Source organism: Chiloscyllium punctatum, chromosome 24, assembly GCF_047496795.1.
Source record: "Chiloscyllium punctatum isolate Juve2018m chromosome 24, sChiPun1.3, whole genome shotgun sequence".
Lineage (NCBI taxonomy): Eukaryota > Metazoa > Chordata > Chondrichthyes > Orectolobiformes > Hemiscylliidae > Chiloscyllium > Chiloscyllium punctatum.
The window spans coordinates 15,713,571-15,857,749 of record NC_092762.1 but is presented as its reverse complement, the minus strand read 5'-3'; the positions used below and the strand labels follow the sequence as shown (position 1 = coordinate 15,857,749).

The window sequence follows — 144,179 nt, the reverse complement described above, 5'->3', positions numbered from 1 at the left end:
AGGGAGGGAGAGAGAGGGGACGAGAGGGGGAGAGAGAGGGGATGAGGGATGGACAGAGATGGGACAATGGTGGGAGAGAGAGGGGACAAGGGAGGCAGAGAAATGGAGAGAGAGGTAGAGAAAGTGGACGATACAGGGAGAGAGAGAGGGACTGATGGGGGCGAGAGAGGGAGAGAGGGGGGAGAGAGCGGGGGTGAGAGAGGGAGAGAGAGGGGACGAGGGAGAGGGGGCGATGGGTGAGAGAGAGGGAACGTGAGGGGGAGAGAAAGGGGATGCGAGAGGGAGACGAGAAAGTGGACGAGAGAGGGGAAGAGAGAGAGGGAGAGAGAGGGGAGAGAGAGGGAACAAGAGGGGAGATGAGACAGTGTGAGGGAGAGGGGACAATGAGGGAGAGAAAGGAGGAGCAAGAGAGGGGGAGATGGCGAGAGAGCAGATGAGCAAAAGAGGGAGAGAATGACACAGGAAGAGCAAGAGAGAGATAGAGCAAGAGTGAGAGAGAGCAACAGACAGGGATAAGTGAGAGAGAGGGGAGTAAGCGACAGAGGGTGCAAGTGAGAGCAAAGGGCTGGAGAGAGTGAGGGTGGTGCAGGAGAGAGTGAGAGAGAGTGGGCGAGAGTGAGTGAAGGGGCAGAGGGAGAGTGTGGGTGAGAGTGAGAGAGCGGGCGAGGGTGAGAGTGGGAGAGAGTGAGAGTGGGTGAGAGAGAGAGTGGATGAGAGCGAGAGAGTGGGTGAGAGAGAGAGTGGGCGCGAGAGAGAGAGTGGGTGAGAGAGAGAGAGAGTGGGCGAGAGAGCGTGTGTGAGAGAGAGAGAGACAGTGGGCGAGAGAGAGAGTGGGAGAGAGTAAGAGAGTGGGCGAGAGAGAGAGTGGGCGAGAGAGAGAGTGGGCGAGAGAGAGTGGGCGGGGGAGAGTGGGCGAGAGAGGGAGAATGGGTGATAGAGAGAGAGTGGGCGACAGAGGATGTCAGCGAGAGAGAGTGGGGGTGAGAGAGAGTGGGCGAAAGAGAGAGAGAGTGGGCGAGGGAGAGAGAGAATGGGCGAGTGAGAGTGGGCGGGAGAGAGAGAGTGGGCGAGAGAGAGAGAGAGGGTGAGAGAGAGAGTGGGCGAGAGTGAGAGAGTGGGCGAAGAGAGAGTGGGCAAGAGAGAGAGAGTTGGTGAGAGAGAGTGGGAGAGAGTGAGAGAGTGGGTGAGAGAGAGAGGGTGGGCATGAGAGAGAGAGAGTGGGTGTGAGAGAGAGTGGGCGAGAGAGAGTGGGTGAGAGAGAGAGTGGGCGAGAGAGAGAGTGGGTGAGAGAGAGTGGGCGAGAGAGAGAGTGGACGAGAGAGAGAGAATGGGTGAGAGAGAGAGTGGGCGACAGAGGGTGTCAGCGAGAGAGAGTGGGGGTGAGCGAGAGAGGGTGGGCATGAGAGAGAGAGAGTGGGCGAGAGAGAGAGTGGGCGAGAGAGAGAGTGGGTGAGAGAGAGAGTGGGCGAGAGAGAGTGGGCGAGAGAGAGAGTGGGCGAGAGAGAGAGAATGGGTGAGAGAGAGAGTGGGCGACAGAGGGTGTCAGCGAGAGAGAGTGGGGGTGAGAGAGAGAGAGTGGGCATGAGAGAGAGAGTGGGCAAGAGCTTGAGTGGGCGAGAGAGTGGGCGAGGGAGTTTGGGCGAGAGAGGGAGAATGGGTGAGAGAGAGTGGTTGACAGAGGGTGTCCGTGAGAGAGAGTGGGGGTGTGAGAGAGTGGGCGAAAGAGAGAGAGTGGGCGAGGGAGAGAGAATGGGCGAGTGAGAGTGGGCAGGAGAGAGAGAGTGGGCGAGAGAGAGAGTGGGCGAGAGAGAGAGAGTGGGCGAGAGTGAGAGAGTGGGCGAGAGAGAGAGTGGGCGTGAGAGTGTGAGCAAGAGAGAGTGGGGGTGAGAGTGGGCGAGAGAGAGTGGACAAGAGAAAGATTGGGCGAGAGAGAGAGAGTGGGCGAGAGAGAGTGGGAGAGAGTGAGAGAGTGGGTGAGAGAGAGATTGGGTGAGATAGAGTGTGGGCGAGAGACAGTGGTAGAGAGTGAGAGAGTGGGTGAGAGAGAGTGGGCGAGAGAGGGAGAATGCGTGAGAGATAGAGAGTGGGCGAGAGTGAGAGAAAGGGTGAGAGAGAGTGGGCATGAGAGGCTGTGAGCGAGAGAGAGTGGGGGCGAGAGAGAGTGGGCGAGAGAGAGAGAGTGAGTGGGTGAGGGAGAGAGAATGGGCGGGTGAGAGTGTGCGGACGAGAGAGAGTGGGCAAGACAGAGTGAGTGGTCAAGAGTGAGAGAGTGGGCGAGAGAGAGTGGGCAAGAGAGAGAGTGGGCGAGACAGAGAGTGGGGGAGAGAGCGGGCGAGAGAGAGACTGAGCGAGAGAGAGAGTGGGCGAGAGAGAGAGAGTGGGCGACAGAGAGAGTGGGCGAGAGAGAGTGGGCGAGAGTGAGAGTGGGTGAGAGAGAGACATTTGGAGAGAGAGAGGACGAGAGGGAGACTGGGCGAGACACAGTGGGCGAGAGGGAGAGTGGGCGAGAGAGAGAGAGTGGGCAAGAGAGAGAGTGGGAGAGAGTGAGAGAGTGGGCGAGCGAGAGTGGGAGAGAATGAGAGAGGGGCAGAGGGAGAGAGTGGGCGAGCGAGAGTGGGAGAGAATGAGAGAGGGGCAGAGGGAGAGAGTGGGCGACAGTGAAAGAGTGGGCGATAGAGAGAGTGTGCGAGAGTGAGAGAGGGGGCAGAGGGAGAGAGTGGGCAAGAAAGAGAGTGGGGGTGACAGAGAGTGGGCGAGAGAGAGAGAGGGGATGAGAGAGAGAGTGGGCGAGAGAAAGCGTGTGAGTGAGAAAGTGGGAGTGAGAGAGTGGGTGAGAGAAAGAGTGGAAGTGAGAGAGTGGGGTGAGAGAGAGTGGGTGAGAGTGAGGGAGTGGGCGAGAGAGAGATTGGGGGTGAGAGAGTGTGGGCAAGGGAGATAGTGGGCGAGAGAGAGAGAGAGAGTGGGCGAGAGCAGGTGTGGGCGAGAGAGTGTGCGCGTGAGAGTGAGAAAGGGGGCAGAGAGAGATAGTGCACGAGAAAGAGAGTGGGCGAGAGAGAGGGAGAGAGAGAATAGACGAGAGAAAGACTGGGCGAAAGAGAAAATGGGTGAGAGAGAGAGTGAGGGTGAGAGAGAGTGTGGGGGAGAGAGAGGGTGGGCAAGAGAGAGAGTGGGCGAGAGTGAGGGTGGGGGATAGAGAGATAGTGGAACAGAGAGAGAGTGGGTGAGAGAGAAACTGGGAGAGTTAGGAGTTGGTGAGAGAGAGAGAGTGGGAGAGAGAAAGAGTGGGCGATAGAGACAGAGTGGGCGAGAGTCGGTGAGAGAGAGTGGTGAGAGAAAGAGTGGGCGACAGAGAGAGTGGGCAAGAGAGAAAGGGCGAGAGAGTGTGGGCGAGAGAGAGAGTGGGTGATAGAGAAAGAGTAGGCGAGAGAAAGAGTGGGCGACAGACAGTGGGTCAGAGAGAGTGAAGGCGAGAGAGAGAGTGGGCGAGAGACAGTGGGTGAGAGAGAGAGTGGGTGAGAAAGAGTGGGCGATAGAGTGGGAGAGAGAGTGGGGGGGTGAGACAGAGTGGGCGAGAGAGAGTGTGAGCGAGAGAGAGTGAGGGGGCAGAGGGAGAGTGGGCGAGAGTGAGAGAGTGGGCAAGAGGGAGTATGGGCGAGAGAGAGAGAGTGTGGGCGAGAGAGAGAAAGAGTGGGCGAAAAATAGAGTGGATGAGAGAGAGAGTGGGTGAGAGTGAGAGAGTGGGCGAGAGAGAGTGTGGGCGAGAGTGAGAGAGTGGGCGAGAGAGAGTGTGGGCGAGAGAGAGAGGGGGGGAGTGTGGGCGAGAGTGAGAGAGTGGGTGAGAGAGAGAAAGAGTGTGCGAAAGGGAGTGGGCGAGAGATAGAGTGGGCGAGAGAGAGAGTGGGCAAGAGAGAGTGGGCAAGAGTGAGAGAGTGGGTGAGAGAGAGAGTGGAAGAGAGAGAGAGAGAGTGGGTGAGAGAGAAACTGGGCGTGTGAGGAGTTGGTGAGAGAGAGAGTGGGAGAGAGACAGAGTGGGTGATAGAGACAGAGTGGGCGAGAGACAGTGGGCAAGAGAAAGAGTGGAAGTGAGAGAGTGGGGGTGAGACAAAGTGGGCGAGAGAGAGTGTGGGCAAGAGTGAGTGAGGGGGCAGAGGGAGAATGGGCGAGAGAGAGTGGGTGAGAGAGAGGGGGCAGAGGGAGATAGTGGGCGAGAGTGAGAGAGTGGGCAAGAGGGAGTGGGCGAGAGAGAGTTTGGGTGAGAGAGAGACTGCGCAAAAGAAAGATTGGGTGAGAGAGAGTGTGCAAGAGAGAGAAAGAGTGGGCGAAATAGAGTGGGCGAGAGAGAGATTGTCGAGAGAGAGTGTGAGTGGTCGAGAGAGAGAGTCTGGGCGAGAGAGAGAGTGGGCAAGAGAGAGTGGACAAGAGTGAGAGAGTGGGTGAGAGAGAGAGTGGAAGAGAGAGTGGGTGAGAGAGAAACTGGGCGTGTTAGGAGTTGGTGAGAGAGAGAGTGGGAGAGAGACAGAGTGGGTGATAGAGACAGAGTGGGCGAGAGTCGGTGAGAGAGAGTGGTGAGAGAAAGAGTGGGCGAGAGAGAGAGGGCGAGAGAGTGTGGGCGAGAGAGAGGGTGGGCGATAGAGAAAGAGTAGGCGAGAGAAAGAGTGGGCGACAGAGAGTTGGTGAGAGACAGTGAAGGCGAGAGAGAGAGTGGGTGAGAGAGTGACAGCGCGAGAGAGAGAGTGGGCGAGAGAGAGTGTGGGTGAGAGAGTGTGCTTCAGAGAGTGGGCGAGAGACAGTGGGCGAGAGAAAGAGTGGAAGTGAGAGAGTGGGGGTGAGACAAAGTGGGCGAGAGAGAGTGTGGGCAAGAGTGAGTGAGGGGACTGAGGGAGAATGGGCGAGAGAGAGTGGGTGAGAGAGAGGGGGCAGAGGGAGTGGGCGAGAGAGAGTGTGGGTGAGAGGGAGAGTGTGGGCGAGAGTGAGTGAGGGGGCAGAGGGAGAGCGGGGGAGAGAGAGTGGGCGAGAGAGAGATTGTGGGTGAGAGTGAGATGGGGGAAGAGGGACATAGTGCGAGAGAGAGAGTGGGCGAGAGAGAGGGCGAGAGTGAGAGAGTGGGCGAGAGAGAGAGTGGGCGAGAGTGAGAGAGGGGGCGAGAGAGAGAGTGGGCGAGAGAGAGAGTGGGCAAGAGTGACAGAGTGGGCAAGAGAGAGAGAGTGGGCGAGAGTGAGAGAGAGGGCGAGAGAGAGAGTGGGCGAGAGAGAGTGGGCAAGAGTGAGAGAGTGGGTGAGAGAGAGTGTGGGAGAGACAGAGAGTGGGTCAGAGTGAGACTGGGCCAAAGAGAGAGTGGGTGAGAGAGAGTGTGCGAGAGTGTGACTGGGCGAGAGTGAGAGTTTGGGGAGAGAGAGAGTGGGATAGAGTGAGAGTGTGGGCGAGAGAGAGAGTGGGATTGAGTAAGAGTGTGGGCGAGAGAGAGTTTGGGCGAGAGAGAGTGGGCGAGAGTGAGAGAATGTGCGAGAGAGAGAGTGTGGGCGAGAGAGAGAGTGGGATAGAGTGAGAGTGTGGGCGAGAGAGAGAGTGGGATAGAGTAAGAGTGTGGGTGAGAGAGAGTGTGGGTGAGAGAGAGTGGGTCAGAGTGAGACTGGGTGAGAGTGAGAGAGTGGGTGAGAGTGAGAGAGTCGGCGAGAGAGAGTGGTAGAGAGAGAGTGTGGGCGAGAGAGAGTGGGCGAGTGGGAGAATGGGTGAGAGAGAGAGTGGGCGTGAGAGAGTGTGGGCAGGAGAGAGTGGGTGAGAGAGAGAGTGGGCGAGAGAGAGCGTGGGCGAGCGAGAGAGAGGGCGAGAATGAGAGAGTGTGCGAGAGAGAGAGTAGGAGAAGGTAAGAGAGTGGGCGAGAGAGAGTGTGGGTGAGAGAGAGTGTTGGCCAGAGAGAGAGTGGGCGAGAGTGATAGAGTGGGTGAGAGAGAGAAAGCGGGCGAGAGAGTGAGTAGCCGAGAGAGAGTGTGGGTGAGATAGAGTGTGGGTGAGACAGAGAGTGGGTCAGAGTGAGACTGGGCTAAAGAGAGAGTGGTGAGAGAGAGTGTGCGAGAGTGTGACTGGGCGAGAATGAGAGACTGGGCAAGACAGAGAGTGGGAGAGAGTGAGAGAGTGGGCGAGAGAGAGAGTGTGGGTGAGACAGAGAGTGGGTCAGAGTGAGACTGGGCCAAAGAGAGAGTGGGTGAGAGAGAGTGTGCGAGAGTGTGACTGGGCGAGAGTGAGAGAGTGTGGGCGAGAGAGAGAGAATGGGCGAGAGAGAGAGTGGGCGAGAGAGAGTGTGGATGAGAGAGAGTGTGTGAGAGTGAGAGAATGGGCGAGAGAGAGTGTGGACGAGAGAGAGTGTGGGCGAGAGAGAGTGTGTGAGAGTGAGACTGGGCGAGAGTGATAGAGCGGGCGAGAGAGAGAGTGGGCGAGAGAAAGAGTGGGTGAGAGTGAAACTGGGCCAAAGAAAGAGTGGGTGAGAGAGAGTGGGCGAGATTGTGAGTGGGCGAGAGAGAGTGGACGAGAGAGAGAATGTGCGAGAGAGAGTGTGGGCAAGAGTGAGACTGGACAAAAGATAGAGAGTGGGCGAGAGAGAGAGTGGGCGAGCGAAAGAGTGGGAGAGAGAGAGTGAGAGAGTGAGAGAGTAGGTGTGAAAGAGTGTGGGCGAGAGAGAGAGTGTGGGCAAGAGGGAGTGGGTGAGAGAGAGTGTGGGCGAGAGAGAGACTGGGCGAAAGATTGGGTGAGAGACAGTGGGCGAGAGAGAGAAAGAGTGGGCGAGAGAGAGTGGGCGAGAGAGAGAGTGAATGGGCGAGAGAGAGAGTGTGGGTGAGAGTGAGGGGGGAAGAGGGACATAGTGGGCGAGAGAGAGAGAGTGGGCGAGAGTGAGTGGGCAAGAGAGAGTGTGGGCGAGACAGAGAGTGGGTGAAAGTGAGAGTGAGTGGGCGAGAGAGAGTGTGGGTGAGAGTGAGGGGGAAGAGGGACATAGTGGGCGAGAGAGAGAGTGGGAGAGAGTGAGAGAGTGGGCGAGAGAGAGTGGGCAAGAGAGAGTGTGGGCGAGACAGAGAGTGGGTGAGAGTGAGACTGGGCGAGAGTGAGAGAGTGGGCGAGAGAGAGAGTGGGAGAGAGTGAGAGTGGGCGACAGAGAGTGGGTGAGAGAGAGAGTGAAGGCGAGAGAGAGAGTGGGCGATAGAGAAAGAGTAGGCGAGAGATAGAGAGTGGGCGACAGAGAGTGGGTGAGAGAGTGAGAGGGCGAGAGAGAGAGTGGGAGTGAGAGAGTGTGGGCGAGAGTGAGTGAGGGGACAGAGGGAGGGTTGGCGAGAAAGAGAGTGGGCCAGAGGGAGTGAGGGTGAGAGAGAGACTGGGTGAAAGAGATATTGTGTGAGAGAGAGTGGGTGAGAGAGAGAAAGAGTGGGTGAAAGAGAGTGGGCGAGAGAGAGAGTGTGGGTGAGATTGAGAGGGGGAAGAGGGACCTAGTGGGCGAGAGAGAGAGTGGGCGAGAGTGAGAGAGTGGGAAAAAGAGAGTCGGCGAGAGAGAGTGTTGGCGAGAGAGAGTGGGCAAGAGTGATAGATTGGGCGAGAGAGAGAGTGGGCAAGAGAGAATGTGGGCGAGACAGAGAGTGGATGAGAGTGAGACTGAGCGAGAGTGAGAGAGTGGGCGAGAGAAAGAGTGGGAGAGAGTGAGAGAGTGGTCGAGAGAGAGTGGGCGAGAGAGTGTGGGCGAGAGAGAGTGTGGGCAAGACAGAGAGTGGGTGAGAGTGAGGCTGGCCGAGAGTGAGTGAGTGGGCAAGTGAGAGAGTGGGAGAGAGTGAGAGATTGGGCGAGAGAGAGAGTGAGAGAGAGTGAGAGAGTGGGCGAGAGAGAGTGGGAGAGAGTGGTCGAGAGAGAGTGGGCGAGAGAGTGTGGGCGAGTGAGAGTGTGGGCAAGACAGAAAGTGGGTGAGAGTGAGGCTGGCCGAGAGTGAGTGAGTGGGCGAGTGAGAGAGTGGGAGAGAGTGAGAGAGTGGGCGAGAGAGAGAGTGGGAGAGAGTGGGCGAGAGAGAGTGGGAGAGAGTGAGAGAGTGGTCGCGAGAGAGTCGGCGAGAGAGTGTGGGCGAGAGAGAGTGTGGGCAAGACAAGAGAGTGGGTGAGAGTGAGAGTGGGCGAGAGTGAGTGGGCAAGAGAGAGTGTGGGCGAGACAGAGAGTGGGTGAAAGTGAGAATGAGTGGGCGAGAGAGAGAGTGTGGGTGAGAGTGGGGGGGGAAGAGGGACATAGTGGGTGAGAGAGAGAGTGGGAGAGAGTGAGAGAGTGGGCGAGAGAGAGTGGGCAAGAGAGAGTGTGGGCGAGACAGAGAGTGGGTGAGAGAGAGTGTGGGCGAGATAGAGTGTGGGTGAGACAGAGAGTGGGTCAGAGTGAGACTGGGCCAAAGAGAGAGTGGGTGAGAGAGAGTATGTGAGAGTGTGACGGGGTGAGAGTGCGAGTGTGGGCGAGTGAGAGAGTGGGAGAGAGTGAGAGTGTGGGCGAGAGAGAGAGAATGGTCGAGAGAGAGTGTGGGCAAGAGAGAGTGTGGGCGAGAGAGAGTGGGCGAGAGTGAGAGAATGGGCGAGAGAGAGAGTGGGCGGAAGAGATGTAGGGGGTAGTGTAATTTTTAAACGGTTAGCTGCCTTTTAGTCTTTTCTACCTCATAGTGAACACAAGCATGTAGGGGGTAGACGGTTAGCTGCCTTTTAGTCTTTTCTACCTCATAGTAAACACAAGCAGACACTCGAAACTGTTGCCGGACCTCCCCCACGTTTATATGAATGAAACAGTTGTAACAGCTTTCCTCGATAGTTGAGAGGCCGCCCTTAACCACAGTTGTACAACATCATCCATATAAGGGAAGAACGGGAAGCTCAAACACTGATTGGCCAAGTGAATAACAAAATAGTCGCAGGCACCAGAACCCAAATAAGGAAATCAGTGGGGAATCCTAGCACTCGTTGGTCAAGGCAGCAGTAGTAGACCCAGCCCACATATACATGTATATAATGTGTGGAGATTACTATGCTTGTGTGTGTGTACCTTTGGGAACAGCACCCGACTTTGCAAAGTTGAATGAAAAAGTTTTGGACAGACTCCTCTGTGTCTTTGTTCCTGGGAAGGGAAATAAAAAGTGCCGTAGATGGGGCTGGATAGCCACTTATCTCGCACAATTGGGGGCTCGTCCGGGATGAAATAATTATTGCCGGGGGGGGGCAGTCTCTTCGGCTCACGGATCAAGCCTGATTACAACAAAGACGCGTCTAGTATATATTTATACTTCTCACTGATCAGCTTGGTCCGTCAGCCGTCGGCCAAGAGAGGATGTGACCCGGCTCATTTAAAAATAATTTTGAATCCTGGAAAAGGAACACACGGACGAGAACTGGGACGACCGGTTAGTGACTATACACGGGGGTACACACATTTAAAAAGGCCAGACAACTCCGTGCACGGATCAAGGTAAGAGATTCTTTTGTTCTTCCTTGTTGGCCGCGTGGTTTTGACGGTCATCTGTGAAAACGCTTTGGGCGTTTAAGACCAGGACCGAAGATAAACCACGGGAAATTGTGGTTTTGACGGTCATCTGTGAAAACGCTTTGGGTGTTTAAGACCAGGACTGAAGATAGACCACGGGAAATTGTGGTTTTGACGGTCATCTGTGAAAACGCTTTGGGCGTTTAAGACCAGGACCGAAGATAAACCATGGGAAATCAGACTTCTAAGGAAAAGTCAGGGAAGACTGCAAATGGGAAAGAAATACCCCCCGATAGTCCATTAGGTCGGAAGTTAAGTCTATGGACGGACAGTAGTAGAACGAAGGACTTAAAGAAAGAGACCATGATAAAATATTGTTGTTTAATATGGACCAAAGAACCTATCCGCGCCCCCTCGGTAGTTTGGCCCGAGTATGGGTCTGATGAAGACTGGGTGTGTCAAATCCTAAATGTATATGTTAACAGAAAACAACCGTTTGACCCAGAGCAGAGCAAATATGCCGCCGCCTGGTTGGCGGGCGACGGCGAGAGTCCCACGCGTCTCTATCCTCTGATTCCCCAAACAGACCCAAAGAAGCCCCAGAAGTCTTGGGACATCCTCACCGACGGTTTGCCACCGTCTTCCCCGCCCCCGTATATACCACCCGCGCACGACCAGGCGTCCAGCGCGGACCTCCCTCCTGCAACGGATAATTCCGAGTCCCAGCAGGCTACGACCAGTGAGGAAGGGACTGCTGGGGGGGGCACAGGAGGGGGCACAGAACTCACCCCAGGCACTAGGAAATCAGTCCGACTCGAGATGCGGAGAGGTCGAGAAGAGGGATTGAGAGCTGGGAGGAGTGACAATATTGAACAGCTGAACCCCTTACGAGAGGTGCCATTTGGGAATGAACGGACCGGGTTCGTAGTACAACCTTTAAATTCTGGGGATATCCGGCAACTCCGTAATGAACTACCCCGTCTACTGGACGACCCCGTCAGTGTGGGAATACAACTGGACCAATTTCTGGGGCCCAGTATATACACATGGGCTGAACTGCAGGCTATGATGAGAATACTATTTAATTACGATGAAATTGTTATGATCCGGAATAGTGCAATGGCCATTTGGGATAGGGAGCATCAGGACGGCCCTCAGCGTGGAGAGCAGAAGTACCCCTTAGAGGACCCCCGATGGGATCATAACGACGCAGGGGGACGGGCCAATATGACAGACCTCAGAAGCCTTATAATCAGGGGGATCCAAACCTGCGTGCCCAAACAGCGGAATTTAGCAAAAGCATCTGAAGTTGGACTGAAAAAGGATGAATCCCGAGTGAGTTTTTAGACCGTTTGCGGGAGTCCATGCGAAAGTATTCAGGTTTAGACCCCGATGGGGAAATAGGCAAGAGCATGCTTAAGGTGCACTTTGTGACTAAGTCATGGCCTGACATTCAGAAGAAATTACAGAAAGTGGAGGATTGGGCTGAAAAGGATGTTGCAGAATTATTACGGGAAGCACAGAAGGTGTACGTTGAGAGGGATGTAATAAGGGAGAAACATAAGACAAAAATGATGGTGGCAGCCGTACGGGAAGCTTGTAAGTCCACCGGAATGGGGGAGGGAGATTATGGGGTGGAAAGAGGAACGTCGAAGAAAAGTTGGAGAGGGAGAGAAGCGAGACGGGGCAGAAGTGAGAGAGGAGGATCTTATGGAATTGAGCGCCCACAGAAGGCCGGATGTTACCATTGCGGGAAACTGGGACACTTCAAAAGGGATTGTCCCGAGTTTAAAAGGGAAAGAGAAGGGATGTATGAAATGGAGTGTGAACAAATGGATTAGGGAAGTCAGGGGAGGATCGGAACACGGGCCTACCAAGAACCCCTGGTAAATTTACGGGTGGGCCCATTTAGACAAGATGTTACCTTCTTAGTTGACACAGGCGCTGGCAGGTCCTCAATTCCCCTCCATCCGAGGGGGGTTGGCTTCCAAACTAAAACATTAAACATTTCAGGAGTTAAGGGTGGGGTTTTTAATGCGAAAATATTCGAACCACAACCCTTGCGGCTGGAGGAGGAGGAACTCCAGGTGGAACTCCTTCACCTCCCCCATCTTCCCTATGGGCTGTTGGGACGGGATTTGATAGTCCGTTTCGGATTGCGAATAGAGGTGGGAGAAGAGGAAGAATTAGCCGTTACCATGTCATACCTTAGTGAGTCCCGATTGACAGAGATAGACCCTAGGGTTTGGGTCACCAAAGAGAACCGGGGGGGACTCGCAATTCGACCTGTGGAGGTAAAATTAAAGCCCCAGAGCTCCGACGTCAGAGTGCGCCAATATCCCATCTCTTGGGAAGGGAGGCAGGGCCTGAAGACAGTTATGGAAGACCTAATAAAAGATGGATTGGTAGAGTCCTGTATGTCACGATACAATTCCCCCATCCTGCCGGTCCGGAAGTCGGATGGGAGCTACCGAATGGTCCAAGACCTAAGGGAAGTAAATAAAATTGTCCAAGTACGGCACCCTGTGGTACCGAACCCATACACTATTCTGGGGCGAATTCCCCCGGACCACGGCTGGTTTAGTGTTATAGACTTAAAGGATGCCTTCTGGGCGTGTCCCCTGGACAAGGACAGTAGGGATCTTTTTGCTTTTGAATGGGAGGATCCTGATACTGGCAGAAAACAACAGTACAGGTGGACCGTACTCCCTCAAGGATTCACTGAGTCCCCGACTCTGTTCGGGCAGATTCTGGAACAATTATTGGAGGGACTAACCTTGTCCCCGGCCCTTAAGCTTATACAATACGTGGACGATCTCCTTTTATCTGGACCGGCGGAGGAGGACGTCCTACTTGGGACTAATGCCCTGTTAAATTACCTAGCTGAGAAGGGGTTAAGAGTGAGTCAGAAGAAGCTCCAATATGTCGAGAAAGAGGTTAAGTACCTAGGACACTTGATAAGCCAGGGACAGAAACAAATAAGTCCGGAAAGAGTGCGGGCAATAATCGAACTAGGCCTCCCAACGACCAAGAGGGAGTTGCGGAAGTTCTTGGGACTCTTAGGCTATTGTCGGTTATGGATAGACGACTATGCCCCCCTTACTAAAGACTTGTACCTAAAACTCATTGAGGAGGCACCCAACAGAATAAAATGGGAGGAGGAGGAGAAAAAATTAATTGAAATCCTAAAAGGAAAATTGATGGCCGCACCTGTTTTAAGCTTGCCGGATTTTAGTAAGACATTTCGCCTCTTTGTGAACTCCAGAAAGGGAACCGCTCTTGGAGTATTGACCCAGGACTGGGGGGGTAAAAGGAAGCCCGTGGCTTTCCTGTCAAAAATTCTGGATCCAGTCTCCCGAGGGTGGCCGGAGTGTGTCCAAGCGGTGGCAGCCACGGCAAAGCTGGTAGAGGAAAGCAGGAAGTTGACTTTCGGGGCCCCCTTGACAGTCACTACTCCCCACCAGGTTAGAACTATCCTGAATCAGAAGGCCGGGAGGTGGCTGACTGACTCGAGAATTCTGAAATATGAAGCCATATTGTTAGACCGAGAAGACCTCCGAATAGAAGTCGGGGGCTGCCAGAACCTGGCGGACTTTCTTTGGAAAGGGGAAGGGGAGGAGGAACTGGAACACTGCTGTTCAGACATAATAGAGTACCAGAGTAAAGTGAGGGAAGATCTGAGGGATACCCCCTTACATGCAGGTAGGCGATGGTACATTGATGGGTCCTCTCGAGTGATAGATGGGAAGAGACACAACGGTTATGCAGTCATTAGTGAGACTGGTTGGGAATTAGTGGAAAGTGGACGGCTACCGAATGCCTGGTCCGCACAAACGTGCGAATTGTACGCCTTGCACCGGGCTCTGAGGAATTTAAAGGGAATAGCTGGGACAATCTACACTGACTCTAAGTATGCCTTTGGGGTAGTACACACCTTTGGGAAGATCTGGAAAGAAAGGGGAATGATAAATAGTAGAGCAAAGGAGTTGGTCCACGAGGAACTAGTAGCCATGATCTTGGAGGATTTGTTGCTGCCACAAGAGATTGCTGTAGTACATGTGAAAGGACACCAGAAAGACGATAAAATAGAGACCCTGGGGAATCAATTGGCAGATGAACAGGCAAAATTGGCTGGGATGGGGAAGGAAGTAATAAACTGCCTGGTAAGGATTCCACAGATATCCAAAATTACCGAAGTGCCCACGTTTACTGACAAAGAAGAAACTCTTCTCGCGTCTCTGGGGGGGTACAAAGGATAGGGAAGGCAAGTGGACCTTACCCGATGGCCGCCAGCTACTAAATCGACCGTTGACGCAGGACATTATTGCCCGTTTACACCAAGGGGGTCACTGGGGCGCCCAGGCACTGTGTGATGCCTTCCTGCGCCGATATGCTCACCCTGGTCTGTACACGGTAGCCAAGCAGGTCACAGGAGATTGCATAACATGTCGAAAGATTAACAAAAGGGGGCTGCGGCAGCATGCAAGACAAGGGGGTAGGAGTCCGGCCTATAGGCCGTTTGAGTATGTTCAGGTAGATTACACTGAGCTCCCCCCCATAGGTCGCCTGAAGTATCTATTCGTAGTGGTAGATCACCTGACAGGATGGGTGGAAGCTTTCCCCACTACCACGACAACGGCAACTCAGGTTAGCAAGATTCTACTCGAACAAATCATCCCACGATTTGGGCTACCCCGCGCTATTGACTCAGACCAGGGGAGCCACTTCACCTCGACCGTCCTCCAAAATGTAGTGCAAGCAATGGGGATTGACTGGGATTTGCACACCCCCTGGCATCCCTCCTCCTCGGGCAAGGTCGAAAGAATGAACCAGACCATCAAAAAGCAGCTAACCAAGCTCACTAGTGAAATCGGCCTGCCTTGGACCAAATGCCTACCCCTTGCCCTGTTGCAAATTCGCACCCAGCCAAGGCGGGATTTGGGCGTCTCCCCTTTCGAAATGTTATTTGGCCTCCCGTTCCATGGGCCGAAGGGGGAACCTCCTGTATTTGAGTCTCGGGATATGTTTGTGCAAAAATATGTGGTGGCTCTGGGGTCTGCTCTATCTCGTTTACGCCAACAGGGACTTTTGGCACAGACGCCGCCCCTCGAGTTTGCGGTGCACACTGTCAAGCCGGGTCAGTGGGTCCTGATTAAAAGCTGGAAGCAACGTACCCTCGAACCAACTTGGGACGGTCCCTTCCTGGTACTTTTGACGACCGAAACGGCTGTCCGTACAGCCGAAAAGGGCTGGACACATTACACTCGAGTCAAGGGACCAGTGCCACAACCGACGGAGGACGAACGAACCTCTCTGACAAAGGCATCTAAGGAACAGAGACTCTGAGAACGAACTAATCGGACTTTGGCGAGTCTAAAGGAACTGTGCCCTCGGGCTACGGGTGTCGCGACAAAATGCGGTCAATCGTATTGTTAACTTGCTATGCCATTGTCCTTGGGCTGGGTCATAGTGTGCGTGTTACCCAATTTGGCCTCCGGATAAAACAAGCAGAGGACCGTCAGTGGTTCACCATCTCCGTGCTTGCCAACCAATCAACACAGACACTTAGCTTAGACCTATGTGAGTTGGTGCCCTGTAGGACTAAAAGTCAACTGAATCAAACTAAGCAGAATCTAGAGAGAGAAAGGGGATTCCAGGGTCAGGCGTTAGTATTACAATTGTATGGTAGGGAAGGCCTAAGTAGGCTTCCAGCCCCCGGGGTCCAGGCTATGGTGTCAGTTGTCCGTGATCCCATCACCCCTGGACGGGATTGTGGGCAGAATCAGTGCAATCCGCTTTATCTGACCATAAAGAACTTGGGAAAAAAACAAGGCGAGACTTAATAGAACAATACTGGGTATTAGAGTTGGGGGCCAGTCAGGATGGGGGGGGATGCAGCTGTGCTGCACGTATATCACGGTCATTGAAGCTGAGTCTGGGGGCTCATCCACCACTGATAAGCAGGAAAAGATTAGAATAATTGAGACGACGGATTTGGAAAAGACCTTTGAATTAGAAACGGGATACGGGGAGGCGAATGCCTGGATGGAATGGGTCAAATATACTGTGAGGAGCATGAAAAAGAGTGATTGCTACGCATGCACGAGTGCCCGCCCTAACCCTCAGGTGGTCCCATTCCCGCTGGGATGGGAGAAACACCCACGAGCCATGGACTGCATGATAAGGCTGTACCAGGACCGAGAGGCCTGGAACGACCCCACTTGTCGACCCTTGAGTTTGAAGTTTCCCCCCGTCAGGTCTGAGGGGGCGCCCCGCCCGCCATCATTCTCAGGGGTAACGGGTACGCACCAGGCCTGCGTCTCTCGGACGGGACTACAGTGGGACGACGATGTGGGGACATTTGACAAGTGCAGCGGATCAATTCGGCTGGTCAATGAAACTACCGGGGGCGGGAATTACTCCCACATTCATGTGCCTAGGGCAGACCTCTGGTGGTACTGTGGTGGGAGGGTTCTGCGACCGACCCTGCCCCAAAAATGGATGGGCACTTGTGCGATCGTTCAATTGGCCATCCCATTCACCCTGGTATTCGAAAAACAAGAGCAACCCCGTTCTAGTGGAAGAACTGAGCGAGCTTTGGAGACCTCTTTCGATGATAACATATATTTAGATGCCATAGGGGTCCCCAGGGGTGTTCCTGACGAATACAAGGCAAGAAACCAGATAGCGGCGGGTTTTGAGTCGTCACTGTTCTGGTGGGTGACCATCAATAAGAACGTGGATTGGATTAATTATATTTACTACAATCAGCAGAGGTTCATTAATTATACCCGGGATGCAGTGAAAGGAATAGCAGAACAACTGGACGCCACTAGTAGGATGGCGTGGGAAAATAGGTTGGCCTTAGACATGATGTTGGCAGAGAAGGGGGGTGTTTGTGTCATGATAGGCACTCAGTGCTGCACTTTCATCCCCATCAACACCGCCCCTGATGGGTCCATCACCCGCGCCCTGGATGGACTCACCACATTGGCGGACGAACTGGCCGAAAACTCGGGCATCGACTCTGGCCTCACGGACTGGTTGGAAGCTTGGTTCGGTAAATAGACGGGGGTGGTCGTTCCCTTTCTTGTCTCATGTATAGTGGTGGCAGGAGTACTCACTGCCCTTGGGTGTTGCGTTATTCCCTGTGTCCGGGGATTAACTCAACGACTGATCGAAACCGCCCTTACTAAGAAGGATGTTCCCTATGGGCAGGTTGAACGAATAAATCTCGAGATGGAACAACGTGAATCCCTCTTGGGCGGGGGTAGTATTAGAGAAGGGCAGTTTGATGAACAAGCTCGGGAGTTATTAAATGCCCTGGAGAAGAATCTTACGGTTGAAAAATTACAGGCCGTAAGAAAAGACACGGGGAATTTGTAGGGGGTAGTGTAATTTTTAAACGGTTAGCTGCCTTTTAGTCTTTTCTACCTCATAGTGAACACAAGCATGTAGGGGGTAGACGGTTAGCTGCCTTTTAGTCTTTTCTCCCTCATAGTAAACACAAGCAGACACTCGAAACTGTTGCCGGACCTCCCCCACGTTTATATGAATGAAACAGTTGTAACAGCTTTCCTCGATAGTTGAGAGGCCGCCCTTAACCACAGTTGTACAACATCATCCATATAAGAGAAGAACGGGAAGCTCAAACACTGATTGGCCAAGTGAATAACAAAATAATCGCAGGCACCAGAACCCAAATAAGGAAAACAGTGGGGAATCCTAGCACTCGTTGGTCAAGGCAGCAGTAGTAGACCCAGCCCACATATACATGTATATAATGCGTGGAGATTACTATGCTTGTGTGTGTGTACCTTTGGGAACAGCACCCGACTTTGCAAAGTTGAATGAAAAAGTTTTGGACAGACTCCTCCGTGTCTTTGTTCCTGGGAAGGGAAATGAAAAGTGCCGTAGATGGGGCTGGACAGCCACTTATCTCGCACAGAATTCCAGACTGTGTTGCCTTGGAATCTGTAGAAACAGTCAAACAGCTGAACTCAAAAATAAACACATCATTGGGAGTCTAAACTAAAATGAGTTATTGAGATATGAAAGGGTGTGTGGTGCAGGAAGATAGGAATGATTACAGCCAGGAATTAAACCAAGGGTGTGAAAGTAAATTGCTGTTGCTTATAAATGGGAGCCTTTTGATGGATCAGCAAGTTCTGGTACAAGTGAGCACTTGGGCGGTAGAGATTTTAATATTCCGGATATTATAGGGAGGGTGATTGTGGGATGCTGGCCAGTAGTGGGTTTAGAGAATGAAATCTAGAGTTAACAAAAGGAATGAATGAGTGTTTCAGTAAATGAGCTGAGACTGTGGTGAGGTCAGGTGATATCACTGAAGTCAAAATAGTGGTCATGGAGTGGGACTGCGCTGTCACCCTCAGCTGTGGGATTCAGCTGTTTGTCAGTTTGTGAATTAAGTCTGTTACAAGCTCAGGAGCTGATTGGCCCTGGCAGAACCCAAACTGGGCGTCACTGAGCAGGATATTATGAGCATGTGCTTGACAGCACAGTTGATGACAACTTCTATCACTTCACTGCAGAGCGAGTGGGGACTGATGGAGGGAAATTGGCTGGGTTGGATGTGTCCTGCGTTTTTGTATTGAACAACACTGGAAAACATTTCCCAATGTCGGTAGGTGCCCGTGCTGGAGCAGTACTTGTCTTGGTGGGCAGCAGGTTCTGGAGCACAGCCATTAGTACTATTGCCACAATGCTGGTAGGGCCCATAGCCTTTACACTACTTGTCCATTTCTTGATCTGATTTGAAATGAGTTTTCAACCAATTCGATTCCTATCTGTGATGTCATTGACAAATGTAAAGGCTCATCCACATGGCACTGGTGGCTGAAGATTGCTGTAAATGTTGTCGTCTTATCTGTTGCATGAATGTGTGAGGCCCCTCCATCAGTAAGGGTGGGGATATCTGTGATGCTGCATCCAGTGAGTCGTTTAATTGCCCATCAACATTCGTGACTAGGTGTGGCAGAACTGCAGAGCTCAGATCTGATCCATTGGCTGTTGGATCACATAGTTCTATTGGTGTTGCTTGCACTGTATGCCTGGTATTGCTCCTGGCATGCCCTGCGGAATTCTTCATTGAACTAGGGTTGATTCCCCTGGCTTGATGTTAATGGTTGAGTGGGGGATACACCAGGCCATGAGATTTCAGATTGGGCTGGAGTACAGTTCTGTTGCTGCTGTTGGCCCACAGTGAGACAGAAGTTGCAGGGTCAAGAGGGCCGATTGTGTTGTTGTATTTTCCAGTGCATTGGTAGATGTAATGTGGGCCATCCAGTTTCATTCCTTTGTTGAGACTGTGCAGTGATTAATACAATGAGTGATTTGGTGGGCCACTGTCAGGAATGCAACTTCAAAAAAAAGGCTGTGTGATTTTCACATGAAAGAAGTGAAACGATCATGGTATTCGAACAAATGAAAGACTCAACAGACAATCAAGGTATTTTTCAATGGATAATTTCAGTTACATCACACTATAAATTTTTGCTATAAATTCTGTGTCTTAGATTTGTGCCCTCCACAATCACCTGATGAAGCAGCAGCGCAGCGCTCCGAAAGCTAGTGTGCTTCCAAATAAACCTGATGGACTATAACCTGGTATTGTGTGATTCTTAACTTAGAATATTACAGCACTACTAACAGGGCTGCATGTAAACCGGCTCAGTCCAGTTAATCAACATATTCGGAAGAAGTTTGATGACATAATATTAGTCAAAACCGTCAACTTCAACTCGCAATGTTGCTCTAAACAAAAACTTCAGGCTGACACAAATCTCCCCACCCCAGTGCAGTGTGCTAACCGGACCCAGCCCAGGAATTGGAACTGGGACATTGGTGGACTGTGATCTCAAAAGAAGGGAGCAAACACAATTCTGACAGATTACTCCTCAAAGGTGAGTAGCAAGTTTGAGACAAGGCAGGTGGTATGCAGCCTTGCACTTAGCTTAATTGCATTTCTTATTGACAGTCGTGTTTTGCAAAGAATAAAGAACCAGTTTGTTTTCCGTGGGTGGGGAGTTTTGTCCTCGTTGATCACAGTTGCTGCCTCTCACTCCCCAAGTCAAATCATAGGATCGATAACAAAACAATAAACCGCAGGTGCTGGAGAAAAAAATGTTAAATTTCAAGTTCACTGACTCTTTGTCTGTACGGACAAAAGGTCATAAGACTTGGAACTTACAATGTTTTATTCCCCTCAGAGATGCTGCTGGACCTGCGGTTCTCCAGCACTGTGCTTTCGAAAGTGAGCTGTAGCATTTTTCCGATCTGTTTTGTAAATAATCTCCAAAAGTGAAGGTTCATTGCAAACATGAGCATAGTTTCCACACTTGAGTTACACAGCACGTCTCAGTTTTAAAACAAGATTTAACTCTCAATAACATTCCATCTCAAAATTAGCCAAGTTACCCCAGTAATAAAGCTCATCCACCCAATCAGGCTCTTCAGCCCAACATCCTGCAGTGTTACACACAGCCACCTTTACCAAAGAATGATCACATGTCACAAAATTGAACGCCGAGAGCATGTCTCTTTCAAGGAACTGAAGTCAAACTCAATTTTTGGGAGGATTTTTATTTAACCTGATTGAACGTTGAAATCTCAGAGCATAATCTTCGCTTTTTTAAACAAAGTGTGTGGGAAACATCCCACATCTTGCTAAAGGTTCAGTTCGGTCGGATACATAGAGCTAAAGGTCAAGCAAACATCACACTTTCCATTCACTTCTACAAAGGGCTGACATCACATTTCTTCAGGATTTAAAGAATTTTATAAATTGTTTGTAAAATCATTTGTCACGTTAAAGAACTGGACAATAAATGTCATTGTATGCAATAAGAGTGAAGTCCGTGACAGCAGATTTAGCATTGGAGGGCAGTGCGTGCACTTTCTAAATTCTGGGAGCACTTTGGGAGATTGCTCCCAGATGGTGATAGTGAGCATATCTGGAATGCACTGTTTAGATTTGGGAATCCATGGGAGACAATCTGTGGTTTCAATAGTGCTTGGCTTGTGTTGTTGGTGTACAGTAAGCAATTCATAAAGTTACTTATGTATTATTGTTGACTACCTGAATGGTATTCAAATCTGCCAGGTTGCCTTCAATAGTGTAAATGCATCTATTGTAAATATTTGGAATATTCCAGAACTGCCCAGTGCTTGGCAAATTCAGGGGGGACAAAAAATCACATTGAGTAATTTGAAATTAAGAATCCAAGAAGACGTAACCACTGAAGTATTCAATTCAAATAGTTAAATGGAGTGCTCACATTTAAAATACCTCTTATCCATAGGAATGGATGGACGGACAGAATTGGGACCAAATTCCTAGCTGGGGCATGTGAAATGTGCTTTGATCAAGTCACCTGCATTTACCAACAATAATTTGGTAAGCTCAGAAATTTAAGAAACAATACATACTTCATTGCTACTCCAGTTGGGTCCCAAGCTCTGTGAAAAAATAACAATGTTCAGGTTTATTGCATACACTCTGAAACACGTGTTTCTTCTACAGATCTTGCAAGTTTCCCCAATGAGCATAGTCCATCCAAATGATGTTGCTAACTTTGGCCAACTCATTTCTTTCCGAGCCTCTATAGCCTGAAGAGAGATCAGAAGCAATTACTCCATTACCGACGAGGATTCTTTCCTTCAGAATTGACTTCCATATATTCAGTGTCCAGAAAAGATAAAAAGCTTGTTATCTTTTATAGAGCAATGATTCAGTGGGAGTAAACTGCTAACCTTTTCTTGCTTAACAATCAAGCTGTCTAAATTTTAAAAAATGAACACATCTTAATAGTTCACTAGATCCTAACGAAATATTTTGTGCGAAACAAATCACATGATACATAGTTATTCAGATAATAAAACAAGTTTGTTCATTGAAGAACCCAGAGGAAAAGGCCATGAAATAATGTGAGTTTGATATACCTCAATCATCATTTCAAGTGCATTCTCTGCATAAATTCTCCTTTTCTATCTCGAAGTATTCAACTTCTTGAATAATTGAGGGAATTAAGTCACAATTGTACAACACAAAATCAGACCCTTCAGTCCAACTTGCCCATGCTGACCAGATATCAAAAGTTAATCTAATCCCATTTGCCAGCATTTGTTCCATATCAATCTTAAACCTTTTCTACTGATTATCAGTTTATTTTACTTTCTCAGCACTTGAAATACTGACTTTTTTTTTCTCCCAACACTGGTTAAAGAAATCATAAGTTCATTCATCTAAGTTAATTTTGTAATCTTGCACAAAGAAACAAGTGAGAACAACATATAGCTGAGTGCAAAACAAAATACCGCAGCTGCGCGATATCTGGGAACACTCTAAAGGTGAGGCACTAATACTGCACAAGTTTGTCAGCATGGTTTCAATTACTGACAATAATTTAGTAATGTCTTAGCCTTCACATAGTTAAGGTAAATGTGAGATATCTGAATTTCATGAATTGGTTCCTATTGCACTTTGATCAACAACAATTATTCTTGGTTAAATCTAGTCAAAGGAGAAAGTGACGACCAAAGAAGCTGGACATCAGAGTCGAAAAGTGTCATGCTGGAAAAGCACAGCATGTCAGGCAGCATCCGAGAAGCAGGAGAGTTGATGGTTCGGGCATAAGCCCTTCATCAGCAATCACAGGCTTCAGAAAAATAACTGGCATAGACTTATGCCAGTACATGCGGAGAAGGGTCAAAGCACGTTACTATCAGATCAGAGACTAATTTCAGATTTGGTACCATTCAGTGCAACATTTCAGTATGATATTTACATATGTACCTAAAAGAGAAGTTGTCAAAAATTACAATCTCTAGAATGATTATAGAATTAAATCTGGAAATAAAGCTGGTGAACAAGAAGGGCAAAGTGAAGTCCCATCAGTATCGCCTTGGGCAGTGTCAAGTAAGAATTTGAGACCAGCGTTGCCACTTTGGTGTAACCTGCAGTCTGGCCAAATTGCAGCAATTTTATCTGCAAACTATTGAATAAAAAATCCTCCTTGCACAATAATGAGGCAGCATTTTGGGATGTTATTTTTAAAATATATTATTTTCAAAGTTACTCACAATTAAGAGTGAGCACTTGGTGCTGTCTGCATAACAGTATGAAAAGGAATTAACAGAAAGAAACATTATAACCCAAATGCAGAGTCACTAATTTTTTGATATTGCATGGGTCCATCATTGACAAGTAATCAATTTTTAAAAATAAATACAGATACATTTACTAACTACATTGGAGTACAGTCAAGTTTTTAACTGAACAGTGACAGGATTGGACAGAGTCCGCATGGATTTAAGAGAGGGGGATCATACTTAGCAAATCTATTGAAAGAATCTACAGAGTCGAATGTTAAAGTAAGAAATTGCAGGACATTTAGAAAAGCTTATCATTAAACATGGTAGACTGGGTTTTGTGAAAGAGAAACTATATTTGACAGATTTGCGACGGTTCATTGAGGAGATAACAAGCAGGGGTGATAAAGGGCAATCCAATGATGTTCTGTATTTGGATTTTAAAAATGCAAATGATAAGGTGCTACATAAAAGTTAATTGCACAATTTAGGAGCTCATGGTATCGGCGAAATGTATTAGAATGGATTGAGGATTGGTTAACCATACTGGCTGTTGCTGAGTCCTCACTTGCAGTGCTGTATACAATGTTAGCTCCCATATTTAATAAAGGATAAACCAACATCGGAGACCATTTAAAAAAGATTCACTTAGGTGCTTTGAGGCCGAAAGGGTTGACCTATCAAGAATAGATAAGCAGGGGTGATTTTATGGAAACAAGATTCTGAGGAACTTGACAGAGTAGATGTTGACTAGATCTTCTAGCACCAGTGAAGTCTCAAACCAGGGGACATGACATAAGGGAACATTCATTTTAGAAAAAGTAAAGATTTTTTTCTCTCAGTGAATGGCTAGAATTTTCTCACACAAACAATTGTGAAAGTTAAATGTGGGAGTGTAATGCCTGGGTTACTCTTCGGAGGGTTGTTCTGGCTTGTTGGGCTGAAGGGCCTGTTTCCACATAGTAGGGAATCTATAATTCTATCTCAAATTATTTTAAAAGAGGGCAGATAGATTTTTGAAATATTGAGCAGTTGAGGGCTATGCGGATGAAGCGTAAAAGAGTTGTTGAGGTCTGGTGTGGCCCAGCCATGCTCTGATAGAATGGGGGAACAAGCTGAAGGTGATGAATGCCCGACTCCTGCTCCGATTCCTTGAGGCTCCGTTTCATGTTTTTTTTGTTTCCAAAGAAGACCGTGATACAATGTGCTAAAGATCTCAGATGTTGTGAAAAGGAATGAAAATGGGGTGTTTATGTACTGATTCAGATGGCATTGATTCATCAATCACAGCGATACAGTCATGAGTAGGAAGGCAATTCCCTCCATGAATAAAGGAAATCTACTGCAGAGCTCACACAAAGGGAATTCTTCCCCTCAGCAAACTCTCCTATCACATTACCCAACATAGCAGCTCAAGCAGGACACACTGCGCATGCTTTAGTCATCAAAGGCGACCCTGGGTGATTGATGTCAGCACCGGACCAATGAAAGGTCGGTGGGCGGAACTGGAGGACCGAGCGGGAGGTTGATCCTCCAACCAATCAAAATCAAACTAAACCATGTGATCACCCTCGCGCGCGGAGCAGAGTCGCTGTAATGAATGCTCGGGAAGTTATGGAGAGAAAGGATACGGTAAGGAAAGAAATAAACTGGGAAACGGGAGAAAAACTGTGTTGCTATGAGCGGAGAGGTTTTACAAACAAATTGTGCACGTCGGAAAACACAAATTTGAACGTCCCAGTCCCGTGTTTGCAGTAAATGGGGAATAGCCTCAGTGCGGCTGCAGGTCTGAGTGAGCGCCGCCATCTTTATTCGGGACAACGACTCACTGGACACGTTCGGAGCCGCCATCTTTGTAGGGGGCAAGGTGCAGCCAGGCGCATGTGCAGCCTTTCTCTCGTAGAGTCATTGTGATCATATCAGTCAATACTGCTCTGATTCACCTCTGGGCTCCCTCATGACCACTTTGTCAATATCAAGCTTCCTCAGTATCGAACTATGGGTGTATTTTCGGTCTGTTTACTACTGTATTACTACTTTTATAGACCCTTTGTAAATGAGTTTTTCACTGCGGCCCAGCCCCTGACCATGTACTGCTCTATTATCAGATTACTTTTTTCTTGAATATTTTTGACAGTCAAGAATTCTTTTTTTCCAACAAGCAAGTGTATTTTCCTTCCATTTCTGTTTATCAAATTCTGCATCATTTTCATTCCCTGTAATCCATTTTGCACTCCCTGAAACATCAACTGTGTTTCTCCTTCCACAGATACCAGTGATTAATGCCAAAGCCCTGTTGACTGTGGAGAGGATGATGTTTGACTTTCTTGTACAGCTGCAGTTTGTGTGGTGAAGGTGCGCCCACAATGTGGTTGGGTAAGAGACATTACAGATTATTCATTACAGCAACAGTGATGATTTGAAAATAATGTCTAAATCAACAACACTTTGTATTTTTATTGTCATGCTTATAATTTCACAAAAATAATGTTGAGAACTTTAGACATAAGGCCAGAGATGGAGATATTAGGTCAGGTGACCAAAAGCATTGCCAAAAAGCAGGTTTTGAGGAATGTCTTAAAGGTGGAAAGCAGACCTGTGAGGTTTTGGCTGCAAAGTTCAGACCAAGCTGCTTCAGCAACTGTAGAAACAGCCACACAGGTGAAGTAATGAATTAACAAATGGTTGGGAGTCTCGATGAAAATGGGTTTTCGAGGTCTCAAAGTGTGTGTGGTGCAGGGAGCTAGGGATTATCACAGCCAGGAATTAAATCAAGTGTGAGAATTTTAAATTGAGGGATATTGGCCAGGTGCTGGCAGGTGAGACTAGATTGGGTTGGGGTATGTGGTCGGCATGGACGGGTTGGACCGAAGGGTCTATTTCCTTGCTGTACATCTCTATGGCTGTTATGCTGTTGATTATAATTAGGAGCCTTTTGATGAATCAACAAGCAGAGATTTAGACTTTCATGAGATTACAGGGAGGTTGAATGTGGGAAGCTGGCCCTGAGTGTGTTTAGAAAATGAAGTCTGGAGATAACATAAAGTGGATGAGATGACATGAGCTGAAACAAGGGTGGAATCAGCTAGAAATAGTGATCTTGTAGTGGGACTGGGCTGTCACCCTCACCTCACCTCTGGGATTCAGTTAGGTGTCAGGTTGTGAATCAGGGCGGTAACACAATCGGGAGCTGAGTGGCCCTGGTGGAGCCTAAAATTAGTGTCACTGAGCTGACTGTTGCTGAGCAGCTGCTGCTTGGTAGCCCTGTTGATGACATCTTCCATCACTTTACTGCGGATCGAATGTGGACTGATAGATGGAACTTGCCTGGGTTGGATTATCCTGTGTTTTTGTGTTGAACATCCCTGGGCAATGTTCCACATTGTCGGTAGATGCCAGTGCTGGAGCGGTACTTGGCTTGGTGGGTGGCAAGTTCTGGAGCACAAGCTATCAGTGTTATTGCCAGAATATTTGCCGGGCCCGTAGCCTTTGCACTACTTAACCATTTCTTGATGTTATTCAAACTGAATCGAACTGGCTAAAAACTCACATCTGTGATGTTGGAAACCACTGGAGAAGGCTGAGATGGATCATCCACTTGACACGTGTGGCTGCAGATTGCTGCAAATGCTGTCATCTTATCTGGTACATGGATGTGTGAGACCCCTCCATCAGTAAGGGTGGGGATATCTGTGATGCTTCCTGCAGTGAGTTGTTTAACTGTCCATCACCATTCACAACTTGGTGTGGCAGAACTGCAGAGCTCTGATCTGTTCCACTGGATATGGGATCACTTAACTCTGTTGCTTGCTGCTGATGCTGTTTGAAATGCAGATAGTCCTGTTTGGTAGCTTCACCAGGTTGGCACTTCATTTTTAGTTATGCCTGGTGCTGCTCTTGGCATGCCCTCCTTTACTGTACATTGTGATGGTTGAGAGTGGAATTTACAATCCCATGAGATTATAGATTGCGCTGGAGTACAGTTCTGCTGCTGTTGATGTCCCACAGTGCCTCAGAGATACCCAGTTTGAGATCCTACATCTCTTCAAAGTCTATCCCATTTAGAACGGTGATAGTGTCACTCAACACAATGGCGGTTTTTCTCAACTTTAAGGCAAGACTTTGTCTCCAAAAGGAATTTGTGATGGTCGCTCTTACCGATACTGTCATGGAGAGATATATCTGCAGCTAGTCAATTCATAACAATGAGATCAAGTATGTTTTTCCCTCTTGTTCGTTCCCTCACCACCCACTGCAGACTCAGTTGAGCAGCTATGTCCTTTAGGACCTGACCAGCTCAGTCAGTAATTCTGTTGCAGAGCTCGTCTCGATTGTGGATATCGAAATCCTGTACCCAGAGTATGTTTGATACCATTTTACTTCCTCAGTGCTTCCTCCATATATTGTTCAACATGAAGGAGAACTGATTCATCAGCCGAGGGAGGATGGTACGTGGTTACCAGCAGGAGCCGTGAGACTTCCTGGTGTCCGGAGTCAATGCTGAGTACTCCCAGGGCAAATCCTCCCTGTCTGTACACCACTGGGCCACCACCTCTGCCTGGTCTGTCCTGCCGGTGGGACAGGACATATCCAGAGATTTTAGAAGAAAGTGAAGACTGCAGATGCTGGAGATCAGAGTCGAGAGTGTGGTGCTGGAAAAGCACAGCAGGTCAGGGTGATGAAGGGCTTAGGCTCGAAACGTTGATTCTCCTGCTCCTCGGACGCTGCCTGACCTGTTGTGCTTTTCCTGCACCACACTCTCTATCTAGGGATGGTGATGATGGTGTCTGGTCATTGTCTGTAAGGGTTGATTTTGTGAGTATGACTATGTCAGGCTCTTCCTTGATTGGTCGGTGAGACAGCTCTGCACATTTTGGCCCCAAAATCCAGATGTTAGTCTGGAGGACGTTGCACCATCGAGAGGGCTGATTCTGTGGTTGTATTTTCTGGTGCCTTGATAGATACCAAGCGGTCTATCCAGTTTCATTCCTTTGTTGAGACTTTGCAGTGATTAATACAGAGAGTAGCTGGCTGGGTCACTGTCAGGTTGGCAGGATGTTTTCCGCCATTGACAATGATTCCATGGAGATCAGGAGATTCCTAATTCCAGTTTTTTTTTCTTGAATTCAGACTCCACCATCTGTCAAGATGGGATTCGAACCAGGACTTCAGTCGTTTGTTTTAATATTTTGGATAAACGTTAAATACATTAGGTTTGTTCACTCACTTTAAATATCACTTACCCAGGTTTTGTTTCTTTGTGAAACACTGTTCATCATCCTGTCTCCTCCATCCTTCTCTCCAACAACAAGAGTTTGGAGCACATGGAGTTTCTCTGTCACTCAGACTGAGATAATCCGATCTGCTGTTTCCCTCCCTCCCACTAGCCCACGGAGCCAAACTGCGTCACGTAGTGTTCCTGGTTTTTGTCCTTAACTGACATCTTTCTCCAATCTCATGTCAAGCCTTATCAGAGCTCATCTTGACCCTTTACCCTAATCTCACTAAACTACAGACTTTCCAACTCTCTTTCCTCCTCCTCTTCATCAGTCCCCCTCACCGATTCACAGATATTGTTCCTTGTTCTGTCTTTTCTGGTTATGGTCCTTCTCTCCCAAAATCCTGCTCCACCTCCACTCTCACTTTCCTTTCTGAATTTCTTGCATTTGGTGTCCTTGGTCCCTCCTGTATCTCACATACAATGCCAGGAGGTGACATCGTGCAAAAGCACCATGTTGGGTTTCACATGTGCACTGACGATGCCCAACTCTTCCTCCCCATCATCCCTCTCCATTACTCCAATGTTACTCAGTTATCAACTGCTAACCACATTCCCACTACTCGATTAGGTGCAGTTTCCTCTAATGAAACATTGTAATGGTTAAACCCATTGCCTTACAAATTCCTTTCCCTTACTGCTGAGTCCCTCCCTCCCACTGGGAACTGTCTGAGGCAGAACTACACTCTTCACAATATTGCTGTCATATCTGACCCCAAGCTGACCTTCTGATCAGACACCTACACAATCACAACACCAGGAATTCCAATCTCTTAAATGTTGTTTGTCTCCTCCTTACCCCAGCTCCATTGCTACTGAAACCCCTTACCCGCGTCTGTGTCGCCTTAAACTTGATGAATCTGAAATGGAACCCTTTATTGCGTGACTGACACAGAATCTGGTTTCGGACTCCCCCGTGATGGGAAACATCCTCTCACTATTTATCCTGTCAAACCCCTTAGGAATCTGGTGGTGGGGTATGATTGTAGGTGGTGGAAATGGCAGAGGATGATGTGTTGTATCTGGATGGATGGTAAGGACTTGGGGAGGGTTCTATCCTTGCAGTTGGAGGTGTGGATTTCAAAGACAGAGGTGCGGGAAGTGGAGGAGACACATTCGATGGTATTGACTATGTGGGAGGGGAAATTGCAGTCCTTGGAAAAACTGGCTTTACTGGAAAACTGCAGTAAGCGTGAGACAGTGATGTTGGCCAGGGAACAGGCTCGTGTGTTAAAGTGGCAGGCAGCTGGAAGCTCGGGGTCTGTTTTTGCAGCAGAACGTAGATCATCAGTCGCCATTTCCGCCACCTCCACTGAGATGCTGCCAGACACAGCTTCCTGTCCCCTCCATTAACAGCTATGCACCCCCCCAGCAAGATCATAATCCACTCCTTTGTCTTTCCAAATGTTCCAGTCTCTCTTTGGGTTCTGTCCCTGCCTATTATTTACTCTTTAATCCCTATCTCCTGCAATACAAAGATCTGCAAGTTAGTTGAATTGGCCAAGCTAAATTTCCCATAATGTTCTGGGATGTGTAGGTTAGGTGTATTAGTCAGGAGAAATGTAGAGTAATAGGGTTGGGGAATGGGTCTGGGTGGGATACTCTTCGGAGGAACGCTGTGGAACCTTTGGGCCGAATGGCCTGTTTCCACAGTGTCAGAATTCTAATTTTCCCAGCTCCCATCGGTTCTGAGGAAGGGCCACTGGACAGATTTCTGTTCCCAGATGCTGCCAGACCTGCTGAGCTTTCCCACCACCTTCTGCTTGTTGTTCCTGATTGACACCATCCATACACCTTCTGGGTTTGATTCAGACAGGGGGAGGATCCCACCACTGACCTCACAATGGGGTCCAGCTGATTGATGGAAGCTTCGGACCAATAGGAAAGATTGGTGGGACCGGTGGACGAAGTGGAACCAGCTGGTCATCCAAACAATGGGAGTGAATGAGGGGCGTGGCCAGTGGGATGACACGTCACCAGTAACTCTGCCTGTGCAGCGCCACGTGACACGGCCGTCGGTGAACGTGGGAGACGCAAACAGGGAAGGGGAGAGTGGCCTCGGAGACGGAGATGATGAATCACTTTTTTTTTCTAGTATGGCCATATGCAATCTCATGTTTATATCTTTTTTTCTTTTTTTTTATTATCACCCAATCTCCTGTTATTTTTTTTTTAAACTGCGGTAGTACTTATTTTTTCCCCAGCACCCATGGTGTGTGTGTGCAGGTGTGAGACACAGTGAGAGACACAAAGTGCACGAATCTTTATTCAATTTCCACCACCAGGAAGATAGGAAAACGCCCCAGTGGCCAGTGACAAGCACTGCCCTTCACATCAAAGGGCAATGCTGTGTGATCAAAACAGTGAAGGGGAGGGTAGGGACTAAATCAAAATAGAGTTGGACGGGGAAATAATGCACTCCACTCCCTGCGGCGCCCACCTCTCCCTGAACAACTCCAGGGTGTTGGTGGACACCGCGTGCTGCTTCTTCAAGGACACCCGGGCTCTAACGTAACCCTGGAAGAGGGGCAGGCAGTCGGCCCTAACGACCCCCTCCACGGCCCGCTGCCTGGACCTGTTGATGGCCAGTTTGGCCAGGCCCAGGAGCAGACCCACGAGGAGGTCTTCAGATCTGCCCTCCCTCCTCTGTACCGGGTGCCCAAAGATCAGGAGCGTGGGACTGAAGTGCAACCAAAAGCAGAGGAGGAGGTTTTTAAGAAAATCAAAAATGGAGGGCAAATGCCCACACCCAATATATACATGGTCCACGGACTCCACAGCGCCACAGAACAAGCAGTTGGGCTGGGAGTCCGTGAACCACCGCAATCTGCGGTTGCAGGAGACTGCTGCGTGCAACACCCTCCACCCCAGATCCCCGAGAGAAAGGGGGAGGACTCCCGCGTAGAGAGCCCTCCACTGGGGATCCCCACCGGCCGGTGGCAAGTGGGCATGCCAAGGCGTGTCCGGACGGTGGATGAGGGAGAAGAGGTGGACGGTGTGCAGCAGCAGTCTACACAGGGCCCTTCTTTTCACATCTTTGAAAGAAACAAAATTAAAATTCCGGAGGCGGCTCAGGTTGTGGGGCACAGGCTCCCGCGGGAAGTATGGGACCTTGGGGCCAAATGAATCACTTTAGACTGGGAAGTTTCAATTACCCTCTGTGCGGGTCGTTAGTCTGAATTAGAAACTCTCGGTCCCGCGTTTGCAGCAGATGGGAAAATGGCTGCGGCCCTTAGGCGGTGATAGGTCATGGGATATGGTCGCCATCTTTATTAGGGGTAAGGTACAGGTGAGGCGCATGTGCATGTCCCCTTCCGAGGGTGGGGGGTGCGATTTGAAGAGAGGCATTTACACATCAAGCACATACCAAGCGAAAAGTATGTCTTTATATTCTTCCTGCACTGACTGAGAGTTTTGTTTTGTAAATTCATTTCATAGGATATTAAATCAGAATAATTGAGGCTAGGATCTCAAAAGCAAGTTTTTACAGTCAATGGAGTCATCAGGATCTGAATATCATTGGCTTTTAACTGTGGAAGGAGAAAGGTTTGTCTGATCTGTTTGTGGTAAAATATCTCCAATATTTTTGTTAAGCAGAAAGATGTACAAATTCATGGTTGGGTCACACTTTGGGTTTGTGCTCTGTTCTGGGCCCTGCAGCAGAGGAAGGAGATATTAGCCTGAAAGGGAGCACAGATTTATCCAGATTACACCTCGTCTCTTTGTAAGAACTGTCAGATTTAGACCCAATCACCCACTTCATGATGTTAACCTGTAAACTTCATATTTTCAATTACCTGCAAACTTCCCATTAAAAGTCCTTTTGGACACAAATTCCAGTACCTTTCATTTGGAATGTTCCAGCTTCTGACAACTGTCTGTTCATTCAGAAACTGCTGAAGTCCATGTTGACTCTAGGGTTACAAAAGGCTGAATTGAAAGATGAGGTGCTGTCCCTGAGCTCCCATTGCGATGCATTGGAACAGGACAGGAGGCTGAGGGCAGTGTAGGTGTGAGCAGACAATGAAAATGACAGGGCTGCACTGTGAGGGCTGCTTGGCTCAATGAGAGTGTTTTGGAGTTGGGTGTAAACAGAGTGAGGGGAGACGGGGAGAAGGTGAAGCTGAAACTCAGTTTTAGTTCAGGCCCTTCAGAAATTCACAGTCCCAATGAGAATAGCCAGTTTTTAAGTGATACCTGCAGAGGATTTGTTAACAGTTTTTAAAGTATTTTTCCGGAGGGCTGTTGAGAGTTAACCACATTGCTGTGGGTCTGGAGTCACATGTAGGCCAGACCAGGTGAGGATGACCGTTTCCTTCCCTACAGGACATTAGTGAACCAGATGGGTTTTCTAACAATCAACAATAGTTTCATGGTCGTCATTCGCCTTTCCATTCTAGATTGTCTTGAATTCCGATGCTGCCGTCAGCCATGTTGGGATTCTAAACCTAATCCTCGGAACACTGTACATGTCACTCATCTGGCAGGAATACCATTAAGCCATTGCCTCCCTTTTTAGCAATAGAACATAGAACATAGAGCATAGAACAATACAGCACAGAACAGGCCCTTCGGCCCACGATGTTGTGCCGAACTTCTATCCTAGATTAAGCACCCATCCATGTACCTATCCAAATGCCACTTAAAGGTCGCCAATAAATCTGACTCTACCACTCCCTCGGGCAGCGCATTCCATGCCCCCACCACTCTCTGGGTAAAGAACCCACCCCTGACATCTCCCCTATACCTTCCACCCTTCACCTTAAATTTATGTCCCCTTGTAACACTCTGTTGTACCCGGGGAAAAAGTTTCTGACTGTCTACTCTATCTATTCCTCTGATCATCTTATAAACCTCTATCAAGTCACCCCTCATCCTTCGCCGTTCCAACGAGAAAAGGCCGAGAACTCTCAACCTATCCTCGTACGACCTACTCTCCATTCCAGGCAACATCCTGGTAAATCTTCTCTGCACCCTCTCCAAAGCTTCCACATCTTTCCTAAAGTGAGGTGACCAGAACTGCACACAGTACTCCAAATGTGGCCTAACCAAAGTCCTGTACAGCTGCAACATCACCTCACGACTCTTGAATTCAATCCCTCTGCTAATGAACGATAATACTCCATAGGCCTTCTTACAAACTCTATCCACCTGAGTGGCAACCTTCAAAGATCTATGTACATAGACCCCAAGATCCCTCTGTTCCTCCACCTGACCAAGAACCCTACCATTAACCCTGTATTCCGCATTCTTATTTGTTCTTCCAAAATGGACAACCTCACACTTGGCAGGGTTGAACTCCATCTGCCACTCCTCAGCCCAGCTCTGCATCATATCTAAGTCCTTCTGCAGCCGACAACAGCCCTCCTCACTGTCCACAACTCCACCTATCTTCGTATCATCTGCAAATTTACTGACCCACCCTTCGACTCCCTCATCTAAGTCATTAATAAAAATTACAAACAGCAGAGGACCCAGAACTGATCCCTGCGGAACTCCACTTGTAACTGGACTCCATGCTGAATATTTACCATCTACCACCACTCTCTGACTTCGACCGGTTAGCCAGTTTTCTATCCAATTGGCCAAATTTCCCTCTATCCCATGCCTCCTGACTTTCCGCATAAGCCTACCATGGGGAACCTTATCAAATGCCTTACTAAAATCCATGTATACTACATCCACTGCTCTACCCTCATCCACATGCTTGGTCACCTCCTCGAAGAATTCAGTAAGACTTGTAAGGCAAGACCTACCCTTCACAAATCCGTGCTGGCTGTCCCTAATCAAGCAGTGTCTTTCCAGATACTCGTAAATCCTCTCCCTCAGTATCCTTTCCATTACTTTGCCTACCACAGAAGTAAGACTAACTGGCCTGTAATTCCCGGGGTTATCCCTATTCCCTTTTTTGAACAGGGGCACAACATTCGCTACTTTCCAGTCCCCTGGTACCACCCCAGTTGCCAGTGAAGACGAGAAGATCATTGCCAGCGGTACTGCAATTTCCTCGCTTGCTTCCCACATAATCCTAGGATATATCCCGTCAGGCCCGGGGGACTTGTCTATCCTCAAGTTGTTCAAAATGTCCAACACATCTTCCTTCCTAACAGGTATCTCTTCTACCTTATCAGTCCGTTTCACACTCTCCTCTTCAACAATACGGTCCCTCTCGTTCGTAAATACTGAAGAGAAGTACTTGTTCAAGACCTCTCCTATCTCTTCCGACTCAATACACAGTCTCCCACCACTGTCCTTGATCGGACCTACCCTCGTTCTCGTCATTCTCGGGTTTCTCACATACGCATAGAATGCCTTGGGGTTATCCTTGATCCTATCCGCCAAGGATTTTTCATGCCCTCTCTTAGCTCTCCTAATCCCTTTCTTCAGGTCCCTTCTGGCTATCCTGTATCCCTCCACTGCTCTGTCTGAACCTTGTTTCCTCAACCTTATGTAAGCCTCCTTCTTCCTCTTTACTAGACATTCAACCTCCCTTGTCAACCAAGGCTCCCTCACACGACCATTTCTTTCCTGCCTGATCGGTACATACATATCAAGGACACGTCATATCTGCTCCTTGAAAAAGTCCCACATTTCCACCACATCCTTCCCTGACAGCCTATGCTCCCAACGTATGCTCCTCAAATCCTGTCTTACAGCATCGTAATTTCCCTTCCCCCAATTGTAAAAACTTCCTTGTTGTGCGCACCTATCTCTCTCCATAACCAAGGTGAAAGTCACAAAATTGTGGTCGCCATCACCAAAATGTTCACCCACTAACAAGCCCACCACTTGTCCCGGTTCGTTACCAAGTACCAAATCCAATATGGCCTCCCCTCTGGTTGGACAATCTACATACTGCGTTAGAAAAGCTTCCTGGACACACTGCACAAACACCGCCCCATCCAATCTACTTGATCTAAAGAGCTTCCAGTCAATATTTGGGAAGTTGAAGTCGCCCATGACTACGACCTTTCCGAAATCTGTTTCCCAATCTGTTTCTCCACATCTCTGCTGCTATTGGGGGGCCTATAATAAACACCCAACAAGGTGACTGCACCTTTCCTATTTCTGACTAAAAGAAAGTTCCATCATTCTACGTGTACAATTTGAGATAAAACACTGCAATGTCCATGTGTCAGGTCAGCCTCTCCAAAAGGTCAATCAACAGAAATTTGTTTGGCGGTGAAATATTTCACTTTTTTGGGCCAGTTTATGAAACACAAATGAATCTAAATAAAAATCTTATGCCACGGTCATGTAATTTCTGAAGCCGGAGGGGGATTACAGAGACAGGGAGGGTTGTGGGGCCAGAGGGGGATTGTTGTCCAAACATCACTGTGGTGTACATGGATGACAGCATTTCAGGGAGGTGGTTAACCACCACTTTCTCCGAGACAAGTAAAGGTGGCCAATAAATACTGGTCTGGGCAGCAAAGGCAACCCCCAGTGAATAAAACCAAGCAGTGACCTCTCTGAGCTGACTTGCTGTGAAGTTAAAAACCTCTCTGGAAATGGAGTGGGCAGAGAAGAGAAACAGAGACATTTCACAGCTGCCCTCAGAGAGACCTCACCCTTGGAAGTACTCAGAGCCGGGGATCAGCTCAGTGAGTTTCAGTCTCTTCAAATAACAATCTTAGTCGGTTTTATTTTATTCAATCTACAATAGTGAGTAAGGTAAGGATTTCTTTTTAATGTCTTAGGGTCTCTTGATGAAATGTTTAAGATATGAAATGTAAGCATTAAGTTATTCTCGGGCAGTATTTTTTGAGCAGTAAGACTGTGCCTTTGTCTTGGTCTGTAGATTGTTAAGGTGGAGAGATGCCTGTTGTAGAGTGGCGTGCTGTTCCTGTCGGATGTGGGAGATTAGGGAGAGTTTCAATGATGGATTAGTGGTGCTGGAAGAGCACAGCAGTTCAGGCAGCATCCAAGGAGCAGCGAAATCGACGTTTCGGGCAAAAGCCCTTCATCCTGATGAAAGGCTTTTGCCCGAAACGTCGATTTCGCTGCTCCTTGGATGCTGCCTGAACTGCTGTGCTCTTCCAGCACCACTAATCCAGTATTTGGTTTTCAGCATCTGCAGTTATTGTTTTTACCTCAGAGTTTCAATTATCCTGATGATTGTCTGCAGGAAGTGTGATTGTAAATCCTATTGGAACGCATGGATTGGTGGAGGAGTCATTAAAGGCAGTGAGGAATTGAGAGGAGCTGGGGGTGTGATAGGTGGCAGTCTCAGGAATGCAGGACACTGCAGATAGTCAGGTAGATGGTTTACCGCTAGGAAAGCGAGGAGGGGTAGGTCGGTACTGCAGGAGTCTCCTGTGGCTATCCCCATCTCAGACAAGTATACTGTTTTGGAAAATGTAGGTGGTAATAGACTTTCAGGGGAATGTAGCACTGACAGCCAAGTTACTGGTACTGAGACTGGCTTCTAACATAATGTGAGATATATCCAGTTCCACACGATCGATGGTGATAGGGGACTCTCTAGTCAGAGGCACAGTCTGCCATTTCTGCAGCTGACAGTGAGACATCAGAATGGGGTGGTGCCGCCCTTGTGCCAGTGTCAAGGATGTCTCACAGAGGGAGCAGAATATTCTCAAAAGGGAAAATAACCAGTGGGAGGATATTATACATTGGTACCAATGGCATAGGAAGGGGAAAGCCTGGGGTCCTGACGAGCAGCGAGATTTGCTCGTGCCACTCGGGAGGCATTAAACAAGTGAGGGAGTCGGGGTAATCCTAAAGAGATAGTGAGAAAAGAGGTGAGTCTGAGGCTGGTCCTGTTCACCAGTCAGACTGTCAAGGCAGGCAAGAGCAAGTCACAGAATGAGGTGCGACGGACCAGTTACACTGCATTTATATCAGTGCAAGAGACCTGACAGGTCAGGCAGGTGGGCTCAGGGTATGGTTTTGAATATGGCAGCAATATTACAGCAATTACAGAGGCATCACTCAGGGATGGACAGGTCTAGCAGCTTAATGTTCCCAGGGTATAGATGTTATAGCAAGGATAGAAAGGGGCCAACAGAGCAGGGAGAGAGGTGTTTTTGATTAGAGATAACATTATGGCTGGGCTTCGGGAGGATATTCCTGGGAGTACATCCAGGCAAGTTATTTGGTTGGTACTGAGAAATAAGAAAGGGATGACCATCTTACTGGGATTGTATTATAGACTCTCTCCCAATCGTCAGCGGGGAATTGAGACACAATTTTACCAGGAGACCTCAGTTATCTGAAAGAATAATATGGCTGCAATGACAAGTGGTTTTAATTTTACCAACATGGCCTCGGAGTGCTGTAGTGTTAAGGGCTTGGATGGAAAGGTATTTGTTCAGTGTGTACGAGAACATTTCAGATTCAGTTGGTGGGATGTACTTACTAGAGAAGGAACAAAACCTAACCTGTTTTCTTTATTCATTCACAGGATGAGGCTGTCACTGGCACGACCAGCATTTATTGCTGTGTTTACCCAGAGGGCAGTTAAGAGACAACCACGTTGCTATAGGTCTGGAGTCCCATGCAGACCAGACCAGGTAAGGATGGCATTTTCCTTCCCTAAATGTCGTGAGTGAACCACATTGGTTTTTCCAACAATTGGCAATGGATTCCTTGTCATCACTAGATTATTTTTTCTAGATATTTATTGAATTCACGTTCCAAAATCTGCCATGATGGGATTCAAACCCGGGTCCCCAGAACGTTATCTGGGTCTCTGGATTAACTGTCTAGCGATAATTTCACTCCGTCATCACTGCCACTTAGGAGATGAGGCAGGGTCAGTGACTGAGGTATCAGTGGGGCAGCGCATTAACACCAAAGATCCCACAGTATTGTGGCTCAGTGATGAGCGCTGCTTCCTCAGCACCAGGGGACCTGGGTTTGTTTCCAGTCTCAGGCGACTGTGTTGGAGTTGGCACATTCTCCCCAGTGTCTGTAAGGGTTTCCTTCAGGTGTTCCAGTTTGCTCCCACAGTCCAAAGATGTGTAGGTTAGTTGGATGAATCATGTTAAATTTCCCATAGTGTCTAGATGCAGTATATGAGGCTTTGGGATGTGCAGGCAAATCTCTGCCTGATGTGAAAATATCCTTTTGGGGTTTTGGACAGAGGTCAGAGGGAGGTGTGGCCACATGTTTTACATCTCCCATGGCGGCAAGGGAGGGTCAAGGGTGTGGAGGGTGGGTTGGTGGGAGGGTGTGGACCGAACATGGGAGGTGCAGCGGGAATGGTCTCTGTGGAACGCAGGTAGGGTTGGGGAGGGAAATCTGTCTCTGGTGGTGGGGTCTGACTTTAGATAGCAGAAATAACTAAGGTTAATGGGCTGTATCTGGAGATGAGTGGGGTGGAAGGTGAAGAGCGCAGGGTTATATTCTTTATTGTGGCTGGAGGGGTGGGGTAAAGGCGGAGGTGCGGGAAGTGGAGGGTATGTGTTGGAGGGCATTGTTGATCAAGTCAGAGGAAAATTACGGTCCTTGAAGTCGGCCTTTCTGGGATGTCCTGGAATAGGATCCAAAGAGATTAAACAAATATATCACAGACAAAAGATTAACTGGACCAGAGAATAGAACCCCTTAAAGGTCAACAAGGCTGTCTATGGAACCACAGGGGGTGTGAAAGATATACAAATATTTCACGTCATTTTTACTGGAGAAGTATATGGAAGCTCGAGAGTTTGGAGAAATAAACAGTGATGACTTGAAAAGTGTCCATGTTACAGAGGAGGTGGTACTGGATGTCTTAAATCGCATCAAGGTGGATAAAGCCCTGGAACCTGATCAGGTGTATCCTGGAACTTTCTGGAAATCTAGGGATGTGATTGTTGGGCCTCTCCTGAGGTATTTGTATCGTTGATAACGACAGGTGAGGTCCCATTATTTTTAAAAGGTGGTAAGGAGAGGCCATGGAACAAGAAAACAGTGAGCCTGAAGTCAGTGGCAGGCAAGTTGTTGGAAAGGATTCTGAGGGACAGGATATCCATCTATTTGGAAAGGTAAGGAATGATCAGGGAGAGTCAATGTGGCTTTGTACATGCACAATTGGGTCTCACTAACTTGAGTGAGTGTTTTGAAGTGACAGAGAAAATTGATTAAGCCAGGCGGTGAATGTTGTTTATATGGACATTTAACAAGGTTCCACAAAGCAGACTGGTTCGCAGGGTTAGATAACATGGAATGCAGGGAGAGCAAGCCATTACAAAACTACCTTGAAGGTAGGAGACAGAGGATGATGGAGGGTTGCTTTGCGGACTGGAGGCCTGTGAGCAGCAATGTGCTGCAAGGATGGATATTAAGTCATTAAATAAATGACTTGGATGTGAATATATGAGGTATGGTCAGTAGGTTTACAGAAGACACAAAAATTGGAGATGTAGAATGAAGAAGGTTAGTTCAGAATACAACAGGATCTTGATCAGACGAGCCATTGGAGCAAGGAATGGCAGACGGAGTTCAATTTATATCAATGCGAGCTGTTGTATTTTGGAAAGGCAAAGCAGGGCAGGACTTATACACTTAATGGTAAAGTCCTGGGGAACCTTGCTGAACAAAGGGACCTTGGAGTGCAGGTTCCTAGTTCCTTGAAAGTAGAGTCACAGGTAGGTAGGGGAGTGAATGCAGCATTTGGTACGCTCCCCGTTATTGGTCAATGCACTGAATGCAGCTGTTGTAACGTCATATTGTAGCTGGACAGGGCGCTGATTACAGCTCTTCTGGAATTCTGTTTTCAGTTCCAATTTCGCTGTTCTTGGAATAATGTTGAGAAATTTGAAAGGGGTCAGAAAATATTTGCAAGAATTTTGCCAGGGTTGGATGGTTTGAGCTATTGGGAAAGGCTGAATAAGCTGGGACTATTTTCCCTGGAGAGTTGGAGGCTGAGAGGTGATCTCATAAAATCATGAAGGGCATGGATAAGGTGAGCAGTCAGGGACTTTTTCCCAAGTTCGGTGGGTCCAGAACTAGAGGGTACAGGCTTAAGGTGAGAGGGAAAAGATTTAAAAGGGATCTAAGGGGCATCGTGTTCATGTTGAGGGCATTGCAAGTATGGAGTGAACTGCCAGAGGAACGGGTGGAGGCTAGTACAATTGCAGCATTTAAAAGGCATCTGATTGGGTACTTGAAAAGGAAGGTTTTAGAGGGATAAGTGTGAACCGCTGGCAAATGGGACTCCATTAACGCTCTCTGTTATTGGTCAATGTATTGAATACAGAAGCTGGGACGCCATATTGTGGCTGGACAGGACATTGATTAAGCCACTTCTGGAAAACTGTTTTCAGTTTGAATTACTCTGTTCTGGGAAGGATGTTGTGAAACTTGCAAAGGTTTGGACAAGATTTACAAAAACGTTGCCAGGATTGGAGGATTTGGGCTACAGGGGGAGGCTTAATAGGCTGGGCTATTTTCTCTGGAGAGTCAAAGACTGAGAGGTGACTTCATGGAGATTTATAAAATCACGAGGGGCGTGAATAAGGTGAGCAGCCGGGGTCCTATTTCCTCAGGTTAGGTGGGTCCAAAACTAGAGCACCTGGGTGTAAGTTGAGAGGGCAAAGATTTAAAAGGGATCTAAATGGCAACGTTTTCAAGCTGAGTGTGGTGTGTGTATGGGAGGGGCTACCAGATGAAGTAGTGGAGGCTGATAAAATCACAACATTTAAAAGGCTTCCAATTGGGTACATGAATAGGAAGGGTTTTGATGGATACAGGCCAATAGATGGTAAATGGGAATCCATTAGTTTAGGATTCCTCGTTGACACGGACGAATTGGACCGAAGGTCTGTTTCTTTGATCTTAATAAATTAAGATGCATTCCTCTCTTTTGTGGAGAGCTAGCTGCAGCACAGATAATTATCCTTGGAGCTGAGAAGGTGAAGCAGTGATTTCGATCTGGTGCAGATTTGGTTCCAAGGTCTTGAATTTGCAGAGAGAGAGAGAGAGGAATTGTTCACACTGTCACAATTTTTAGTAACTACTTTCAAGTAACTGGCAAATAATACAAGGTGAAAATGTGAACACTATTTTATTCAGTAAGTTCTGAGCATCTGGAACAGTCTGAACGACAGATTCGGCAGGTATTCTGAAACAGACTTGGAATCTTTTTAAGGAAAGATTTGGGGGGCCGTGGGCACATGGGAGGGGACTTGGGACAGATTTGCAGCATCTCCAAAGGGAGAGAGTACAGCCCCAATGGGCTGAATAGCCCCCAGGCCCTGTGCTCTGTGATACTGCCCCATTCAGTGTGAATGATGAAGCTCATCCCAGGGCAGAGAGAGGGATTAGCCCTCCACTCTCATCACAATGGGGCCCAGCTGATTGACGGCAGCTCCAGACCAATGGGAGGAGAATCTGTGTGGTCCTGCAGGCAATGGGATTGAATGAGGGGTGTGGCCAGCAAGACAACACCTGTCCATGAGCTGTGCAGGTGCAGTGTCACTGGGTGGGGTTGGGAGAGACAGCAGAGACTGGGACAGAGGCTGTGGGACCTGAATTACAAACTCCTGGTAAATTAAAACCAAAAGAACTGCAGAAGATGTAAATCAGAAACAACAACCAGGAGGTTCTGGAAAAGCTCAGCAGGTCTGGCAGTATCTGTGAAGAGAAATTAGAGTTAAAGTTTCAGACTCCGTGTCCCTTCCACAGAAGAGATATTACTGAGAAAAAAAGGTCAGTTTATGTGCAGAAGGTAGGGTTTAGGGGACGATGTAAGGAGTAAAGGATAGGTGGGGATAGAGTGAGAAGAGTGGTTGGATAAAGGAGTGGATAACGATCTGGCTGGGGGAGGGCGACTAGCTGTTAATGGAGACTGTTAGTGGCTAACCATAGGTAGTGTGTAATGGCAGGCTGTGAGAACGAGGCCTGGTGTGTGGGGTAGGGGGCTACGACATGAGGTTGTTAACTTATGGTTAGCCACTAACTGTCTCCATTGTAAGCTGTTGCCCACCTACATCACTCCACGATTGGAGCTGCCGAGGACACAAACCTTTGGAATATCTTCCCTAAACCCCCCTGTCCGCCTTAAAGATGTATCTAAAAATCGTTCTCTTTAATCAACGTTTCCATCATTCGTGAAGCATTTTAGGATATTTGTCAATGTGAAAGGCTCGATACAATGCAGGTAGTTGTTGTTATTGTCTGACATCAGGAGAAACAGGGATGAGCCCATCTCTCTGAGACCTGATGAATAGCAAAAGCAGGAAGCACTGAGCATGCTCCAGCCCACAATGTGCCTCGGATTATTGATGTCAGCGCAGGACCAATAAGAGTGGGGGAACGGGGCTAGAGGTGCTAGTTGGTCCTTCAACCAATCGGAGTGAATGAGGGGCGGGGCAATACTCAACCATGTCATAAACTTCATTGGCAGCACAGTTTTGTTGTGACCAAGGCATTGGAAATGTGTGAAGGTGAAGGGCAGGGGAAAGGAAAGACATATTGACCAGGAAGAGAAGGAAATTTTCACGGTATGGAATGAGAGGTTTTACAGAACTTAGTGCACATTGTAAAACACAAATTTGAAAATCCCAAATTCTGTACCATTTTCCCTCCCTATAATGCATTTTGCACTCCCTGAAATATCAACTGTGTATTTCTCCCTCCACAGATACTAGTGATCAGTGCCAAAGCCCCATTGCCTGTGGAGAAGGTGATGTTTGACTTCCTTGTACAGCTGCAGTTCGTGTGGTGAAGGTGCTCCCACAATGCGTTTGGGTAAGAGCTGTTATAGATTATTCACTCAGCGACAGTGAAGAGTTGACAATGTATGTGCAAATCAACAACAGTTTTTTTTTTTTTTTAACCATGTTTTTAATTCCACAGAAATACCATTGAGAACTTCTGACATAAGGCCACAGCTGTGGATACTAGGTCAGGTGATCAAAAGAATTGCCAAATAAGCAGGTTTTCAGGAATACCTTAAAGGAGGAAAGCAGGTCTGAGGGGGTCAGAGTGCGAATTCCAGACCGCGTTGCCTTGGCAACAGTAGAAACAGTCAGGCAGATGAAGCAATGAATAAACACATCGTTCGGAGTCTGAAAGAAAATAAGATGTTGGGATCTCACAGGTTGTGTGGTGCAGGGAGACAGGGATGTTCACAACCAGGAATTACATCAAGGGTGCGAATATTAAATTGTTGCTTGTTAATAGGAGCTTTTTGATGGATCAACAAGTTTTGGTACAAGTGAGCACTATGGGCAGTAGGGTTTTAGATACTCTTGAGATTACATGTAAGTTGAATGTGGGAGGCTGGCCAGGAGTGTGTTTGGGTAATGAAGTCTGGAGATAACACAGGGATGGACAAGTATTTCAGTAAATGAGCTGAGACTAGGGTGGAGTTGGGTGATGTCACTAATGTAGAAATAGTGCTTTTGGAGTTGGGCTGCCCCTCCTCCTCATCACTCCCCCTCCCCAATTCACAGATATTGTTCCTTGTTATACCTGTCTGTATTTGCTGGTTATGTCCTTCTCTCCCATTCTGCTACAAACTAATATTTGAACCCACCATTGTTTGAAAAACCTACTCCATCCCGACTCTCCCTTTCCTTTCTGAATTCCCTGTATTTGGTGTCCCTTAAGGATCTCTCCTTGGTCCCTCCTGTTTCTCACCTACATACTGCCAGGAGGTAACATTGTCCAAAAGCACCGTGTTAGGTTTCACATGTACACTGACAATGCCCAGCTCCCCCTCCCCATCATCCCTCTCCATTACTCAGTTATCAAACTGCTCATCACACTCCCACCAAGCGATTGGCTGCAATTTCCTGCAACGGAACGTTACAATGGTTAAACCCATTGCCTTCAGTTGCTATTACAAATTACTTTCCCTGACTGCTGAGCCCCTCCCTCTCACTGGGAAGTGTCTGAGGCAGAACCACACTCTTCACAATATTGCTCTCATATCTGACCCCAAGGTGACCTTCTGATCAGACATCTACACAATCACAAACACCAGGAATTCCAATCTCTTAAATGTTGCTTGTCTCCACCTCACCCCAGCTCCATTGCTACTGAAACCCCTGACCCGTGTCGGTGTTGCCTCAAACTTGACGAATCCAAAACAGAACCCGTGATTCCGTGACTATCCCAGAATCTGGTTCCAGACTCCCTCATGTTGGGAAACAACCTCCCATTGTTTACCCTGTCAAACTCCTTAAGAATCCTACATGTTACAATGAGATCCCCTCTCATTCTTCCCAAATCCGGTGAGTAGAGTCCCAACTTCTTCAGCCTTTTCTTTAAAGATAATCCCTGGAAACCAGGGTTCATCCCAGTCAATCTTCTGTGAAATGCCTCTGATGGAATGATGTATTTCCTTAAATAAAGGGACCAAAACTTCTGTCATTACTCCAGATGTGGTCTCACTCGCACTTTATAAAGTTCCTCTCAGGTATATGCTCCAAACAACTCCCTTTAAACTTACACAGATGTTGTTGGAAATGCTCAGCAGGTCATGCAGCATCTGTGAAGAAAAATCAGTTCAAGTTTCGGGTCTGGTCACCCTTCCTCCGATACGTTAACTCTAATTTCTTTTCACAGATGCTGCTAGACCTGCTGAGCTTTTCCAGAAACTTCTATTTCTCTTCCTGGTTTACAGCATCTTCAGTTGGTTTGGTTTTCATATCCTTTAAACTTGCCATCTCTCCTCTAGAATTTGTCATTTCCACCTTGGAAAAAAGATTCACATTTGTTTGGACTCCCCTACTCTGGGGGGAAAAAAAGAAACGATGGCTAGTCACACTATCATTGCTCCTCACAATTTTATAAAGTTCGATAAAGCCACCTAAAGTGTCCAGTGCTGCAGGGAAATTGCCTCAGACTATTCAGCCTCTCCCTATGGTTCAAATGTTCCAATACTGGCAACACCCTGGAAAAACTTTTCTGAACTCTTCCAAGTTTCCCAACATCTTTCCTGGAACAGGGAGACTGGAATTGAAAGCAGTCTGGGGATTCCAAAAGTGGCTGAGCCAATAAGCTGTACAACCGGAACATGATCTCCCGACTCCTATACTCAATGCACTGCCCAATAACAGCTAGCATACCGCACACCACCTTCACCGACCTGTCTACCTTCAACCACACTTTCAATGACCTATCAATCCACACTGCACGGTCTGTTTGTCTGTCAACACTTCCCAGGAACTCTGTCATTAAGAGGTTGAGTCCTATTCTGGTAACATCTTTCTGAAATCAGGGAGACCACAATTGAACACAGTATTCTAAAACTGGCCTCCCCAATGCCCTACTCAGCCACAACGTGCCCTCCTAATCCCTATATTCAGTGACAGAATCCCTACAGTGTGGAAGCAGGCCTTTCGGCCCATGAGACCATCCCAACCATCGGAACAGCATTCCACCCTAACTCTGTAACCTACCATTACCCAAAGCTCATCCAGCTAACCTGCATGGCTTTGGATTTGTGGGAGGAAATTAAGAGCACCCAGAGGAAGCCCACGCAGACACACAGGGAGAATGTACAAACACCACACAGACAGTCGAATCGAATCGAAACAGCACATTCCATTCCATGTTAGTGTCCCAAATGCCACGTCCAGCACCTGATCTCCCTGAAACTCTACTTTCCAAGATCTATGCAGTTATTCTGAGCCCTTTAGAAGGAATTAAGGTGAGGAGGAGAAAACTGGAACAGAATTGAGTTTTAGATCTATAAAATAATTCTCCATCTTCCCTCTCTGTTCCCCCTGTCTCCCCCTGCTCTGTCTGCTCTCCCCACCCCCACCCCCGTCTCCCCCTGCTCTGTCTACTCCCCCTGTCTCCCCCCCTCTGTTGGCCTGCTCCCCCCCCCATTGGCCTGTCCCCCTCCCTCTGTCGGCCTGTTGTCCCCCCTCCCTCTGTCGGCCTTTCCCCACCGGCCTGTCTCTTCACCCCCCCTCCCAATCGGCCTGTTCCCCCTCCCCCCCAGTGTGTTACCCTCACCCTTTCTGTCAGTCGCAACCTCCCCCTCCTCCCCCCGTGTTCCCCTCCTCTCTAGTCCCACTTTCTGTCCCGACCCGTCTCTGTGCCACCCCTCTCTATACCCCGCTCTTTCCGCATCCATTTCGGTCCTACCCTCCCTCCCAGTCCCCTAGTTCTGTACTCTCCCACTGCAGGGCAAATATCTTGTCTATTTACCGTATCCATGCCCAACCTGATTTTAAAAATCTCTTTCAGGTCACCACTCAGCTCCTGACGCTCCAGGAAAAACAACCTATCCAACCCTGGCACCATGCTATAATTCTTTTCTGATCTCTTTTAAAGTTTAAGAACATCCATCTGATAGGAAGGAGAACAGAATTCTATGGAATATTGATTCGGCAACTTTTGCAATGTCCTGTACAGCTGCAATATGACCTCCCAACCCCTACACTCAATGCTGTGACCAGTAAAGACAAGCAGACCAACTGTGGCCTTCACTATCCTATCTACTTGCTACTCTCCTGTCAAGCAACTATAAACCTGCACTCCCCAGGAACTTACTATTAACTGTCTAAGTTCTGCTAAAGTTTGCTTTTCCAAAATGCAACAGCTCGCATTTTTCTAAACTGAACTCCTCAGCCCATTCACCCATCTGATCCCGATCCTCTTGTACTCTGAGGTAATCTTTTTTCACTGTCTACTACACCTCCCATTTTGGTGTCATCTGCAAACTTACTTACAATACCTCTTATGTTCACATCCAAATCATGGATATAAATGACGAAAAGTAGTGGATCCAGCACCGATCCTTGTGAGACTCCACTGGTCACAGGCCTCCAGCCTGAAAAGCACCCTCTGCCTTCTACCTTCGGGCCAGTTTTGTACTCCATGCGATCTAACCTTGCTGACCAGTCTCCCATGAGGAACCTTGTCAAACACATTACTGAAGTCCATGTAGATCATGTCCATGCTCTGACCTCAGTAATCCTCTTTGTTACTTCTTCAAAAAAACTGAGTCAAATTCATGAGAGATGATTTCCCATGCACAAAGCTCCAGGATTTAACTCTGTACATTGGGGTCTGCATTGCCCAGTTATAGGTGTTAATATTCTGGATGAAGTTCAAGTACACCAGCATTTTGTCAGTGAGTCTGTATTGAGTCTTGTTAATATTACCAACACAGGTGAGTTCCTTTTGAAAGGCAGTCCCTGTATCCCTTGCCCACCAGGAAATAGTGTAAGTGTCCTTACCTCTGGACCAGGAGGATCAGGCTCAGAGTTGAGTAATAGCATCTTTGAAGAGACTGATTAGTAAACCTGCCCAAGCCACCAGGCCATACTGTCTCCCAGCTGTCCCTGCCTGAGCCTCCAAACAGAACCTCCCTGTAGTTTCTCTCCTGTCAGACTCTCCCATTGCTCAGTTTGTCCAGGATCCCCTCCTGCTGCTGCACTGCTCCTGTCCCTCACTGACCTGTCCATCCCCCAGTGTCCTCCACATTTATTCATTGTTTACAACCCCGTTGTCCCAGTCCTCCAGTCCCGCCCCCTCCACTCTATAGAGATGGCTCAGTGGTTGGCACTGCTGCCTCACAGCACCAGGTACCCGGGTTCGATTCCGGCCACGGGCGACTGTCTGTGTGGGGTTTGCGCATTCTCCCCGTGTCTGAGCGGGTTTCCTACGTGTGGTCTGGTTTCCTCCCACAATCCAAAGATGTGCAGGGCAGGTGAATTGGCCATTCTAAATTGCCCATAGTATTAGTTACATTAGTTCGGGGGAATGGGTCTGTATAAGTTACTGTTTGGAGGGTCAGTAAGGACTTGTTTGGCCGAAGGGCCTGTTTCCATACTGTAGGGATTCTGATATATTGGGCAGCAGCTGCTGTCAATCACCCGGACTCCTGTATGATCGGGAGCACGTGCTGTAGGAGGGGAGACAAGTGCACGGGTGCAGTGCTGACCAACTGTGGGAGTATGCACAGTATAGGTCAGTGCCTGGGAAGGAGGCTGTGGGTGTGAGGGATTAATCTGTCATTAGCAGCTTCATCCCTCTAGGAGCAGGACCCTGGGGAATGGCCCTTCTCTTGCTACCCTGACATGTGATCAGACTATCAGTGGGGCAGCGTTTTGCAGAAAGTTATCAGAACTCTTTTGTGAAGATTCAGGGTTGTTATGGAAAGGGACAAGGATGGGCCTGCAATTAGAATTCTAATTTGGCTCATTTTAGTCAGATGGGTCTTGGCCAGAGTGTGCAGGAAGCAGTGTATGCAGGATGGTTCTCATCAGGAGCTAGGAAACTGGATTCGAAGAGAGAGAGTGTGAGAACTGGGTGTGGAGGAAAGGAGTGGGGGGATTGGTATGGATTTCAGTTCACAGAAGAGAGAAATTGTGAGACTGAGGTTTAAAGCTTTGGGGGAACAAGGAAACTACAGTTTAATACTGCAATTGTCTTATGAATTTCCATCCTGTATTAACAGTGGTAACTTGTGTGCTCTGTTGTATGGTACTGAAAGGGTGGATTTGCGGATGAGAAATTCAAATTGAACTTCATGTTCAGATCTGATAGTTACTTGATCCGTGCCGATCTGAATATCATTGGTCTTTTCATCTGGAAGGAAAGGTGTGCATTCTCTCCATGGGCAAATATTTCAAATCTCAGTGTGACTGCAAAAGTACTGAGACACAGCCAAGTCCATGTCAGCATGGTGAGTGTGGAGAGAGGTTTCATTTGTTTTTGTAATTCTGGAAAATCATGGCACATTTCCCAGGAACAATTAAGCCACAACTTTGCTTTGTAGAAGGACAAGTCTTTAATTAACCATGCAACCAGAAAGACACAAGGATACCTGCACCATGGGAAACACGATGAAAACGGGATTGTTGTAAAGGAGTTCATTCTCGATCATGGATTGTAATCCATTGGCATTGTCCCGTCGGTTCCAGCACCGCGGGGAAACACTGGAAATATGATGAATGTAATGTAGGTTTCAGTTATTAAACTGTAAAAAGTGCAGAACAATTTACAAGGATGTTGACAGGACTCAGGGGTCTGAGTTATAGGGAGAGGTTGGACAAGTTAGGATTTTATGTTTAGGGCAGAGGAAACTGAGGGGGTTCTTTTCTCGAAGTGTATAAGACCATGAGAGGCATGGATAAGGTGAATGCACACAGTCTTTTTCCCAGGAACTCAAGGATTGGATGGCTTGATTGGATCAGTTGAAGGTTAGAGGAGAAAGAATAAAAGGGAAGCTGAGGGGCAACTGTTTTACACAGAGGGTGGTACGTATATGGAATGAGCTGCCAGTGGAAGTGGTTCAGGCAGGAACACTCACAACAGGTAAAAGACATTTGGACAAATACATGGATAGGAAAGGGTCAAAAGCAAATGGGCCAAATGCAGGGAAATGGGGTTAGTGTGGATGGACATTCTGGTCGGCATGGGCCAAAGGGCCTGTCTCTGCTGTCAGACTCTATGACTCTAAGTGCATTTGCTATTTCTCCCACTAACTCTGTTGGTATCCTGGGATGTATTCCATTAGGGCAATGAGACTTGTCTACCTTTAGCTCCATTAGCATATCCAGTTCTAACTCTTTCATGATCCTGGTTATTATCTAGGTCCTCACCTTCCTCAGTCTCCTTCTCAATTACTGCCATGTTCTTCGTATCCTCCACTGTGAAGACTGACTGCTGTGTACTCATATTCCTGAACCCTGCTGGACAGGAATAACTGGGCACAGAACTCTGAGAGGTCTTCTTTGAGTCTTTATTGATGAAACATGGCAGGTACATGGATAGTGTACATACAAAACACCTCCAGGCAGCATCAGGTAACTCCCCGCCTGTCCGATGTACAGCTCCCACTCTTATACCTTAGTGGTTTGGGACTTTGAATACAGACTGTCTCTTAGTATTATCTCCATGGCAACGGCAGTTAGAAAGTCTAGTTCAGTTCAGCACTTTGTGGTTAAACCACACACCCCTCCTCCCCCACACCCCCTGTGGCTCCCTCAAGTATCTGACAGGCACTTCAGTTTCAGTGGGGTATCTATCAGGATTCTGATGTGCAGGAGCCGGTGGTGGGGTGGACAAAGTTAAAAACCACACATCACCAGGTTATAGTCCAACAGGATTATTTGGAAGTACAAGCTTTTGGAGTGTGCTGTGATTTTTAACTTGCTCAGGATTATGGTAACAGTTAAGTGCTTCAACAATTAGAGGCCATATGTTCCCCAAACAACATGTTCCCCTCTAGCAGTATAAACTGTTATTCCAGCCCTGGGGATAGCTATTAATCACTTTTCTCCCCCAATCCCATCTCGCTTTCTGTTGATCTTTAAAGTTTTTCTAATCTCCATGGTCATTGCCAATTTGTATGCCTTCTATTTCAGTTTGATAGACTCTCTTATTCCCTGAGCCACCCACGGCAGATTATTCCTTTTCCTACAGTCCTTCCTTTTCCCTGATATATACTTTTGCTGAGCACTTCAAAAAATTTCTTTGATATTCCCGCACTGTCCGTCAACTTTCCCACCATAAAGTCTTTGTTTCCAGTCTACATTAGCCAACTCCTGCCTCATCCTATTGTCATCTCCTTTTGTTTAAGCACTGGATCTTGGGATTGGATTTAATCTTCCAACTTTTCATCTTTGTTCTAAGGTCAACCAGACTTATCAGAATTCTTTTATCAGATTACGAGGTGAGGCGATATTTCCTGGGTGTTTTGGTTTTCATTGTCAGTGACCTTGGCTTTGTAATAAAGTACAGGATGGATATTCACACTGCGAATGTACGATGCAATCTAAAACCATAAATCACTGTCTCCCCTCAGTTTAAAATTGCAAAATCATTATCTCCTACATGCTTCCTCACTATCTAAGATTGGAATGCTAATCCACCTGACTATCTGTCATTTTCCGAAAATCTCCTTTGGTGAAGGTGGTGATTTTTGGATTCAGCTTTCCAGTTATTACCGCCTCTCCAAGAACACCCTGCTTTATCCTCAATCATAGAATAGCCTTTATCCACAATCATAGAATAGAATCTCAACAGTGTGGCAGGAGAGCATTGGCCCATCAAACCCCACCAACCATCCAAAGAGCATCCCACCTGGAGCACTCCATCCTTTTAACACTGCATTTCCCATGGCTGATCCACTGAATCTGCACAATCATGGAGACTGTGGACAAGTCCACACGACCCGCCGAAGCGCAACCCACCCATACCCCTACATTTACCCCTTACCTAACACTACGGGCACACACACAAACACAAAAGGCAGCATGTGTACCTGAGTTGAATGAACCTGGACTTAGGAAAATGTGACAACAATCACAACTAGTTAGAATTACAGAATCCCTTAGGCGCACAAAGAGACTATTCGGTCCATCGAGTCTGCAATGACCTGCTGTCCCACCCTACCTCCATAACCCCACATTTAGCATGGCTAACCCAACCCACCTTACCTACAGGCCATGTTAGCACAGCCAATCCATCAAACCTGCACATCAGTGGGAGGGTCACCTATTATGTCGAAGTGCTCAGGATTGTGGATGAAGGCTCACAAATACTTGACTCTGACGCAAATCCTCTTTTATTTACAAAATAAAATCTGGGGGAAATTGCAGCCAGACAGATTTCCAATTATCTCATGAGGAAGAGAATTCACAACTTGTGCCCCTGACCCAGGGTGCGCAGTGAAGTTACAGAGGTCTGGGAACCATCAGAAATGTAACAAGTTATGTGCAAGGTGGGGGTGAGACAAGGACAAAAAGACAGTCTGTCACACGGGGGAAGGCAGGAGAAATTAAATTGCAGAAATGGTAGTCCCTCAAGGCCATGGGGAATGGATTTAGGGCTGGGAAAGAAACCAGGAAACAAGGTGACCAGCTGTCAAAGAAATACATTGAAAAAACAGATTATAACCACATAGAGGGCAGAGTACACAGTCTGAAATTGCTGCTCTCGTTGGTGAGTACATAACGCTGTAAAGCCTGGGTCATTCTATTACAGCCAACACATGCAGGATAGGCCAAGTGGCCTCGATCTGTGCTGAACTTTCTGATAAATTTATTCTGACATTTGGAATTCAGGTCGGATGATGTTCATAAATTCTCAAATTGGACTTGACTTTAATATTCTGGAGAAATGTTAAATAAATCACAATGATCCCATTCTGCAGACTTTAGTCCACAGCCCTGCATGTTCCAGCATCTCCGTTACATCCATGTCCTTTTATTCTAATGTGATGCTGGTTCCTGCCTCTGCCACCCCATCAATGAGTTCCTGCTCCCCACCATCTCCGAGTGAAATGAATTCTCCCCTCCCATTCTTTCTGGGAATTAGTTTCAATCTAAATCCTCCAGTTTCTGACCTCTCAGTTAATGAATAGCTCCTTCCTATCGACTCGATCTGGATTCCTCAGCATTTTATCACTTCAATTAAATCTCAGCTCATCCTCCTCAGAAATCATCCCCAGCCTATCCAATCTTTCCTCAGAGCAGATATTTTCCAATTGTAGAAACATTCTGATCAATCTCCTCTGTACCCTCTCTGGTGTGATCACATCAACCCTGGAATAAGGGGATCAGAAATGTGGGCAGTACTTTAACCGCAGTCAAACGAGTGTTCCGGACATTTCCCATGTCACCTCCGTGTTCTTGTGGTTGTTGCTCTCACAAGAGTGTCCTGGTTTTCCCACATGGAACTGGATGTGCACTCCATAGGGCTGGGATTCCCTCCCATGTGTTTATTTGTTAACTAATCCTAAATTAACTTCAGATTAAAACAACATTATCAGCTACCCACCAATCAACTTCCTCCATTATACTCAAGTCACCTTACTTTTTAAAATCTCTTTAAAATTGTTACTATCTAAACACAACAGGTTTTAATTTGCTGATCAAGTATTCAGATGTCTCCACTGTTACAATCACTTGAAGATTATCTTTACCTTCAGCGACGTTTGGTGAATTGAACACTGATTGTAAATATATGAATATCAAACGGACTTGAGTTTTATGATAATTAATCCAGTCTGACATTCTTGTTGGTTAATATCTTGAAGAGAACTGTCCTCAGAACTCCAGCTGTGCTCTGACTTCATTCACAACTGGATGTGGCTGGACTGCAGATTTAAGATCTGGTCCGAAGTTTCCCGGATTGCTTCACTCTGTCTATCACTTGCTGGTTATGCTGTTAGGCACACAAGTAGTCCTCCTTGGTAACTTCATCAGGTTAACACCTCATTTTTAGGTATTCATGCTGCTGTTACTGACATGCTCTCCTGAATTCTCTCAGTTGAATGAGGATTGAAACACTGGTTTGATGGTAAGAGGTAAATTGGGGAATATGCTGGGCCGTGATTCTGTAAGTTTTGTTGGAGTACAATTCTACTGCTGTTGTTGGAAGGAAAGAGCTAAACGCTTACACTCTTGGCCCCATATACTACATGCAGTATCATGAACACTGATAGGCCAAGACATGAAATACGAGCAACACTGTACAATGATGCAGGATCACAACTGCAGTAAGGAGAGTTTAAGATCCAACTTGACATAGGAGTAGGGAAAGAAGCAGCTGATCAGATTGTCTCATTCATAATCATAAAGAGACTCTGAGATTATTGTACTGTTGGAGGTGAGGCTGGAGGAGGTTGGGGGGAAGGAGAGTTCTTCTACAAAAACTAATCTGCCTGAGAGTTGTGAGATAGAATTGATTGCTATGCATTTAACAGAAAGCTTATTGAAACTGGTTTTATCCCCAAAAGATAACAAGACTGATGATGCTTCTAATCATCATCAGAAACAAACCCCAGAATACATGGTTCGGAGATGGATGTCAACAGCCAATCAACATCCAACTCCTGCAATCATTGAGCAAACGTATGTGTGATTACCCAGTTCTGATGAACCAGACAATCACTGTTCACTCTGTGCAGATGGACAGCGATGTGGGGAAGTATTGGCCGAGTGGTATTGTCGTGAGACAGTTAATCTAAAAACCCAGATAGTGTTCTGGAGACCTGGGTTTAAAGCCTGCTGCAGCAGAGGGGGGGGATTTGAATTCAATAAAAAAAAACTTGTGAATTTAGAGTCTAATGATGACCATTAATCGATTGTCAGAAAAACCCATCTGGTTCAGTAATGCCCTTTCAGGAAGGAAGCTGCCATCCTTACCTGGTCTGGCCAACATTGTGACCTCAGACCCACAGCAATGTGGTCGACTCTCACCTGCCCTCTGGGCAATTAGGGATGGGCAGTAAATGCTGCCGGGCCAGCGATACACTCATCCTGTGAATGAATAAAGGAAAATAAAAATCTGTACCCAGTGTGAATCTGTACATGTTCAACAATGTTGTGAACATTTCCAAAGCTAAGATCTCTATGTGCACAACTTTGAGCTGCCAAAACCATTGTTCATTACTTGGCGTGAAAAGGAGAAAAAAATCCTTCAACTGTGACTATCAGTCAATTCACTGGTGTCTCAGCAAGATGGATGCCTGAGTGAATCCCATTCCCCCCCCCACACACGCGCACACACACAGCAGGTGAACAGCTCCCCAATCTGACTGGTTTGGCCAATTTGCAGGTGGGATGGGTAAAGAATTCCCTTCTGGCATTCCCCACATTTCCAGAGTCAATCCCCAGTGTGGCTGCACTGGTGTTTTTGCCATTTCCGATAAATGCTAGCAGACTGTTACACACACCATTACCCTGCACCCCCCACCACCCCCCCCCCAAAGAACCCAGTATAAAGCAGTAAACATTACCTCCTGCTGTGGAGGGACAGCCTGTATTGGTCTGAGTAGGAACACAGATTTACCTAAATGACAACTTAATCGGTGACCAGAGCAAGTTAAGCAAGTCCAAATATAATGCATTATAGCACAGAAAGAGACCCATCAAATCCAAGCTGGCTCTCTGTAGCAGAATCCCATATTCTCATTCCCCATACGTACCCCAAACTCTGCAAGTTTATTTCCCTCAGAACTGATCTAATTGTTATTATCAATCATTGATCTTCTCTACTTGCATCACCATAATAGGCAGCATGTTCTGCATATTTCCAGCCAATACAGTCAGCAGAAACACTTGCTCATCTTCCGCTGTCTCAAAACCTTACATCTGACCTTAACTCTTGTGCCATCACCTATCGAATGCCGATATTTTTGTCTAGGTCTGTTATAATCTTATACAGCTCTATCAAAAATATATCCAACTTCTTCACTTCAAAGAAAATCACAATTTCTTCAAATCAATCCAGTGACTGCATTTTCTTCATCAGTGAACCACTCCAGTAAGTCTGTATGCCACAGTCTGAAGATCAGTCATATCCTTCATTGTTGATGCCTATTTTGTTCCACAAATCCAGACGATGCAAGTTTTCTGCACAACAACAGTAGCTTTATTATCAGACAGCCGGCAAGAGTTACAAAGTGTCTCTAAAGTAGCTGAGTGTCTACTTGTAGAGACTCTTCTTCACAAATCTCTGCCTTACCCACAGAGACAGTATATTTAATAGGAATTAGACATAGGCATATCAGTGCAGAACAGGACCTTCGGCCCTCAATATTGCGCCGACCTGTGGAATTTTCTCAACTCGTCCCCCTGCACTATCCCAAAATCATCCATGAGCTTATCTAAGGATTGTTTAAAACTCCCTAATGTGGCTGAGTTGACTACCTTAGCTGGTAGGGCATTCCACACCCTTACCACTCTCTCTGTGTAAAGAATTTGCCTCTGACATCTGTCTTAAATCTATCACCCCTCAATTTGTAGTTGTGCCCTCTTGTGCAAGCTGTCATCATCATCCTAAGAAAAAGACTATCACTGTCTACCATATCTAATCCTCTGATCATCTTGTATGTCTCTATCAAATTCCACCCCCCCCCACCCAGCCACCTTCTTTCCAATGAGAATAGATCCAAGTCTCTCAGCCGTTTCTCATAAGACCTTCCCTCCACACCAGACATGACCCTGATAAATCTCCTCTGCACCTTTTCCAATGTTTCCACATCCTTTTTGTAATGGGGCGACCAGAACTGTACACAATATTAAAACTGTGGCCACACCAGCATTTTGTATAGTTGCAGCATGATATAGAACTCAATCCCTCTACCAATGAAACCTAACACGCCGTATGCTGCCTTAACATCACTATCCACCTTGGTGGCAACCTTCAGGGATCTATGTACATGGACTCCAACATCCCTCTGCACACCCACACTACCAAGAATCTTTCCATTGACCCAGTACTCTGCCTTCCTGTTATTCTTCTCAAAGTGCATCACCTCACATTTAGCTGCATTCAACTGCACTTGCACCTCTCAGCCCAATTCTGCGGTTTATCTAAATCCCCCTGCAACCTGTAACATTCTTCCAAACTGTCTACTACTCCACCGACTTTCGTGTCGTCTGCAAATTTACTAATCCATCCACCTATGCCTGCGTCGAAGTCATTTATAAAAATGACAAACAGCAGTGGTCCCAAAACAGATCCGTGTGGAACACCACAAGTAACTGGGCTCCAGACTGAATATTTTCCATCAACCACCACTCGCTGCCTTCTTTCAGAAAGCCAGTTTCTAATCCAAACTGCTAAATCACCCTCAACTCCATGCCTCTGCATTTTCTCCATTGGCCTACCATGTGGAACCTTATCAAAGGCTTTACTGCATTCCATGTATACCACGTCAACTGCCCTAGTCTCATCTAAATGCTTGGTCACCTTCTCAAAAAACTCAATGAGGTTTGTGAGACACGACCTGCCCTTGACGAAACCATGTTGACTATAAGAAATCAAATTGTTGCTTGTTAGATGATTCTAACTTTTATCTCTTATAATCCTTTCCAAAATCTTTCCTACAATGGAAATAAGGCTCACTGTTCTATAATTACCTGGGTCATCTCTGCTGCCCTTCTTGAACAAGGGCACAACATTTGCAATCCTCCTGTCCTCGGGTACTAAACCCATAGACAATGATGACTCAAATATCAAAGCCAAAGGCTCTGCTATCTCCTCCCTAGCTTCCCAGAGAATCCACGGATAAACCCCATCCAGCCTGGGAACTTGTCTACTTTCACTCCTTCTAGAATTGATAAAACCTATGCGTAACTAACCTCAATCCTTTCTAGTCCAATATCTCGTAACTCATTTTTGTCCTCTACAATATTCTCCTTTTCCTGTGTAAACACCGATGAGAAATATTCATTTAGCACTTCTCCAATCTCTGCAGGGTCCACACTCAACTTCCCACTTCTGTCTTTGATTAGCCCTATTCCTACTCTAATCATCCTTTTATTCTTCACATACGTAGAGAAAATTTCAGGGTTACCCTTAATTCTGTTTGCTAAAAACTGCTCGTGTCCTCCCTTTGCTTTTCTTAACTCTCTCTTTAAATCCTTCCTAGCTGATCTGTAACTCTCTATTGCTTCATCTGTACCATTTTGCCTCATCAACACATAAGCCTCTTTCTTCTTTTTAACAAGAGATACAATTTCTGTAGTAAACCATGGTTTACAAACTCTGTCTGTGCCAGTTGGGTCACCCCACAGACATTGACTTTCCAAAGAGAACAATCCAAGATTTTCTAACCTCTCCCAATCCAGGCAACATCCTGGTAAACCTGTTTCCACCTTCCCAAAAGCCTTCACCTTCTTCCTATAATGTGGTGATCAAAACGGCACACAATACCCCAAAGGTGGCCTGATTATAGTTTTATATTCACTCCCCTGACTGAAGAAGGCAGGCCTGCCATTCACCTCCTTCACCACTTTCAGGGATCTTTCAGCTTGCAACTGAAGATCTCTCTGTATATCAGGGCTGCTCATGGCCCTTCCGTTTATTGTATACATTCCTCTTGCTTTGTGTCTTCCAAAACACATCACCTCACACTTGTCTGAATTAAAACATATCTGCAATTTCTCCACAAAACTTTCTGACTCATCTCTTTCTTGCTGTATCCTTTGACATCATTCTTCACGATTCACAACTTCAACAGTTTGTGCCATCTACAAACTTGCTAATTAAAACGTTTACACTTTCAAACTTTTCATTTATATACATTACAAGCAACAGATGTCCCAGCTCTGACCCTTGTTGAACAGAGGCACTGGTCACAGACTTCCAGCCAGCAACATCCCCCTGCACAACTGTTACTGGGAGAAATATCAAAGAGGAGCCTTGAGTTCTGTGCTGAGCAGCACGACCAATGTTTATTCAGAGCTCCTTACTAATACATGATGGGAGAGGTCCCTCTCTGTCTCCCCCAGATAGGTCCAGCATTTTGATGTGTTTACTTCATACGTTCCAGTAATATTTTCCCCCTGACCTGAACTCCAGGGTTTGGAATGTCAGCTCGGATATTTCCATGTTTCCTTTCCCAGTCTCTGATTCTCTCAGCTCATGCAGCTGCTTTGCCAGTTCTTTAAGAAATGGTTTAACCCTATCCCTGTCATTGCACATCTCCAACCCTCCCACTACCACACATCTCCGGCCCTCCCACTACCATACCCTGTGGTATCTGCATAGTCCATCCAGTCACTAATTCAAAGGGGAACGGTCCCGTCCCCTTTGCTGGGGTTGTCCTCAGTTTCATTAGGCTGCTAAATAGTACTCTAACCCATCGCTGTCCTGTCTCTGAGAGAGCCTTAGTCAGACTAGCTTTCAGTGTCTGCGTCATTCCTTCTACTGTCCCAGAGCTCTGGGGGTGGTATGGGGGATGGGATTTCTGTTCAGTACCAAACAGGGCACATAGCTAAAGAGCTATGTTCCCTGTAACATTTGTCCCTTGGTCAGAATCTGCAGGGGAATGCTTCCACCCACTGAGTAAACCTATTTATTAAAACCCAGCAGGACTTCCTTCCCTGGGATTGGGATGGGTGTGTGTGTAAAATCCATCTGTAATTGTTCCCATGGGCGCCTGGGTCCCTGCTGCTGCCTCCATTTTATTGCTTTCCCTGGCTCACACTGTGAACACACCTTCGACAAAACCTTGCTGTATTTCTCCCTGTTCCAGGCAAGGATTGTAGTGGATCATCTGATATTGCATTTTATCCTTCCCAATATGGGACAGGCCATGATATGTTTTTAATAATGTTTGTCTTATACAGTGGAGTGGCACTGCTGGATCATCCAGACTCTGACGTGTCCTATTACTGCCCCACCCTTTTCCCATTCCTGTTTCTGCTGTTGTGGGACTGTTTCTGGGAATATCTTTAAACCTTCCTCTCTCACTTCTGTAGCTACGGCCATTGCCATCTCCTCAAATGTCTGCCCTGTTTCAGTCAGTATTTCACATCTAAGATTATTAAAGGATTGGACACTCTGGAGGCAGGAAGCATGTTTCCGCTGATGGGTGAGTCCTGAACCAGAGGACACAGTTTAAAAATAAGGGGTAGGCCACTTAGAACAGAGTTGTGGAGAAACTTCTTCACCCAGAGATGGTGGGTATATGGAATGCTCTGCCCCAGAAGGCTGTGGAGGTCAAGTCTCTGTTTACTTTCAAGAAAGAATTGGATAGAGTTATTAAGGATAGTGGAATCAAGGGTTATGGCGATAAGGCAGGAGCAGGATACTAATTGAGGATGATCAGCCATCATCATAATGAATGGTGGTGCTGTCTCGAAGGGCAGAAGGGCCTACTCCTGCACCTATTGTCTATTGTCTATTCACCTGCCTTATCCACAAACTTACTGCCCCATTGGTGTGGGGTTTTGACTACCTTGTGAGCTCTAATCCTCATTATTGCTGCTTCACTGGGAAAGTTAGCTGCTTCCACTAACTCTCTGACCTGTCCTTCATGCTCTACGTGCCCACAGACAGGGTGATGTATCCTCACCGAGCACAGGCCATCAAAAGGTCATGAACTATACCAAAGGCATGCTGTCTGTCTGTATATGCTGACTGCCTGACACCTGGCTAATGTCCGCGTTTCTGTCAGGGCTCGTGATGGTTCTGCCATTTCTGGATAATTCTCCAAAAAAGTCTTCCAATAATTAAACAATCCTAAAGTTTGCCTTATCCCCTTCACAGTGTGCGGGTGGATAGTTTTGAAATCATGGTCTTTCGTTTCACTGGGATTGTCCCCCTCCCTTCCTGATTTGATCTCCCTGATATGATGTCCCAGGTACATCTCTCCCGACCTTCCCACGCTCTGTGGGTTAATTTTAAGCCTGGCCTGCCTGACCTGACCCAATACTCTATGTAATATCCGGATATGTTCTTTCTCTCCAACTGAGGTAATGAGGTGTTGGTAAGATTAAATTGACGCACTCCATCAGCCATGTATCGGTGGGATATACTGGAATATTATGAGGTCCCTGAGGTAACTGGATCCAGGTCTACTGCTTTCCTCAGACAGTAAATGCTAGCTTATTCTGACCGTTCTAGGTCCACAGTAACCCATTCACAATATCAAGGGCTGAGACTGTATCCTGTTGCAATTTTAATCCATTAAATAAAGTGGTGTGGTTCACTACTGTAGGATACTCTTTAGTGGCAGATTTACTGAGGGAGGTATAATCAATAGTGAGGTGGGATGAGCTGTCCGGCTTCTGTGAGTTAGTCTGGGATACTGTTGGTCTGACAATTCCCTGCTTCTCTCAATCTGTTACTGTCACAATTATTGCCTTCTCAGCCCCAGCTTTAATGGGATCCAGTTTGGGTGGGGAGTGAGAGGGCCCTCGATCTTTACAGGATCTACAGATAATAACCCACATTCCTGTTTGAGTTACCCGCTCTGCTGTTTGGGTCCTAGCTATAACTCCCCAGATTCTGTGACTGTTCCAGTCTCCCTGCAAGGTAACTACTCTGGAGATGTCGCCTCTCCTTTGCTTCCTGTCCCGGGCCTGGCCAGATTGTTCCCATATTAGAGTTTGTGCCTCTACATCTATAGTTGCTCTGAACTGTTCTAAAATGGCAACTTCCAGAATGGTCCCTTCCTCAGTTTCACACTCCCATATCTGAATATATTTTGCCATATCAATGATCTGCATTGGGACAGATTTATTTCATCCAGCTTCTTTGATTCCCTCTCCAACTGCTCTCATTTTAGTAATTGAGGGGTGAGGGGCAAATCCGTTTCGGTAACTGATATAGATGCTCCTTTTATTAATATTTGTTCTGCTGGTTCCCAAACACAGCGTCAATGAATATTCATGTGCCTACGTAAACACAGGCACACACACAATGTGAACATCTATCTCCTTCTCTCTGCCTACGTTCCTTGTCTATGTGCCCTTTCCTGCTTCCCTTGTAACATTGTGGGTCTGGTTACCCTCCCTGTACTGCAGTACCCTCCCTGTACTGTACTACCCTCCCTGTGTTTCTGAGTTTGTCTCAGCTCTCATGGCCCAATTCAGAATGTGGTTAGAATGATCTCCCACTGGCAGTCCCACGTTTATAATTACAGTTAAATAGGGTCCCATGTCATCTGTTAAATACATCAAACCTATTTCATCATCACAGGTTGGGGTTTGGTAATCCCCACGTGGTCCTTACACACCTCAGGCTTCCTTTCTCTATGATCCTCGATAATACCCTTGGGTCCCTGAGTCACCAAGGTTATTTTAGCCCATTCAGTCTGTCCCCTCCCCAGTGTATCCCTGTAATATCTGTGAATGCCTGGAGGCACTCATCGGCTGTGCACTGGGAGGGGTGGGGGGTGGGGGGGGGGGGGTCGGCCAGCTCAAACCCTCACCCACTCATTGCAGAGACAGGTTCTGCTGTACACGTCCGGGCATCTTGGCTAAAAGATTTTGGCCTAACACCATCATCGGTGAGACTGTACCTCAACTAATTCATCCATATTGTCCCAATAAGGCCCATTGTTACCATTTCTCTATCAGGCTGGGTGTTCATTCACCAACATCTGTTATTCAGCGGGTGAACGGTTCAGGTTTGGTTTCTGTCAGTTCCCTTTGTTGCTCCCTACTGTCTAAGTTGAGCTTTGATGCCCAGTTGTGCCATAGACACGGCCTTCTGGGCCTTATAGGGCGGTGGGTCATCCCACCCATTGCCGTCCCTCTGTCCATATGTGGGTGCTTTGTCATCTAACCCATTCCAGTCAGTGTCACCATCCTCACTGCCTTCTGTTGAGAGCGGGGCACGAGGTACCTCCACCCACTGTAACTACCACCTGGCCATTTGGCTTTAAGGCCTCACGTCTGAGAGTCACCACCTTCACTTGTTCCTGTTTCCCATAATAATGTAACACATCCTGTCATTCCTGGAATAAAACAGAACAAAATGTGAATTTGGTTTTACTTGAAATATTAATAATTTGACATTCACTTTACATATCTTTAAACGTGAAAATTCTACTCTGATTATTTCAGTGAATTTAACATGATCATACGGTGAAAAAACCCTCATAATCAACGATAATGAATGAACTGAATAATATGTGATTATTTGTACAAGTTCTTGCATTGAAAATTCAATTTTATTTAATGTTTGTAACCCATTACACCATGGGCATTGTTATAAGGGAATAAAGTAATGGAAGGATATCAGAGAAAATAAATAGACTTTAATTTTAGCTTCACTGAAACAATGAACCAAAACAATATTTGGAAATATTGGTAAACTGCATAACAAAGTTTCCAGTGTCATTATTGACATGAAAATTAATTTAGTTTGCTAGTTGTTTTGCACTAAGAATAATTGGAAATGAATTGTGATTATGAATTGACCATTTAAAATATATTTTAAAGAGAATAGTCAGATATATTTTTTGGAGGAAATTAGGAAAGTAAATAAATATGTATACATTGGTATTAATAGTTTTAAAATGTTTAGAAGTTGACTGGGATTATTTGATTGAGAGAGGCTGCATGATTATAAAGACTAATTCACCTTTTTCATTGCATTGTTGGTTTCACTAGAATCTGTTGTGGTCTAAGCTCTTGTTGTGTGCAATGGACTCTCACTAATAGCTTAATTAACCTGCGAGTCTCAGATTAGGTTTCATTTGTCTGTAAATCAGTCTGTAAGTTTGGGGCACATCTGCTTTTCTGAGGGGAAACAGAGATTCTTTTCAAAGGAAATAAGTGGCAGTTCTCACTGAGAATGTTTTCTACCACACACCATAAACAGGGAAGGGTTTATCTGAAGAATTTCATTGTCTATCTATAAACTGATGGTACCTGTGTTTGTCAGTTTGTGGAGGATTCAGCCCCTTTGTTCTAAGCTGTTTTTATACAAGCAGTCGGTTCATTATGTCTTTGCCGAGAATGTTGTTTACTTTCCCCTTTTACTGTGATTCTGCAGGTTAGAATATTCTGAGAGTCAATAATGTTCAATATCTGAACATTAAATGATTTTGACTCTAACAGAGCAGTGGCCTTGTTTTCAGCTAATTATTCACTTTCCATTTCCTGCTTGTGTTGAATGTTACAGAAACAGGCTCTGAGCAATGTTTCCATTCACTTGTGTTGGAGTCACTGACAGCTACGTGGTCAGTCAGTTTCAGGCTGATGGATCAGTTTCTCTGTCCTATTAGATGGTGGTCACTTGCTCAGTTTCCGATGGTTCACCTGAGCGTCAGTCCATCAGCTGCTGAAACCCTCCATCCAGTATTTGTTCCCTCTCACCGTGACTAATCCAATACAGTCCCAGCTTGTCTCCCACATTCACCTCCACGTCCTCATGATCACCTCAGATTCTACTGTCTGTGTCCTTGCAGCAAGTTGTGTAAGACACCTACTTCAGTTTTAACCTGATCGATATTATGTTCAGGAAGATCATTTCAAAATTTGATTCACCTCTTTTAAACCTACCCGTGCCTTCACCCTGTCCTCTCAGCGTAGTTCCACACCTCCCTGAGGTATCTGCATTTATCCAATTCCAGCTGTGTGAGTGCTTCTTCTTTTATTCTCCTCCCAGTTGGTGGCTTTAGTTTCTGCTGCCTTGAACCTAAACGTGGTCATTCTATTCCCCCATTCCCTTCAATTCTCCTCCATTCTATCAGCTCTCCTTAATTTCTACCTGTTTGATCAAGGATTTGGTTTCCACCCTTATCGTTGCCGAACTGTTAATCCAGAGACCCAGGTAATTTCTGGGGACCCTGATTCGAATCCCATCACAGCAGATGTGGAATTTGATTTCAATACAAATCTAGAATTATAAGCCTTTTGATGAAATTATTCTCAATTGTGGGGTTGTATCTGCGAAGGTCTTTAAACTTTCCTTACTCACTTCTGCAGTTACTGCCACTGCCTCTTCCCCAAATGTCTGCCCTGTTTCAGTCAATATTTCACTCGTCTTACCCACATACTTACTGCCCCGTTGGTGTGGGGTTTTGACTACCCTGTGAGCTCTAATCTTCATTATTGCTGCTTCACTGGGAAAGTTAGCTGCTCCCACTAACTCTCTGACCTGTACTTCGTGCTCTATGTGGCCCCAGACAGGGTGATGTACCCTCACCGAGCACAGGCCAACACATGGTCATGAACAATACCAAAGGCATGTTGACTGTACATGTGTACATGTTGACTCCCTGACCCCTGGCTAATGTCTGTGCTTCTGTCAGGGCTTGTGATGGTTCTGCCAATTCTGGAGAATTCTCCACAAAATTCCCACAGTAATTAAACAATCCTAAAGTTTGCCTTACCCCCTTCACAGTGTGGGGGTGAATAGTTTTGAAATTATTGTCTGTCGTTCTGCTGGGATTGTCCCCTCTCCCTTCCAGATTTGATCTCCCTGATGTGATGTCCCAGGTACATCTCTCCCTACCTTCCCACTCTCTATGGGTTAATTTTAAGCCCGGCCTGCCTGACCTGACCCTATATTCTGTTTAATATCTGGATATGTTCTTTCTCACCAACTGAGGTAATGAGGTGTTGATAAGATCAATGTGACTAACTCCATCAGCCATCTATCGGTGGGCTATAGTGGAATATTGTGGGATCCCTGAGGTAACTGGATCCAGGTGTATTGTTTTCCTCAGCCAGTAAACGCCAGCTTATTCTGGAATTCCAGGTGCACAGGTATGGACCAGAACCCATTCACAATATCAAAGGCTGAGACTATATCCTGTTGCGATTTCAATCCATTAAATACAGTGGTATGGTTCGCTAATGTAGGATACTCTTTAGTGGTGGATTTACGGAGGGAGGTATACTCAACAATGAGGTGGGGTGAGCTGTCCGGCTTCCGTGAGTTAGTCTGGGATAGTGTCGGTCTGACTATTCACTGCTTCTGTCAATCTGTTACTGTCACAATTACTGCCTCCTGGCCCCAGCTTTGATGGGATTCTGTTTGTGTGGGGAGTGAGAGGGCCCTTAATCTTTACAGGATCGACAGGTAATAAACCGCATTCCTGGTTGAGTTACCCACACTGCTGTTTGGTTCCTAGCTATAACTCCCCAGATTCCCTGACTGTTCCAGTCTCCCTGCAAGGTAACTACTCTGGAGATGTCGCCTCTCCTTTGATTTCTGTCCCGGGTCTGACCAGGTTGTTCCCATATTACAGTTTGTGTCTCTGCATCAATAGTTGGTCCTAACTGTTCGAAACTGACAACTCCCAGAGTGGTCCCTTCCTCAGTGTCCCACCCCCATATCTGAATATATTTTGCCATATCCATGATCTGCGTCGGGAGAGGTTCATTTCATCCAGCTTCCTCGATTCCCTCTCCAACTGGTCTCATTTTAGTAATTGAGGGGTGAGGGGCAAATCCGTGTCGGTAACTGATATAGATGCTCCTTTTATTAATATTTATTCTGCTGGTTCCCAAACACAGCATCAATGAATATTCATGTTTCATAAGTGAACAGATGCGCACACACAATGTGAACATCTATCTCCTTCTCTCTGCCTACGTTCCATGTCTCTGTGCCCTTTCCTGCTTCCCTTGTAACATTGTGGGTCTGATTACCCTCCCTGTACTGCCGCTATTCCCCTGTGTTTCTGAGTTTGCCTCAGCTCTCATGGCCCAATTCAGAGTGTGGTTAGAATTATCTCCCACTGGGAGTCCCATGTATATAATTACAGTTAAATGGGGTCCCAGTTTAAAAACAACAAACTGATATCATCATCACAGAATGGGGTTTGGTAATCCCCCGTGGTCCTTACACACCTCAGGCTTTCTCTCTGTGTGATTCTCGATATTAACCTTGGGTCCCTGAGTCACCAAGGTTATTTTAGCCCATAAAGCCTGTCCCCTCCCCAGTGTTTTACTGTAATATCTGTAAATGCCTGGAGACACAGATCGGCTGTGCACTGGGGGGAACCGGCTCACACCCCCATATTCTCATTGCAGGGACAGGTTCTGATGTATACGTCAGGGTATCTTGGCCTGAGAGATTTTGGCCTAACACCATCATCGGTGAGACTGTACCTCAACTAATTCATCCATATTCTCCCAATAGGGCCCGTTATTACCATTTCTCTATCAGGCTGGGTGTTAACACACCAACATCTGTCATTCAGCAGGTGAACTGTTCATGTTTGGTTTCTGTCAGTTCCCTTTGTTGCTCCCTACTGTCTCTCCAAGTTGACCTTTGATGCCCAGTGGTGCCATGGACCTGGCCTTCTGGGCATTACAGGGTGGTGGGTGATCGCACCCATTGCCGTCCCTCTGTCCATACGTGGGTGCTTTGTCATCTAACCCGTTCCAGTCAGTGTCACCATCCTCACTGCCTTCTGAGGAGAGCGGGGCACTAGGTACCTCCCCCCACTGTAACTACCACCTGGCCCTTTGGCTTTAAGGCCTCACGTCTGAGAGTCACCACCTTCACTTGTTCCTGTTTCCCATAATAATGTAACACATCCTGTCATTCCTGGAATAAAACAGAACAAAATGTGAATTTGGTTTTAATTAAAATAAGAATAGTTTGACATTCACTCGACATATCTATAGAGGTGAGAATTGTACTGTGATTATTTAAGTGAATTTAATGTGATCATACAGTGAAAATAAACCTGATAATCAACGATAATGAATGAACTGAATAATATGTGATTATTTGTTCCAGATCTTGCACTGAAAATTCAATTTTATTTTAATGCTTCTCACCCATTACACCATAAGCATTCTTATTAGGGAATAAAATAATGGAAGGATATCAGAGAAAATAAATAGACTTTAATTTTAGCTTCACTGCAATAATGAACCAAAACAATATTTGGAAATATGGGTAAACTACATAACAAAGTTTCCAGTGTCATTATTGACATGAAAACTATTTTAGTTTGCAAGTTGTTTTGCACTAAGAATAATTGGAAATGAATTGTGATTATGAATTGACCATTTAAAATATATTTTAAAGAGAATAGTCATATATATTTTTGGAGGAAATTAGGAAAGTAAATAAATATGTATACATTGGTTTTAATAGTTTTAAAATGTTTAGAAGTTGACTGGGATTATTTGATTGAGAGAAGCTGCATGATTATAAAGACAAATTCACCTTTTTCATTGCATTGTTGGTTTCACTAGAATCTGTTGTGGTCTAACCTCTTGTTGTGTGCAATGGACTGTCATTAATAGCTTAATTAACCTGCGAGTCTCAGATTAGGTTTCCTTTGTCTGTAAGTCAGTCTGTAAGTGCGGGACACACCTGCTTTTCTGAGGCAAAACAGAGATTCCTTTCAAAGGAAGTAAGTGGCAGTTCTCACTGAGAATGGTGTCTACCACACACCATCAGCAGGGAAGGGTTTTTCTCACGAATTCCAATCTCTATCTATAAATCTGATGGTATCTGTGTTTGTCAGTTTGTGGAGGATTCAGCCCCTTTGTTCTGAGCTGTTTTTATACAAGCAGTTGGCTCATTCTGCCTTTGCCAAGAATGTTGTTTACTTTCCCCTTTTACTGTGATTCTGCAGGTTAGAATATTCTGAGAGTCAGTAATGTTCAATAACTGAACATTGAAATGTTTAGACTCTAACAGAACAGTGGCCTTGTTTTCAGCTCATTATTCACTTTCCATTTCCTGGTTGTGTTGAATGTTACAGAAACAGGCTCTGAGCAATGTTTCCATTCACTTGTGTTGGAGTCACTGACAGCCACGTGGTCAGTCGGTTTCAGGCTGATGGATCAGTTTCTCTGTCCTATTAGATGGTGGTCACTTGCTCAGTTTCCGATGGTTCACCTGAGCGTCAGTCCATCAGCTGCTGAAACCCTGCATCCAGTATTTGTTCCCCCTCACAGTGACTAATCCAATACAGTCCCAGTTTGTCTCCCACATTCACCTCCACATACTCATGATCACCTCAGATTCTACTGTCTGTGTCCTTGCAGCAAGTTGTGTAAGACACCTACTTCAGTTTTAACCTGATCTATATTATGTTCAGAAAGATCATTTCAAAATGTGGTTCACTGCTTCTTCAGGACCTTCCTGAAGAAGGGCTTATGCCCGAAACGTCGATTCACCTGCTCCTTTGATACTGCCTGACCTGTGCTTTTCCAGCAACACATTTTCAGTTGTAATTGTAGTAACCAGTTAATTACAAGTTACTGACAAAATAGCTTAAGAGAAGCTGCTATTGGTGGTGGAAATGCTGCTGGTTGGTATAAAAGAGGGCTTGGGTGAATACTGTACTCGGTTTTGATGAGAAAGTTGAGCAATGTAAGATTCTTTTATCTTTGTTAATAAGAAGAGGCAGAGATTGTCGCTAGGACATCCACAAGCATCTACCCTTACCACCACTGATGTTCAGTAGCAGCAGTGCCAATCAAGCGGGCTGCTTTATTCCGGATGGTATCAAGTTTCTTGAGTGTTGTTAGGGCTGCACTCATCCAGGCAAGTGGGGAGTATTCCATCACACTCCTGACTTGTGCCTAGTAGCGTTTGGACAGGATTTCAGAAGCCAGGAGTTAAATTACTCTTGTAGCCAATGTGTTTATGTGGTGAGACCAATTCAGTTCCTGATCAATGATTATCCACAGGATAATGTTGATAGTGGGTGTTCAGTCATGGTAACACGCTTTGATTACCGGTTAGATTTTGGTAATAATTAGTTTTAAAATGGCTGATAACAAATTTAAGAATGATGAGAAAACCCTTATTGCAATGTAATTGTGCAATATGTTGGAAAAAAAATTAAATATTTATGTGAAAAATAGTTAGCAATTTCTTAATTGATAAGACTGATTAATGATCCTTCCATTAATACGAGAATTCAAATAAAAGAGAATGAGAGAGTTAAAATGAGTGTTGGGTGAGAGAACTTTGGTTGATTGCAGGTGTGTTGACCTGAAAAGAATGTCAATGTTTCATTATGATACTGGCTCTAATAAATAATGGATTGAACGAAAATGTAAATCTCATGATGGTGTGATAATTGAAATGACAATTAAATAATATTTAATGTGAGAACGCAACACTTAAAATGATACAATATTTTCAAAGCAGTTTGTACTGGATAATGAATTAAAATATTGGGTTAATTTTTTTTAAAATCTCACTTTAGAAGATTATTCATCAGAATTATTCTGTCATTGAAAAAACCTCATTTATTCAAGAATTCTGCATTTACCTCATTTTCTGTCTTTTTTCCACAGGGATCTGTACTGGAACCCTTCTGTTTGCGATGCAATTATATAGAAGTGACATGGATTAAAATCTAATTGGGTGAGTTAATAAGTTTGCAGATGATATAACATTCAGTGCAGTTGGGGACAGTGTAGAGTGTTGTCAAATAATGCAGCAGGAAAAAGAGAAATTGCAGATATGGGCAGAGTAATTAAAGGTGAAGTTTAATCCATACAAGTGTGAGGTGTTTCACTTTGGAAGCTCAAATGTTAAAAAAAAGTAGATAGTTAATGGCAGGACCCTAACAGCTTTATTATTCAAAGGGATCTTGACGTTCAAGACCATGGCTCCCTGAAAGTGACCATGCAAGTAATTAGGTGGTTAGGAAGGCAAATGGCATGCTTGCCTTTATTGGTCAGGGAACTGGTTACAAGAGTCAGGAAGTCATGTTGTAACATTTTAACACTTTGGTTAAGGCATACTTAAAGTATTGTATTCACTTTTGTTCGCCATGTTCCAGGAAGGGTATGGATGCTTTGGACAGGGTACAGAGGGCGTTTACCAGGATGCTGCCTGGATTTGGAGAGGCGAGAAAAATTCAGATTGCTTTTTTGTGAAGTGGCAGAGACTGGGGGAAGCCTTGATGGAAGTCTGTACAATCATTAGATACGTAGATAGGGTTGACGGTCAGAAAGTTTTTCCCAGAGTTGAAGCGTCAAAAACTACGTGACATGTGTTTAAGGTTAGGAGGGAAAGTTCAAGGGGCATGTAAGGGGCAATTTGTTTTGTACACAGGGAGTGATTGGTGTCTGGAATGAACTTCCAGGGTTGGTGGTGGAAGCAGATACATTAAGGCTCTTTAATGTTCATTTCGATAATTTGGAAGGATATGAACAAAGGGTAGGCAGAAGGGATGAGTTTCTTTTGCATTATGTTCAGCACAACATTATGGGCCAAATGGCCCATTCCTGTGCTGTACAGATCTTTGAGAGAAAGCTAATGTCTATCTCATATGACATTTAATCTAATCAATATTTAGCCACTGGTGTCAGAAATAGGAAGGAAATAAGTAGATAACGAACTTGACTATAATCTAAAAATATAGTCAATTAAATTTACAGAGGTAATTTTTTTTTATTTGTTCTGAATTATCAGATTAGCAACTTTGATGGAGATGTGTTTAAAATGTTTGCAGTTATTGATGTTCTGACCCAAAATTACCCTTGTTAAACTGAAGATTGGACCAGAAACCTGTTAGAAAACTTGAAAATATTCAGTAAGGTGCGATGCACATCATAATTTCTTACTGCCTATACTACAATAACAAAATCTTTCAGGTCTACACCAAAAAGCATTGATTTGCAGCCAATGCTCATTATAAATATCTGAATGCTACTCGTTTCAACAATCAAAGTAATCTCAGCCTCATTGATAAAGAGATATCTTAGACATTTCACTAATAATTACTGTTTATGTTGACACATTGCTCGTTCAAACATTAATGAGATTTCTCATTAATATTCAGTTCAATGATAGCATATTAATAATTTAGTTATTAATATCTAATAATTGATCAATCCAGTAAGGGATATAACAGTGGAATTATGGCTCAGTACATTAACTGATGGAAAGATATTGTTGTGTTCACTCTCCCAATTATTGTGAATATCGATGTGTATTTTGATTTGATTTGATTTTTCTTCAACATGAAGTTTTATTGTATTTCTGATCACAGTAATAGTTAAATATTTTAAAGCTAAAAAAATTCAAATTTGTGACTTTTTTGTCAACAAGAAAAAAGAATTTACATGCATATGTTCTTTTCTTTATCAGAGTAAATTTTGAATTGTTGGAAGTTATACATGTGTGTAAGGAAGGGGAGCTGCCTGCAGCTGAATAGTCACATTGAATGATTTTTTATTGCGATTACATCCTGCTGCTAATCATTCTAGTTATCTTTTCATTTCAGGAAAAACTGCTTTAAACATATTCCACAGTTGTATTTTGCATGAATTTACAATAAGCGCATGGTATGTGTATTTATCTTTCTTTCAATTGCCATGATTTTAATTTTTAAGTAAGAGCATATGTGCTTAGTACCATATCACAGCAAACCCGTTTGGAAATATTGAATCACTTAATGTGTCAGTGTTCTAAAATAGATTACCAATTCATTGTTAGTCCAACAATCACACAGTAATTTAATTTAGGTTTTGTAACAAATATCGTGAGATTCACATTTCAATTTAAATCATTATTTCATAGTGCCAATTTTACTAAGAAAAAATTATCTTTTATTCCAGGTCAACACAACCACAAACCAAGCAATGATCCCTCATCCAACACTGACAGGAAATATCTGATATCTTCTCATTTGAATGTTCACAGAAATCATTGGATTCATATTCAGCCTTACAAATGAAGATACGTCTGATTGTTTTAGACTCCAATTCTACATGTTGCGGATTGTAATATGACATTTCTAATCATTTTAAGTTTACAGTGACTAGTTTTAACACTAATTGTTACTTATATCTAATATGTAATCATTGATCAAATCAGTATAGTCGGCTTTAAGTGTGGAATTAAGTCTCAGTGACGTAAGCATATTGCATGGTACAGTTTCCTAATGGTAGCGAATGTTGATTTTTATTTTAATGCTGAAATCCTTATTGATTTGCTGCTGTAGGGAAGCCCCGAGCAGCCTGCCTTGGAATTAAAACACAAAATGGTGGAGGGGAGATAAATAAGACCAACAGAGATCCCAAGGCCTGGAGATTATAGCACCTGTAAAACACCATGAACCAATAGGAAATTCGGGCTATCCATAGCGATGTTCATCCAAGATTAGGTGTTCTACAGGATCGGGTGTCTGTATCATGAGGGAAGGACTGTAACCATATTGCATGTGGACATTGTAATACAGAAGGTGTGTAAAAATACTGCTTTTTACTGTACACATTCGTGTGTCATGGACCTCCCTTCCTAGATTGGCCTCGGGGGGATGATCCCTGCATTAACTGATTGCAGCATGAGTAAACATCTTCCACTTGCCTGAGTTCGGCCTATCTCCTCAGTCTTCATTCCCTGTCAGGGGAAATCACTCCTACAGCTATGGTGACATTTAAATTCAATACAAACACTTATTATCTGTGAAATTATTCCTTGCAGAGTGATATCATTTTCATGTTAATTTTTTAAATTTTTGTTTTCAAGAAAACAATGGAGGAACATCCATTTGTTATTTAGTTCAACTTTTACTAAATTTTAAATTATTGACAGGACTACACATGGGGGTGGCGGGGGGAAGTTCGATTCTTCAGCTCAAATGTCACATTAAGTGACAATTTCCATTTTTCAAATCATGTGACCTCCAAAATGATATTTATTTTAATTTCATTTTGAGGTAGTTTTATTTTCTTCCAACATTAGTTGTCAATGAACAATAATCACACAATTATTAGTTTTTTTGCTACAAAATGACTCCCTGTACCAAATGTCATTAACTCGATGTTTAGTGCATAATAATACCCGCTTTCCCATCCTCATTATTTTCTTCCTAGTTCTGACATTTATCTAAACATTTATCATGATAAAAGTTACATTAATAAAATAGACATGAACCAACCAAAAAAAAGTTGAATGATGTTCAATTGTTGCTGAGATTTTTTAATTATTAAAGCCACGTTTTATATTTTACTTTTCAGTTTATTAATCTTAATGAATATACAATCGACATCAGAGCAAAGTGCATTCAAAATATTAAGTCAATTTATCTATCAGGATTTTAGAAACAATTATCAATTACAATAATTACGCAATACTTTAACTTAGGCTTTATAACAAGTACAATGTGCTTTTAATACCTTCCATATTTCTTAGTGTGAGTGCTACAACATTAAAACTTGTTTGATAAGGCCAATACGCCCACAAAAGACCAATAATTGCCATTGCAACATCATATGTAAATATCTGACTTTTGCTCATTTGAAAGATCACAGTCTTCTCAGCCATTGAAATTCAGAGAACACCAGTTAATTTACACTGCAATATTTCTCTTCATTTCTGAACATTACTCAGTGGAATAGTAAGAGGAGATACCTCATTATTCTTAAATTCATTAATAAAATATTTCAAATCGATTTGTTGCCAAAACCTAATAATTGTTCAATTCGGTAAGGGGTGTACATGTGGAACTATGTTTTCATATAATAATTAATGCAAGGACATTGCAATGCACAATCATTCAATCATTCTGAATATTGCTTTTCATTTTAAACTTGGAAACACTTTTGAATTGATTTGATTAGAAATCACTTCAATGTTAACATTTATTGTGTTTTTAATCACAATAACAATTGAATATTTTTCACGTGCAAAATCATTGAAATCCCCATGAATTTTTTGAAGCACACAAAAAAGGGTTGGCATCTCTCTTCTTTCATTAAACAACCACAGGAAATGGTGACTTAGAAATCGTGTATTTTAGAAAGAATGAAAGTTGTCTTCAGCTGAATAGGCACATTGATTGACCAATTCATCATTTTGTTCCAATTTATATGTAGATCAAAAGCATTGTAATTTGCATTTCTGAAAATGTGGAACTTATGAACATATAGAATAATTATATTCATTTTTATTTATAATGCACAGTAATCACACAATTCTGTCAAGTTGTCGTTCCACAAGTGATCATAAAAATCATGTTAAATTAAGACATTTGTTAACTCCCATCATTATTGTAAATTACTACTGAATTTTCAGAAGATTGTACACAGTATCCAACCATTTAATTCCAATCCAATTATCGCAATAAACATCTGATTAGTTTTCAGCCCTGCCCAACCTGGTTGGGAATGTTATGAAGGAATCTTGTGCAACTCTGGTCGTGTATCTGTTACCAGACCAGAGTTGTCTGGTCGTGTCTCTGTTACCAGACCAATTTCAATTCCCACATTGCACAGAGCTGTGCCAGAGCAGCTCTGAATGTTGAGAAGAAAATATCTAAGAATCGAATGAATTGCCTTTCAATTCAACATGAGATATGTTTTCATTTGTTGTTCATTCCAATAATCACAGTATCTGCTATATATATTCTTCAGTCCGCTAATAACAGAATGTATCTAATTACACTCAATCAATATTCTTTGCAAAATATTTGATAATGTTGCATTCACAAAGATGAAATATGCAAAGTAAAGATAGAACTTGATGCTTCAAAGGTATAAATATGAGAAAAAAATTAAGTTATTCTTCAGTTAAATAAACAAATGCCACTTCCTACTATATATCAATTTTTAGGTATTGATCTGTTTATGAGTTGTCTGAAATTTGTTTTTAGTTTTCCATTCATCTATTTATATTGAATGTACGATTGAAATGTTCTGAAAATATCCGAGTGCATTCATTTGAAAATTGAATTTGCACATTTCTCTCTAACCAGTTTATTGCATGATGACTTAACAGTGTTTTGTTCAGCAAACCTCCTGAATTCCTAAAAATTGTCTAATCTTAAATAAGATCTTTCACACCCAGTTATCAGTCTGTTCCTAATTCATGTAAATATCTAAATTTATTGAAATCAATGTTCACACAAAACAGTGCACATAAAGCGACACAAAGATATTCATCATCAGCTGATTACTATTCAGTAGAATAACCTGAGTAAGTATCTTATTGTTCCTAGGACAAATGACAACAATAAACATTTATTTACTATTCTATGCAGTTAATGCAATTGAGGTGCTATATTTCAGCTCAGTCGTTAATGTTGATTTATATTGTTTAAACCAATAATTCTACTTTATCACAGATATTGACTATGCTACAATAATGTTGTAAAGCAAATCTTTGTCAATCTAACAATCTTTAAGCTCCTTTTTTGTTGTGTGTGTACAAGAGACAATTCAAATTATAACCATTTTTATTACAAATTGAACAAATACTGCATTTTAAATTTGTGAACTTCCCACATTTTTGCAAAAGGGTTAGCCTTCACTGTATATGTCACATTTAAAAACCTGCTATTTCAAATCATGCGTGCTACAAAATGATTATTGTTTTCATTTCATTGTAAGAAAAGATCTGCTTTGACCGTGTTGATTTTTTTGTCATTTCTATTCCAACATTATTCATCATTGTCCAAAAATGACAATATTATTAAAATCGCATATATGCCACATATCATTGACGACATTGTTCAGTTTCAAGCTCACTTTCATGACTTACTAATTCTCTTCCTAATTCTGACACAAGTTTTTAAACATTGATCATAATATTGATCATATAAATTGATGTAACATATCTCTACAAGGAATCCAGTGTATGGAAATTCACAATTCTTGTATTACGTACATTTTTTACTTAAAAAAAGATTCTTGCTCAATAATCACTGAATGGCTCATTTTCCTTCAATCCATAAAGCTCGGTACAATGTTTTATGCCTCAGTTTACTGATCTTAATAAATATCCAATCAACATCACAGCAAAGTGCTTTTGAAATATTGATTCATTTTAATTCTTCAAAAGACAGCATTCATTATCAAGGCATTGCCATTACAATAATGGCACAATTATTTATAAAAAATGTCTTTTGAACAAGTATAGTGAGATTCACATTTAGATTTAATTCATTATGTCTTAGTGCTAATAGTACAGTATGAAAATACCTTTATTTTTCAGGTCACCTACCCCTCAAAGGAACCAATGACTTCCCATCCAACTTCATTGCAAATATCTGATGTTTGCTCATTTGAAAGATCACGGTAATCTCGGTCTTAAAATTCAGGAAAATGTAATTACTTTTCACTGAATTAATTCCAGTTCATTTCCAGACATTGCTCAATCACTTGCAAAAAGAGATTTTTCATTATTCATTAATGCATTGACAGACTTTGATAATTCAATTGTTGCTGATTTATAATAAAAATAATACTTATTCAATCTAGTAGGTTGCGCAAATGTGGATTTACGGCACAGTACATGAACCACTGTAAAGATATTGCAGTGCACAATCTCTCAATCATTGTAAGTATCAAATTTTATTTTACCTGTTGAAACATAGTTGAATTCAATTAATTACATTTGCCTTCAATGCTCACATTTATCGTGTTTGTAATCATAATACGACTGACGGATGTTTCATGCAACAAAATCAAATGAAAAAGAATTAGAATCTCTTTATTCTTTCATTCAACAATGGCAATGAATTTTGTTTTTTTAAATTTTGAACATTTTTGGAAAGAAGGGATATTGTCTTCAGTTGAATTCTTGCATTGACTCACTAATTCACTGTGTCCGCTACTTATTCTCTTTGGGTTGCTATGAAAAGGAATTAACTAGTTCTTCTGATTGTAAATTCTTGGAAAATATTTGAGAATGTTGTGGTTTTAAAGGTGACAAGGCGAAGTGATCGTAAGTCATCAGTTATTTTGCTAGAAAGAGCTTGATTCAAACATTTCGAACACACACACATTGTTATTCTGCTGTGTAACAAGGGGGAAAACAAGTCGCTTTCTTCAGCGTTAAGTTAATATATGCCACTTCCAAGTGTTCATTAGTCAGCTAATTACCTACATTTGTTATTAAAAATTGCAATTCGTCTAAATATTGTTATGACCTTTGATCAAATTAAATGTTTAATTACTGTTTATACATGAATTGCCGAGATTTTGTTCTTTTATTGTTTTCCATACACCTATTCGTATTGAATGTAAGATTGACATGCTTTGACAATATCGGAGAGTGTTCATTTGAAACTTATTTTTTAGTATCTTTCACTGATTTTACTTATTGCATCAGATTACATGGTACCTCAGTGGTTAGCAATGCTGCCTCACAGCGCCAGGGACATTGGTTTGATTTCCTCCTCAGATGACTGTGGGGACTTTGCACGTTCTCCCCAAGTCCATGTGACTTTGCTGTGGTGTCCTCAAACATTCCAAACATATGCAGGTTAGGTGCCCTGGCCATGCTAAACCGCACGTTGTGTTCACGGATATGTGAATTAGACAGAAATAAATGTGAAGAAATGTGATCGGGAAAAGTGTTTGGGTGGGTTACTCTTTAGAGCGTCATTTTTTTTCAAACAAATGGCCTGTTAATACACTGAGGTAACAGGGGTGCTTTCATAGCGTCGCTACTATTAAGGTGCGCCCCGAGATCTATGCCATGTTGGAACTGAAACAGAGGAATCGACAGAGAGGCTACAGAATGATATCGCATCCATTTGGTTTTGATATCGCATCCATTTGGTTTTCTTTAAATCACGGACGAGCAGGGAAATATAAACGGGGAGAGCGAGTGGGGAAGTGAGGCAGTTGCAGCTCTGGTGAAAGTCCAAAGGTTCCTCTGAGAGTGTAAATTATTTCATTGCTGTTGCTGATTGAATGAGCCACTAACGTGCGAACTGCCCCAAAATATGATTCAGGAATCTGGTACCAACTCTCGCGCGTTGAATAACGACAGACAGCTTCCAAATGAGGCCTTTCAGAGACGACTTTGGGGTACATTTGACAGACAGACAAGTTCAGGAATCCGTGGTGCGCTGTGACACCAGCGCAGCAGCTTCTTCCCTGCCTTTGAACCGGGCCGCCTGCGCAAGGAATGCAAATGCGGTACTGCTTTTCGTGGAAGGATCAGAACGCGGCAAGGACACTCTCAAACAGAATGGCATATGCATCAGAACCAGGTTGGAGAAAACCTTTATAATGCTTGACACAGTAATTAAATGGAGTTGCCTTACATTTCACTACGAAAGCAGATTCTTTCAAGCAAATTCGAAGGCAGGTTTGCAGATGGGAAAGCAAGCAAGAAAGCTCCGTTCTTGTCCATGTAAAAGGCTGCAGTTGACGAACCAAGCAGTTTCTGCCCAGTTTCGAACTGGGGACCTTTCGCGTGTTAGGCGAACGTGATGACCACTACACTACAGAAACCAGCCGCGGTCGCCGCCCTCCGGCGCAGTGGCATCCAGCACTGAAAGTTGAAGCCATTCTCCGTTTCACCTTTCTGTTTCCAATCGCTCGTTGTTGTCCAGCGTAATTGACATCTTGAAAACGATAAAAAAAGACACGTGAAATTGATGACAATATATAGACAATGATTTCGTCAATGTTTGGACCGTAGGGCGAGGTGGAATAAGCTGGGACGACTTTCCCTGCAGCGTAACGGCTGCGATATGATCTTATGGAAGGGTTGTAAACTGAGTATTTCTGTGTTTTACCCAAATTGGGGTGAGTTGAAAACTCGAGAGCATAGGTTTAAGGTGAGTGGGCTGAAATTGACAAACGACCTGAGGCACATTTCCCACACAGAAGGTTGTGCGTGTATGCAATGAGCTCCCAGAGGAAGTGGAGGAGGCTATTACACTTAGAAAATTGCAAAGGTAATCGGATGAGTTTCTGGATAGGATGGGTTTAGAGGGATTGGGGCCAAATGCTGGGGAACGGGACTTGTTTAATTTTGGTTATGTGGTGAGCATGGATGAGATACACCTAAATATCTGTTTCCACGCCGTGTACCCCCATAACGTCTTGTTGCTAACACTGGCTTTAAAGGATTACTTTTTAGCGGAGTTTTCCATCGCAGTCTGTGGCACAATCGTTTAGTCTGTTCGACTGCTCACGGGAAAGGTAGTATTGAGAAACACTGCAGATACGAACGACTTCCTTAATTTTGCCCCGACTGACCATACTCCGTGAAATTTTCCCAGACCTCAATTGAGGAGTTTTGCTGCTCGAAGTTACCTCAGAAACCCTGTTAACTCGTAATGTGCTGAGCGAATCGCAAAACAGAAAGCATTTTTCACGGAACACAAACAAAACTGGCATGCCGAATGCATTTTCAGACAGAGAGATGCATGAATGCTAAATGTGTCACAGTCCGAGGGCATGAGTCATAAAGTAATCTCACAACTAACAACAGGGCAATTCCAAACTACTCTTTCAAACATACTGCAGCGTTAGTGCACCACCACTTTCCAGACAATGCTGAAAAGAAGGAAAGAACATCATAAGAACGGGCCATAAAACGTGAATTTCACCAATCACAGTCTCGATTAGATTACCTTTTCCTTCTGATGTCTCCAGGACGGAAATGAAGGAAATGGGAGAAATTCAATAACATATGACACCGAAATTCATTGGAACGATTTTCCCATTGGACAGAAAACCAAATAACGACGAGTCGAGTCACCGCAGGACTTTGTCTCACAACAGCGATGAAATAATAGTCTCCATTCGGTTCCAGTAAAAGCACAAATCGCTTTGGAACAGCGGAGCTGTTTGCGATTTTCCGCGCGGGAGGCGAACGCGATCATGACAGCAGAGACACTTGGACACTTCGGTCAAATAACCATGAGCTGCTAGACATTACTACAATTTCGATTCTTGCTTTGCTAAATGATTTCACACATTGCTCGAAACAGGACGACTTTCACGTTTACACGGAACATGAAACACACCTGACTACAGGGAAAATGCACAAAGCTGAGCAGGCCGTGTTCCACATCAAACCGTGCAGCATTTATTCAGTCACTGTGTCTGTTTTGCAGAAGAAGGGTCCCAAAGAATGTTCTCCACCCTAAAACCGGAGGTCGCATTACAATCCGAGAACGACAGATCACATTGTGAGCATGCTCTGACCTCGGGGCCGGTTCGAGATGCCACTTTCCGTGCCTTTTACTTTAACCGTGCAATTTGCTGCAGAGATGTTCACTCCTGGACATGAGCCACGTGGATACCAACCTGTGCGGGAATCGACGAGAAGCGATTCAATAAATTTTGCTAACTTCCATGGTGCTTATTGGAAATGCAGTTTCTGTTCAAGTCAATCGAAAAGGCAGTTTCTGAACATAGTAACAGAAGTCAAAAGGTAATTACCTCACCCCACCCCCACTCCGGAAGAGGTGCTAACTGCCCTTGAGTGCTTTTTGATCTCGATGTGAAGAGCTCACACGCCTCTGAGTCACCTTCAAGTCTCTGTTTGCGGAGTGAATCACAAAGAAGGACTTTTACCAGAGCTGCAACCGCCTCACTTCCCCACTCGCTCTCCCCTTTTACATTTTCCTGCTCGTCAGTGATTTAAAGAAAACCAAATGGATGCGATGTCATTCTGTAGCCTCTCTGTCGATTCCTCCGTTTCAGTTCCAACATGGCTTAGATCTCGGGGCGCACCTTAATATTAGCGGCGCTATGAAAGCACAAGTTCAAAGGTTCCTCTGAGAGTGTAAATTATTTCATTGCTGTTGCTGATTGAATGAGCCACTAACGTGCGAACTGCCCCAAAATATGATTCAGGAATCTGGTACCAACTCTCGCGCGTTGAATAACGACAGACAGCTTCCAAATGAGGCCTTTCAGAGACGACTTTGGGGTACATTTGACAGACAGACAAGTTCAGGAATCCGTGGTGCGCTGTGACACCAGCGCAGCAGCTTCTTCCCTGCCTTTGAACCGGGCCGCCTGCGCAAGGAATGCAAATGCGGTACTGCTTTTCGTGGAAGGATCAGAACGCGGCAAGGACACTCTCAAACAGAATGGCATATGCATCAGAACCAGGTTGGAGAAAAACTTTATAATGCTTTACACAGTAATTAAATGGAGTTGCCTTACATTTCACTACGAGAGCAGATTCTTTCAAGCAAATTCGAAGGCAGGTTTGCAGATGGGAAAGCAAGCAAGAAAGCTCCGTTCTTGTCCATGTAAAAGGCTGCAGTTGACGAACAAAGCAGTTTCTGCCCAGTTTCGAACTAGGGACCTTTCGCGTGTTAGGCGAACGTGATGACCACTACACTACAGAAACCAGCCGCGGCCGACGTGAGATTGATGACAATATATAGACAATGATTTCGTCAATGTTTGGACCGAAGGGCGAGGTGGAATAAGCTGGGACGACTTTCCCTGCAGCGGAACGGCTGCGATATGATCTTATGGAAGGGTTGTAAACTGAGTATTTCTGTGTTTTACCCAAATTGGGGTGAGTTGAAAACTCGAGAGCATAGGTTTAAGGTGAGTGGGCTGAAATTGACAAACGACCTGAGGCACATTTCCCACACAGAAGGTTGTGCGTGTATGCAATGAGCTCCCAGAGGAAGTGGAGAAGGCTATTACACTCAGAAAATTGCAAAGGTAATCGGATGAGTTTCTGGACAGGATGGGTTTAGAGGGATTGGGGCCAAATGCTGGGGAACGGGACTTGTTTAATTTTGGTTATGTGGTGAGCATGGATGAGATACACCTAAATATCTGTTTCCACGCCGTGTACCCCCATAACGTCTTGTTGCTAACACTGGCTGTAAAGGATTACTTTTTAGCGGAGTTTTCCATCGCAGTCTGTGGCACAATCGTTTAGTCTGTTCGACTGCTCACGGGAAAGGTAGTATTGTGAAACACTGCAGATACGAACAACTTCCTTAATTTTGCCCCGACTGACCATACTCCGTGAAATTTTCCCAGACCTCAATTGAGGAGTTTTGCTGCTCGAAGTTACCTCAGAAACCCTGTTAACTCGTAATGTGCTGAGCGAATCGCAAAACAGAAAGCATTTTTCACGGAACACAAACAAAACTGGCATGCCGAATGCATTTTCAGACAGAGAGATGCATGAATGCTAAATGTGTCACAGTCCGAGGGCATGAGTCATAAAGTAATCTCACAACTAACAACAGGGCAATTCCAAACTACTCTTTCAAACATACTGCAGCGTTAGTGCACCACCACTTTCCAGACAATGCTGAAAAGAGAGATAGAAAGAACATCACAAGAACGGGCCATAAAAAGTGAATTTCACCATTCACAGTCTCGATTAGATTACCTTTTCCTTCTGATGACTCCAGGACGGAAATGAAGGAAATGGGAGAAATTCAATAACATATGACACCGAAATTCATTGGAACGATTTTCCCATTGGACAGAAAACCAAATAACGACGAGTCGAGTCACCGCAGGACTTTGTTTCACAACAGCGATGAAATAATAGTCTCCATTCGGTTCCAGTAAAAGCACAAATCGCTTTGGAACAGCAGAGCTGTTTGCGATTTTCCGCGCGGGAGGCGAACGCGATCATGACAGCAGAGACACTTGGACACTTCGGTCAAACAACCATGAGCTGCTAGACATTACTACAATTTCGATTCTTGCTTTGCTAAATGATTTCACACATTGCTCGAAACAGGACGACTTTCACGTTTACACGGAACACGAAACACACCTGACTACAGGGAAAATGCACAAAGCTGAGCAGGCCGTGTTCCACATCAAACCGTGCAGCATTTATTCAGTCACTGTGTCTGTTTTGCAGAAGAAGGGTCCCAAAGAATGTTCTCCACCCTAAAACCGGAGGTCGCATTACAATCCGAGAACGACACATCACATTGTGAGCATGCTCTGACCTCGGGGCCGGTTCGAGATGCCACTTTCCGTGCCTTTTACTTTAACCGTGCAATTTGCTGCAGAGATGTTCACTCCTGGACATGAGCCACGTGGATACCAACCTGTGCGGGAATCGACGAGAAGCGATTCAATAAATTTTGCTAACTTCCATGGTGCTTATTGGAAATGCAGTTTCTGTTCAAGTCAATCGAAAAGGCAGTTTCTGAACATAGTAACAGAAGTCAAAAGGTAATTACCTCACCCCACCCCCACTCCGGAAGAGGTGCTAACTGCCCTTGAGTGCTTTTTGATCTCGATGTGAAGAGCTCACACGCCTCTGAGTCACCTTCAAGTCTCTGTTTGCGGAGTGAATCACAAAGAAGGACTTTTACCAGAGCTGCAACCGCCTCACTTCCCCACTCGCTCTCCCCTTTTACATTTTCCTGCTCGTCAGTGATTTAAAGAAAACCAAATGGATGCGATGTCATTCTGTAGCCTCTCTGTCGATTCCTCCGTTTCAGTTCCAACATGGCTTAGATCTCGGGGCGCACCTTAATATTAGCGGCGCTATGAAAGCACAAGTTCAAAGGTTCCTCTGAGAGTGTAAATTATTTCATTGCTGTTGCTGATTGAATGAGCCACTAACGTGCGAACTGCCCCAAAATATGATTCAGGAATCTGGTACCAACTCTCGCGCGTTGAATAACGACAGACAGCTTCCAAATGAGGCCTTTCAGAGACGACTTTGGGGTACATTTGACAGACAGACAAGTTCAGGAATCCGTGGTGCGCTGTGACACCAGCGCAGCAGCTTCTTCCCTGCCTTTGAACCGGGCCGCCTGCGCAAGGAATGCAAATGCGGTACTGCTTTTCGTGGAAGGATCAGAACGCGGCAAGGACACTCTCAAACAGAATGGCATATGCATCAGAACCAGGTTGGAGAAAAACTTTATAATGCTTTACACAGTAATTAAATGGAGTTGCCTTACATTTCACTACGAGAGCAGATTCTTTCAAGCAAATTCGAAGGCAGGTTTGCAGATGGGAAAGCAAGCAAGAAAGCTCCGTTCTTGTCCATGTAAAAGGCTGCAGTTGACGAACAAAGCAGTTTCTGCCCAGTTTCGAACTAGGGACCTTTCGCGTGTTAGGCGAACGTGATGACCACTACACTACAGAAACCAGCCGCGGCCGACGTGAGATTGATGACAATATATAGACAATGATTTCGTCAATGTTTGGACCGAAGGGCGAGGTGGAATAAGCTGGGACGACTTTCCCTGCAGCGGAACGGCTGCGATATGATCTTATGGAAGGGTTGTAAACTGAGTATTTCTGTGTTTTACCCAAATTGGGGTGAGTTGAAAACTCGAGAGCATAGGTTTAAGGTGAGTGGGCTGAAATTGACAAACGACCTGAGGCACATTTCCCACACAGAAGGTTGTGCGTGTATGCAATGAGCTCCCAGAGGAAGTGGAGAAGGCTATTACACTCAGAAAATTGCAAAGGTAATCGGATGAGTTTCTGGACAGGATGGGTTTAGAGGGATTGGGGCCAAATGCTGGGGAACGGGACTTGTTTAATTTTGGTTATGTGGTGAGCATGGATGAGATACACCTAAATATCTGTTTCCACGCCGTGTACCCCCATAACGTCTTGTTGCTAACACTGGCTGTAAAGGATTACTTTTTAGCGGAGTTTTCCATCGCAGTCTGTGGCACAATCGTTTAGTCTGTTCGACTGCTCACGGGAAAGGTAGTATTGTGAAACACTGCAGATACGAACAACTTCCTTAATTTTGCCCCGACTGACCATACTCCGTGAAATTTTCCCAGACCTCAATTGAGGAGTTTTGCTGCTCGAAGTTACCTCAGAAACCCTGTTAACTCGTAATGTGCTGAGCGAATCGCAAAACAGAAAGCATTTTTCACGGAACACAAACAAAACTGGCATGCCGAATGCATTTTCAGACAGAGAGATGCATGAATGCTAAATGTGTCACAGTCCGAGGGCATGAGTCATAAAGTAATCTCACAACTAACAACAGGGCAATTCCAAACTACTCTTTCAAACATACTGCAGCGTTAGTGCACCACCACTTTGCAGACAATGCTGAAAAGAGAGATAGAAAGAACATCACAAGAACGGGCCATAAAAAGTGAATTTCACCATTCACAGTCTCGATTAGATTACCTTTTCCTTCTGATGACTCCAGGACGGAAATGAAGGAAATGGGAGAAATTCAATAACATATGACACCGAAATTCATTGGAACGATTTTCCCATTGGACAGAAAACCAAATAACGACGAGTCGAGTCACCGCAGGACTTTGTTTCACAACGGCGATGAAATAATAGTCTCCATTCGGTTCCAGTAAAAGCACAAATCGCTTTGGAACAGCAGAGCTGTTTGCGATTTTCCGCGCGGGAGGCGAACGCGATCATGACAGCAGAGACACTTGGACACTTCGGTCAAACAACCATGAGCTGCTAGACATTACTACAATTTCGATTCTTGCTTTGCTAAATGATTTCACACATTGCTCGAAACAGGACGACTTTCACGTTTACACGGAACACGAAACACACCTGACTACAGGGAAAATGCACAAAGCTGAGCAGGCCGTGTTCCACATCAAACCGTGCAGCATTTATTCAGTCACTGTGTCTGTTTTGCAGAAGAAGGGTCCCAAAGAATGTTCTCCACCCTAAAACCGGAGGTCGCATTACAATCCGAGAACGACAGATCACATTGTGAGCATGCTCTGACCTCGGGGCCGGTTCGAGATGCCACTTTCCGTGCCTTTTACTTTAACCGTGCAATTTGCTGCAGAGATGTTCACTCCTGGACATGAGCCACGTGGATACCAACTGAGTCGGAAACCTGTGCGGGAATCGACGAGAAGCGATTCAATAAATTTTGCTAACTTCCATGGTGCTTATTGGAAATGCAGTTTCTGTTCAAGTCAATCGAAAAGGCAGTTTCTGAACATAGTAACAGAAGTCAAAAGGTAATTACCTCACCCCACCCCCACTCCGGAAGAGGTGCTAACTGCCCTTGAGTGCTTTTTGATCTCGATGTGAAGAGCTCACACGCCTCTGAGTCACCTTCAAGTCTCTGTTTGCGGAGTGAATCACAAAGAAGGACTTTTACCAGAGCTGCAACCGCCTCACTTCCCCACTCGCTCTCCCCTTTTACATTTTCCTGCTCGTCAGTGATTTAAAGAAAACCAAATGGATGCGATGTCATTCTGTAGCCTCTCTGTCGATTCCTCCGTTTCAGTTCCAACATGGCTTAGATCTCGGGGCGCACCTTAATATTAGCGGCGCTATGAAAGCACAAGTTCAAAGGTTCCTCTGAGAGTGTAAATTATTTCATTGCTGTTGCTGATTGAATGAGCCACTAACGTGCGAACTGCCCCAAAATATGATTCAGGAATCTGGTACCAACTCTCGCGCGTTGAATAACGACAGACAGCTTCCAAATGAGGCCTTTCAGAGACGACTTTGGGGTACATTTGACAGACAGACAAGTTCAGGAATCCGTGGTGCGCTGTGACACCAGCGCAGCAGCTTCTTCCCTGCCTTTGAACCGGGCCGCCTGCGCAAGGAATGCAAATGCGGTACTGCTTTTCGTGGAAGGATCAGAACGCGGCAAGGACACTCTCAAACAGAATGGCATATGCATCAGAACCAGGTTGGAGAAAAACTTTACAATGCTTTACACAGTAATTAAATGGAGTTGCCTTACATTTCACTACGAGAGCAGATTCTTTCAAGCAAATTCGAAGGCAGGTTTGCAGATGGGAAAGCAAGCAAGAAAGCTCCGTTCTTGTCCATGTAAAAGGCTGCAGTTGACGAACAAAGCAGTTTCTGCCCAGTTTCGAACTAGGGACCTTTCGCGTGTTAGGCGAACGTGATGACCACTACACTACAGAAACCAGCCGCGGCCGACGTGAGATTGATGACAATATATAGACAATGATTTCGTCAATGTTTGGACCGAAGGGCGAGGTGGAATAAGCTGGGACGACTTTCCCTGCAGCGGAACGGCTGCGATATGATCTTATGGAAGGGTTGTAAACTGAGTATTTCTGTGTTTTACCCAAATTGGGGTGAGTTGAAAACTCGAGAGCATAGGTTTAAGGTGAGTGGGCTGAAATTGACAAACGACCTGAGGCACATTTCCCACACAGAAGGTTGTGCGTGTATGGAATGAGCTCCCAGAGGAAGTGGAGGAGGCTATTACACTTAGAAAATTGCAAAGGTAATCGGATGAGTTTCTGGATAGGATGGGTTTAGAGGGATTGGGGCCAAATGCTGGGGAACGGGACTTGTTTAATTTTGGTTATGTGGTGAGCATGGATGAGATACACCTAAATATCTGTTTCCACGCCGTGTACCCCCATAACGTCTTGTTGCTAACACTGGCTGTAAAGGATTACTTTTTAGCGGAGTTTTCCATCGCAGTCTGTGGCACAATCGTTTAGTCTGTTCGACTGCTCACGGGAAAGGTAGTATTGTGAAACACTGCAGATACGAACAACTTCCTTAATTTTGCCCCGACTGACCATACTCCGTGAAATTTTCCCAGACCTCAATTGAGGAGTTTTGCTGCTCGAAGTTACCTCAGAAACCCTGTTAACTCGTAATGTGCTGAGCGAATCGCAAAACAGAAAGCATTTTTCACGGAACACAAACAAAACTGGCATGCCGAATGCATTTTCAGACAGAGAGATGCATGAATGCTAAATGTGTCACAGTCCGAGGGCATGAGTCATAAAGTAATCTCACAACTAACAACAGGGCAATTCCAAACTACTCTTTCAAACATACTGCAGCGTTAGTGCACCACCACTTTCCAGACAATGCTGAAAAGAGAGATAGAAAGAACATCACAAGAACGGGCCATAAAAAGTGAATTTCACCATTCACAGTCTCGATTAGATTACCTTTTCCTTCTGATGACTCCAGGACGGAAATGAAGGAAATGGGAGAAATTCAATAACATATGACACCGAAATTCATTGGAACGATTTTCCCATTGGACAGAAAACCAAATAACGACGAGTCGAGTCACCGCAGGACTTTGTTTCACAACGGCGATGAAATAATAGTCTCCATTCGGTTCCAGTAAAAGCACAAATCGCTTTGGAACAGCAGAGCTGTTTGCGATTTTCCGCGCGGGAGGCGAACGCGATCATGACAGCAGAGACACTTGGACACTTCGGTCAAACAACCATGAGCTGCTAGACATTACTACAATTTCGATTCTTGCTTTGCTAAATGATTTCACACATTGCTCGAAACAGGACGACTTTCACGTTTACACGGAACACGAAACACACCTGACTACAGGGAAAATGCACAAAGCTGAGCAGGCCGTGTTCCACATCAAACCGTGCAGCATTTATTCAGTCACTGTGTCTGTTTTGCAGAAGAAGGGTCCCAAAGAATGTTCTCCACCCTAAAACCGGAGGTCGCATTACAATCCGAGAACGACAGATCACATTGTGAGCATGCTCTGACCTCGGGGCCGGTTCGAGATGCCACTTTCCGTGCCTTTTACTTTAACCGTGCAATTTGCTGCAGAGATGTTCACTCCTGGACATGAGCCACGTGGATACCAACCTGTGCGGGAATCGACGAGAAGCGATTCAATAAATTTTGCTAACTTCCATGGTGCTTATTGGAAATGCAGTTTCTGTTCAAGTCAATCGAAAAGGCAGTTTCTGAACATAGTAACAGAAGTCAAAAGGTAATTACCTCACCCCACCCCCACTCCGGAAGAGGTGCTAACTGCCCTTGAGTGCTTTTTGATCTCGATGTGAAGAGCTCACACGCCTCTGAGTCACCTTCAAGTCTCTGTTTGCGGAGTGAATCACAAAGAAGGACTTTTACCAGAGCTGCAACCGCCTCACTTCCCCACTCGCTCTCCCCTTTTACATTTTCCTGCTCGTCAGTGATTTAAAGAAAACCAAATGGATGCGATGTCATTCTGTAGCCTCTCTGTCGATTCCTCCGTTTCAGTTCCAACATGGCTTAGATCTCGGGGCGCACCTTAATATTAGCGGCGCTATGAAAGCACAAGTTCAAAGGTTCCTCTGAGAGTGTAAATTATTTCATTGCTGTTGCTGATTGAATGAGCCACTAACGTGCGAACTGCCCCAAAATATGATTCAGGAATCTGGTACCAACTCTCGCGCGTTGAATAACGACAGACAGCTTCCAAATGAGGCCTTTCAGAGACGACTTTGGGGTACATTTGACAGACAGACAAGTTCAGGAATCCGTGGTGCGCTGTGACACCAGCGCAGCAGCTTCTTCCCTGCCTTTGAACCGGGCCGCCTGCGCAAGGAATGCAAATGCGGTACTGCTTTTCGTGGAAGGATCAGAACGCGGCAAGGACACTCTCAAACAGAATGGCATATGCATCAGAACCAGGTTGGAGAAAAACTTTATAATGCTTTACACAGTAATTAAATGGAGTTGCCTTACATTTCACTACGAGAGCAGATTCTTTCAAGCAAATTCGAAGGCAGGTTTGCAGATGGGAAAGCAAGCAAGAAAGCTCCGTTCTTGTCCATGTAAAAGGCTGCAGTTGACGAACAAAGCAGTTTCTGCCCAGTTTCGAACTAGGGACCTTTCGCGTGTTAGGCGAACGTGATGACCACTACACTACAGAAACCAGCCGCGGCCGACGTGAGATTGATGACAATATATAGACAATGATTTCGTCAATGTTTGGACCGAAGGGCGAGGTGGAATAAGCTGGGACGACTTTCCCTGCAGCGGAACGGCTGCGATATGATCTTATGGAAGGGTTGTAAACTGAGTATTTCTGTGTTTTACCCAAATTGGGGTGAGTTGAAAACTCGAGAGCATAGGTTTAAGGTGAGTGGGCTGAAATTGACAAACGACCTGAGGCACATTTCCCACACAGAAGGTTGTGCGTGTATGCAATGAGCTCCCAGAGGAAGTGGAGAAGGCTATTACACTCAGAAAATTGCAAAGGTAATCGGATGAGTTTCTGGACAGGATGGGTTTAGAGGGATTGGGGCCAAATGCTGGGGAACGGGACTTGTTTAATTTTGGTTATGTGGTGAGCATGGATGAGATACACCTAAATATCTGTTTCCACGCCGTGTACCCCCATAACGTCTTGTTGCTAACACTGGCTGTAAAGGATTACTTTTTAGCGGAGTTTTCCATCGCAGTCTGTGGCACAATCGTTTAGTCTGTTCGACTGCTCACGGGAAAGGTAGTATTGTGAAACACTGCAGATACGAACAACTTCCTTAATTTTGCCCCGACTGACCATACTCCGTGAAATTTTCCCAGACCTCAATTGAGGAGTTTTGCTGCTCGAAGTTACCTCAGAAACCCTGTTAACTCGTAATGTGCTGAGCGAATCGCAAAACAGAAAGCATTTTTCACGGAACACAAACAAAACTGGCATGCCGAATGCATTTTCAGACAGAGAGATGCATGAATGCTAAATGTGTCACAGTCCGAGGGCATGAGTCATAAAGTAATCTCACAACTAACAACAGGGCAATTCCAAACTACTCTTTCAAACATACTGCAGCGTTAGTGCACCACCACTTTCCAGACAATGCTGAAAAGAGAGATAGAAAGAACATCACAAGAACGGGCCATAAAAAGTGAATTTCACCATTCACAGTCTCGATTAGATTACCTTTTCCTTCTGATGACTCCAGGACGGAAATGAAGGAAATGGGAGAAATTCAATAACATATGACACCGAAATTCATTGGAACGATTTTCCCATTGGACAGAAAACCAAATAACGACGAGTCGAGTCACCGCAGGACTTTGTTTCACAACAGCGATGAAATAATAGTCTCCATTCGGTTCCAGTAAAAGCACAAATCGCTTTGGAACAGCAGAGCTGTTTGCGATTTTCCGCGCGGGAGGCGAACGCGATCATGACAGCAGAGACACTTGGACACTTCGGTCAAACAACCATGAGCTGCTAGACATTACTACAATTTCGATTCTTGCTTTGCTAAATGATTTCACACATTGCTCGAAACAGGACGACTTTCACGTTTACACGGAACACGAAACACACCTGACTACAGGGAAAATGCACAAAGCTGAGCAGGCCGTGTTCCACATCAAACCGTGCAGCATTTATTCAGTCACTGTGTCTGTTTTGCAGAAGAAGGGTCCCAAAGAATGTTCTCCACCCTAAAACCGGAGGTCGCATTACAATCCGAGAACGACACATCACATTGTGAGCATGCTCTGACCTCGGGGCCGGTTCGAGATGCCACTTTCCGTGCCTTTTACTTTAACCGTGCAATTTGCTGCAGAGATGTTCACTCCTGGACATGAGCCACGTGGATACCAACCTGTGCGGGAATCGACGAGAAGCGATTCAATAAATTTTGCTAACTTCCATGGTGCTTATTGGAAATGCAGTTTCTGTTCAAGTCAATCGAAAAGGCAGTTTCTGAACATAGTAACAGAAGTCAAAAGGTAATTACCTCACCCCACCCCCACTCCGGAAGAGGTGCTAACTGCCCTTGAGTGCTTTTTGATCTCGATGTGAAGAGCTCACACGCCTCTGAGTCACCTTCAAGTCTCTGTTTGCGGAGTGAATCACAAAGAAGGACTTTTACCAGAGCTGCAACCGCCTCACTTCCCCACTCGCTCTCCCCTTTTACATTTTCCTGCTCGTCAGTGATTTAAAGAAAACCAAATGGATGCGATGTCATTCTGTAGCCTCTCTGTCGATTCCTCCGTTTCAGTTCCAACATGGCTTAGATCTCGGGGCGCACCTTAATATTAGCGGCGCTATGAAAGCACAAGTTCAAAGGTTCCTCTGAGAGTGTAAATTATTTCATTGCTGTTGCTGATTGAATGAGCCACTAACGTGCGAACTGCCCCAAAATATGATTCAGGAATCTGGTACCAACTCTCGCGCGTTGAATAACGACAGACAGCTTCCAAATGAGGCCTTTCAGAGACGACTTTGGGGTACATTTGACAGACAGACAAGTTCAGGAATCCGTGGTGCGCTGTGACACCAGCGCAGCAGCTTCTTCCCTGCCTTTGAACCGGGCCGCCTGCGCAAGGAATGCAAATGCGGTACTGCTTTTCGTGGAAGGATCAGAACGCGGCAAGGACACTCTCAAACAGAATGGCATATGCATCAGAACCAGGTTGGAGAAAAACTTTATAATGCTTTACACAGTAATTAAATGGAGTTGCCTTACATTTCACTACGAGAGCAGATTCTTTCAAGCAAATTCGAAGGCAGGTTTGCAGATGGGAAAGCAAGCAAGAAAGCTCCGTTCTTGTCCATGTAAAAGGCTGCAGTTGACGAACAAAGCAGTTTCTGCCCAGTTTCGAACTAGGGACCTTTCGCGTGTTAGGCGAACGTGATGACCACTACACTACAGAAACCAGCCGCGGCCGACGTGAGATTGATGACAATATATAGACAATGATTTCGTCAATGTTTGGACCGAAGGGCGAGGTGGAATAAGCTGGGACGACTTTCCCTGCAGCGGAACGGCTGCGATATGATCTTATGGAAGGGTTGTAAACTGAGTATTTCTGTGTTTTACCCAAATTGGGGTGAGTTGAAAACTCGAGAGCATAGGTTTAAGGTGAGTGGGCTGAAATTGACAAACGACCTGAGGCACATTTCCCACACAGAAGGTTGTGCGTGTATGCAATGAGCTCCCAGAGGAAGTGGAGAAGGCTATTACACTCAGAAAATTGCAAAGGTAATCGGATGAGTTTCTGGACAGGATGGGTTTAGAGGGATTGGGGCCAAATGCTGGGGAACGGGACTTGTTTAATTTTGGTTATGTGGTGAGCATGGATGAGATACACCTAAATATCTGTTTCCACGCCGTGTACCCCCATAACGTCTTGTTGCTAACACTGGCTGTAAAGGATTACTTTTTAGCGGAGTTTTCCATCGCAGTCTGTGGCACAATCGTTTAGTCTGTTCGACTGCTCACGGGAAAGGTAGTATTGTGAAACACTGCAGATACGAACAACTTCCTTAATTTTGCCCCGACTGACCATACTCCGTGAAATTTTCCCAGACCTCAATTGAGGAGTTTTGCTGCTCGAAGTTACCTCAGAAACCCTGTTAACTCGTAATGTGCTGAGCGAATCGCAAAACAGAAAGCATTTTTCACGGAACACAAACAAAACTGGCATGCCGAATGCATTTTCAGACAGAGAGATGCATGAATGCTAAATGTGTCACAGTCCGAGGGCATGAGTCATAAAGTAATCTCACAACTAACAACAGGGCAATTCCAAACTACTCTTTCAAACATACTGCAGCGTTAGTGCACCACCACTTTCCAGACAATGCTGAAAAGAGAGATAGAAAGAACATCACAAGAACGGGCCATAAAAAGTGAATTTCACCATTCACAGTCTCGATTAGATTACCTTTTCCTTCTGATGACTCCAGGACGGAAATGAAGGAAATGGGAGAAATTCAATAACATATGACACCGAAATTCATTGGAACGATTTTCCCATTGGACAGAAAACCAAATAACGACGAGTCGAGTCACCGCAGGACTTTGTTTCACAACGGCGATGAAATAATAGTCTCCATTCGGTTCCAGTAAAAGCACAAATCGCTTTGGAACAGCAGAGCTGTTTGCGATTTTCCGCGCGGGAGGCGAACGCGATCATGACAGCAGAGACACTTGGACACTTCGGTCAAACAACCATGAGCTGCTAGACATTACTACAATTTCGATTCTTGCTTTGCTAAATGATTTCACACATTGCTCGAAACAGGACGACTTTCACGTTTACACGGAACACGAAACACACCTGACTACAGGGAAAATGCACAAAGCTGAGCAGGCCGTGTTCCACATCAAACCGTGCAGCATTTATTCAGTCACTGTGTCTGTTTTGCAGAAGAAGGGTCCCAAAGAATGTTCTCCACCCTAAAACCGGAGGTCGCATTACAATCCGAGAACGACACATCACATTGTGAGCATGCTCTGACCTCGGGGCCGGTTCGAGATGCCACTTTCCGTGCCTTTTACTTTAACCGTGCAATTTGCTGCAGAGATGTTCACTCCTGGACATGAGCCACGTGGATACCAACCTGTGCGGGAATCGACGAGAAGCGATTCAATAAATTTTGCTAACTTCCATGGTGCTTATTGGAAATGCAGTTTCTGTTCAAGTCAATCGAAAAGGCAGTTTCTGAACATAGTAACAGAAGTCAAAAGGTAATTACCTCACCCCACCCCCACTCCGGAAGAGGTGCTAACTGCCCTTGAGTGCTTTTTGATCTCGATGTGAAGAGCTCACACGCCTCTGAGTCACCTTCAAGTCTCTGTTTGCGGAGTGAATCACAAAGAAGGACTTTTACCAGAGCTGCAACCGCCTCACTTCCCCACTCGCTCTCCCCTTTTACATTTTCCTGCTCGTCAGTGATTTAAAGAAAACCAAATGGATGCGATGTCATTCTGTAGCCTCTCTGTCGATTCCTCCGTTTCAGTTCCAACATGGCTTAGATCTCGGGGCGCACCTTAATATTAGCGGCGCTATGAAAGCACAAGTTCAAAGGTTCCTCTGAGAGTGTAAATTATTTCATTGCTGTTGCTGATTGAATGAGCCACTAACGTGCGAACTGCCCCAAAATATGATTCAGGAATCTGGTACCAACTCTCGCGCGTTGAATAACGACAGACAGCTTCCAAATGAGGCCTTTCAGAGACGACTTTGGGGTACATTTGACAGACAGACAAGTTCAGGAATCCGTGGTGCGCTGTGACACCAGCGCAGCAGCTTCTTCCCTGCCTTTGAACCGGGCCGCCTGCGCAAGGAATGCAAATGCGGTACTGCTTTTCGTGGAAGGATCAGAACGCGGCAAGGACACTCTCAAACAGAATGGCATATGCATCAGAACCAGGTTGGAGAAAAACTTTATAATGCTTTACACAGTAATTAAATGGAGTTGCCTTACATTTCACTACGAGAGCAGATTCTTTCAAGCAAATTCGAAGGCAGGTTTGCAGATGGGAAAGCAAGCAAGAAAGCTCCGTTCTTGTCCATGTAAAAGGCTGCAGTTGACGAACAAAGCAGTTTCTGCCCAGTTTCGAACTAGGGACCTTTCGCGTGTTAGGCGAACGTGATGACCACTACACTACAGAAACCAGCCGCGGCCGACGTGAGATTGATGACAATATATAGACAATGATTTCGTCAATGTTTGGACCGAAGGGCGAGGTGGAATAAGCTGGGACGACTTTCCCTGCAGCGGAACGGCTGCGATATGATCTTATGGAAGGGTTGTAAACTGAGTATTTCTGTGTTTTACCCAAATTGGGGTGAGTTGAAAACTCGAGAGCATAGGTTTAAGGTGAGTGGGCTGAAATTGACAAACGACCTGAGGCACATTTCCCACACAGAAGGTTGTGCGTGTATGCAATGAGCTCCCAGAGGAAGTGGAGAAGGCTATTACACTCAGAAAATTGCAAAGGTAATCGGATGAGTTTCTGGACAGGATGGGTTTAGAGGGATTGGGGCCAAATGCTGGGGAACGGGACTTGTTTAATTTTGGTTATGTGGTGAGCATGGATGAGATACACCTAAATATCTGTTTCCACGCCGTGTACCCCCATAACGTCTTGTTGCTAACACTGGCTGTAAAGGATTACTTTTTAGCGGAGTTTTCCATCGCAGTCTGTGGCACAATCGTTTAGTCTGTTCGACTGCTCACGGGAAAGGTAGTATTGTGAAACACTGCAGATACGAACAACTTCCTTAATTTTGCCCCGACTGACCATACTCCGTGAAATTTTCCCAGACCTCAATTGAGGAGTTTTGCTGCTCGAAGTTACCTCAGAAACCCTGTTAACTCGTAATGTGCTGAGCGAATCGCAAAACAGAAAGCATTTTTCACGGAACACAAACAAAACTGGCATGCCGAATGCATTTTCAGACAGAGAGATGCATGAATGCTAAATGTGTCACAGTCCGAGGGCATGAGTCATAAAGTAATCTCACAACTAACAACAGGGCAATTCCAAACTACTCTTTCAAACATACTGCAGCGTTAGTGCACCACCACTTTGCAGACAATGCTGAAAAGAGAGATAGAAAGAACATCACAAGAACGGGCCATAAAAAGTGAATTTCACCATTCACAGTCTCGATTAGATTACCTTTTCCTTCTGATGACTCCAGGACGGAAATGAAGGAAATGGGAGAAATTCAATAACATATGACACCGAAATTCATTGGAACGATTTTCCCATTGGACAGAAAACCAAATAACGACGAGTCGAGTCACCGCAGGACTTTGTTTCACAACGGCGATGAAATAATAGTCTCCATTCGGTTCCAGTAAAAGCACAAATCGCTTTGGAACAGCAGAGCTGTTTGCGATTTTCCGCGCGGGAGGCGAACGCGATCATGACAGCAGAGACACTTGGACACTTCGGTCAAACAACCATGAGCTGCTAGACATTACTACAATTTCGATTCTTGCTTTGCTAAATGATTTCACACATTGCTCGAAACAGGACGACTTTCACGTTTACACGGAACACGAAACACACCTGACTACAGGGAAAATGCACAAAGCTGAGCAGGCCGTGTTCCACATCAAACCGTGCAGCATTTATTCAGTCACTGTGTCTGTTTTGCAGAAGAAGGGTCCCAAAGAATGTTCTCCACCCTAAAACCGGAGGTCGCATTACAATCCGAGAACGACAGATCACATTGTGAGCATGCTCTGACCTCGGGGCCGGTTCGAGATGCCACTTTCCGTGCCTTTTACTTTAACCGTGCAATTTGCTGCAGAGATGTTCACTCCTGGACATGAGCCACGTGGATACCAACTGAGTCGGAAACCTGTGCGGGAATCGACGAGAAGCGATTCAATAAATTTTGCTAACTTCCATGGTGCTTATTGGAAATGCAGTTTCTGTTCAAGTCAATCGAAAAGGCAGTTTCTGAACATAGTAACAGAAGTCAAAAGGTAATTACCTCACCCCACCCCCACTCCGGAAGAGGTGCTAACTGCCCTTGAGTGCTTTTTGATCTCGATGTGAAGAGCTCACACGCCTCTGAGTCACCTTCAAGTCTCTGTTTGCGGAGTGAATCACAAAGAAGGACTTTTACCAGAGCTGCAACCGCCTCACTTCCCCACTCGCTCTCCCCTTTTACATTTTCCTGCTCGTCAGTGATTTAAAGAAAACCAAATGGATGCGATGTCATTCTGTAGCCTCTCTGTCGATTCCTCCGTTTCAGTTCCAACATGGCTTAGATCTCGGGGCGCACCTTAATATTAGCGGCGCTATGAAAGCACAAGTTCAAAGGTTCCTCTGAGAGTGTAAATTATTTCATTGCTGTTGCTGATTGAATGAGCCACTAACGTGCGAACTGCCCCAAAATATGATTCAGGAATCTGGTACCAACTCTCGCGCGTTGAATAACGACAGACAGCTTCCAAATGAGGCCTTTCAGAGACGACTTTGGGGTACATTTGACAGACAGACAAGTTCAGGAATCCGTGGTGCGCTGTGACACCAGCGCAGCAGCTTCTTCCCTGCCTTTGAACCGGGCCGCCTGCGCAAGGAATGCAAATGCGGTACTGCTTTTCGTGGAAGGATCAGAACGCGGCAAGGACACTCTCAAACAGAATGGCATATGCATCAGAACCAGGTTGGAGAAAAACTTTACAATGCTTTACACAGTAATTAAATGGAGTTGCCTTACATTTCACTACGAGAGCAGATTCTTTCAAGCAAATTCGAAGGCAGGTTTGCAGATGGGAAAGCAAGCAAGAAAGCTCCGTTCTTGTCCATGTAAAAGGCTGCAGTTGACGAACAAAGCAGTTTCTGCCCAGTTTCGAACTAGGGACCTTTCGCGTGTTAGGCGAACGTGATGACCACTACACTACAGAAACCAGCCGCGGCCGACGTGAGATTGATGACAATATATAGACAATGATTTCGTCAATGTTTGGACCGAAGGGCGAGGTGGAATAAGCTGGGACGACTTTCCCTGCAGCGGAACGGCTGCGATATGATCTTATGGAAGGGTTGTAAACTGAGTATTTCTGTGTTTTACCCAAATTGGGGTGAGTTGAAAACTCGAGAGCATAGGTTTAAGGTGAGTGGGCTGAAATTGACAAACGACCTGAGGCACATTTCCCACACAGAAGGTTGTGCGTGTATGGAATGAGCTCCCAGAGGAAGTGGAGGAGGCTATTACACTTAGAAAATTGCAAAGGTAATCGGATGAGTTTCTGGATAGGATGGGTTTAGAGGGATTGGGGCCAAATGCTGGGGAACGGGACTTGTTTAATTTTGGTTATGTGGTGAGCATGGATGAGATACACCTAAATATCTGTTTCCACGCCGTGTACCCCCATAACGTCTTGTTGCTAACACTGGCTGTAAAGGATTACTTTTTAGCGGAGTTTTCCATCGCAGTCTGTGGCACAATCGTTTAGTCTGTTCGACTGCTCACGGGAAAGGTAGTATTGTGAAACACTGCAGATACGAACAACTTCCTTAATTTTGCCCCGACTGACCATACTCCGTGAAATTTTCCCAGACCTCAATTGAGGAGTTTTGCTGCTCGAAGTTACCTCAGAAACCCTGTTAACTCGTAATGTGCTGAGCGAATCGCAAAACAGAAAGCATTTTTCACGGAACACAAACAAAACTGGCATGCCGAATGCATTTTCAGACAGAGAGATGCATGAATGCTAAATGTGTCACAGTCCGAGGGCATGAGTCATAAAGTAATCTCACAACTAACAACAGGGCAATTCCAAACTACTCTTTCAAACATACTGCAGCGTTAGTGCACCACCACTTTCCAGACAATGCTGAAAAGAGAGATAGAAAGAACATCACAAGAACGGGCCATAAAAAGTGAATTTCACCATTCACAGTCTCGATTAGATTACCTTTTCCTTCTGATGACTCCAGGACGGAAATGAAGGAAATGGGAGAAATTCAATAACATATGACACCGAAATTCATTGGAACGATTTTCCCATTGGACAGAAAACCAAATAACGACGAGTCGAGTCACCGCAGGACTTTGTTTCACAACGGCGATGAAATAATAGTCTCCATTCGGTTCCAGTAAAAGCACAAATCGCTTTGGAACAGCAGAGCTGTTTGCGATTTTCCGCGCGGGAGGCGAACGCGATCATGACAGCAGAGACACTTGGACACTTCGGTCAAACAACCATGAGCTGCTAGACATTACTACAATTTCGATTCTTGCTTTGCTAAATGATTTCACACATTGCTCGAAACAGGACGACTTTCACGTTTACACGGAACACGAAACACACCTGACTACAGGGAAAATGCACAAAGCTGAGCAGGCCGTGTTCCACATCAAACCGTGCAGCATTTATTCAGTCACTGTGTCTGTTTTGCAGAAGAAGGGTCCCAAAGAATGTTCTCCACCCTAAAACCGGAGGTCGCATTACAATCTGAGAACGACAGATCACATTGTGAGCATGCTCTGACCTCGGGGCCGGTTCGAGATGCCACTTTCCGTGCCTTTTACTTTAACCGTGCAATTTGCTGCAGAGATGTTCACTCCTGGACATGAGCCACGTGGATACCAACCTGTGCGGGAATCGACGAGAAGCGATTCAATAAATTTTGCTAACTTCCATGGTGCTTATTGGAAATGCAGTTTCTGTTCAAGTCAATCGAAAAGGCAGTTTCTGAACATAGTAACAGAAGTCAAAAGGTAATTACCTCACCCCACCCCCACTCCGGAAGAGGTGCTAACTGCCCTTGAGTGCTTTTTGATCTCGATGTGAAGAGCTCACACGCCTCTGAGTCACCTTCAAGTCTCTGTTTGCGGAGTGAATCACAAAGAAGGACTTTTACCAGAGCTGCAACCGCCTCACTTCCCCACTCGCTCTCCCCTTTTACATTTTCCTGCTCGTCAGTGATTTAAAGAAAACCAAATGGATGCGATGTCATTCTGTAGCCTCTCTGTCGATTCCTCCGTTTCAGTTCCAACATGGCTTAGATCTCGGGGCGCACCTTAATATTAGCGGCGCTATGAAAGCACAAGTTCAAAGGTTCCTCTGAGAGTGTAAATTATTTCATTGCTGTTGCTGATTGAATGAGCCACTAACGTGCGAACTGCCCCAAAATATGATTCAGGAATCTGGTACCAACTCTCGCGCGTTGAATAACGACAGACAGCTTCCAAATGAGGCCTTTCAGAGACGACTTTGGGGTACATTTGACAGACAGACAAGTTCAGGAATCCGTGGTGCGCTGTGACACCAGCGCAGCAGCTTCTTCCCTGCCTTTGAACCGGGCCGCCTGCGCAAGGAATGCAAATGCGGTACTGCTTTTCGTGGAAGGATCAGAACGCGGCAAGGACACTCTCAAACAGAATGGCATATGCATCAGAACCAGGTTGGAGAAAAACTTTATAATGCTTTACACAGTAATTAAATGGAGTTGCCTTACATTTCACTACGAGAGCAGATTCTTTCAAGCAAATTCGAAGGCAGGTTTGCAGATGGGAAAGCAAGCAAGAAAGCTCCGTTCTTGTCCATGTAAAAGGCTGCAGTTGACGAACAAAGCAGTTTCTGCCCAGTTTCGAACTAGGGACCTTTCGCGTGTTAGGCGAACGTGATGACCACTACACTACAGAAACCAGCCGCGGCCGACGTGAGATTGATGACAATATATAGACAATGATTTCGTCAATGTTTGGACCGAAGGGCGAGGTGGAATAAGCTGGGACGACTTTCCCTGCAGCGGAACGGCTGCGATATGATCTTATGGAAGGGTTGTAAACTGAGTATTTCTGTGTTTTACCCAAATTGGGGTGAGTTGAAAACTCGAGAGCATAGGTTTAAGGTGAGTGGGCTGAAATTGACAAACGACCTGAGGCACATTTCCCACACAGAAGGTTGTGCGTGTATGGAATGAGCTCCCAGAGGAAGTGGAGGAGGCTATTACACTTAGAAAATTGCAAAGGTAATCGGATGAGTTTCTGGATAGGATGGGTTTAGAGGGATTGGGGCCAAATGCTGGGGAACGGGACTTGTTTAATTTTGGTTATGTGGTGAGCATGGATGAGATACACCTAAATATCTGTTTCCACGCCGTGTACCCCCATAACGTCTTGTTGCTAACACTGGCTGTAAAGGATTACTTTTTAGCGGAGTTTTCCATCGCAGTCTGTGGCACAATCGTTTAGTCTGTTCGACTGCTCACGGGAAAGGTAGTATTGTGAAACACTGCAGATACGAACAACTTCCTTAATTTTGCCCCGACTGACCATACTCCGTGAAATTTTCCCAGACCTCAATTGAGGAGTTTTGCTGCTCGAAGTTACCTCAGAAACCCTGTTAACTCGTAATGTGCTGAGCGAATCGCAAAACAGAAAGCATTTTTCACGGAACACAAACAAAACTGGCATGCCGAATGCATTTTCAGACAGAGAGATGCATGAATGCTAAATGTGTCACAGTCCGAGGGCATGAGTCATAAAGTAATCTCACAACTAACAACAGGGCAATTCCAAACTACTCTTTCAAACATACTGCAGCGTTAGTGCACCACCACTTTCCAGACAATGCTGAAAAGAGAGATAGAAAGAACATCACAAGAACGGGCCATAAAAAGTGAATTTCACCATTCACAGTCTCGATTAGATTACCTTTTCCTTCTGATGACTCCAGGACGGAAATGAAGGAAATGGGAGAAATTCAATAACATATGACACCGAAATTCATTGGAACGATTTTCCCATTGGACAGAAAACCAAATAACGACGAGTCGAGTCACCGGAGGACTTTGTTTCACAATGGCGATGAAATAATAGTCTCCATTCGGTTCCAGTAAAAGCACAAATCGCTTTGGAACAGCAGAGCTGTTTGCGATTTTCCGCGCGGGAGGCGAACGCGATCATGACAGCAGAGACACTTGGACACTTCGGTCAAACAACCATGAGCTGCTAGACATTACTACAATTTCGATTCTTGCTTTGCTAAATGATTTCACACATTGCTCGAAACAGGACGACTTTCACGTTTACACGGAACACGAAACACACCTGACTACAGGGAAAATGCACAAAGCTGAGCAGGCCGTGTTCCACATCAAACCGTGCAGCATTTATTCAGTCACTGTGTCTGTTTTGCAGAAGAAGGGTCCCAAAGAATGTTCTCCACCCTAAAACCGGAGGTCGCATTACAATCCGAGAACGACAGATCACATTGTGAGCATGCTCTGACCTCGGGGCCGGTTCGAGATGCCACTTTCCGTGCCTTTTACTTTAACCGTGCAATTTGCTGCAGAGATGTTCACTCCTGGACATGAGCCACGTGGATACCAACTGAGTCGGAAACCTGTGCGGGAATCGACGAGAAGCGATTCAATAAATTTTGCTAACTTCCATGGTGCTTATTGGAAATGCAGTTTCTGTTCAAGTCAATCGAAAAGGCAGTTTCTGAACATAGTAACAGAAGTCAAAAGGTAATTACCTCACCCCACCCCCACTCCGGAAGAGGTGCTAACTGCCCTTGAGTGCTTTTTGATCTCGATGTGAAGAGCTCACACGCCTCTGAGTCACCTTCAAGTCTCTGTTTGCGGAGTGAATCACAAAGAAGGACTTTTACCAGAGCTGCAACCGCCTCACTTCCCCACTCGCTCTCCCCTTTTACATTTTCCTGCTCGTCAGTGATTTAAAGAAAACCAAATGGATGCGATGTCATTCTGTAGCCTCTCTGTCGATTCCTCCGTTTCAGTTCCAACATGGCTTAGATCTCGGGGCGCACCTTAATATTAGCGGCGCTATGAAAGCACAAGTTCAAAGGTTCCTCTGAGAGTGTAAATTATTTCATTGCTGTTGCTGATTGAATGAGCCACTAACGTGCGAACTGCCCCAAAATATGATTCAGGAATCTGGTACCAACTCTCGCGCGTTGAATAACGACAGACAGCTTCCAAATGAGGCCTTTCAGAGACGACTTTGGGGTACATTTGACAGACAGACAAGTTCAGGAATCCGTGGTGCGCTGTGACACCAGCGCAGCAGCTTCTTCCCTGCCTTTGAACCGGGCCGCCTGCGCAAGGAATGCAAATGCGGTACTGCTTTTCGTGGAAGGATCAGAACGCGGCAAGGACACTCTCAAACAGAATGGCATATGCATCAGAACCAGGTTGGAGAAAAACTTTACAATGCTTTACACAGTAATTAAATGGAGTTGCCTTACATTTCACTACGAGAGCAGATTCTTTCAAGCAAATTCGAAGGCAGGTTTGCAGATGGGAAAGCAAGCAAGAAAGCTCCGTTCTTGTCCATGTAAAAGGCTGCAGTTGACGAACAAAGCAGTTTCTGCCCAGTTTCGAACTAGGGACCTTTCGCGTGTTAGGCGAACGTGATGACCACTACACTACAGAAACCAGCCGCGGCCGACGTGAGATTGATGACAATATATAGGCAATGATTTCGTCAATGTTTGGACCGAAGGGCGAGGTGGAATAAGCTGGGACGACTTTCCCTGCAGCGGAACGGCTGCGATATGATCTTATGGAAGGGTTGTAAACTGAGTATTTCTGTGTTTTACCCAAATTGGGGTGAGTTGAAAACTCGAGAGCATAGGTTTAAGGTGAGTGGGCTGAAATTGACAAACGACCTGAGGCACATTTCCCACACAGAAGGTTGTGCGTGTATGCAATGAGCTCCCAGAGGAAGTGGAGAAGGCTATTACACTCAGAAAATTGCAAAGGTAATCGGATGAGTTTCTGGACAGGATGGGTTTAGAGGGATTGGGGCCAAATGCTGGGGAACGGGACTTGTTTAATTTTGGTTATGTGGTGAGCATGGATGAGATACACCTAAATATCTGTTTCCACGCCGTGTACCCCCATAACGTCTTGTTGCTAACACTGGCTGTAAAGGATTACTTTTTAGCGGAGTTTTCCATCGCAGTCTGTGGCACAATCGTTTAGTCTGTTCGACTGCTCACGGGAAAGGTAGTATTGTGAAACACTGCAGATACGAACAACTTCCTTAATTTTGCCCCGACTGACCATACTCCGTGAAATTTTCCCAGACCTCAATTGAGGAGTTTTGCTGCTCGAAGTTACCTCAGAAACCCTGTTAACTCGTAATGTGCTGAGCGAATCGCAAAACAGAAAGCATTTTTCACGGAACACAAACAAAACTGGCATGCCGAATGCATTTTCAGACAGAGAGATGCATGAATGCTAAATGTGTCACAGTCCGAGGGCATGAGTCATAAAGTAATCTCACAACTAACAACAGGGCAATTCCAAACTACTCTTTCAAACATACTGCAGCGTTAGTGCACCACCACTTTCCAGACAATGCTGAAAAGAGAGATAGAAAGAACATCACAAGAACGGGCCATAAAAAGTGAATTTCACCATTCACAGTCTCGATTAGATTACCTTTTCCTTCTGATGACTCCAGGACGGAAATGAAGGAAATGGGAGAAATTCAATAACATATGACACCGAAATTCATTGGAACGATTTTCCCATTGGACAGAAAACCAAATAACGACGAGTCGAGTCACCGCAGGACTTTGTTTCACAACGGCGATGAAATAATAGTCTCCATTCGGTTCCAGTAAAAGCACAAATCGCTTTGGAACAGCAGAGCTGTTTGCGATTTTCCGCGCGGGAGGCGAACGCGATCATGACAGCAGAGACACTTGGACACTTCGGTCAAACAACCATGAGCTGCTAGACATTACTACAATTTCGATTCTTGCTTTGCTAAATGATTTCACACATTGCTCGAAACAGGACGACTTTCACGTTTACACGGAACACGAAACACACCTGACTACAGGGAAAATGCACAAAGCTGAGCAGGCCGTGTTCCACATCAAACCGTGCAGCATTTATTCAGTCACTGTGTCTGTTTTGCAGAAGAAGGGTCCCAAAGAATGTTCTCCACCCTAAAACCGGAGGTCGCATTACAATCCGAGAACGACACATCACATTGTGAGCATGCTCTGACCTCGGGGCCGGTTCGAGATGCCACTTTCCGTGCCTTTTACTTTAACCGTGCAATTTGCTGCAGAGATGTTCACTCCTGGACATGAGCCACGTGGATACCAACCTGTGCGGGAATCGACGAGAAGCGATTCAATAAATTTTGCTAACTTCCATGGTGCTTATTGGAAATGCAGTTTCTGTTCAAGTCAATCGAAAAGGCAGTTTCTGAACATAGTAACAGAAGTCAAAAGGTAATTACCTCACCCCACCCCCACTCCGGAAGAGGTGCTAACTGCCCTTGAGTGCTTTTTGATCTCGATGTGAAGAGCTCACACGCCTCTGAGTCACCTTCAAGTCTCTGTTTGCGGAGTGAATCACAAAGAAGGACTTTTACCAGAGCTGCAACCGCCTCACTTCCCCACTCGCTCTCCCCTTTTACATTTTCCTGCTCGTCAGTGATTTAAAGAAAACCAAATGGATGCGATGTCATTCTGTAGCCTCTCTGTCGATTCCTCCGTTTCAGTTCCAACATGGCTTAGATCTCGGGGCGCACCTTAATATTAGCGGCGCTATGAAAGCACAAGTTCAAAGGTTCCTCTGAGAGTGTAAATTATTTCATTGCTGTTGCTGATTGAATGAGCCACTAACGTGCGAACTGCCCCAAAATATGATTCAGGAATCTGGTACCAACTCTCGCGCGTTGAATAACGACAGACAGCTTCCAAATGAGGCCTTTCAGAGACGACTTTGGGGTACATTTGACAGACAGACAAGTTCAGGAATCCGTGGTGCGCTGTGACACCAGCGCAGCAGCTTCTTCCCTGCCTTTGAACCGGGCCGCCTGCGCAAGGAATGCAAATGCGGTACTGCTTTTCGTGGAAGGATCAGAACGCGGCAAGGACACTCTCAAACAGAATGGCATATGCATCAGAACCAGGTTGGAGAAAAACTTTACAATGCTTTACACAGTAATTAAATGGAGTTGCCTTACATTTCACTACGAGAGCAGATTCTTTCAAGCAAATTCGAAGGCAGGTTTGCAGATGGGAAAGCAAGCAAGAAAGCTCCGTTCTTGTCCATGTAAAAGGCTGCAGTTGACGAACAAAGCAGTTTCTGCCCAGTTTCGAACTAGGGACCTTTCGCGTGTTAGGCGAACGTGATGACCACTACACTACAGAAACCAGCCGCGGCCGACGTGAGATTGATGACAATATATAGGCAATGATTTCGTCAATGTTTGGACCGAAGGGCGAGGTGGAATAAGCTGGGACGACTTTCCCTGCAGCGGAACGGCTGCGATATGATCTTATGGAAGGGTTGTAAACTGAGTATTTCTGTGTTTTACCCAAATTGGGGTGAGTTGAAAACTCGAGAGCATAGGTTTAAGGTGAGTGGGCTGAAATTGACAAACGACCTGAGGCACATTTCCCACACAGAAGGTTGTGCGTGTATGCAATGAGCTCCCAGAGGAAGTGGAGAAGGCTATTACACTCAGAAAATTGCAAAGGTAATCGGATGAGTTTCTGGACAGGATGGGTTTAGAGGGATTGGGGCCAAATGCTGGGGAACGGGACTTGTTTAATTTTGGTTATGTGGTGAGCATGGATGAGATACACCTAAATATCTGTTTCCACGCCGTGTACCCCCATAACGTCTTGTTGCTAACACTGGCTGTAAAGGATTACTTTTTAGCGGAGTTTTCCATCGCAGTCTGTGGCACAATCGTTTAGTCTGTTCGACTGCTCACGGGAAAGGTAGTATTGTGAAACACTGCAGATACGAACAACTTCCTTAATTTTGCCCCGACTGACCATACTCCGTGAAATTTTCCCAGACCTCAATTGAGGAGTTTTGCTGCTCGAAGTTACCTCAGAAACCCTGTTAACTCGTAATGTGCTGAGCGAATCGCAAAACAGAAAGCATTTTTCACGGAACACAAACAAAACTGGCATGCCGAATGCATTTTCAGACAGAGAGATGCATGAATGCTAAATGTGTCACAGTCCGAGGGCATGAGTCATAAAGTAATCTCACAACTAACAACAGGGCAATTCCAAACTACTCTTTCAAACATACTGCAGCGTTAGTGCACCACCACTTTCCAGACAATGCTGAAAAGAGAGATAGAAAGAACATCACAAGAACGGGCCATAAAAAGTGAATTTCACCATTCACAGTCTCGATTAGATTACCTTTTCCTTCTGATGACTCCAGGACGGAAATGAAGGAAATGGGAGAAATTCAATAACATATGACACCGAAATTCATTGGAACGATTTTCCCATTGGACAGAAAACCAAATAACGACGAGTCGAGTCACCGGAGGACTTTGTTTCACAACGGCGATGAAATAATAGTCTCCATTCGGTTCCAGTAAAAGCACAAATCGCTTTGGAACAGCAGAGCTGTTTGCGATTTTCCGCGCGGGAGGCGAACGCGATCATGACAGCAGAGACACTTGGACACTTCGGTCAAACAACCATGAGCTGCTAGACATTACTACAATTTCGATTCTTGCTTTGCTAAATGATTTCACACATTGCTCGAAACAGGACGACTTTCACGTTTACACGGAACACGAAACACACCTGACTACAGGGAAAATGCACAAAGCTGAGCAGGCCGTGTTCCACATCAAACCGTGCAGCATTTATTCAGTCACTGTGTCTGTTTTGCAGAAGAAGGGTCCCAAAGAATGTTCTCCACCCTAAAACCGGAGGTCGCATTACAATCCGAGAACGACACATCACATTGTGAGCATGCTCTGACCTCGGGGCCGGTTCGAGATGCCACTTTCCGTGCCTTTTACTTTAACCGTGCAATTTGCTGCAGAGATGTTCACTCCTGGACATGAGCCACGTGGATACCAACCTGTGCGGGAATCGACGAGAAGCGATTCAATAAATTTTGCTAACTTCCATGGTGCTTATTGGAAATGCAGTTTCTGTTCAAGTCAATCGAAAAGGCAGTTTCTGAACATAGTAACAGAAGTCAAAAGGTAATTACCTCACCCCACCCCCACTCCGGAAGAGGTGCTAACTGCCCTTGAGTGCTTTTTGATCTCGATGTGAAGAGCTCACACGCCTCTGAGTCACCTTCAAGTCTCTGTTTGCGGAGTGAATCACAAAGAAGGACTTTTACCAGAGCTGCAACCGCCTCACTTCCCCACTCGCTCTCCCCTTTTACATTTTCCTGCTCGTCAGTGATTTAAAGAAAACCAAATGGATGCGATGTCATTCTGTAGCCTCTCTGTCGATTCCTCCGTTTCAGTTCCAACATGGCTTAGATCTCGGGGCGCACCTTAATATTAGCGGCGCTATGAAAGCACAAGTTCAAAGGTTCCTCTGAGAGTGTAAATTATTTCATTGCTGTTGCTGATTGAATGAGCCACTAACGTGCGAACTGCCCCAAAATATGATTCAGGAATCTGGTACCAACTCTCGCGCGTTGAATAACGACAGACAGCTTCCAAATGAGGCCTTTCAGAGACGACTTTGGGGTACATTTGACAGACAGACAAGTTCAGGAATCCGTGGTGCGCTGTGACACCAGCGCAGCAGCTTCTTCCCTGCCTTTGAACCGGGCCGCCTGCGCAAGGAATGCAAATGCGGTACTGCTTTTCGTGGAAGGATCAGAACGCGGCAAGGACACTCTCAAACAGAATGGCATATGCATCAGAACCAGGTTGGAGAAAAACTTTACAATGCTTTACACAGTAATTAAATGGAGTTGCCTTACATTTCACTACGAGAGCAGATTCTTTCAAGCAAATTCGAAGGCAGGTTTGCAGATGGGAAAGCAAGCAAGAAAGCTCCGTTCTTGTCCATGTAAAAGGCTGCAGTTGACGAACAAAGCAGTTTCTGCCCAGTTTCGAACTAGGGACCTTTCGCGTGTTAGGCGAACGTGATGACCACTACACTACAGAAACCAGCCGCGGCCGACGTGAGATTGATGACAATATATAGACAATGATTTCGTCAATGTTTGGACCGAAGGGCGAGGTGGAATAAGCTGGGACGACTTTCCCTGCAGCGGAACGGCTGCGATATGATCTTATGGAAGGGTTGTAAACTGAGTATTTCTGTGTTTTACCCAAATTGGGGTGAGTTGAAAACTCGAGAGCATAGGTTTAAGGTGAGTGGGCTGAAATTGACAAACGACCTGAGGCACATTTCCCACACAGAAGGTTGTGCGTGTATGCAATGAGCTCCCAGAGGAAGTGGAGAAGGCTATTACACTCAGAAAATTGCAAAGGTAATCGGATGAGTTTCTGGACAGGATGGGTTTAGAGGGATTGGGGCCAAATGCTGGGGAACGGGACTTGTTTAATTTTGGTTATGTGGTGAGCATGGATGAGATACACCTAAATATCTGTTTCCACGCCGTGTACCCCCATAACGTCTTGTTGCTAACACTGGCTGTAAAGGATTACTTTTTAGCGGAGTTTTCCATCGCAGTCTGTGGCACAATCGTTTAGTCTGTTCGACTGCTCACGCGAAAGGTAGTATTGTGAAACACTGCAGATACGAACAACTTCCTTAATTTTGCCCCGACTGACCATACTCCGTGAAATTTTCCCAGACCTCAATTGAGGAGTTTTGCTGCTCGAAGTTACCTCAGAAACCCTGTTAACTCGTAATGTGCTGAGCGAATCGCAAAACAGAAAGCATTTTTCACGGAACACAAACAAAACTGGCATGCCGAATGCATTTTCAGACAGAGAGATGCATGAATGCTAAATGTGTCACAGTCCGAGGGCATGAGTCATAAAGTAATCTCACAACTAACAACAGGGCAATTCCAAACTACTCTTTCAAACATACTGCAGCGTTAGTGCACCACCACTTTCCAGACAATGCTGAAAAGAGAGATAGAAAGAACATCACAAGAACGGGCCATAAAAAGTGAATTTCACCATTCACAGTCTCGATTAGATTACCTTTTCCTTCTGATGACTCCAGGACGGAAATGAAGGAAATGGGAGAAATTCAATAACATATGACACCGAAATTCATTGGAACGATTTTCCCATTGGACAGAAAACCAAATAACGACGAGTCGAGTCACCGCAGGACTTTGTTTCACAACGGCGATGAAATAATAGTCTCCATTCGGTTCCAGTAAAAGCACAAATCGCTTTGGAACAGCAGAGCTGTTTGCGATTTTCCGCGCGGGAGGCGAACGCGATCATGACAGCAGAGACACTTGGACACTTCGGTCAAACAACCATGAGCTGCTAGACATTACTACAATTTCGATTCTTGCTTTGCTAAATGATTTCACACATTGCTCGAAACAGGACGACTTTCACGTTTACACGGAACACGAAACACACCTGACTACAGGGAAAATGCACAAAGCTGAGCAGGCCGTGTTCCACATCAAACCGTGCAGCATTTATTCAGTCACTGTGTCTGTTTTGCAGAAGAAGGGTCCCAAAGAATGTTCTCCACCCTAAAACCGGAGGTCGCATTACAATCCGAGAACGACACATCACATTGTGAGCATGCTCTGACCTCGGGGCCGGTTCGAGATGCCACTTTCCGTGCCTTTTACTTTAACCGTGCAATTTGCTGCAGAGATGTTCACTCCTGGACATGAGCCACGTGGATACCAACTGAGTCGGAAACCTGTGCGGGAATCGACGAGAAGCGATTCAATAAATTTTGCTAACTTCCATGGTGCTTATTGGAAATGCAGTTTCTGTTCAAGTCAATCGAAAAGGCAGTTTCTGAACATAGTAACAGAAGTCAAAAGGTAATTACCTCACCCCACCCCCACTCCGGAAGAGGTGCTAACTGCCCTTGAGTGCTTTTTGATCTCGAAGTGAAGAGCTCACACGCCTCTGAGTCACCTTCAAGTCACTGTTTGCGGAGTGAATCACAAAGAAGGACTTTTACCAGAGCTGCAACCGCCTCACTTCCCCACTCGCTCTCCCCTTTTACATTTTCCTGCTCGTCAGTGATTTAAAGAAAACCAAATGGATGCGATGTCATTCTGTAGCCTCTCTGTCGATTCCTCCGTTTCAGTTCCAACATGGCTTAGATCTCGGGGCGCACCTTAATATTAGCGGCGCTATGAAAGCACAAGTTCAAAGGTTCCTCTGAGAGTGTAAATTATTTCATTGCTGTTGCTGATTGAATGAGCCACTAACGTGCGAACTGCCCCAAAATATGATTCAGGAATCTGGTACCAACTCTCGCGCGTTGAATAACGACAGACAGCTTCCAAATGAGGCCTTTCAGAGACGACTTTGGGGTACATTTGACAGACAGACAAGTTCAGGAATCCGTGGTGCGCTGTGACACCAGCGCAGCAGCTTCTTCCCTGCCTTTGAACCGGGCCGCCTGCGCAAGGAATGCAAATGCGGTACTGCTTTTCGTGGAAGGATCAGAACGCGGCAAGGACACTCTCAAACAGAATGGCATATGCATCAGAACCAGGTTGGAGAAAAACTTTACAATGCTTTACACAGTAATTAAATGGAGTTGCCTTACATTTCACTACGAGAGCAGATTCTTTCAAGCAAATTCGAAGGCAGGTTTGCAGATGGGAAAGCAAGCAAGAAAGCTCCGTTCTTGTCCATGTAAAAGGCTGCAGTTGACGAACAAAGCAGTTTCTGCCCAGTTTCGAACTAGGGACCTTTCGCGTGTTAGGCGAACGTGATGACCACTACACTACAGAAACCAGCCGCGGCCGACGTGAGATTGATGACAATATATAGGCAATGATTTCGTCAATGTTTGGACCGAAGGGCGAGGTGGAATAAGCTGGGACGACTTTCCCTGCAGCGGAACGGCTGCGATATGATCTTATGGAAGGGTTGTAAACTGAGTATTTCTGTGTTTTACCCAAATTGGGGTGAGTTGAAAACTCGAGAGCATAGGTTTAAGGTGAGTGGGCTGAAATTGACAAACGACCTGAGGCACATTTCCCACACAGAAGGTTGTGCGTGTATGCAATGAGCTCCCAGAGGAAGTGGAGAAGGCTATTACACTCAGAAAATTGCAAAGGTAATCGGATGAGTTTCTGGACAGGATGGGTTTAGAGGGATTGGGGCCAAATGCTGGGGAACGGGACTTGTTTAATTTTGGTTATGTGGTGAGCATGGATGAGATACACCTAAATATCTGTTTCCACGCCGTGTACCCCCATAACGTCTTGTTGCTAACACTGGCTGTAAAGGATTACTTTTTAGCGGAGTTTTCCATCGCAGTCTGTGGCACAATCGTTTAGTCTGTTCGACTGCTCACGGGAAAGGTAGTATTGTGAAACACTGCAGATACGAACAACTTCCTTAATTTTGCCCCGACTGACCATACTCCGTGAAATTTTCCCAGACCTCAATTGAGGAGTTTTGCTGCTCGAAGTTACCTCAGAAACCCTGTTAACTCGTAATGTGCTGAGCGAATCGCAAAACAGAAAGCATTTTTCACGGAACACAAACAAAACTGGCATGCCGAATGCATTTTCAGACAGAGAGATGCATGAATGCTAAATGTGTCACAGTCCGAGGGCATGAGTCATAAAGTAATCTCACAACTAACAACAGGGCAATTCCAAACTACTCTTTCAAACATACTGCAGCGTTAGTGCACCACCACTTTGCAGACAATGCTGAAAAGAGAGATAGAAAGAACATCACAAGAACGGGCCATAAAAAGTGAATTTCACCATTCACAGTCTCGATTAGATTACCTTTTCCTTCTGATGACTCCAGGACCGAAATGAAGGAAATGGGAGAAATTCAATAACATATGACACCGAAATTCATTGGAACGATTTTCCCATTGGACAGAAAACCAAATAACGACGAGTCGAGTCACCGCAGGACTTTGTTTCACAACGGCGATGAAATAATAGTCTCCATTCGGTTCCAGTAAAAGCACAAATCGCTTTGGAACAGCAGAGCTGTTTGCGATTTTCCGCGCGGGAGGCGAACGCGATCATGACAGCAGAGACACTTGGACACTTCGGTCAAACAACCATGAGCTGCTAGACATTACTACAATTTCGATTCTTGCTTTGCTAAATGATTTCACACATTGCTCGAAACAGGACGACTTTCACGTTTACACGGAACACGAAACACACCTGACTACAGGGAAAATGCACAAAGCTGAGCAGGCCGTGTTCCACATCAAACCGTGCAGCATTTATTCAGTCACTGTGTCTGTTTTGCAGAAGAAGGGTCCCAAAGAATGTTCTCCACCCTAAAACCGGAGGTCGCATTACAATCCGAGAACGACACATCACATTGTGAGCATGCTCTGACCTCGGGGCCGGTTCGAGATGCCACTTTCCGTGCCTTTTACTTTAACCGTGCAATTTGCTGCAGAGATGTTCACTCCTGGACATGAGCCACGTGGATACCAACCTGTGCGGGAATCGACGAGAAGCGATTCAATAAATTTTGCTAACTTCCATGGTGCTTATTGGAAATGCAGTTTCTGTTCAAGTCAATCGAAAAGGCAGTTTCTGAACATAGTAACAGAAGTCAAAAGGTAATTACCTCACCCCACCCCCACTCCGGAAGAGGTGCTAACTGCCCTTGAGTGCTTTTTCATCTCGAAGTGAAGAGCTCACACGCCTCTGAGTCACCTTCAAGTCACTGTTTGCGGAGTGAATCACAAAGAAGGACTTTTACCAGAGCTGCAACCGCCTCACTTCCCCACTCGCTCTCCCCTTTTACATTTTCCTGCTCGTCAGTGATTTAAAGAAAACCAAATGGATGCGATGTCATTCTGTAGCCTCTCTGTCGATTCCTCCGTTTCAGTTCCAACATGGCTTAGATCTCGGGGCGCACCTTAATATTAGCGGCGCTATGAAAGCACAAGTTCAAAGGTTCCTCTGAGAGTGTAAATTATTTCATTGCTGTTGCTGATTGAATGAGCCACTAACGTGCGAACTGCCCCAAAATATGATTCAGGAATCTGGTACCAACTCTCGCGCGTTGAATAACGACAGACAGCTTCCAAATGAGGCCTTTCAGAGACGACTTTGGGGTACATTTGACAGACAGACAAGTTCAGGAATCCGTGGTGCGCTGTGACACCAGCGCAGCAGCTTCTTCCCTGCCTTTGAACCGGGCCGCCTGCGCAAGGAATGCAAATGCGGTACTGCTTTTCGTGGAAGGATCAGAACGCGGCAAGGACACTCTCAAACAGAATGGCATATGCATCAGAACCAGGTTGGAGAAAAACTTTACAATGCTTTACACAGTAATTAAATGGAGTTGCCTTACATTTCACTACGAGAGCAGATTCTTTCAAGCAAATTCGAAGGCAGGTTTGCAGATGGGAAAGCAAGCAAGAAAGCTCCGTTCTTGTCCATGTAAAAGGCTGCAGTTGACGAACAAAGCAGTTTCTGCCCAGTTTCGAACTAGGGACCTTTCGCGTGTTAGGCGAACGTGATGACCACTACACTACAGAAACCAGCCGCGGCCGACGTGAGATTGATGACAATATATAGGCAATGATTTCGTCAATGTTTGGACCGAAGGGCGAGGTGGAATAAGCTGGGACGACTTTCCCTGCAGCGGAACGGCTGCGATATGATCTTATGGAAGGGTTGTAAACTGAGTATTTCTGTGTTTTACCCAAATTGGGGTGAGTTGAAAACTCGAGAGCATAGGTTTAAGGTGAGTGGGCTGAAATTGACAAACGACCTGAGGCACATTTCCCACACAGAAGGTTGTGCGTGTATGCAATGAGCTCCCAGAGGAAGTGGAGAAGGCTATTACACTCAGAAAATTGCAAAGGTAATCGGATGAGTTTCTGGACAGGATGGGTTTAGAGGGATTGGGGCCAAATGCTGGGGAACGGGACTTGTTTAATTTTGGTTATGTGGTGAGCATGGATGAGATACACCTAAATATCTGTTTCCACGCCGTGTACCCCCATAACGTCTTGTTGCTAACACTGGCTGTAAAGGATTACTTTTTAGCGGAGTTTTCCATCGCAGTCTGTGGCACAATCGTTTAGTCTGTTCGACTGCTCACGGGAAAGGTAGTATTGTGAAACACTGCAGATACGAACAACTTCCTTAATTTTGCCCCGACTGACCATACTCCGTGAAATTTTCCCAGACCTCAATTGAGGAGTTTTGCTGCTCGAAGTTACCTCAGAAACCCTGTTAACTCGTAATGTGCTGAGCGAATCGCAAAACAGAAAGCATTTTTCACGGAACACAAACAAAACTGGCATGCCGAATGCATTTTCAGACAGAGAGATGCATGAATGCTAAATGTGTCACAGTCCGAGGGCATGAGTCATAAAGTAATCTCACAACTAACAACAGGGCAATTCCAAACTACTCTTTCAAACATACTGCAGCGTTAGTGCACCACCACTTTCCAGACAATGCTGAAAAGAGAGATAGAAAGAACATCACAAGAACGGGCCATAAAAAGTGAATTTCACCATTCACAGTCTCGATTAGATTACCTTTTCCTTCTGATGACTCCAGGACGGAAATGAAGGAAATGGGAGAAATTCAATAACATATGACACCGAAATTCATTGGAACGATTTTCCCATTGGACAGAAAACCAAATAACGACGAGTCGAGTCACCGCAGGACTTTGTTTCACAACGGCGATGAAATAATAGTCTCCATTCGGTTCCAGTAAAAGCACAAATCGCTTTGGAACAGCAGAGCTGTTTGCGATTTTCCGCGCGGGAGGCGAACGCGATCATGACAGCAGAGACACTTGGACACTTCGGTCAAACAACCATGAGCTGCTAGACATTACTACAATTTCGATTCTTGCTTTGCTAAATGATTTCACACATTGCTCGAAACAGGACGACTTTCACGTTTACACGGAACACGAAACACACCTGACTACAGGGAAAATGCACAAAGCTGAGCAGGCCGTGTTCCACATCAAACCGTGCAGCATTTATTCAGTCACTGTGTCTGTTTTGCAGAAGAAGCTTCCCAAAGAATGTTCTCCACCCTAAAACCGGAGGTCGCATTACAATCTGAGAACGACAGATCACATTGTGAGCATGCTCTGACCTCGGGGCCGGTTCGAGATGCCACTTTCCGTGCCTTTTACTTTAACCGTGCAATTTGCTGCAGAGATGTTCACTCCTGGACATGAGCCACGTGGATACCAACCTGTGCGGGAATCGACGAGAAGCGATTCAATAAATTTTGCTAACTTCCATGGTGCTTATTGGAAATGCAGTTTCTGTTCAAGTCAATCGAAAAGGCAGTTTCTGAACATAGTAACAGAAGTCAAAAGGTAATTACCTCACCCCACCCCCACTCCGGAAGAGGTGCTAACTGCCCTTGAGTGCTTTTTGATCTCGATGTGAAGAGCTCACACGCCTCTGAGTCACCTTCAAGTCTCTGTTTGCGGAGTGAATCACAAAGAAGGACTTTTACCAGAGCTGCAACCGCCTCACTTCCCCACTCGCTCTCCCCTTTTACATTTTCCTGCTCGTCAGTGATTTAAAGAAAACCAAATGGATGCGATGTCATTCTGTAGCCTCTCTGTCGATTCCTCCGTTTCAGTTCCAACATGGCTTAGATCTCGGGGCGCACCTTAATATTAGCGGCGCTATGAAAGCACAAGTTCAAAGGTTCCTCTGAGAGTGTAAATTATTTCATTGCTGTTGCTGATTGAATGAGCCACTAACGTGCGAACTGCCCCAAAATATGATTCAGGAATCTGGTACCAACTCTCGCGCGTTGAATAACGACAGACAGCTTCCAAATGAGGCCTTTCAGAGACGACTTTGGGGTACATTTGACAGACAGACAAGTTCAGGAATCCGTGGTGCGCTGTGACACCAGCGCAGCAGCTTCTTCCCTGCCTTTGAACCGGGCCGCCTGCGCAAGGAATGCAAATGCGGTACTGCTTTTCGTGGAAGGATCAGAACGCGGCAAGGACACTCTCAAACAGAATGGCATATGCATCAGAACCAGGTTGGAGAAAAACTTTATAATGCTTTACACAGTAATTAAATGGAGTTGCCTTACATTTCACTACGAGAGCAGATTCTTTCAAGCAAATTCGAAGGCAGGTTTGCAGATGGGAAAGCAAGCAAGAAAGCTCCGTTCTTGTCCATGTAAAAGGCTGCAGTTGACGAACAAAGCAGTTTCTGCCCAGTTTCGAACTAGGGACCTTTCGCGTGTTAGGCGAACGTGATGACCACTACACTACAGAAACCAGCCGCGGCCGACGTGAGATTGATGACAATATATAGACAATGATTTCGTCAATGTTTGGACCGAAGGGCGAGGTGGAATAAGCTGGGACGACTTTCCCTGCAGCGGAACGGCTGCGATATGATCTTATGGAAGGGTTGTAAACTGAGTATTTCTGTGTTTTACCCAAATTGGGGTGAGTTGAAAACTCGAGAGCATAGGTTTAAGGTGAGTGGGCTGAAATTGACAAACGACCTGAGGCACATTTCCCACACAGAAGGTTGTGCGTGTATGCAATGAGCTCCCAGAGGAAGTGGAGAAGGCTATTACACTCAGAAAATTGCAAAGGTAATCGGATGAGTTTCTGGACAGGATGGGTTTAGAGGGATTGGGGCCAAATGCTGGGGAACGGGACTTGTTTAATTTTGGTTATGTGGTGAGCATGGATGAGATACACCTAAATATCTGTTTCCACGCCGTGTACCCCCATAACGTCTTGTTGCTAACACTGGCTGTAAAGGATTACTTTTTAGCGGAGTTTTCCATCGCAGTCTGTGGCACAATCGTTTAGTCTGTTCGACTGCTCACGGGAAAGGTAGTATTGTGAAACACTGCAGATACGAACAACTTCCTTAATTTTGCCCCGACTGACCATACTCCGTGAAATTTTCCCAGACCTCAATTGAGGAGTTTTGCTGCTCGAAGTTACCTCAGAAACCCTGTTAACTCGTAATGTGCTGAGCGAATCGCAAAACAGAAAGCATTTTTCACGGAACACAAACAAAACTGGCATGCCGAATGCATTTTCAGACAGAGAGATGCATGAATGCTAAATGTGTCACAGTCCGAGGGCATGAGTCATAAAGTAATCTCACAACTAACAACAGGGCAATTCCAAACTACTCTTTCAAACATACTGCAGCGTTAGTGCACCACCACTTTCCAGACAATGCTGAAAAGAGAGATAGAAAGAACATCACAAGAACGGGCCATAAAAAGTGAATTTCACCATTCACAGTCTCGATTAGATTACCTTTTCCTTCTGATGACTCCAGGACGGAAATGAAGGAAATGGGAGAAATTCAATAACATATGACACCGAAATTCATTGGAACGATTTTCCCATTGGACAGAAAACCAAATAACGACGAGTCGAGTCACCGCAGGACTTTGTTTCACAACGGCGATGAAATAATAGTCTCCATTCGGTTCCAGTAAAAGCACAAATCGCTTTGGAACAGCAGAGCTGTTTGCGATTTTCCGCGCGGGAGGCGAACGCGATCATGACAGCAGAGACACTTGGACACTTCGGTCAAACAACCATGAGCTGCTAGACATTACTACAATTTCGATTCTTGCTTTGCTAAATGATTTCACACATTGCTCGAAACAGGACGACTTTCACGTTTACACGGAACACGAAACACACCTGACTACAGGGAAAATGCACAAAGCTGAGCAGGCCGTGTTCCACATCAAACCGTGCAGCATTTATTCAGTCACTGTGTCTGTTTTGCAGAAGAAGGGTCCCAAAGAATGTTCTCCACCCTAAAACCGGAGGTCGCATTACAATCCGAGAACGACACATCACATTGTGAGCATGCTCTGACCTCGGGGCCGGTTCGAGATGCCACTTTCCGTGCCTTTTACTTTAACCGTGCAATTTGCTGCAGAGATGTTCACTCCTGGACATGAGCCACGTGGATACCAACTGAGTCGGAAACCTGTGCGGGAATCGACGAGAAGCGATTCAATAAATTTTGCTAACTTCCATGGTGCTTATTGGAAATGCAGTTTCTGTTCAAGTCAATCGAAAAGGCAGTTTCTGAACATAGTAACAGAAGTCAAAAGGTAATTACCTCACCCCACCCCCACTCCGGAAGAGGTGCTAACTGCCCTTGAGTGCTTTTTGATCTCGAAGTGAAGAGCTCACACGCCTCTGAGTCACCTTCAAGTCTCTGTTTGCGGAGTGAATCACAAAGAAGGACTTTTACCAGAGCTGCAACCGCCTCACTTCCCCACTCGCTCTCCCCTTTTACATTTTCCTGCTCGTCAGTGATTTAAAGAAAACCAAATGGATGCGATGTCATTCTGTAGCCTCTCTGTCGATTCCTCCGTTTCAGTTCCAACATGGCTTAGATCTCGGGGCGCACCTTAATATTAGCGGCGCTATGAAAGCACAAGTTCAAAGGTTCCTCTGAGAGTGTAAATTATTTCATTGCTGTTGCTGATTGAATGAGCCACTAACGTGCGAACTGCCCCAAAATATGATTCAGGAATCTGGTACCAACTCTCGCGCGTTGAATAACGACAGACAGCTTCCAAATGAGGCCTTTCAGAGACGACTTTGGGGTACATTTGACAGACAGACAAGTTCAGGAATCCGTGGTGCGCTGTGACACCAGCGCAGCAGCTTCTTCCCTGCCTTTGAACCGGGCCGCCTGCGCAAGGAATGCAAATGCGGTACTGCTTTTCGTGGAAGGATCAGAACGCGGCAAGGACACTCTCAAACAGAATGGCATATGCATCAGAACCAGGTTGGAGAAAAACTTTACAATGCTTTACACAGTAATTAAATGGAGTTGCCTTACATTTCACTACGAGAGCAGATTCTTTCAAGCAAATTCGAAGGCAGGTTTGCAGATGGGAAAGCAAGCAAGAAAGCTCCGTTCTTGTCCATGTAAAAGGCTGCAGTTGACGAACAAAGCAGTTTCTGCCCAGTTTCGAACTAGGGACCTTTCGCGTGTTAGGCGAACGTGATGACCACTACACTACAGAAACCAGCCGCGGCCGACGTGAGATTGATGACAATATATAGGCAATGATTTCGTCAATGTTTGGACCGAAGGGCGAGGTGGAATAAGCTGGGACGACTTTCCCTGCAGCGGAACGGCTGCGATATGATCTTATGGAAGGGTTGTAAACTGAGTATTTCTGTGTTTTACCCAAATTGGGGTGAGTTGAAAACTCGAGAGCATAGGTTTAAGGTGAGTGGGCTGAAATTGACAAACGACCTGAGGCACATTTCCCACACAGAAGGTTGTGCGTGTATGGAATGAGCTCCCAGAGGAAGTGGAGAAGGCTATTACACTCAGAAAATTGCAAAGGTAATCGGATGAGTTTCTGGACAGGATGGGTTTAGAGGGATTGGGGCCAAATGCTGGGGAACGGGACTTGTTTAATTTTGGTTATGTGGTGAGCATGGATGAGATACACCTAAATATCTGTTTCCACGCCGTGTACCCCCATAACGTCTTGTTGCTAACACTGGCTGTAAAGGATTACTTTTTAGCGGAGTTTTCCATCGCAGTCTGTGGCACAATCGTTTAGTCTGTTCGACTGCTCACGGGAAAGGTAGTATTGTGAAACACTGCAGATACGAACAACTTCCTTAATTTTGCCCCGACTGACCATACTCCGTGAAATTTTCCCAGACCTCAATTGAGGAGTTTTGCTGCTCGAAGTTACCTCAGAAACCCTGTTAACTCGTAATGTGCTGAGCGAATCGCAAAACAGAAAGCATTTTTCACGGAACACAAACAAAACTGGCATGCCGAATGCATTTTCAGACAGAGAGATGCATGAATGCTAAATGTGTCACAGTCCGAGGGCATGAGTCATAAAGTAATCTCACAACTAACAACAGGGCAATTCCAAACTACTCTTTCAAACATACTGCAGCGTTAGTGCACCACCACTTTGCAGACAATGCTGAAAAGAGAGATAGAAAGAACATCACAAGAACGGGCCATAAAAAGTGAATTTCACCATTCACAGTCTCGATTAGATTACCTTTTCCTTCTGATGACTCCAGGACGGAAATGAAGGAAATGGGAGAAATTCAATAACATATGACACCGAAATTCATTGGAACGATTTTCCCATTGGACAGAAAACCAAATAACGACGAGTCGAGTCACCGCAGGACTTTGTTTCACAACGGCGATGAAATAATAGTCTCCATTCGGTTCCAGTAAAAGCACAAATCGCTTTGGAACAGCAGAGCTGTTTGCGATTTTCCGCGCGGGAGGCGAACGCGATCATGACAGCAGAGACACTTGGACACTTCGGTCAAACAACCATGAGCTGCTAGACATTACTACAATTTCGATTCTTGCTTTGCTAAATGATTTCACACATTGCTCGAAACAGGACGACTTTCACGTTTACACGGAACACGAAACACACCTGACTACAGGGAAAATGCACAAAGCTGAGCAGGCCGTGTTCCACATCAAACCGTGCAGCATTTATTCAGTCACTGTGTCTGTTTTGCAGAAGAAGGGTCCCAAAGAATGTTCTCCACCCTAAAACCGGAGGTCGCATTACAATCCGAGAACGACACATCACATTGTGAGCATGCTCTGACCTCGGGGCCGGTTCGAGATGCCACTTTCCGTGCCTTTTACTTTAACCGTGCAATTTGCTGCAGAGATGTTCACTCCTGGACATGAGCCACGTGGATACCAACCTGTGCGGGAATCGACGAGAAGCGATTCAATAAATTTTGCTAACTTCCATGGTGCTTATTGGAAATGCAGTTTCTGTTCAAGTCAATCGAAAAGGCAGTTTCTGAACATAGTAACAGAAGTCAAAAGGTAATTACCTCACCCCACCCCCACTCCGGAAGAGGTGCTAACTGCCCTTGAGTGCTTTTTGATCTCGATGTGAAGAGCTCACACGCCTCTGAGTCACCTTCAAGTCTCTGTTTGCGGAGTGAATCACAAAGAAGGACTTTTACCAGAGCTGCAACCGCCTCACTTCCCCACTCGCTCTCCCCTTTTACATTTTCCTGCTCGTCAGTGATTTAAAGAAAACCAAATGGATGCGATGTCATTCTGTAGCCTCTCTGTCGATTCCTCCGTTTCAGTTCCAACATGGCTTAGATCTCGGGGCGCACCTTAATATTAGCGGCGCTATGAAAGCACAAGTTCAAAGGTTCCTCTGAGAGTGTAAATTATTTCATTGCTGTTGCTGATTGAATGAGCCACTAACGTGCGAACTGCCCCAAAATATGATTCAGGAATCTGGTACCAACTCTCGCGCGTTGAATAACGACAGACAGCTTCCAAATGAGGCCTTTCAGAGACGACTTTGGGGTACATTTGACAGACAGACAAGTTCAGGAATCCGTGGTGCGCTGTGACACCAGCGCAGCAGCTTCTTCCCTGCCTTTGAACCGGGCCGCCTGCGCAAGGAATGCAAATGCGGTACTGCTTTTCGTGGAAGGATCAGAACGCGGCAAGGACACTCTCAAACAGAATGGCATATGCATCAGAACCAGGTTGGAGAAAAACTTTACAATGCTTTACACAGTAATTAAATGGAGTTGCCTTACATTTCACTACGAGAGCAGATTCTTTCAAGCAAATTCGAAGGCAGGTTTGCAGATGGGAAAGCAAGCAAGAAAGCTCCGTTCTTGTCCATGTAAAAGGCTGCAGTTGACGAACAAAGCAGTTTCTGCCCAGTTTCGAACTAGGGACCTTTCGCGTGTTAGGCGAACGTGATGACCACTACACTACAGAAACCAGCCGCGGCCGACGTGAGATTGATGACAATATATAGGCAATGATTTCGTCAATGTTTGGACCGAAGGGCGAGGTGGAATAAGCTGGGACGACTTTCCCTGCAGCGGAACGGCTGCGATATGATCTTATGGAAGGGTTGTAAACTGAGTATTTCTGTGTTTTACCCAAATTGGGGTGAGTTGAAAACTCGAGAGCATAGGTTTAAGGTGAGTGGGCTGAAATTGACAAACGACCTGAGGCACATTTCCCACACAGAAGGTTGTGCGTGTATGGAATGAGCTCCCAGAGGAAGTGGAGAAGGCTATTACACTCAGAAAATTGCAAAGGTAATCGGATGAGTTTCTGGACAGGATGGGTTTAGAGGGATTGGGGCCAAATGCTGGGGAACGGGACTTGTTTAATTTTGGTTATGTGGTGAGCATGGATGAGATACACCTAAATATCTGTTTCCACGCCGTGTACCCCCATAACGTCTTGTTGCTAACACTGGCTGTAAAGGATTACTTTTTAGCGGAGTTTTCCATCGCAGTCTGTGGCACAATCGTTTAGTCTGTTCGACTGCTCACGGGAAAGGTAGTATTGTGAAACACTGCAGATACGAACAACTTCCTTAATTTTGCCCCGACTGACCATACTCCGTGAAATTTTCCCAGACCTCAATTGAGGAGTTTTGCTGCTCGAAGTTACCTCAGAAACCCTGTTAACTCGTAATGTGCTGAGCGAATCGCAAAACAGAAAGCATTTTTCACGGAACACAAACAAAACTGGCATGCCGAATGCATTTTCAGACAGAGAGATGCATGAATGCTAAATGTGTCACAGTCCGAGGGCATGAGTCATAAAGTAATCTCACAACTAACAACAGGGCAATTCCAAACTACTCTTTCAAACATACTGCAGCGTTAGTGCACCACCACTTTGCAGACAATGCTGAAAAGAGAGATAGAAAGAACATCACAAGAACGGGCCATAAAAAGTGAATTTCACCATTCACAGTCTCGATTAGATTACCTTTTCCTTCTGATGACTCCAGGACGGAAATGAAGGAAATGGGAGAAATTCAATAACATATGACACCGAAATTCATTGGAACGATTTTCCCATTGGACAGAAAACCAAATAACGACGAGTCGAGTCACCGCAGGACTTTGTTTCACAACGGCGATGAAATAATAGTCTCCATTCGGTTCCAGTAAAAGCACAAATCGCTTTGGAACAGCAGAGCTGTTTGCGATTTTCCGCGCGGGAGGCGAACGCGATCATGACAGCAGAGACACTTGGACACTTCGGTCAAACAACCATGAGCTGCTAGACATTACTACAATTTCGATTCTTGCTTTGCTAAATGATTTCACACATTGCTCGAAACAGGACGACTTTCACGTTTACACGGAACACGAAACACACCTGACTACAGGGAAAATGCACAAAGCTGAGCAGGCCGTGTTCCACATCAAACCGTGCAGCATTTATTCAGTCACTGTGTCTGTTTTGCAGAAGAAGGGTCCCAAAGAATGTTCTCCACCCTAAAACCGGAGGTCGCATTACAATCCGAGAACGACACATCACATTGTGAGCATGCTCTGACCTCGGGGCCGGTTCGAGATGCCACTTTCCGTGCCTTTTACTTTAACCGTGCAATTTGCTGCAGAGATGTTCACTCCTGGACATGAGCCACGTGGATACCAACCTGTGCGGGAATCGACGAGAAGCGATTCAATAAATTTTGCTAACTTCCATGGTGCTTATTGGAAATGCAGTTTCTGTTCAAGTCAATCGAAAAGGCAGTTTCTGAACATAGTAACAGAAGTCAAAAGGTAATTACCTCACCCCACCCCCACTCCGGAAGAGGTGCTAACTGCCCTTGAGTGCTTTTTGATCTCGATGTGAAGAGCTCACACGCCTCTGAGTCACCTTCAAGTCTCTGTTTGCGGAGTGAATCACAAAGAAGGACTTTTACCAGAGCTGCAACCGCCTCACTTCCCCACTCGCTCTCCCCTTTTACATTTTCCTGCTCGTCAGTGATTTAAAGAAAACCAAATGGATGCGATGTCATTCTGTAGCCTCTCTGTCGATTCCTCCGTTTCAGTTCCAACATGGCTTAGATCTCGGGGCGCACCTTAATATTAGCGGCGCTATGAAAGCACAAGTTCAAAGGTTCCTCTGAGAGTGTAAATTATTTCATTGCTGTTGCTGATTGAATGAGCCACTAACGTGCGAACTGCCCCAAAATATGATTCAGGAATCTGGTACCAACTCTCGCGCGTTGAATAACGACAGACAGCTTCCAAATGAGGCCTTTCAGAGACGACTTTGGGGTACATTTGACAGACAGACAAGTTCAGGAATCCGTGGTGCGCTGTGACACCAGCGCAGCAGCTTCTTCCCTGCCTTTGAACCGGGCCGCCTGCGCAAGGAATGCAAATGCGGTACTGCTTTTCGTGGAAGGATCAGAACGCGGCAAGGACACTCTCAAACAGAATGGCATATGCATCAGAACCAGGTTGGAGAAAAACTTTATAATGCTTTACACAGTAATTAAATGGAGTTGCCTTACATTTCACTACGAGAGCAGATTCTTTCAAGCAAATTCGAAGGCAGGTTTGCAGATGGGAAAGCAAGCAAGAAAGCTCCGTTCTTGTCCATGTAAAAGGCTGCAGTTGACGAACAAAGCAGTTTCTGCCCAGTTTCGAACTAGGGACCTTTCGCGTGTTAGGCGAACGTGATGACCACTACACTACAGAAACCAGCCGCGGCCGACGTGAGATTGATGACAATATATAGACAATGATTTCGTCAATGTTTGGACCGAAGGGCGAGGTGGAATAAGCTGGGACGACTTTCCCTGCAGCGGAACGGCTGCGATATGATCTTATGGAAGGGTTGTAAACTGAGTATTTCTGTGTTTTACCCAAATTGGGGTGAGTTGAAAACTCGAGAGCATAGGTTTAAGGTGAGTGGGCTGAAATTGACAAACGACCTGAGGCACATTTCCCACACAGAAGGTTGTGCGTGTATGCAATGAGCTCCCAGAGGAAGTGGAGAAGGCTATTACACTCAGAAAATTGCAAAGGTAATCGGATGAGTTTCTGGACAGGATGGGTTTAGAGGGATTGGGGCCAAATGCTGGGGAACGGGACTTGTTTAATTTTGGTTATGTGGTGAGCATGGATGAGATACACCTAAATATCTGTTTCCACGCCGTGTACCCCCATAACGTCTTGTTGCTAACACTGGCTGTAAAGGATTACTTTTTAGCGGAGTTTTCCATCGCAGTCTGTGGCACAATCGTTTAGTCTGTTCGACTGCTCACGGGAAAGGTAGTATTGTGAAACACTGCAGATACGAACAACTTCCTTAATTTTGCCCCGACTGACCATACTCCGTGAAATTTTCCCAGACCTCAATTGAGGAGTTTTGCTGCTCGAAGTTACCTCAGAAACCCTGTTAACTCGTAATGTGCTGAGCGAATCGCAAAACAGAAAGCATTTTTCACGGAACACAAACAAAACTGGCATGCCGAATGCATTTTCAGACAGAGAGATGCATGAATGCTAAATGTGTCACAGTCCGAGGGCATGAGTCATAAAGTAATCTCACAACTAACAACAGGGCAATTCCAAACTACTCTTTCAAACATACTGCAGCGTTAGTGCACCACCACTTTGCAGACAATGCTGAAAAGAGAGATAGAAAGAACATCACAAGAACGGGCCATAAAAAGTGAATTTCACCATTCACAGTCTCGATTAGATTACCTTTTCCTTCTGATGACTCCAGGACGGAAATGAAGGAAATGGGAGAAATTCAATAACATATGACACCGAAATTCATTGGAACGATTTTCCCATTGGACAGAAAACCAAATAACGACGAGTCGAGTCACCGCAGGACTTTGTTTCACAACGGCGATGAAATAATAGTCTCCATTCGGTTCCAGTAAAAGCACAAATCGCTTTGGAACAGCAGAGCTGTTTGCGATTTTCCGCGCGGGAGGCGAACGCGATCATGACAGCAGAGACACTTGGACACTTCGGTCAAACAACCATGAGCTGCTAGACATTACTACAATTTCGATTCTTGCTTTGCTAAATGATTTCACACATTGCTCGAAACAGGACGACTTTCACGTTTACACGGAACACGAAACACACCTGACTACAGGGAAAATGCACAAAGCTGAGCAGGCCGTGTTCCACATCAAACCGTGCAGCATTTATTCAGTCACTGTGTCTGTTTTGCAGAAGAAGGGTCCCAAAGAATGTTCTCCACCCTAAAACCGGAGGTCGCATTACAATCCGAGAACGACACATCACATTGTGAGCATGCTCTGACCTCGGGGCCGGTTCGAGATGCCACTTTCCGTGCCTTTTACTTTAACCGTGCAATTTGCTGCAGAGATGTTCACTCCTGGACATGAGCCACGTGGATACCAACCTGTGCGGGAATCGACGAGAAGCGATTCAATAAATTTTGCTAACTTCCATGGTGCTTATTGGAAATGCAGTTTCTGTTCAAGTCAATCGAAAAGGCAGTTTCTGAACATAGTAACAGAAGTCAAAAGGTAATTACCTCACCCCACCCCCACTCCGGAAGAGGTGCTAACTGCCCTTGAGTGCTTTTTGATCTCGATGTGAAGAGCTCACACGCCTCTGAGTCACCTTCAAGTCTCTGTTTGCGGAGTGAATCACAAAGAAGGACTTTTACCAGAGCTGCAACCGCCTCACTTCCCCACTCGCTCTCCCCTTTTACATTTTCCTGCTCGTCAGTGATTTAAAGAAAACCAAATGGATGCGATGTCATTCTGTAGCCTCTCTGTCGATTCCTCCGTTTCAGTTCCAACATGGCTTAGATCTCGGGGCGCACCTTAATATTAGCGGCGCTATGAAAGCACAAGTTCAAAGGTTCCTCTGAGAGTGTAAATTATTTCATTGCTGTTGCTGATTGAATGAGCCACTAACGTGCGAACTGCCCCAAAATATGATTCAGGAATCTGGTACCAACTCTCGCGCGTTGAATAACGACAGACAGCTTCCAAATGAGGCCTTTCAGAGACGACTTTGGGGTACATTTGACAGACAGACAAGTTCAGGAATCCGTGGTGCGCTGTGACACCAGCGCAGCAGCTTCTTCCCTGCCTTTGAACCGGGCCGCCTGCGCAAGGAATGCAAATGCGGTACTGCTTTTCGTGGAAGGATCAGAACGCGGCAAGGACACTCTCAAACAGAATGGCATATGCATCAGAACCAGGTTGGAGAAAAACTTTATAATGCTTTACACAGTAATTGAATGGAGTTGCCTTACATTTCACTACGAGAGCAGATTCTTTCAAGCAAATTCGAAGGCAGGTTTGCAGATGGGAAAGCAAGCAAGAAAGCTCCGTTCTTGTCCATGTAAAAGGCTGCAGTTGACGAACAAAGCAGTTTCTGCCCAGTTTCGAACTAGGGACCTTTCGCGTGTTAGGCGAACGTGATGACCACTACACTACAGAAACCAGCCGCGGCCGCCGTGAGATTGATGACAATATATAGGTAATGATTTCGTCAATGTTTGGACCGAAGGGCGAGGTGGAATAAGCTGGGACGACTTTCCCTGCAGCGGAACGGCTGCGATATGATCTTATGGAAGGGTTGTAAACTGAGTATTTCTGTGTTTTACCCAAATTGGGGTGAGTTGAAAACTCGAGAGCATAGGTTTAAGGTGAGTGGGCTGAAATTGACAAACGACCTGAGGCACATTTCCCACACAGAAGGTTGTGCGTGTATGGAATGAGCTCCCAGAGGAAGTGGAGAAGGCTATTACACTCAGAAAATTGCAAAGGTAATCGGATGAGTTTCTGGACAGGATGGGTTTAGAGGGATTGGGGCCAAATGCTGGGGAACGGAACTTGTTTAATTTTGGTTATGTGGTGAGCATGGATGAGATACACCTAAATATCTGTTTCCACGCCGTGTACCCCCATAACGTCTTGTTGCTAACACTGGCTGTAAAGGATTACTTTTTAGCGGAGTTTTCCATCGCAGTCTGTGGCACAATCGTTTAGTCTGTTCGACTGCTCACGGGAAAGGTAGTATTGTGAAACACTGCAGATACGAACAACTTCCTTAATTTTGCCCCGACTGACCATACTCCGTGAAATTTTCCCAGACCTCAATTGAGGAGTTTTGCTGCTCGAAGTTACCTCAGAAACCCTGTTAACTCGTAATGTGCTGAGCGAATCGCAAAACAGAAAGCATTTTTCACGGAACACAAACAAAACTGGCATGCCGAATGCATTATCAGACAGAGAGATGCATGAATGCTAAATGTGTCACAGTCCGAGGGCATGAGTCATAAAGTAATCTCACAACTAACAACAGGGCAATTCCAAACTACTCTTTCAAACATACTGCAGCGTTAGTGCACCACCACTTTCCAGACAATGCTGAAAAGAGAGATAGAAAGAACATCACAAGAACGGGCCATAAAAAGTGAATTTCACCATTCACAGTCTCGATTAGATTACCTTTTCCTTCTGATGACTCCAGGACGGAAATGAAGGAAATGGGAGAAATTCAATAACATATGACACCGAAATTCATTGGAACGATTTTCCCATTGGACAGAAAACCAAATAACGACGAGTCGAGTCACCGCAGGACTTTGTTTCACAACGGCGATGAAATAATAGTCTCCATTCGGTTCCAGTAAAAGCACAAATCGCTTTGGAACAGCAGAGCTGTTTGCGATTTTCCGCGCGGGAGGCGAACGCGATCATGACAGCAGAGACACTTGGACACTTCGGTCAAACAACCATGAGCTGCTAGACATTACTACAATTTCGATTCTTGCTTTGCTAAATGATTTCACACATTGCTCGAAACAGGACGACTTTCACGTTTACACGGAACACGAAACACACCTGACTACAGGGAAAATGCACAAAGCTGAGCAGGCCGTGTTCCACATCAAACCGTGCAGCATTTATTCAGTCACTGTGTCTGTTTTGCAGAAGAAGGGTCCCAAAGAATGTTCTCCACCCTAAAACCGGAGGTCGCATTACAATCCGAGAACGACAGATCACATTGTGAGCATGCTCTGATCTCGGGGCCGGTTCGAGATGCCACTTTCCGTGCCTTTTACTTTAACCGTGCAATTTGCTGCAGAGATGTTCACTCCTGGACATGAGCCACGTGGATACCAACTGAGTCGGAAACCTGTGCGGGAATCGACGAGAAGCGATTCAATAAATTTTGCTAACTTCCATGGTGCTTATTGGAAATGCAGTTTCTGTTCAAGTCAATCGAAAAGGCAGTTTCTGAACATAGTAACAGAAGTCAAAAGGTAATTACCTCACCCCACCCCCACTCCGGAAGAGGTGCTAACTGCCCTTGAGTGCTTTTTGATCTCGATGTGAAGAGCTCACACGCCTCTGAGTCACCTTCAAGTCTCTGTTTGCGGAGTGAATCACAAAGAAGGACTTTTACCAGAGCTGCAACCGCCTCACTTCCCCACTCGCTCTCCCCTTTTACATTTTCCTGCTCGTCAGTGATTTAAAGAAAACCAAATGGATGCGATGTCATTCTGTAGCCTCTCTGTCGATTCCTCCGTTTCAGTTCCAACATGGCTTAGATCTCGGGGCGCACCTTAATATTAGCGGCGCTATGAAAGCACAAGTTCAAAGGTTCCTCTGAGAGTGTAAATTATTTCATTGCTGTTGCTGATTGAATGAGCCACTAACGTGCGAACTGCCCCAAAATATGATTCAGGAATCTGGTACCAACTCTCGCGCGTTGAATAACGACAGACAGCTTCCAAATGAGGCCTTTCAGAGACGACTTTGGGGTACATTTGACAGACAGACAAGTTCAGGAATCCGTGGTGCGCTGTGACACCAGCGCAGCAGCTTCTTCCCTGCCTTTGAACCGGGCCGCCTGCGCAAGGAATGCAAATGCGGTACTGCTTTTCGTGGAAGGATCAGAACGCGGCAAGGACACTCTCAAACAGAATGGCATATGCATCAGAACCAGGTTGGAGAAAAACTTTATAATGCTTTACACAGTAATTAAATGGAGTTGCCTTACATTTCACTACGAGAGCAGATTCTTTCAAGCAAATTCGAAGGCAGGTTTGCAGATGGGAAAGCAAGCAAGAAAGCTCCGTTCTTGTCCATGTAAAAGGCTGCAGTTGACGAACAAAGCAGTTTCTGCCCAGTTTCGAACTAGGGACCTTTCGCGTGTTAGGCGAACGTGATGACCACTACACTACAGAAACCAGCCGCGGCCGCCGTGAGATTGATGACAATATATATGCAATGATTTCGTCAATGTTTGGACCGAAGGGCGAAGTGGAATAAGCTGGAACGACTTTCCCTGCAGCGGAACGGCTGCGATACGATCTTATGGAAGGGTTGTAAACTGAGAATTTCTGTGTTTTACCCAAATTGGGGTGAGTTGAAAACTCGAGAGCATAGGTTTAAGGTGAGTGGGCTGAAATTGACAAACGACCTGAGGCACATTTCCCACACAGAAGGTTGTGCGTGTATGCAATGAGCTCCCAGAGGAAGTGGAGAAGGCTATTACACTCAGAAAATTGCAAAGGTAATCGGATGAGTTTCTGGACAGGATGGGTTTAGAGGGATTGGGGCCAAATGCTGGGGAACGGGACTTGTTTAATTTTGGTTATGTGGTGAGCATGGATGAGATACACCTAAATATCTGTTTCCACGCCGTGTACCCCCATAACGTCTTGTTGCTAACACTGGCTGTAAAGGATTACTTTTTAGCGGAGTTTTCCATCGCAGTCTGTGGCACAATCGTTTAGTCTGTTCGACTGCTCACGGGAAAGGTAGTATTGTGAAACACTGCAGATACGAACAACTTCCTTAATTTTGCCCCGACTGACCATACTCCGTGAAATTTTCCCAGACCTCAATTGAGGAGTTTTGCTGCTCGAAGTTACCTCAGAAACCCTGTTAACTCGTAATGTGCTGAGCGAATCGCAAAACAGAAAGCATTTTTCACGGAACACAAACAAAACTGGCATGCCGAATGCATGTTCAGACAGAGAGATGCATGAATGCTAAATGTGTCACAGTCCGAGGGCATGAGTCATAAAGTAATCTCACAACTAAAAACAGGGCAATTCCAAACTACTCTTTCAAACATACTGCAGCGTTAGTGCACCACCACTTTCCAGACAATGCTGAAAAGATAGAAAGAACATCATAAGAACGGGCCATAAAACGTGAATTTCACCAATCACAGTCTCGATTAGATTACCTTTTCCTTCTGATGTCTCCAGGACGGAAATGAAGGAAATGGGAGAAATTCAATAACATATGACACCGAAATTCATTGGAACGATTTTCCCATTGGACAGAAAACCAAATAACGACGAGTCGAGTCACCGCAGGACTTTGTTTCACAACAGCGATGAAATAATAGTCTCCATTCGGTTCCAGTAAAAGCACAAATCGCTTTGGAACAGCAGAGCTGTTTGCGATTTTCCGCGCGGGAGGCGAACGCGATCATGACAGCAGACACTTGGACACTTCGGTCAAATAACCATGAGCTGCTAGACATTACTACAATTTCGATTCTTGCTTTGCTAAATGATTTCACACATTGCTCGAAACAGGACGACTTTCACGTTTACACGGAACACGAAACACACCTGACTACAGGGAAAATGCACAAAGCTGAGCAGGCCGTGTTCCACATCAAACCGTGCAGCATTTATTCAGTCACTGTGTCTGTTTTGCAGAAGAAGGGTCCCAAAGAATGTTCTCCACCCTAAAACCGGAGGTCGCATTACAATCCGAGAACGACACATCACATTGTGAGCATGCTCTGACCTCGGGGCCGGTTCGAGATGCCACTTTCCGTGCCTTTTACTTTAACCGTGCAATTTGCTGCAGAGATGTTCACTCCTGGACATGAGACACGTGGATACCAACTGAGTCGGAAACCTGTGCGGGAATCGACGAGAAGCGATTCAATAAATTTTGCTAACTTCCATGGTGCTTATTGGAAATGCAGTTTCTGTTCAAGTCAATCGAAAAGGCAGTTTCTGAACATAGTAACAGAAGTCAAAAGGTAATTACCTCACCCCACCCCCACTCCGGAAGAGGTGCTAACTGCCCTTGAGTGCTTTTTGATCTCGATGTGAAGAGCTCACACGCCTCTGAGTCACCTTCAAGTCTCTGTTTGCGGAGTGAATCACAAAGAAGGACTTTTACCAGAGCTGCAACCGCCTCACTTCCCCACTCGCTCTCCCCTTTTACATTTTCCTGCTCGTCAGTGATTTAAAGAAAACCAAATGGATGCGATGTCATTCTGTAGCCTCTCTGTCGATTCCTCCGTTTCAGTTCCAACATGGCTTAGATCTCGGGGCGCACCTTAATATTAGCGGCGCTATGAAAGCACAAGTTCAAAGGTTCCTCTGAGAGTGTAAATTATTTCATTGCTGTTGCTGATTGAATGAGCCACTAACGTGCGAACTGCCCCAAAATATGATTCAGGAATCTGGTACCAACTCTCGCGCGTTGAATAACGACAGACAGCTTCCAAATGAGGCCTTTCAGAGACGACTTTGGGGTACATTTGACAGACAGACAAGTTCAGGAATCCGTGGTGCGCTGTGACACCAGCGCAGCAGCTTCTTCCCTGCCTTTGAACCGGGCCGCCTGCGCAAGGAATGCAAATGCGGTACTGCTTTTCGTGGAAGGATCAGAACGCGGCAAGGACACTCTCAAACAGAATGGCATATGCATCAGAACCAGGTTGGAGAAAAACTTTATAATGCTTTACACAGTAATTGAATGGAGTTGCCTTACATTTCACTACGAGAGCAGATTCTTTCAAGCAAATTCGAAGGCAGGTTTGCAGATGGGAAAGCAAGCAAGAAAGCTCCGTTCTTGTCCATGTAAAAGGCTGCAGTTGACGAACAAAGCAGTTTCTGCCCAGTTTCGAACTAGGGACCTCTCGCGTGTTAGGCGAACGTGATGACCACTACACTACAGAAACCAGCCGCGGCCGCCGTGAGATTGATGACAATATATAGACAATGATTTCGTCAATGTTTGGACCGTAGGGCGAGGTGGAATAAGCTGGAACGACTTTCCCTGCAGCGGAACGGCTGCGATACGATCTTATGGAAGGGTTGTAAACTGAGAATTTCTGTGTTTTACCCAAATTGGGGTGAGTTGAAAACTCGAGAGCATAGGTTTAAGGTGAGTGGGCTGAAATTGACAAACGACCTGAGGCACATTTCCCACACAGAAGGTTGTGCGTGTATGGAATGAGCTCCCAGAGGAAGTGGAGAAGGCTATTACACTCAGAAAATTGCAAAGGTAATCGGATGAGTTTCTGGACAGGATGGGTTTAGAGGGATTGGGGCCAAATGCTGGGGAACGGGACTTGTTTAATTTTGGTTATGTGGTGAGCATGGATGAGATACACCTAAATATCTGTTTCCACGCCGTGTACCCCCATAACGTCTTGTTGCTAACACTGGCTGTAAAGGATTACTTTTTAGCGGAGTTTTCCATCGCAGTCTGTGGCACAATCGTTTAGTCTGTTCGACTGCTCACGGGAAAGGTAGTATTGTGAAACACTGCAGATACGAACAACTTCCTTAATTTTGCCCCGACTGACCATACTCCGTGAAATTTTCCCAGACCTCAATTGAGGAGTTTTGCTGCTCGAAGTTACCTCAGAAACCCTGTTAACTCGTAATGTGCTGAGCGAATCGCAAAACAGAAAGCATTTTTCACGGAACACAAACAAAACTGGCATGCCGAATGCATGTTCAGACAGAGAGATGCATGAATGCTAAATGTGTCACAGTCCGAGGGCATGAGTCATAAAGTAATCTCACAACTAACAACAGGGCAATTCCAAACTACTCTTTCAAACATACTGCAGCGTTAGTGCACCACCACTTTCCAGACAATGCTGAAAAGAGAGATAGAAAGAACATCATAAGAACGGGCCATAAAAAGTGAATTTCACCATTCACAGTCTCGATTAGATTACCTTTTCCTTCTGATGACTCCAGGACGGAAATGAAGGAAATGGGAGAAATTCAATAACATATGACACCGAAATTCATTGGAACGATTTTCCCATTGGACAGAAAACCAAATAACGACGAGTCGAGTCACCGCAGGACTTTGTTTCACAACAGCGATGAAATAATAGTCTCCATTCGGTTCCAGTAAAAGCACAAATCGCTTTGGAACAGCAGAGCTGTTTGCGATTTTCCGCGCGGGAGGCGAACGCGATCATGACAGCAGAGACACTTGCCACTTGGGTCAAATAACCATGAGCTGCTAGACATTACTACAATTTCGATTCTTGCTTTGCTAAATGATTTCACACATTGCTCGAAACAGGACGACTTTCACGTTTACACGGAACACGAAACACACCTGACTACAGGGAAAATGCACAAAGCTGAGCAGGCCGTGTTCCACATCAAACCGTGCAGCATTTATTCAGTCACTGTGTCTGTTTTGCAGAAGAAGGGTCCCAAAGAATGTTCTCCACCCTAAAACCGGAGGTCGCGTTACAATCCGAGAACGACACATCACATTGTGAGCATGCTCTGACCTCGGGGCCGGTTCGAGATGCCACTTTCCGTGCCTTTTACTTTAACCGTGCAATTTGCTGCAGAGCTGTTCACTCCTGGACATGAGCCACGTGGATACCAACTGAGTCGGAAACCTGTGCGGGAATCGACGAGAAGCGATTCAATAAATTTTGCTAACTTCGATGGTGCTTATTGGAAATGCAGTTTCTGTTCAAGTCAATCGAAAAGGCAGTTTCTGAACATAGTAACAGAAGTCAAAAGGTAATTACCTCACCCCACCCCCACTCCGGAAGAGGTGCTAACTGCCCTTGAGTGCTTTTTGATCTCGATGTGAAGAGCTCACACGCCTCTGAGTCACCTTCAAGTCTCTGTTTGCGGAGTGAATCACAAAGAAGGACTTTTACCAGAGCTGCAACCGCCTCACTTCCCCACTCGCTCTCCCCTTTTACATTTTCCTGCTCGTCAGTGATTTAAAGAAAACCAAATGGATGCGATGTCATTCTGTAGCCTCTCTGTCGATTCCTCCGTTTCAGTTCCAACATGGCTTAGATCTCGGGGCGCACCTTAATATTAGCGGCGCTATGAAAGCACAAGTTCAAAGGTTCCTCTGAGAGTGTAAATTATTTCATTGCTGTTGCTGATTGAATGAGCCACTAACGTGCGAACTGCCCCAAAATATGATTCAGGAATCTGGTACCAACTCTCGCGCGTTGAATAACGACAGACAGCTTCCAAATGAGGCCTTTCAGAGACGACTTTGGGGTACATTTGACAGACAGACAAGTTCAGGAATCCGTGGTGCGCTGTGACACCAGCGCAGCAGCTTCTTCCCTGCCTTTGAACCGGGCCGCCTGCGCAAGGAATGCAAATGCGGTACTGCTTTTCGTGGAAGGATCAGAACGCGGCAAGGACACTCTCAAACAGAATGGCATATGCATCAGAACCAGGTAGGAGAAAACCTTTATAATGCTTTACACAGTAATTAAATGGAGTTGCCTTACATTTCACTACGAGAGCAGATTCTTTCAAGCAAATTCGAAGGCAGGTTTGCAGATGGGAAAGCAAGCAAGAAAGCTCCGTTCTTGTCCATGTAAAAGGCTGCAGTTGACAAACAAAGCAGTTTCTGCCCAGGTTCGAACTGGGGACCTTTCGCGTGTTAGGCGAACGTGATGACCACTACACTACACTACAAAAACCAGCCGCGGTCGGCGCCCTGCGGCGCAGTGGCATCCAGCACTGAAAGTTGAAGCCATTCTCCGTTTCACCTTTCTGTTTCCAATCGCTCGTTGTTGTCCAGCGTAATTGACATCTTGACAACGTTAAAAAAAGACACGTGAAATTGATGACAATATATAGACAATGATTTCGTCAATGTTTGGACCGTAGGGCGAGGTGGAATAAGCTGGGACGACTTTCCCTGCAGCGTAACGGCTGCGATATGATCTTATGGAAGGGTTGTAAACTGAGTATTTCTGTGTTTTCCCCAAATTGGGGTGAGTTGAAAACTCGAGAGCATAGGTTAAAGGTGCGTGGGCTGAAATTGACAAACGACCTGAGGCACATTTCCCACACAGAAGGTTGTGCGTGTATGGAATGAGCTCCCAGAGGAAGTGGAGGAGGCTATTACACTCAGAAAATTGCAAAGGTAATCGGATGAGTTTCTGGACAGGATGGGTTTAGAGGGATTGGGGCCAAATGCTGGGGAACGGGACTTGTTTAATTTTGGTTATGTGGTGAGCATGGATGAGATACACCTAAATATCTGTTTCCACGCCGTGTACCCCCATAACGTCTTGTTGCTAACACTGGCTTTAAAGGATTACTTTTTAGCGGAGTTTTCCATCGCAGTCTGTGGCACAATCGTTTAGTCTGTTCGACTGCTCACGGGAAAGGTAGTATTGTGAAACACTGCAGATACGAACGACTTCCTTAATTTTGCCCCGACTGACCATACTCCGTGAAATTTTCCCAGACCTCAATTGAGGAGTTTTGCTGCTCGAAGTTACCTCAGAAACCCTGTTAACTCGTAATGTGCTGAGCGAATCGCAAAACAGAAAGCATTTTTCACGGAACACAAACAAAACTGGCATGCCGAATGCATTTTCAGACAGAGAGATGCATGAATGCTAAATGTGTCACAGTCCGAGGGCATGAGTCATAAAGTAATCTCACAACTAACAACAGGGCAATTCCAAACTACTCTTTCAAACATACTGCAGCGTTAGTGCACCACCACTTTCCAGACAATGCTGAAAAGAGAGATAGAAAGAACATCATAAGAACGGGCCATAAAAAGTGAATTTCACCAATCACAGTCTCGATTAGATTACCTTTTCCTTCTGATGTCTCCAGGACGGAAATGAAGGAAATGGGAGAAATTCAATAACATATGACACCGAAATTCATTGGAACGATTTTCCCATTGGACAGAAAACCAAATAACGACGAGTCGAGTCACCGCAGGACTTTGTTTCACAACAGCGATGAAATAATAGTCTCCATTCGGTTCCAGTAAAAGCACAAATCGCTTTGGAACAGCAGAGCTGTTTGCGATTTTCCGCGCGGGAGGCGAACGCGATCATGACAGCAGAGACACTTGGACACTTCGGTCAAATAACCATGAGCTGCTAGACATTACTACAATTCCGATTCTTGCTTTGCTAAATGATTTCACACATTGCTCGAAACAGGACGACTTTCACGTTTACACGGAACACGAAACACACCTTTACTTCAGGGAAAATGCACAAAGCTGAGCAGGCCGTGTTCCACATCAAACCGTGCAGCATTTATTCAGTCACTGTGTCTGTTTTGCAGAAGAAGGGTCCCAAAGAATGTTCTCCACCCTAAAACCGGAGGTCGCATTACAATCCGAGAACGACACATCACATTGTGAGCATGCTCTGACCTCGCGGCCGGTTCGAGATGCCACTTTCCGTGCCTTTTACTTTAACCGTGCAATTTGCTGCAGAGATGTTCACTCCTGGACATGAGCCACGTGGATACCAACTGAGTCGGAAACCTGTGCGGGAATCGACGAGAAGCGATTCAATAAATTGTGCTAACTTCCATGGTGCTTATTGGAAATGCAGTTTCTGTTCAAGTCAATCGAAAAGGCAGTTTCTGAACATAGTAACAGAAGTCAAAAGGTAATTACCTCACCCCACCCCCACTCCGGAAGAGGTGCTAACTGCCCTTGAGTGCTTTTTGATCTCGATGTGAAGAGCTCACACGCCTCTGAGTCACCTTCAAGTCTCTGTTTGCGGAGTGAATCACAAAGAAGGACTTTTACCAGAGCTGCAACCGCCTCACTTCCCCACTCGCTCTCCCCTTTTACATTTTCCTGCTCGTCAGTGATTTAAAGAAAACCAAATGGATGCGATGTCATTCTGTAGCCTCTCTGTCGATTCCTCCGTTTCAGTTCCAACATGGCTTAGATCTCGGGGCGCACCTTAATATTAGCGGCGCTATGAAAGCACAAGTTCAAAGGTTCCTCTGAGAGTGTAAATTATTTCATTGCTGTTGCTGATTGAATGAGCCACTAACGTGCGAACTGCCCCAAAATATGATTCAGGAATCTGGTACCAACTCTCGCGCGTTGAATAACGACAGACAGCTTCCAAATGAGGCCTTTCAGAGACGACTTTGGGGTACATTTGACAGAAAGACAAGTTCAGGAATCCGTGGTGCGCTGTGACACCAGCGCAGCAGCTTCTTCCCTGCCTTAGAACCGGGCCGCCTGCGCAAGGAATGCAAATGCGGTACTGCTTTTCGTGGAAGGATCAGAACGCGGCAAGGACACTCTCAAACAGAATGGCATATGCATCAGAACCAGGTAGGAGAAAACCTTTATAATGCTTTACACAGTAATTAAATGGAGTTGCCTTACATCTCACTACGAGAGCAGATTCTTTCAAGCAAATTCGAAGGCAGGTTTGCAGATGGGAAAGCAAGCAAGAAAGCTCCGTTCTTGTCCATGTAAAAGGCTGCAGTTGACGAACAAAGCAGTTTCTGCCTAGGTTCGAACTGGGGACGTTTCGCGTGTTAGGCGAACGTGATGACCACTACACTACACTACTGAAACCAGCCGCGGTCGCCGCCCTCCGGCGCAGTGGCATCCAGCACTGAAAGTTGAAGCCATTCTCCGTTTCACCTTTCTGTTTCCAATCGCTCGTTGTTGTCCAGCGTAATTGACATCTTGACAACGTTAAAAAAAGACACGTGAAATTGATGACAATATATAGACAATGATTTCGTCAATGTTTGGACCGTAGGGCGAGGTGGAATAAGCTGGGACGACTTTCCCTGCAGCGGAACGGCTGCGATATGATCTTATGGAAGGGTTGTAAACTGAGTATGTCTGTGTTTTACCCAAATTGGGGTGAGTTGAAAACTCGAGAGCATAGGTTTAAGGTGAGTGGGCTGAAATTGACAAACGACCTGAGGCACATTTCCCACACAGAAGGTTGTGCGTGTATGGAATGAGCTCCCAGAGGAAGTGGAGGAGGCTATTACACTCAGAAAATTGCAAAGGTAATCGGATGAGTTTCTGGACAGGATGGGTTTAGAGGGATTGGGGCCAAATGCTGGGGAACGGGACTTGTTTAATTTTGGTTATGTGGTGAGCATGGATGAGATACACCTAAATATCTGTTTCCACGCCGTGTACCCCCATAACGTCTTGTTGCTAACACTGGCTTTAAAGGATTACTTTTTGGCGGAGTTTTCCATCGCAGTCTGTGGCACAATCATTTAGTCTGTTCGACTGCTCACGGGAAAGGTAGTACTGTGAAACACTGCAGATACGAACAACTTCCTTAATTTTGCCCCGACTGACCATACTCCGTGAAATTTTCCCAGACCTCAATTGAGGAGTTTTGCTGCTCGAAGTTACCTCAGAAACCCTGTTAACTCGTAATGTGCTGAGCGAATCGCAAAACAGAAAGCATTTTTCACGGAACACAAACAAAACTGGCATGCCGAATGCATTTTCAGACAGAGAGATGCATGAATGCTAAATGTGTCACAGTCCGAGGGCATGAGTCATAAAGTAATCTCACAACTAACACAGGGCAATTCCAAACTACTCTTTCAAACATACTGCAGCGTTAGTGCACCACCACTTTCCAGACAATGCTGAAAAGAGAGATAGAAAGAACATCATAAGAACGGGCCATAAAAAGAGAATTTCACCAATCACAGTCTCGATTAGATTACCTTTTCCTTCTGATGTCTCCAGGACGGAAATGAAGGAAATGGGAGAAATTCAATAACATATGACACCGAAATTCATTGGAACGATTTTCCCATTGGACAGAAAACCAAATAACGACGAGTCGAGTCACCGCAGGACTTTGTTTCACAACAGCGATGAAATAATAGTCTCCATTCGGTTCCAGTAAAAGCACAAATCGCTTTGGAACAGCAGAGCTGTTTGCGATTTTCCGCGCGGGAGGCGAACGCGATCATGACAGCAGAGACACTTGGACACTTCGGTCAAATAACCATGAGCTGCTAGACATTACTACAATTTCGATTCTTGCTTTGCTAAATGATTTCACACATTGCTCGAAACAGGACGACTTTCACGTTTACACGGAACACGAAACACACCTGACTACAGGGAAAATGCACAAAGCTGAGCAGGCCGTGTTCCCCATCAAACCGTGCAGCATTTATTCAGTCACTGTGTCTGTTTTGCAGAAGAAGGGTCCCAAAGAATGTTCTCCACCCTAAAACCGGAGGTCGCATTACAATCCGAGAACGACAGATCACATTGTGAGCATGCTCTGACCTCGGGGCCGGTTCGAGATGCCACTTTCCGTGCCTTTTACTTTAACCGTGCAATTTGCTGCAGAGATGTTCACTCCTGGACATGAGCCACGTGGATACCAACTGAGTCGGCAACCTGTGCGGGAATCGACGAGAAGCGATTCAATAAATTTTGCTAACTTCCATGGTGCTTATTGGAAATGCAGTTTCTGTTCAAGTCAATCGAAAAGGCAGTTTCTGAACATAGTAACAGAAGTCAAAAGGTAATTACCTCACCCTACCCCCACTCCGGAAGAGGTGCTAACTGCCCTTGAGTGCTTTTTGATCTCGATGTGAAGAGCTCACACGCCTCTGAGTCACCTTCAAGTCTCTGTTTGCGGAGTGAATCACAAAGAAGGACTTTTACCAGAGCTGCAACCGCCTCACTTCCCCACTCGCTCTCCCCTTTTACATTTTCCTGCTCGTCAGTGATTTAAAGAAAACCAAATGGATGCGATGTCATTCTGTAGCCTCTCTGTCGATTCCTCCGTTTCAGTTCCAACATGGCTTAGATCTCGGGGCGCACCTTAATATTAGCGGCGCTATGAAAGCACAAGTTCAAAGGTTCCTCTGAGAGTGTAAATTATTTCATTGCTGTTGCTGATTGAATGAGCCACTAACGTGCGAACTGCCCCAAAATATGATTCAGGAATCTGGTACCAACTCTCGCGCGTTGAATAACGACAGACAGCTTCCAAATGAGGCCTTTCAGAGACGACTTTGGGGTACATTTGACAGACAGACAAGTTCAGGAATCCGTGGTGCGCTGTGACACCAGCGCAGCAGCTTCTTCCCTGCCTTTGAACCGGGCCGCCTGCGCAAGGAATGCAAATGCGGTACTGCTTTTCGTGGAAGGATCAGAACGCGGCAAGGACACTCTCAAACAGAATGGCATATGCATCAGAACCAGGTTGGAGAAAAACTTTATAATGCTTTACACAGTAATTAAATGGAGTTGCCTTACATTTCACTACGAGAGCAGATTCTTTCAAGCAAATTCGAAGGCAGGTTTGCAGATGGGAAAGCAAGCAAGAAAGCTCCGTTCTTGTCCATGTAAAAGGCTGCAGTTGACGAACAAAGCAGTTTCTGCCCAGTTTCGAACTAGGGACCTTTCGCGTGTTAGGCGAACGTGATGACCACTACACTACAGAAACCAGCCGCGGCCGCCGTGAGATTGATGACAATATATATGCAATGATTTCGTCAATGTTTGGACCGAAGGGCGAAGTGGAATAAGCTGGAACGACTTTCCCTGCAGCGGAACGGCTGCGATACGATCTTATGGAAGGGTTGTAAACTGAGAATTTCTGTGTTTTACCCAAATTGGGGTGAGTTGAAAACTCGAGAGCATAGGTTTAAGGTGAGTGGGCTGAAATTGACAAACGACCTGAGGCACATTTCCCACACAGAAGGTTGTGCGTGTATGCAATGAGCTCCCAGAGGAAGTGGAGAAGGCTATTACACTCAGAAAATTGCAAAGGTAATCGGATGAGTTTCTGGACAGGATGGGTTTAGAGGGATTGGGGCCAAATGCTGGGGAACGGGACTTGTTTAATTTTGGTTATGTGGTGAGCATGGATGAGATACACCTAAATATCTGTTTCCACGCCGTGTACCCCCATAACGTCTTGTTGCTAACACTGGCTGTAAAGGATTACTTTTTAGCGGAGTTTTCCATCGCAGTCTGTGGCACAATCGTTTAGTCTGTTCGACTGCTCACGGGAAAGGTAGTACTGTGAAACACTGCAGATACGAACAACTTCCTTAATTTTGCCCCGACTGACCATACTCCGTGAAATTTTCCCAGACCTCAATTGAGGAGTTTTGCTGCTCGAAGTTACCTCAGAAACCCTGTTAACTCGTAATGTGCTGAGCGAATCGCAAAACAGAAAGCATTTTTCACGGAACACAAACAAAACTGGCATGCCGAATGCATTTTCAGACAGAGAGATGCATGAATGCTAAATGTGTCACAGTCCGAGGGCATGAGTCATAAAGTAATCTCACAACTAACAACAGGGCAATTCCAAACTACTCTTTCAAACATACTGCAGCGTTAGTGCACCACCACTTTCCAGACAATGCTGAAAAGAGAGATAGAAAGAACATCATAAGAACGGGCCATAAAAAGTGAATTTCACCAATCACAGTCTCGATTAGATTACCTTTTCCTTCTGATGTCTCCAGGACGGAAATGAAGGAAATGGGAGAAATTCAATAACATATGACACCGAAATTCATTGGAACGATTTTCCCATTGGACAGAAAACCAAATAACGACGAGTCGAGTCACCGCAGGACTTTGTTTCACAACAGCGATGAAATAATAGTCTCCATTCGGTTCCAGTAAAAGCACAAATCGCTTTGGAACAGCAGAGCTGTTTGCGATTTTCCGCGCGGGAGGCGAACGCGATCATGACAGCAGAGACACTTGGACACTTCGGTCAAATAACCATGAGCTGCTAGACATTACTACAATTCCGATTCTTGCTTTGCTAAATGATTTCACACATTGCTCGAAACAGGACGACTTTCACGTTTACACGGAACACGAAACACACCTTTACTTCAGGGAAAATGCACAAAGCTGAGCAGGCCGTGTTCCACATCAAACCGTGCAGCATTTATTCAGTCACTGTGTCTGTTTTGCAGAAGAAGGGTCCCAAAGAATGTTCTCCACCCTAAAACCGGAGGTCGCATTACAATCCGAGAACGACACATCACATTGTGAGCATGCTCTGACCTCGCGGCCGGTTCGAGATGCCACTTTCCGTGCCTTTTACTTTAACCGTGCAATTTGCTGCAGAGATGTTCACTCCTGGACATGAGCCACGTGGATACCAACTGAGTCGGAAACCTGTGCGGGAATCGACGAGAAGCGATTCAATAAATTGTGCTAACTTCCATGGTGCTTATTGGAAATGCAGTTTCTGTTCAAGTCAATCGAAAAGGCAGTTTCTGAACATAGTAACAGAAGTCAAAAGGTAATTACCTCACCCCACCCCCACTCCGGAAGAGGTGCTAACTGCCCTTGAGTGCTTTTTGATCTCGATGTGAAGAGCTCACACGCCTCTGAGTCACCTTCAAGTCTCTGTTTGCGGAGTGAATCACAAAGAAGGACTTTTACCAGAGCTGCAACCGCCTCACTTCCCCACTCGCTCTCCCCTTTTACATTTTCCTGCTCGTCAGTGATTTAAAGAAAACCAAATGGATGCGATGTCATTCTGTAGCCTCTCTGTCGATTCCTCCGTTTCAGTTCCAACATGGCTTAGATCTCGGGGCGCACCTTAATATTAGCGGCGCTATGAAAGCACAAGTTCAAAGGTTCCTCTGAGAGTGTAAATTATTTCATTGCTGTTGCTGATTGAATGAGCCACTAACGTGCGAACTGCCCCAAAATATGATTCAGGAATCTGGTACCAACTCTCGCGCGTTGAATAACGACAGACAGCTTCCAAATGAGGCCTTTCAGAGACGACTTTGGGGTACATTTGACAGAAAG

The 144,179-nt window shown here is 45.5% G+C and overlaps 1 long non-coding RNA gene and 1 other non-coding gene across 5 annotated transcripts; one reads left to right on the top strand and one right to left on the bottom strand.

Annotated features, from left to right (window-relative positions):
* Positions 1 to 24,129: 24,129 nt before the first annotated feature.
* Positions 24,130 to 76,880, top strand: LOC140494448 (uncharacterized). 4 transcript variants are annotated; one of them, XR_011963981.1, is made up of 7 exons: positions 24,130 to 24,219; positions 24,857 to 24,963; positions 37,290 to 37,398; positions 42,453 to 42,559; positions 69,259 to 69,328; positions 71,533 to 72,158; positions 75,911 to 76,880. It is a non-coding gene; the product is annotated as an uncharacterized lncRNA (long non-coding RNA). The 4 variants fall into 4 exon arrangements; XR_011963978.1 differs by lacking the exon at positions 75,911 to 76,880 and having other exon boundaries at positions 71,533 to 75,419; XR_011963979.1 differs by lacking the exons at positions 24,130 to 24,219; positions 75,911 to 76,880 and adding an exon at positions 24,486 to 24,600 and having other exon boundaries at positions 71,533 to 75,419.
* Positions 76,881 to 78,089: 1,209 nt separating this feature from the next.
* trnav-aac (transfer RNA valine (anticodon AAC)) lies at positions 78,090 to 78,162 on the bottom strand. Its single transcript has one exon. It is a non-coding gene; the product is annotated as a tRNA-Val (tRNA).
* Between the last annotated feature and the right edge of the window lie 66,017 nt (positions 78,163 to 144,179).